General features: G+C 53.4%; 3 protein-coding genes across 7 annotated transcripts; 2 read left to right on the top strand and 1 right to left on the bottom strand.

Moving 5' to 3' along the window:
* Nucleotides 1–20,162: 20,162 nt before the first annotated feature.
* Nucleotides 20,163–59,896, top strand: XCR1 (X-C motif chemokine receptor 1). Of its 2 annotated transcripts, XM_047850888.1 has the most exons (4): nt 20,163–20,956; nt 21,214–21,333; nt 49,728–49,814; nt 56,717–59,896. In XM_047850888.1, the coding sequence occupies exon 4, from the start codon at nt 56,734–56,736 to the stop codon at nt 57,727–57,729; it is 996 nt and encodes a 331-aa protein (XP_047706844.1). In that variant the 5' UTR covers nt 20,163–20,956; nt 21,214–21,333; nt 49,728–49,814; nt 56,717–56,733; the 3' UTR covers nt 57,730–59,896. The 2 variants fall into 2 exon arrangements, with proteins under 2 accessions (XP_047706844.1, XP_047706845.1); XM_047850889.1 differs by lacking the exons at nt 20,163–20,956; nt 21,214–21,333; nt 49,728–49,814 and adding an exon at nt 49,854–49,974.
* A 5,529-nt stretch (nt 59,897–65,425) lies between these two features.
* Nucleotides 65,426–139,893, top strand: FYCO1 (FYVE and coiled-coil domain autophagy adaptor 1). 3 transcript variants are annotated; one of them, XM_047832766.1, is made up of 18 exons: nt 65,426–65,542; nt 76,499–76,636; nt 80,423–80,529; nt 82,275–82,400; nt 86,205–86,311; nt 88,254–88,397; nt 91,658–91,748; nt 92,914–95,205; nt 96,252–96,344; nt 96,975–97,093; nt 99,362–99,529; nt 102,412–102,561; nt 103,230–103,450; nt 107,422–107,563; nt 125,560–125,655; nt 128,404–128,614; nt 134,551–134,660; nt 136,599–139,893. In XM_047832766.1, exons 2-18 carry the CDS (start codon nt 76,582–76,584, stop codon nt 136,672–136,674), a joined length of 4,308 nt encoding a protein of 1,435 aa, XP_047688722.1. In that variant the 5' UTR covers nt 65,426–65,542; nt 76,499–76,581; the 3' UTR covers nt 136,675–139,893. The 3 variants fall into 3 exon arrangements, with proteins under 3 accessions (XP_047688722.1, XP_047688740.1, XP_047688730.1); XM_047832774.1 differs by lacking the exons at nt 65,426–65,542; nt 76,499–76,636; nt 80,423–80,529 and adding an exon at nt 81,313–82,006; XM_047832784.1 differs by lacking the exons at nt 125,560–125,655; nt 128,404–128,614; nt 134,551–134,660; nt 136,599–139,893 and adding an exon at nt 113,077–113,198.
* Nucleotides 112,857–118,283, bottom strand: CXCR6 (C-X-C motif chemokine receptor 6). 2 transcript variants are annotated; one of them, XM_047832799.1, is made up of 2 exons: nt 117,754–118,283; nt 112,857–114,755 (listed from the first exon to the last, which is right to left on the bottom strand). In XM_047832799.1, the coding sequence occupies exon 2, from the start codon at nt 114,732–114,734 to the stop codon at nt 113,709–113,711; it is 1,026 nt and encodes a 341-aa protein (XP_047688755.1). In that variant the 5' UTR covers nt 114,735–114,755; nt 117,754–118,283; the 3' UTR covers nt 112,857–113,708. The 2 variants fall into 2 exon arrangements, with proteins under 2 accessions (XP_047688755.1, XP_047688763.1); XM_047832807.1 differs by lacking the exon at nt 117,754–118,283 and adding an exon at nt 116,111–116,243.
* Nucleotides 139,894–140,124: the final 231 nt, after the last annotated feature.

The following is a 140,124-nucleotide window of genomic DNA, read 5'->3' as shown; positions in this document are numbered from 1 at the left end:
TGTCTTTTCAACAAACTGTGGTTGAGTAATTGTACATCTACGGGCAAAAATAAATAAATAAATACCCCAACCTAACCTCGCATTTATTTAAAAAGTAACTCAAAATGGATCTTAGATTTAATGTAAAACATAAAACTATGACACTTTTAGAAAATAACACGAAAGAAAATCTTTCAAACCTATGACTTGTGAAGAGTTCCCAGACATGACACCAAAGCGTAATCCATAAAATGAAATATTGAAAGGCTGGGCTTCGTCCAAGGGGGGGAAAAAAAAACTTTGACACTGTAAAAAACTCTCTTATGAGGATGAAAAATCAAGCTACAGACTGGGAGAAAATTTGCAAACCACATATCTGATAAAACTCGTATCTCCAATATATAAAGTTCTCTCGAAACTCACCATTGAAGAAATCCAGTTAGAAAATGGGCAAAGACAGGAGGAAACAGTTCACTGAAGAAGATATACAGATAGCAAACAAGCACATGAGAAGATATCCAACCTCACTAGCCATTAGGGAAATACAAATTAAGACCACGAGGAAATATCCCCATTCCTCCTGCAAGCCAGGATTCAGAGAGGCTGGATCACTCACATACTGCCGGTGAGAACGGAAATGTTGCGGCCATCCTGGAAAAGAGTGTGCTCATTTCTTTAAAAACTAAACATGCAACTACCATATGATAAAGCAATGGAAATACTTGGCATTTATCCCAGAGATATAAGAACTTAGGTCCACACAAAAACCTGTACGCGATTGTTAACAGCGGTCTTATTGGTAGTAGCCCCAAGGTGGAAAACAACCAAAATGGCGGGCTTAATGGGTGAACCGGTTAAACTGTGGTACATCCGCCCCCTGGGGTGCTACTTACCAATTACAATTGTGTGTATCCACAACAGCTTGGATATGGATCTCAAGGGCGCTATGCTGAAGGGGAACTAAGGTCAAAACACGGTATGTTCTATGATGGTATTTGTATAACATTTTTGAAATGAAAAACTTGTAGAGACAGAAAACGAATTCGTGGTTGCCAGGGGTTAGGTTAAGGGGAAAGGGGGGAACGGAGGGGGCTCCGTGTGATTATCAAGGAGTAGCCTTTTTGTAGTTTGTGGGGATGGAACAATTCTGTATCTTGACTGTGATGGTGATCGCATGTATCCACACATACAATGAAAATGACATAAAAACGTTACATAATCCAAAAAATGACCGTGGCGTTGCCCCAGAATCGGATCCTTGTTATTTATATTATACTACGTGTATGGACGACGTAAACATTGGAGAAACTGAGTGAAGGGTCTTTGGGACTTCTCGGTACTTACTATTCACAACCTGGGAATCTATCATTATCTTGAAATAAGGCTTTTTAACCTTTGAGAAAGAATAAGAGCTTTGGAATTGGGTAGACCTCACTGTGTCTTTAATCACCTTCCTTTTCCCCCTAAGTTGTGGCCCAAACTTGGCCGCCTTCTTCACATTCGATGCGCCGGAAAGAGTTGCCCACATTCTGCCTCCACGTCCCACCCCACTCACTCTTCTCCCCTCCCCTGCCCCGCCACTCTACACTTCACTGGCAACTTCCTCGTTGCGAAATGGGACTGAAACTTCTCAGTACTTGCTGCACCCCAAAGGTGCAGGAAGAGAAAAGAAGAAGCAAGCCAGAGAGAGCCGTCTATACTGCAGATCTGACTGTTTCTCTCCAAATGAAAATCTCTTTGGTGGCTCCACACCATCTTTGACAAAAGTCATCCTTCTGTCCTCCGAAGGTCTCTGATGCACGTGCTATGCATCAGACAGCGTTCTAGGCCCAGGGGCTAGCCTATTCAGTAGCTTTTACTTGGCGAGGAAAAAGCACAGTCCGCATCCCCACGGGGCTTCTACTCGATGCTGGCGTGGGAGACAGAGAAGAAACAGAAGAAAAATGAAGCAGGGTAGGTGGCCAGAGGTTAGGACTGAAGCGCGCTTGCAGAACAGCGAAGACTCTAATGGGGCTGGAGCAGGGCGGGGCGGTGGGGTGGAGGGTGTGGAGGAGGGATGGGCTCAGAAAGGTGGTGGGGCCAGATGGTAGGACCTCGTAAAGGCTATAGGGCCAGCCCTAGGAAGCTTCTCATGACCCGCCCCTTCTGCCACACTCTCCACCCTCCTCCCTGTAGTCACCTCGAACACCTGTTCCCCTCTCAGCCTGGCCAAGCCCTACTTATTCAAAGATCCGTCTGGACGCGCACTCTTCTGGAAGGCTGTCCCTGACCCCCCAGGCTACATGGGGCACTCCTTCCCCTGCTTTCTTGGTTTCTGCAGCTGGGCCTTAGAGAGCTCTTATCTCTACGACTGGGAATTTTCTCTCTAGGCTGGTCACTCTTGGGTGCCCAGGCTCTGGTGCAGCGATGGCTAAGACCAGACACAGAGATGTTTGAATGAGTGACCGCCTGGGCCCTCTGGCCTCTCCCCGAGCAGAGAGGCAGAAGCCCCCACGTGCTCCTCTTTGGCTCTGAGCAACGGCCCAGTCGGAACCCATCCTGTGTCCCTGGCTCCTGGTTCAGGCTTCGGGGAGCAGGGTGTGGCCCAAGGCAGGAGAGGCCTCTGGGTACTGGTGCGATGATATTTTTTGTCGAATAAATTTAAGAGGAGGAACTGAAGGTACTGAGTTAATAGATTAGGTGCTTTTTCCCAGTTTTCTGTTCTCACCAGCGTGCCACCTTGTTCTGACTCGGTGAATCATCCGAGATTGGATTCTTCATTTACTTCAGCGAGAACATTCGGATGAAGCGTGGGGTTGGATGGCTCTCCTCCTGCAGAGCTGGTGGAGGGGGTGGGGACCCGCGCTCTCTCTGTAGAGAGTGTCTTTCTCGAACTGCACTTTGGATCTGAAAATTGTTTTCTTTTTTTCATTTAAACTTTTTTTTTTTTTTTTAAATTTACATCCAGATTAGTTAGCATCTAGTGCAACAATGATTTCGGGAGTAGATTCCTTAGGGCCCTTTACCCATTTAGCCCATCCCCCCTCCCACAACCCCTCCAGTAACCCTGTTTGTTCGCCATATTTAAGAGTCTCTTCTGTTTCGTCCCCCTCCCTGTTTTTATATTATTTTTGCTTCCCTTTCCCTTATGTTCATCTGTTTGGTCTCTTAAAGTCTTCAAATGAGTTATGTCATAGGATATTTGTCTTTCTCATCCCTTTTGTCCCCACAACTTCATTTCTAGACATGATCCTGAAGAGCTGGTCAGAAATATTTGCACAAGAATATTCAGCACAGAGGGCGCCCCGGGGTGGGGGGTGGGGGGGCTCGCTCGGTTGAGCATCTGGCTCTTGATTTCGGCTCAGGTCATGGTCTCAGACCGTGGGATCAAGTCCCGTCACGGGCTCTGCATTGACAGTGAGGAGCCTGCTTGGGATTCAGTCTCTCTCCCTCGCTCTCTGCCTCTCGCCCGCTTGTGCGTATGCACGTACTCTCTCTCTCTGCTCCTCCCTGACTCACACACATGCACATGTGCTCTCTCTCTCTCTCTCTCAAAATAAATAAACTTTAAAAAAAAAAAAACCTCTTAAAAAAAAAGCAAGAATATCCAGTGTTGTACTAGCATTCGTGTTGAAAAATGGGAGGTGGCCCATGCCTCACGCGCGTGCCTGGTGAAGTAAATATGGCATAGCCCTGTGACAAACTACATGCGATCCTTCGAGATTATCTTGGATAATTTGGCTACAGGGAAATAAATGCGATGCTAAGTGAGAAAAATGGAAAACTGTTTGATACAAACTGTACCCCTCCCCCTTCACAATGTCGTAAGTGGCTACAGCTGAGTTGTGAAATCTTGTTTTTATTTTTGTTGTAAATCTTTTTAAAGTCTTTTTTAAAAATTTGTTTCATGTTTATGTATTTTTGAGAGGGGGGGGGAGAGAGTGCGAGCGGGGGAGGGGCAGAGACAGAGGGAAACAGAATCCGAAGCAGGCTCCAGGCTCTGAGCTGTCGGCACAGAGCCCGATGCGGGGCTTGAACTCATAGGACGGGAGATCATGACCTGAGCCACCCAGGCACCCCTACAGTCATTTTTAAAAAGAAAATATGTATTGCTTCTCGGCCTTTTGGCTAAGATCAAGTGTGAAAGGAAATATATAGTTGCTAAAAAAGATTTACAACGGGGCGCCTGGGTGGCTCAGTCGGTAAATCGTCTGACTTCGGCTCAGGTCACGATCTCATGGTTCGAGGGTTCAAGCCCCACATCAGGCTCTGCTGACAGCTCAGACACAGGAGCCTGCTTCGGATTCTGTGTCTCCCTCTCTGCCCCTCCCCTGCTCTCGCTCTCTCTCTCTCTCCCTCTCCCTCAAAAAATAAACATTAAAAATTATTTTAAAAAATAAACAAATAAAAATGACTACAGTATTCATTATGAAATATTTCAAATATGAAAAAATACAGAAAACAATTGAATGAGCAGAAATGCCTTAGGTCTCTACCTCCCACAAAAAACACTTAATTGCAGATCGATTATGGCACATAAATACTGAAAACAAAATAGAGAAACCTTGAGAACACAGAAAGATAGATGCTTTAGGGCTTCAAGATAGCGAGGGCTCTCTAATAAGACCTGTACTATTTAAATATTGCTGCCTAACAAACCAGCCCAACATTTAGGGCTGGGATTCTCTCAAAGTAACGGCTAATTTTTCATTGTTGGTGATTCTACAGGTCAGCAGTTTAGGCTAGGCTGAGCTGGGCAGTTCTTACGGTCTTTGCTGGGCTCGCTCAGGCAACCATGGCCAGCTGCCAGGTTAGCTGAGCCGGCTGTGGGCTGGGGCCACTGGGGTGACGGGGCCACATCCTTCATCATCCAGTAGGCTAGCGTGGGTTCATTGACACGGCAGCAGGTAGAGCTCCCGAAGTCCTCTGCGCTCAGAATAGCCACAGCATCACTTCTGCCGTCTTCCCTTGGCCGAAGCAAGTACAGAGACTCCAGAAGGATAGAGATAGAACAGCACCTCCTAACAGGACGAGGTGCTACAAAGACACGTTGCAGAGGCATGAACACCTACGGCGAAGATATTGCAGCCGTTTATGCATTTAAGGAGAAAATAAAATACACACACCATAAAGGGAAAGGTTGATACAGTCGAAAACATTAACATTTAAAACTCCTGGGGCGCCTGTGTGGCTCCGTCAGTTAAGCGTTTGACTCTTGATTTTGGCTCAGGTGGTGACCTCATGGTTCATAGGACTGAGCCCTTAGTAGGCAGCTCAGAGCCTGCTTGGGATCCTCTCTCTGCCCCTGCCCTGCTCTCTCTCTCTCTCTCTCTCTCTCTCTCTCAAAATAAACAAAATAAACTTAAAAATAAAATAAAATCGGGGCACCTGGGTGGCTCAGTCATTTCAGCGGCCAACTTCAGCTCAGGTCATGATCTCACGGTTCGTGAGTTCGAGCCCCGCATCCGGCTCTGTGCTGATGCCCCAGAGCCTGGAGCCTGCTTCGGATTCTGTGTCTCCCTCTCTCTGCCCCACCCCTTGCTTGCTCTCTGTCTGTCTCTCTCTCAAAAATAAACATACATTTAAAAACTTAAAAAAATAAAATAAATTTAAAGCCCTTGAATAAAAACTGATACCTTGACTATGTATTCCTTTTATCATCTTAAAGTTAAAACAAAGATTTCAGGATGCTGTACCAGACCACTTTTTTTTTTTTTTTTTTTTTTTTAAGGCATTGAAGAAACCATCTATGTAGAAAATCTGAACTTCAAATTGAGGACATGATTGGATACACATTCTCATTACGCCTGGACGCTTTCTCCTCAAACGGCGTATTATAAGACTGAGTTGAATAGTGAAGTCCACTTTCCACATTTGAAAAAGAGTTACTTCCACGGAAGTTATCATTCTAGGGCACACCTACTATGCCGAATAAGGCATTGCCTATTTGAAATTGTGTGTCTTTACCTTAATTCTTCTCATTTCAGAACGATTATTGAACCAATCACCGGAATCCTGGGAGGAGGTTCTCTTCTGAGAGAAGCAGGACAATTGAGGGAGTTGATCTTTTGTGTCCCCGGGAGAGACAGAAGAGAAAGGAACGGAGTCCAGGAACAGACAGAGGGAGCCACGATATTTTTTCCAGAACCAGCGTTCAGAAGTCTGCCCTCGCCCTTTGGTATGACTCGGGATTCGCCCCCAGCGCCAGCCCGCTGTGGCCACTCTGAGGCCAAGTACGAACATTTTGGGGTCAGACCACGCAATGACTCATCCTCGCGGCGTGTGCCCGTCAACGGCGCAAGGAGAGGGGGAGGGGGCTTCTCAAGGACGCCAACCCACCTCTGCGGGCAGCAAGGAGCTGCTGGGTGTGTCCAAACGACTAGAAGCCAAGCTTCCAGCTAAGAAAAGCGGACCTGGTTCCTATCCCCACAGGAGAAAAAGAGAAAGGAAAAAAAAAACAACCAAAAAACAGACTAAGAGGAGCGGGCACAGAATCTTCCAGATGCCTGTTTCCTCCATCCTCCCTTCGTAATTACCCACAGCAGCAGCCGGCATCCTGGAAAGAGCCAGGTTTGGGCTCCGAGACCTATGTAAAGGGCCCTTGGGGTCGTGAGTCACCTCTGACTCTGACAGCTCGACAAAGGTGACAGCTGAGAGCAATGTGGTCTCTTTTACCCAGCCGTGCACGGCCCCTTCCCGCCAAAGTGGGGTGTGACACATATCTCCCCCCCCCACCCTGCTCCCCGTCGCTACCTGCAAGCCCAGCTCTCCTTGGGTGGGGGAAGGGGGTGGGCAGGATGGTTCCTCGTTTGCATACATCCGGGCCCTGTTTGCATGGATCCCCGGCAGCACCGGGGCTCCAGGACAGCCGGCCCAGACCCGAGGGACCTCGAAGCCCCGTGGGGAAGGCCCGGTCCCTCACCCGGACACAGAGAGCCGCTCCCAGCCCTGTCTAGGCACGGGCCACACGGTCTGGTCACTGAGGGCCGGGAAGCAGGGACCCAAGGCTGACCCGGTGGGGGGCAGGGGAGTGGGCAGAGAAGGCAGGCGGGGAGACTGGCGTGCCGGACAACCGTCCTCAGATGGGCACTGTGCGTACCAGGCCAAGGACGGCCTCCGCACCCAGTGAAGAAGCTGGTGGCCGTGGGTGTTGGGGGCAAGGAACATCCTTCCATCCCAGTTTGCTCCACAACGGTGAGAAGAGGAAGAAAACAGTTTTATTATCGAATAAGCGTGGAAGCCGATTGCAGCGCGCCCACACGCGAGGCTCCGTGGAGATGACACAGCCGGAAAGACGGTGTGCCGTTTTTTGTGCCACCGAACAGCCACAATCCATTGTGAACACGTGCCCAAGACTAAGGGTAGCCCGTCGTCCCACAGGAGGGCCTGGCCGCGCCGTCTGCGTTCTCCACGCGGTTACCCGAGTTCACCCACCGGCTCCGGGAGCCGGTTGTGCCGGTGAATTTGCCTTTGCCTCTAGGACAAGCCGGCTGTCACAGCCTGGAGCGTGGTGACAGGCACAGGCACCGTGGGACCGCAGACGTTGATGTTTGCATTTCAAAGAGATAATGAGGACCGTTAAGCTGTTACTGAACACGCCTGGGCTTTAAAGCTGGCGAGAAGCGTACAAATAATTCACACTTGGATTCCTACCTATTCCTACGCGTGTTGTATACACGAATTCCGGCGTGTCGAAGGGACAGAGGACGAATTCACAAGCACTGGGTTTCTCCTGGGAATGCTCTACAAAAGAGAAGCCTCTCTTCCCCTTTCCGGCCACTAGACAAGTTCAGCTTTAAATTTACCTTACATGGGGGAGGGCAGGGCGCTAAGACATGGGTGGGGCCTGGGCCTCCTTCCCCAAGTTCTGGGACATTCCAAAGCCGGCTTCCTTACACATTTCCAGGAGGACATGACTGGGAAGCATGTGATGGCCTACAGCCGACACGAGGGAAATTTTTCCAGGACCTGGGAGGTGGGAACTTCTTTCCTGCCGGAGAGACACATGCCTCTGGCTTGGTTAGAGGTGACGTTTTGTTCGAGGGGCTTGCCAGATACAGTCGGTGTCATCTCTGCGAACGATGCCTGAGGTCCTCTGTGGGGTCCGGAGTCGCTGAGATGCTCTCGTGGGAACTTTGTGCACCGGACGTGCTTGGCCAGGTGTGAAACCGACTCTCATCACAGGGCCAGCCTCAGAAGGACCAGTCCATGGGCCCCTGGTGGGGGGAGTCTCTTTCTGCGGGCTGAGTCCCGGGGGCGGGGGGGTGCTTTCTGACATTTAAGCCATCCCACCTCTGCGTGGAGTGCAGTCATTTCCAGGAACAGAAAATGGCAGACGTTTCTAGAGCGGCTTCTGCAAACCACAGGTGTTGTCTCCCGTAGCCCAAGCCACTACCTCGAACCACGGGTGTCACGGAGACCACTGTGACCTGAGCAGGAGGAAACATTCTCTCTCGAGGACCAGGGTAGCCCCCCCCCCCCCCCGCTCCCCTGCCAGGTAATTGTGGAAATCACTCTATTGCATCCTGGAAGCCCCTTCCCCAAGAGAAATAATGCAGATTTGGCCACACAGACACGCAAAGATTCCGGGGGGGGGAGAATATGGTGCTAGGACTCCAGAAGAAAGGGGATGTGTTCAGAAGCAGCAGAAAACCACCATGATGTCCTCGTTTTCTTCCGTGTTAATTTCAGACCATGGCAAGGCCTGATTCAAACACCCCCTCCTCCCTGCAGTCTTCCTGCTTTCCCCCCATCTCCCCATCCCCCCCAGCCCAGAGCCCGCGTTTGCCTTCACCCACAGCACCCTCCTATCCACCGAATGAATAAAAGACTCTGATAACCCTGAAGTTTTCTGACTTCAAGAGATGGTCATTGTAGAACATCTGGAAAAGCACAAAGAAAATTAAAATCACAAATAATCCCCCCCCCCATTCTGGATGGATATTTTCCCATTCTTCGTCCTGTGAATTTTATGTATCCTACAACGAAAAACAAATAAGAACCAGACTGAAGGTGTTGCTTTGTAAGCTGGTTTTGTCCTCTTAACCTTACCACGTGTTCTTTTACAGTATCATCTTGTCGCTTACGGACCACAGTTTATTTGAGCAAAGCAAGTAAAAGCGTGTGCTCTGGGGGCACCTGGGTGGCCGAGCTGGTTAAGAATCCGACTTCATAGGGGCGCGTGGGTGGCGCAGTCGGTTAAGCGTCCGACTTCAGCCAGGTCACCATCTCGCGGTCCGGGAGTTCCAGCCCCGCGTCGGGCTCTGGGCTGATGGCTCAGAGCCTGGAGCCTGTTTCCGATTCTGTGTCTCCCTCTCTCTCTCTGCCCCTCCCCCGTTCATGCTCTGTCTCTCTCTGTCCCAAAAAGAAATAAACGTTGAAAAAAAATTTTTTTTAAAAATAAAAAAATGTGCATTTTACCAGCTTATTAACCTCTACTTTCGTAACAACATGAGAGCCTTCTCTATCAAAATCCACAAGGGAAGGCTAAGAGAGAGGTATATCTCTGGAAAACCACAGGTAGGAGACAAAGTGGTTTATTGCTGAGTTATTTATAATATTGAAAAACTGGGGAAAACATCCAGCAAGAAGGACATAAGTAAATTACGGTATAGTCAGCCAATACTACATAGTTCTCCAAAATGATGTTTGTGGATAAGTTCTGATGACATGGGACAATTTTTATGATGGGACACACAGTGAAAAAAAAAAGGTTACAAAATCGTACGTCGCGCATGATTTGGGTGATGGAAAATAACACATGATAACATGTTAGTGTTATCAGTGAGGGAAGAGAGTGTAGGCGATGGCTGATTCTGCGCATTTGCTGGGAGCTTATTTTTATCCTTGCTATGCTGGCAGGAAGGGTTTCTGCTCTAGAACCTGCCCTTCCCCATCTGCTGCCTCGCAACCAGGGATTTCAGTAATCCTTTTCAGAATCTGTGCACTCAGCTTCCAGTCCGCAGCCTCCTGCTCGCCCCACCCCCCACTTCCATCCACACCATTTCTGGGGAAAGCCGCTTGATGAGGACAAGGGTTTTCCAGCTTTGCTTTTGACAGCTCCTTGCAAAGCAGCACATATCGTGGTGTGTGTGCTCCTTCATTGGCTTGAGAGCTGCAAGAGTACTTCTGCCTGTTCATAAAACGAAATTGAAAAACTTTGGGGTTTGGTAGGTTTGTAGGAGAGGGAGAATTTCAGATCGGTTTCAATTCCCCCCCCTCATATAATTAACATCGGGAAGCCCAGACAATCTCGTTTCTGTCTCTTAGTGAAAAGAAGCCCTTTTTATTTGGGCTTTATTCTGTTTGGTCCTCTTTGTGTGTGATAGCTGCTCACACACACGTGTACTAGCCGGAATGGGGTCTCGATCTGACCTAGAGGAGTGAAAAACTGGTATATGGGCAGGACACACACCAGCTTTCTCTTGATTATGACAGGACATGGTAGGGCAGCCTAGAGGGTCAAGCCTTTGCTCTGGGTTGGAAAGATGACCCAGTCCAGGGCAGGAGTAGCATCAATGGTTGATGCTGGTTGAAGTGGTCGCCTGGAGACCTGAGTTCTAGTTCCGTGTCACCTACTTATCAAGCGTGCAATGGGAGGAAGGGGGGGGGGTCATAGCCTCAGTTTCTTCATCTGTAAAATAAGTCGGTTGGCTCCGATGATCCCTTGGATCTCTTTCAGGTTCTGAAACCTCATGATTCTTTCTCAAGCAAGGAAGTAAGGGAGCAGGTATGGGGTGGGAGAGGGTGTGAAGGGAAAGCATTTGAAGGCCTTATTTTGTTTAGGATGGTCTCTTAATAATGGAAATAACAATTGCCATTGGTGAGACCCGTTGGTTTCTGGGTCAGAAACAATCCCTACTCTGGGAGTTACTGTACCAAAGGAATAGTTTTTCCTGGAAAATGGACAGGGAGCTCAAACCAGAAGCGTAGACAAGGGGATCCCAGATTACAGGACACCATTGTGATATTTTTCTATAAATATAAACTATGATTAAATATGTTAATAAGGCGTGTTCTGATTAGCTATGGCTCATGTGTAACAAACCACCCCAAATGGTGCTTTAAGCAAAACCAAACTGGAGTTGACTGGGCTAAGCAAGGTGGGTCTTGCTTTGTCTGTCATGTGGTTGCAGAAAGACAGAGGCTGGACCAAGGTCATCCTGAAGGGTTCTTCACTCAGATGTCTAGAGCCTAGGAAGACTGAAATCGCCGGGTATTCAATCTATTCATCAAGCCACGGATGGATCTATCCAGCCACCCATGGATCTATCTATCCATTTCTGGGTCTAACTATCTACCCACCCACCTACCTTCCTGCCTGAATATCTACCTATCTGTTGGTCTCTCTGTGTGGTACGTCCCCAAAAAGGCTTCAGCATAGCTAGACCTCTTATGTGGCAGCTGGAGCCCTGGAGTCAGTGTCCCAAAGAAACACTGGTAGAAGCTGCATGACCTTTTCTGATCTGGCTTCAAAGTCACACAGCACCATTTCTGCCACATTCTGTTCACTGAAGCGGCCATAAGAGCTTGCCCAGGTTCAAGAGGAGAGGTCACAGACTCTACTCCTTACTGTGAGGAGTGTCAACGAATTACAAGCATGTTTCAAAACCACCACCAGGAGCAAGGATGAATTAATCAGTATCAACTAATATGATATCGACATTATATATTTACAAAATGAAACCTACAAATTCTGACCAGCATGTAGCGATTGTGCCAAAGGTGAGGCTGGAAAAACAATTTTTTAAAAATAAACAAAAGCTGGCCTGAAGGGCTAGGGCTTACAGCATGGTGGGGGCTGGGAGGAGGCGTGGTGGGAATGGATCCTGGAGTAGGGTGGGGAGGGCCGGAGGCTGCAAGCTTCTTCCCATTCTCCAGCTTACTCTGAAGCCTGAAGGTGAATACCCCTTCCACAGCTGGAGAGCTTACAATCAACCTTTTCACTCAGAGAAGAGGAAACGCTCCCCAGTTACCCAAATTACACCACCCAGCCTGGTATACATAAATAGTAATCGGCTGCCCCAAATCACCATTCACACAGGAAAATAAAAGACCAAGACGAGTAAACAGAATAAATAAACCTAGAGGAAGAAGAACTAAGTAAAAACAAACCCCAAATTCTAATTATCCTCATGCAGAGTCGAGATGATGCACCCACAACACAAAAAGTCTATGTATTTAAAAAAAAATTTTTTTTAATGCTTATTTATTTTTGAGAGAGAGAGGGAGAGAGAGAGAGACAGCAAGCAGGGGAGGGGCAGAGACAGGGAAACACAGAATCTGAAGCAGGCTCCAGGCTCTGAACTGTCAGCACAGAACTCGAAGCGGGGCTCGAACCCACAAACTGTGAGATCATGACCCGAGCCGAAGTCAGATGCTCAACCAACTGAGCCACCCAGATGCCCCCAAAACAGTTCATTTAAAAGGAGCCCTTGGAAACAAAAAAGCCTGTTTTAAATCCCTTTTGAAATGTACTTTTAAATTATTATAATAAATAATGTTTATGTTTCGTTAAATAACTTATTATAATTTGTTTTAAGCCTTTTAAATAAATTTAAATAATTTTGATTAGATACAATAATGTATTAATTATTATAACAGATATACGACATACAATTTAAAAAAACTCAAAGAGGGGCGCCTGGGTGGCGCAGTCGGTTAAGCGTCCGACTTCAGCCAGGTCACGATCTCGCGCTCCGTGAGTTCGAGCCCCGCGTCAGGCTCTGGGCTGATGGCTCAGAGCCTGGAGCCTGTTTCCGATTCTGTGTCTCCCTCTCTCTCTGCCCCTCCCCCGTTCATGCTCTGTCTCTCTCTGTCCCAAAAATAAATAAACGTTGAAAAAAAAAATTTTTTAAAAACTCAAAGAAAGAAAGACGACACCAAAAAGTCCAGAAGACCTTGCAGATTAGACAGCAAAATGACAAAAGGCAGATAATTTGAGAAAAAGAGACAGGAAGTGTCCAATGAGGTGAGCCAAAATTTATGCAATAGGGACTTCAGAGAAGGAGAAAAGTAAAAATGGAGAGGTGGAAATTATTGAGGAAATAATTGAAGAAAATCTCCCAGAGTGGAAAGAAGGCAAAGCTGTATTGTAGCTCAGAAGACCCCAGGGACTCAGCACAGCGAACAGACCGTGATCCACAGAAACAACCTCATGGAATTTCAGAGCACTGATACTAAAGAAGATCCGGAAAACCAATGAAAGAGAAAGACCAAGGTTGGCATTATTCTCATCAGCACCACTCAATGCTGGAAGACAGTGGAGGAATTGCCTTCAAAGTCCAAAGAAATAATTTTGTACCTAGAATTTGATATCTTGCCAAACTATCCACCCAGAGTGGAGGAGAAGTAAAGGCTTATTAGACATGCAAGAATTCAGAGAATGAACTCCCATAAGTTCTTTGTGGAAATAAAATTACTTGATGATGTGCTACCTGAGAAAGAGGAAGACAAGAGAACTTAAAAAAAAAAAAAAAGGAAATTAAACCAGCCTAGAAATACAATGAAAAGAAACTCACACTTCAGTTCAGATGTGCAGTTGGCTTAGCCAAAAGTCGACATATTTTGGAGCACAGAATAAATGATATAATTAAAGAAGTGGAAGGTATTTGTGTTATTATGAAGAAGGAATATGTTTCTGTTGTCAATCAACCAAAAATCAGAAAACAGTAAGTTGTGGAAATATACATAGTATATATTTTTTATTTATAATATATAAATACACTTATACATAGTATATTATATATACATATATATTATAATAAAATATGTACACGTATATCGTGGCCCAAATACAAAAGCAACCAAATAAAAAATGATTTTGTGTAGCTGGGAGTCTAGGAAAAGAAGACCCACTTGACCTTGACATCGGTCATCCAATTGGACCTTGACCAATCCATCGTGTAGATCTCAACCTAACACCCAATTCTTAGAGAATAATAGTTACAGCATCTTGGTACCTTATATACGGTTTGTTCCCTGGCTTTCCATGATCAGAATTCAATTAGTGACAAAGCACGGAAGATAAATTCACCAGAGAGAATGCCCGTGCTATAAATTTGACAAGGGGAAAGAAGTGGTATAGTCGAGAGAAGGTGGGCAGCAGAAAAGAGAGAAGTGGAAGGAAGGAAGGGGTATTAGTTTCCTGTCTTACACGGTGGGGAACCGAGAAGTACTACCTACAGTTGGCGTGTCAGTAAACAGAGACGGAGGGATATATAAAATCATAAGGTTAACCATCAGAAGATATGAAAATACACCCCCCTCCAATGATTTGGAGGTGGGAGAAGGGAGTGATAAGTGAGTAAGTCGCTCACCTGTCACAGCTGAAAGTCTGTAGATAGTGCCTAACACTGCTAACCAAAGACCTAGACGGAGTATGTTATCTAGCAGTATCAGTCAAGGTCAATACCTGAGAAAAACCGAAACAATCGAAAGAAGGTACCAATCAGGAGGAAAGCGAGCAAAGGAGTGGGAAAGGCTTACTATTTATGGCTTTCTAGGCTGTTGGCATTTTTATTTCCAGGCACCTATATGTTAATAATTAAAAAGCAAAATAAGAAAAATACCAAAGGACTTGAAAGTAATAGATAGGCGTTGGGTCAAAAAGAGATTGTGCGGGTGATTTATTTACTTCTGTTTTCCAATTAGGTTGTAACATAGTTGTTGTTATTTCCATAATGGAAAAACTCATAAAGAAATGGCTAACACATTATTTTTTTTTTTTATCAAAAAAAAAATGGAGGAAATGGAGTTGACTAAGGGAAGAAATCCACCTGAAATATTTGCGGGGTGATTCTAAATGACCACGAAGGCCAGGCCAGCTGTGTGATCTCGCGGAAGTCACTTAACCCCTCCGGACTTCGGTTTCCACCTCCGAAACATAGAGAAGTTGGCTTTAGGAGTCCTCAGGTCCTGCTCAGCTCCCATAGCTTATGAGTCTCTGAATTCCTAGCAACTCTGAGGATAGCCACTGAAATTATGTGACCCAGACAACCTCGACTACAGAAAGGACTGGGTTCTACTTTCCGTCGCCGTTGAGGGGCTGAGCGACATTTCCACTTGAAATCTGCAGCTGTGAGGTGCTGCTAAGCTCAAGTTCCTCTAGCAGTATTGCGATCCTTCGCTCCAATAGAAAGTAAAGTCCGTGCGAATCTTAACTCTGCTGTTCAAATAGAAAAAAGCCAAAGGCTTCACACACTGAGGACCACAGATGTGCCTCCCCACCCAGGCCCTGCTCAAGCTCTTGAGGAAACCTGTAATCATCTGGGCTTTGGCCTCCAAGCGAGGGGTAAAGCAGCCTTTGTTTTGCGAGAAGAGCAGGAAGTGTGTTGAAAGGCATAACCACGGCAAAGTTGCCACATCAAACTGAGAGGTCTCTGAAACATGAGGAAATCACTCACCACAAGAAACCCGGAGGGAACCAAATCCCGCTGTCGCCTCTACCTGTCTCGCCAGGATGTAGACACTTTATCCCAGATGAAGTTCTACCTTTAGTAGGTTATGAACCCCAGAACAGAAATCTTGTGACAGGGTCATGTAACAAGTGATCGCCCTTTGCTTTTTGGAATGATGGTGTCTTTGAACATCTGAGGAGCCAAGACTAAAGAGCATCCACAAGTTGCCAGTAGAGAGTCCCCAATCCTGCCATACGTGCCTTACATGGTGGGGTTGCCAGCACCACTGGGAAGTTTAGGCCCCACACCAGACGGCCAAATCAAGCTGCCTTCTACCAAAATCTCCGGGTGGTGCATTGGGGCATTACCATTTGACAGGCACAGGTGAACAAGGTGAGCTCGCACACCTGCCCATATCAAGGACGCACACCTGCCCACGTCAAGGACTGAGGATTTAATGACGCACACGGTCAAGCACCTGAACCTGCAGAAGCCCCTCCAAAGAAGGGGCTGTTGTGTTATACTGGTTATTACTCCGTATACAGATGAGGACACCCAGGCCCAGGTTGGCAGGACTGGAGAGAAGGCTTAGGGAAATCCGAGACCTGTCCAAGGTCAGACAGTAGTAAAGGGCGCAACCGGGGCTTCCAACCAGATCTCCTTGAATCAGAGACTCGTGCTTTTAACCATTACTTCCAGCTGCCCCCACTCCAGTTGGATGTTTTCAAGTGATTCATTTGAACGGCTGCATCCAGTTGGGAGCGTGTCAAGAACCATTTTCCGGAACGTCATCCTCAGGAGCTCCCTTTCCACCCCACCCCCCCCCCCCCCCCCCCCCCCCGCCCGGGAGGGACCCTTCAGAGCTCCGTACCAGAGGGTGTGGCCCTCCTCGGCAATCAAGCCTGAGTCACAGAGGAGCTAAGTGTGACAGCAGCCCCAGAAACACAGCCTAGAAACGCCTGTGTTTAGAAACAGTAGGCCGAGGCTTCCGGGAAAGACGATCTATTTTGCGATGCCTTAAGGTTTCAGAATGACTGTGGGCCCCTTCACCTACCTCCTCTGAGCTAATGCCATCATCTGTCCTCTGAAACCCTTGGGTCTGGAGACAGAGGAGGTTGGGGTGCAGGTAATTGCAGCTGACGAGAACCTTGCTTTTCAAGAATTTGAGCCCCAGGACAATGCTGGTCAGGGCTCCCCAAACCCCTCGTGGTACGATGTGGGGAAATGGGGGTTTTCTAGAAAGTCATGCATGCTCTTCCTGGAAGCAGGGAAGGGAGATGTGGGAGAGCACACTGGTGAGCTTCCCAGAAGCCTCATTTTCTTGGTGACCCTGCACCAGAATCATCTTCTCTATCCGCAAGGACGAGATTCAGCTACAAACAACAGGATAAACGATAATAATAGTGGCTTCAACCAGTGCTTCCCAAACCACCGTGTGCACAACATGACACCTGTGGACCTCGTTAAGAGGCAGATGCGAATTCGAAAGGTCCGGGGCGGGCCCTGAGGTTCAGTGTTCCTAGCAAGCTCCTGAAGGATGCCCACGCGGCTGGTCCACAAAGCACACTGAGTAGTGAGGGCTTCCACAGGGCAGAAGTTCATTCCTCCCTTAGGTACCAAAAACCTGGAGGTTGATTCCCCAGCTATGTGGGACCCACAGCGGCATCAGAGAGTCTGACTCTGACCTCTCTGTTCCTCCCTCTTCAGGGGAGGCTTCTATCCATAAGATCGCCTTGTGATCCAAGATGGCTGCCGGCGATGAAGGATCTGTGCTCCAAGAAACAGGAGAGAGAAAAAGAGTGGTTCTTCCAGCCAAGCCAGCTTCTCCAAAATATTTTTCTTGCAGGCCATTGCTGCTTGGCCACCCCCGAGCTGCAGAGAGGCTAAAATTGGGTTTCTTTTCCTAAGAAAGGAGACAACGGGTGGCTGGTGGGCAATTAGAATGTCGGCTCCATCTCTCCAGCCACTCATCACCATTGTGAAACCCTAATGCAGAGAAGCATGACCTTGATAGCCTCTTTTTTCCAGCGGTTATTCTGAGGAGGAAGAGGTCGGGCTCCACTGTGCATCGTCTGGGTGGCTGGTGAGCCATGGCGAGAATACATTTTAAAAAGTTCTGACGGCAGGGAAAGAAGGAGGAAGACTCGGGCAGAGTCGATGGGATTCTTATACAGTGCTGGAATCTGGAATCTGGTCTATGGTCTGGAATCTGACTACAGTCATGCGTCTGAGGCATGAGATCTATCTTGTTCCCCAAAAAGTGGGCCTCCTCCCGGGGCCCTGACAGCCTCCTCAGGTGCCCGGAACAGATTTCCTCGCCGCGATGTTTTAGCTACAATATTTCATCCTCTCTCGCTGCTCACCGCAGTGCATGCTCCAGCCCCAGCTTCACCCCTGGCTCACGCCCCTGGCACCTGGCCTCACCCGTTCCTGGGTCCCTTCTCTTGCTCTGAAGAGAACCTGCCCGGTGCCTTAATCTGCCAGAATCACCAGATGTGGCCGCTGACAATTCCTTGATGCTTTGGGTATTTTTCTTCACGCCCGATGTCCCCTCTAACTGAAATTACGTGGCCTATAGCCCCACCCACCCACCTAGGGAAAGCAGTTCTGGGGTGATGCTTACTTAGACAGGGGTGCCCACCGAGGGGACCGGGAGTGGACACCCCACCATAAACTGCTTAGTGGCTCATGACGCGACCTGACGCAAGGGGAACCGACCACACCAAGGTGAGAGCATTTGCTATGCCAATCAGAGTCTCTCACCAGGGGATCCGACGTGGAGTCACGGGACAGAAAGAGGCGCACCCGTGGCCTCTTATTAACGACGCCACCGACTCCTGTTGCCGACGTCCCCAGCTGCCAGCGCCACGGGGCCGGCGTTTTGGGATGTCCAACCTGATGGTGTCCCATCCCGCTGGCCATCTGGGAACTCCGGCTTGAAGGCGATACCACTTTTCTAAATGTAACCGTGGCTCAGCTGCCGAAACCAAATCCCAACGACACGGCTGAAATAAATGCAGGTCTAAGCTGGCGTGGCGGCTCCAGTCCGCAAAGGTGTCCGGGGCCCAGGCTCTTTCTATCTTGTCGCTCTGCCCACTGTGGCCCCGTCCCCACCTGCACTGCGCTGGGGGGCTCACAGCGTTTCCACCTTCTGCCAGGCGGGAAAAGGGCAAAGGACCCGGATGACGCACCCCTTCCTTTTAGAAGCACAGCCTGGAAGCCACACGGAGAACTTGCACTTGTATGAATCACTGGCCCGAACGCGGTCACGTGGCCACCTGCAGGTGCAAGGAAGGCTGGGACATGTTGACCCTAGTCTAGGCAGGGAGGTGTCGGGCGAAAAACCCAGGACTGTGTCCCACGAGAGATAATGAAGAGTAGGGGACATCTCCAGGTTCTGCCGGTCAGACCAGCTCCCTCTGGAACACGGGGCTGGAGGGACCACAGATAATTTTCTTCCCGGGAATGAGAGGAGAGGGAGGGTGACATGTGGAAAGATCGCAGCCGTGAGGCCACGAGAGAAGTCGAGAGCCCACGTGGGCCCCAAAGTGCCTGTCACGCCAGACATCACTGTCCTCTGAGGAAACCCCCTTCTGTCAAGGGCCCTGAGGCTCTCAGGAGTCTCTCCTCTGCACGTCCAGGGTACTCAGTCCCGGTGGAGGTGAGGTGCAAAGCAATGTTTGACTAGTGGCTCCGGTCTACAGATGAGCAAACTAAAGTCTACACCCTTCACCCGCTGTCCTGGGACCCCTGGCCCTGATCGATCAAAGGGAAGATACAGCAGAATCTCTTGCTTTTAGGCTCTCGATCAGCGAGATGGAAACAAACCACCAACACGTGATGCTATCTGGCTTCCTCCGCGTGGAAAGTGCAGCCAGAGATCGAGAGGGCCCTGCCCGCCAAGCCCACAGCTCGGGGTGAGTCACCCGTGACGTGAGGCCGGGGTGTTCGCATGGGCACGGGGCACCGGACACATGGGCCTCGCTGAGCGTCCACAGTATGAGGCCTCCCTTGGAGATCCCAGTTGACTGAGCCACGGTGCACACGCTGGGGCCTGGGGACACATAGGAAAGGAGAGTAGGCCGGCGCTGAGGGGACAGGATGAGCCTCAGGTCCTGGAGGAGGACATCGTTCCCAGGAGGCAGAAATGGTGCCTGAAGAGGATGACAGTGTGATACTTTGCCTGGCCGCATAACTTTCGAAAACACGAAAGCAAAATCCCTAATCGGGACTTCCCGGATCTACCGTGTGCGTGAATTAGCCGCGGGCAAGCCCAGAGGCGAGCACCCCTTGCCAACCCCAAGAACGGACGTCTACCAGACGTGCCGGCCACGAGCCAACCGCGCTGCAGTGCTGGGGTCTCTGTTTGGGCCCAGGTGGCCCTCAGGTTAGGATGGGGACATGCGGAGCCGCCTCGGGAGGACAGGGTGGGGGACTGGTCCGTAGCGACAAGCGCCGGAAGGCCAGCAGCACGGGGCTCCCGGGAGGAGTGAAAGCAGCTGCCAAGCAGCTACTGGCTGCTGATGGAGGAAAAATTCATTAGAAACTTCAGCTCAAACCAGCGTGAGCGAAAAAGGGAATCTGTGGGCTGCACAGCCAAACCGCACGCGCACAGAGGTACAGCTGGACCCAGGGAGGACTGGATTTAGAGATTCAACGGTCGTGAGGACTTCCTCTCTCCATGCACAAAACCCCACAGACGGGGCGGTCTGGACAGCGGGCATTCGTGCCCTGCAGGTGGGCAAGCCCAAGGCCAAGGCACCTGCACACTCACTCTCCAGGAGGGTCTGCCTCCGGGCTCACAGGCGGCCTCCTCCTCGCCCGCCCTCCCATGGGCTCTGCTCTGCCTGAGCGCTCGTGGGCGCAGAGAAGGGCAGGCCCCCGAAGGGCACTCATCCCGTCCTGGGGGGCCCCACCCTCAGGACGTCATCCAAACCTCCTTACCTCCTAATACCGTCCCCTTGGGGATCAGGACTTCAACATGTGAATTTGGTGGGGAGGACACGTTCAGGCCGTCGTGACCCAGGCCTCTGATTCGCCCCGACCGTCGGATTCATGCTCACAATGGAGCTGTCCCTGCAAGGCCGAGGTCACCGGAGCAAGGAGAAGTGCGCCAGAATCCCAGCCTCCCCTCCCAGCTCTGGGCTGAGAGAACCAGGAGGCCTCCTGCTTGGCTTTGCCAGGCCACGTGCACTTTCCTGGCCAGCCGCTTTGGCCGAAAGGACGAGGCCACTACGATTGGCCCGGGCAGATCACAAGCTCATGCGGTCACATGGCCGCCAGGAAGCTGGCGTGGGGAGGAAGCCTCCTGAGCGCCATCGTAGGCACCTCGCGCGACGCATGCCTGCTGCAAAGCGACCCGGAAGCGGAAGCGGATGCCGTGGGGCTGTGCGGAGCCCTCGCTGGCGGGAGACTCCTTGGTGGCGGGGCTGGAGATAGTTCAGGGCACTTACTTTGCAAGGGGTTGAAAGCTGTGCGATGGCATTTTGTCAACCAGAAATGCTGTTTGTTACTATTAGGACAGAGGCGGGATGCCCCGGTGCTGTGGTTTCGCTGCCATTTACTTTAAAATGCTTCAGCGCCAAAAGAGCGATCTGAATGTGAGTCTGTAGCCTCAGGGAGGGCAGGTGCCCCCAGGAGGGCAACTCCAGGGGGTGGTAATTAGAGTTTAATCAGAAGGCCATAGTCCAGAGGGGCTCCCACAGTGCTTCCGCTGTCTCTCTGATGGATACCAGAGGTGGCGTTAGCTGGCGTCATGAATGGAGGGATGGGTCCTCGTTGGTGAAGCACCGAGAAACCCCACGGACACGTGGGCGGGGTGTTAGAATCTACTGAGTCTTTCCTCCCTCCCACTTAGAAGTGTTGACCACCCACCGCCTGCCTATCCAGCTGCTGATTCCGGAGGATGGGGGCCAACCCGAGTCTCACCAGCTGGGTCTCCAATCCCGCTGCGAGAGGACTGTCACATTGGCTTCAGGTGAGACCTTCTAGGGTGCGCCATGTTGGTGGAGCGCCCTGAGGAACGGAGAGTTTAGACTTCATCAAGCCCGCAGGAGACGGTGGGACTGATAGGTGCCCACTCGATAGGCAGTGTATGGGGGAGGAATTCGGTCAGAGACATGTAGCGGGAGTCACCCAACATGTAGCTGGGTGAGAACGGGAGTTACTCTTGTGACGAATGGCAGCTGCTCATATTAACCAAAGGAACGCCGTGGTTGTACGTGACCAAACTGGGAGGCGGGGGTGCGCCTGGGTGGTTCAGTTGGCCTAAGGTCCGGCTCTTGATTTTGGCTCAGGTTATGATCTCACGGTTCGTGAGTTTGAGCCCTGCGTGGGGCTCCATGCCGACAGCGGGGAGCCTGCTTGGGATCTCCTCCCTCCCTCTCTCTGTCTCTGTCTCTGTCTCTCTCTTTCAAAAAAAATAAAATAAACAACAAAACAACGGGAGGTGGGAGGTGCCCTTGCGAGCTCAGGGGCCCTTCAGTTTTCATCAGAAATATCTGGCATCCATCAAGTCTCAGGGTCCCAGCTGGGCTGGAGGCTGGGACAGGAATCCAACCCCCAAAGACACGGGAAAGGGTGTTGGGTGAAAGGCAGGGCCCATTCACACTGAGACTGGGGGATGAATAAGCTTCATGAGGGAGAGAGAAGTCCCAAGGGATGAGGCAAAGACCCTGCAGCCAGAACTGGAGCCCAGCTGGAACCAGAGCTCATAAGAGGCTCCACGGATTCAAGCCTCAGAGTCTGGACTGCAGCCTCCTGAGAGACCTGGCAGAAGGGGACACGGGGGTGATGCCACCTGTGTCACCTGCAGAAAGGAGGCGGCCTCAGAGCCTGGAAACCAAGCCTGCCAGCCTTCCATCCATAGCTGACACCCCGGAACCACTACCAGGAAATTCGGAGAGATTAGAACTCATGACGCCTTCGTCTTTATCAAGAACATTGACTCATCACCCTCTGTTTTCACCGATCAGCACTCTCAAGGTCATCGCAAAGACTACGAAGCTGGCGTGAAAGTTGCCTCGAGAAGTTCACTACTCAAAGTGGCAGCTCAATTTTTCTGCAGAGGGAAGGAGTTTTTCCAGAACGTGAAAGAGGAAGAAGGCGGAGTGGGGCTGGGTGCTGTGGGCAAAAGGGCAGGGAAGAGGAGGGGACATGCCACGGTAGCCCAGAGGAAGATTTCCAGGGACTTGCTGGACACATACATGTGAGGTGGTGTCCCCGGTCCCTCCTCCACCTGGCAGAAATCCTCAGCAAGTTCCCCACTGCTCATAAATGCATGTGTATCTCCTACTTCCAGTGTTAGAACTGACCTAGGCCAGTTAAGTCGCGGGTAACCATGCGGTTCCTTTGGTTAATACCAACAGCGGTCATTATTTAAAGGAGTTGAAAGTCCCCTACTCCCCTGTAACCTTGCTCCGAGGTTACCATAAAAGCAAGTCTCAGAATGAGTTCTGCCCTGAAAATCGACTTCTTTTTAGCAAGCAGGCAATACTTTCAAGTGCAAGGGGATCATCTGGGGCCACAAAGGATGTAAACAGAGACCTCAAACAAAACATATCTTAGCGAGAACTGATATAAATGGATTTTCTTGTTTTGCTTTCCAAATTCCCCCATGTGACCTGACTCCCCAAGCGGAAGGGAAAAAGACAGTATGATAAAACATGAGCCTCGTGCACTGTGAAAGATCTGCAGGCGCAAATACGAGATGTTGTACGGCCCCAAAGAAGCATTTCCCCGTCAGAAGCGTCTACCGGGAAGATCTACGAGGAGACTGCCTCATGAAGGCACAAAGGGAATTGTGGGAGGGACAGGCTTTATCTGCTGCAGGTGCAGGGAGGAAGTCCAGTCCAGGAGGGTAGGACTGGGTGTCTAGAATCTGCACGGGGCAACAGTCCTAAACCGGGTGAGCATCCGATACTGGGGTCCAGTCAGTCATGTACCATTGGGGGCAGAACTCAGCATTCAGCACAGAGGTCCCAACAGTGGTGATCCTCCAAAATCCAGGCAGATGGGTGGCAGGTAGGAAGGCAACTGGGGGTTATAGCACCGTAGCCAGTGGGGTGACATTTTGGAAGACCAGAGGACTCCAGCCCTGAGCAGGAACTGAAAATGACAGAGGCTCAAGAGTGGGTTCTGGAGGGACTGAGTCACTTCCAGGTAGAGACTGGGTTCAGAGAGTGAGAGAAAAATCCCAGTTATCGGAGACCGTCTGAACCAAGTTCAGGGCCACATACGCTGGCCATAACTGAAGCTTAAGCCCAGAGTGTTGAGCTACATCTCCTTACCTGCCCCTTCTAAGGTCGGGACTAATCCCCCCAGCAGAAGGGTTTTACCTCGGATGCGTTCAGCTGCAAGTAACCAGGAACCGAACTGTAAGTGGCTTTAACAATAAGGAGATTGTTGACTCACAAAATGGAAAGATGAATACAGCAGGCTTGCGGCTGACCTCATCCAGCAACAGCAGCAGCAGTTCCACTTTCCAGGGACTTTCTAGACTCTGCTTCTAGACTCTGCCTTTCTCGGGATGGTGGCTTCATTGGCGGGCTGGTAGGCAAATGGCTGCCTTGGGTGTGAACGGCACAACACCACAAGGGTGAGCTCCCTTTGAGGCTCATAAGCCTTGTGGGCAGGATAGATTCCCTGAGCAAAACCCTCCTCCCCTTAGGAAGAAGGACGAGGAACGATACCAGCCACAACCAGAGTTTGCCAAGGGCAGGATGGGGCGCAGGGGGATAGGAGACTGGGATTCCCAGTGCTGTTGTCCCTCTGCTCAGCTGCTGGATGCGGGGCGAGCCACTTCAGCTCTTCGGTCCCCAATGTTTTTCATCTGAAGATAAAGTGATTAAACTAGAGAATCTTTAAGACTCTCCTCAGCTCTAAATAGTCTTTGACTCCATGAAATGGGCTGTTCGTGGATTACTCTCTACAAAGCCTCCGAGTATGGGAAACGATTGTCATCCTTTGTGGAAGGTTACACTTTCTAAAGATGGCCACGGCGACTCGTCCCGTCCCACAGGCCCATGGCCACTCTGCCATCGGGAAGTGGAGTCTGATTCTCATCCCCTTAAGTCTGTGCTGACCTGATAACTCGCTTGCTATCCCAGGGGACCATGGGAGCGTGTAACTACCGAACCGTGGGAGAAATTACCCTGGCGGCCTTCCCAAAAGGCTATGCAGATTCCAGGTCTCTCAGAACACTAGCTGCCGAAGAATCTAGCACCGTAGAAGAAACCCCACTAGGCTGAGCCCGCCATGCTGGAGGGGCTCTGTATAGGCATTCATGCGGACCACCCGGCTGAACTTCCAGCCCGCGGCCAGCCTCACCTGCCGGCTCTGTGCATGTGCCATCTCGGCCATCCAGCCCCAGCAGACCTTCAGATGACTGAGGCCTCAGGTGACATCATACCGTGAGCCGCATGAGAGATCCCACAGGTGAAGAGTCCAGCTGAGCCTTTCGGAATTCCTAACCCCCCCCCCCACAAACCATGAGCAAAATAAAATGGTTGCTGTTCTATACCCCTGTGTTTTGAAGCAATTTATCAGACAGCAGGAGTAACCAGAATATCCACGCGGAAAAGTGGGCGTCAATGAGCCGGGAAAGATGTAGGGTCAACTTTGAGCAGTGGTTCCCGATCGTTGCAAAACCCTGAAGGCATCTAATTTCTCGTTTGTGGCTGTTTAAGAAACTGGGTAGAGAGATTCTTTGAGGAACGATCTGGCAGGGTCTCGCCCGGAGGGAATGACAACGGACCTTCACATTCATGCGGCCCGCTGTAGTTGGTGAAAAGCGTACTAACTCAGCTGAATGTCACAGCTAAGGGCTAAGGCACAAATCAGCCTCCCTCCTGGACTTCCTGAGACTGTGACCCACCTGTTTTCCGTGGAGAGAACACCAATGGATGAGCCAAGCCTCCCTGTGGTGAGCGCCCATATGCGTTGGGTACATTGCCACTCAGTCCCGATTGTCTCCACGTTGCGCCCTCATACGGGACAACAAGGGGGGCTGGAGTCCTCTGAGCTACCCAGTTTCCCAGCCGGGTCCCCCTCCTGCTCCTCGTGGAGCTTCCTCTGATGGCCTCGGTCCCGCCCCCTTTTACAGCTGTTTTTAGCAGCCGCTGCCTTGACTCTTAGCAGATACATCCTCTGGTTATTGGTTTTCCTCGCAGCGGGTGTGCAAACAAAACCTCACGACGACGGCCCCGCGAGATGGGCAGGGCAGATACAACCACCGCTATTGTAGCAGCCGGCCTTCAAGGTGACCCCCGGGGGGGTCCGCACCTTCTGACGTTCACATCCTCGAACAGGGTTGCCTTGGGTAAAAAATAGGATAGTGCAGAGGTGACAGGGCTTGACTTCGGAGGCCAGAACATCCAAGATAGTGTGGCTTCTGTCCTTCTGTCTCCGATTTGCTCACTCTGGGCGGAGCCAGCTCTCCCACTCAAAACTCAAGTGGCAAGAAACCAAGGGCTCCTGCCAGCAGCCGCGTGAAAGAGCCGTCTGGAAAGCAGGTCCCCCAGGCCCAGTCAAGCCTTCAGATGACGAGAGCCCCAGTGGACATCTGGCCCACCTGCCATGAAAGGTCGGGAGCCCAGACTCCCCAGCCGAGTTGCTCCCAAATTCCTGAGCCTCAGAAACAACGTGAGATGATCAGTGCTTAAGACACTACGTTTTGAAGGAGGTTTTTTTTTTTTTTTTTAAGTGATAGATAATGAATAGAAACATCCGCTGAAACACAGAGCCTCAGAGATGGACAGTGACTAGCCCAGAGATGCACAGCTAGAGCTGTGGCGGAACAGGGAAGAGAGCCTTCACCGTGTGACCTACTGATCTGTGACCGGCCTCATGATTCAGCTATTCCCCACTTTGGCCCCAGAGAAGGGAGAGATGAGGTTGTAGGCATGACACAGCAAGCTGACTGAGCGGGCCTGGCCGGGCTCGGAGCCTAGACCCGCAAGGCAACTCGACTGGGAATCCAGGCGAGGGAGACTGGCTGGGACCCACTGTTCCCCCTCACGCAGGGCCCCCGTGATGAGAAACAAGCCAGCGACGGGGACATCTTCTCACCCGGGCGGACACACACACACACACACACACACACACACGCGCGCACACACACACACACTTCACACATGCGTTCTGGATGCCAGCCCCTACCACAAATGAGACTACCATGACCTGCGACGCTGTGATTCTGCTGGGCTGTGGTGAAGAAGGTTTGCGGTGCTGGGGCTGAGCGCGGAAGGTCCCGGACTACGACTCAGGGTCAGCCTTGCCTCCCAGTGTCCCTGCTGCTGATTCATGTGTCCACTTTAGAGAAGTCACCCCAGCAAGGGGTGCTTTCGCTTCCCACGTGAATCACTGGCCGTGTGATCGCTGGTCACCCGTCCACAGGCTGGGCTGTGGGCTCCATGAGCCTCCCGTAGTGACCAGCGTGGTGGTCATGGGTCAGCAGGTAGCCAACCTACGTGGCTGTTTTCTCATCCTTCCAGCTGGATCGGACTTATTCCAGCAAGAGCTACGGTGGCCCCTGGGTAGGAGTAGGATCGGGCAAGTCAAGAGGGTAGGCAAGATAAAAAGATGGGGAGGGCTAAGCAGTCCTGGCTCGTGTTCCTGGTCCCCAGTCAGGCTGTCAACAGTGTGGAGGGAGCTGCCGGGTAGAGCCACAGAGCACGGACTGCGGTTCCCAGCGGGAAGCAGAAAAATGCCTGAGCCGCAGAGGGCAGCCCCTTGGCATCCGGCAGAAGGGAGCTAGGGAGAGAACCTGAGGTGGTGACATATCACGATAAAGGACCTCAGCGACCCGGCAGAGGGCCCTGTGCCTGACTCCCCATGCGGCATTCGAGGACATCCACACCGGAGAGGAAAAAATCATAGAGTCAGGATGCCTGGGTTCGACTCTAAACCCCAGATCCCATCACTTGGAGAATCTTGGAAAAGTTGTTAGTCAATCTGGGCCTCAGTTTCCTCAAGAGTAAAGTCAAGCGAATGGTTTTCAAACTGGGCTCCTTAGAGCCCTAGGGTTTTGCAGACCCACCTAGGGTCTGCCATCGGGAGGGAGCCTCTAAGCCAAGACTGTCCAGTCAAAGTGTAAAGTGGGTCACATATGCCATTTAAAATGTTTTAGCAGCCACGTTTTTAAAAATCTAAAACTCAATGGGTGGTGTTAATTTTCACTCAATATATCTAAGAGATTATTTCATGTGGTCAGTTTATTACATTTGCTAATAGGATATTTTACGTTCTCTTTCTTGTACTAGATCGTCAGCGTCTAGCGTGCAATGCGCACTTAAGCACATCTCAGTTCACTCATATCCACATACCCAGCGCTCAATAGCCACGGTTGTGTACTTGGCTGGTGACGAGGGAGGCAGGGGGGCCTGTAAAGGGAGAAGGCTGCCTCCTGGTGGACAAAACAGGGGAGTGGTGTGGGGAAAACCCCCGAGAAGCCATGTGTGTTTGGGGCTTCATCCAGCCAAGGGCGTGAAGGTAGGGGATCGTGACAGCAGAGGTCGTGAATTCATCCGGCCTTTCCCGCACCACGAGATGTTCGTGACAGCTAGCCAAGGTCTCAGTTGCTCTGAAAATGCCTTTGCATTGTGAACTGTCACGCGCATTACCTCGGTTTGAGGCTGGCCTTGTATAGGATTATGATCCAAGGGAATGGGTGGCCATTTGGGGAGAGCACACGCAAATTAGAGAAGCAGGGCGATGCGGGACTCCTGAGGAATTTGGGCGTGAGAACGAATGGCAACCCCAACACTGGGGAGAGTGGATGTGGGCTCTTCCCTCAAGGAATTTTGCTGTGAAGGAGCGGGGCATAGCAGGGGGTGGAGCACAGACCCGAGGGTGTTTTGAGTGGGGGGAAAAAATACTGGGACAACAATACAGCTGCCGAACGATTGTCATGAGAAGATCAAAGGAATCAGAGTCATTCATTCGAGAGGCAGGAGAGCAGAGCTGGTTAGGAATAGACCCCGGAACCAGCTTTGCTGGCTCCCGGAGGGGGTGTGACTTTCAGCAGGTTACCCCGTCTCTCTGTGCCTCAGTTCCCCCGTCTATACAACGTAGATGATAACAGTCCCTGCCTCTGCGTGTGCAGCGTGATGAGTTGTGTTTGACGTGAGGATTAACATATGCCGAATGCTTAGAACAGACGTAAGGAGGGGTCATGTATTAGCTGCTATGATTATAGGAATTCCTTTAAGGGGCAGTATTTTCTGTGAGTGCTCACACAGGGGTCAGCCCCTTCCTCAGTGAGTTGAAGTTCAAGGGGAATTATGTGGCAAGTCTGAGTATCCTCTATTCAGAAGTGACAGTGTTATTTCAATAGAGGGCAGTGGCCCACAGTAAGTTCTCTAACATCTTCAACTTGTGACTGCCAAGAAAGCCAGCTTCCTGACCCAGTTGGGGACACTTGGCACCGGGGAGGTCCAGCCCCCTGTTTTACCAATATAGAAGCTTCCCTCAGGGCGCCTGGATGGCTCAGTTAGTCAAGCGTCCGACTCTTCCTCTCGGCTCAGGTCGCGATCTCGCGGTTGGTGAGTTCAAGTCCCGCATGCATCGGGCTCTGCGCTCACGGCGTGGAGCCTGCTTGAGATTCTGTCTCTCCTTCTCTCTGCTCCTCCCCTGCTTGCTCGGCTTCTTTCGCTCTCTCTCTCTCTCTCTCTCTCTCTCAATAAATAAATAAACATTAAAAAAAAATTTTTTTTTTTTTGTAAGAAGCTTCCCTCCTTCCCAGGGAAGTAGCTGAACTTACCAGGATTCACAATTCTACCTTTCAACTTTGATGTTGATGATTTCAATAATCTAATTTTTTTTTTTTTTTTTCAAAATAATGCCTACCGTTTGTTGGGCCACTGAATGGCCACCAATGACCAACATCACGTCTAGCCCATCAATTCTGCAAGGGGAGTATCTTTTCCGCGTTATAGCTGTGCCTCCCAGTCTTGCCTAAATTACAGGACTCTCCTGAACAGTCGTTTTGCTTACCAAATCTAAGCTCCTGGGCCACCTCGATCTTGGCCACACTTGGGAGGGAGGGGGGGACGCGACTTAAAAAAAAAAAAAAAAAAGAAAAATCCTGGTGGTCCAGATCCGCGCTCCAGGCCAATTAACCGGAAATCTCTGGCTGGGAGACCGTCAGCATCTTCAGACTCCCCTGCGGATTCAGTGTAGCCCAGATCAAAACCCATGGGCTCTGAAGATGCGATGTTGGTTCTGGACCCGAGCCGTCCTCAAAATCGTGCCTGGAGCCTTTTTGCAGTCTGCTTGGGCGCACAGAACCCCAGTGTGCATGCGTGTAGTTGACGTGAATGACACTGTGCCACAAACACGGTCCGGAATACTTCTTTCTACTCGACATCATGTTTTTGGGCTGCAGCCGCGGAGACCCATTTCTGGCTGCTGCTTTGTGTCACTATGTGTGCACGTGTCAACACTGTATATGTGCGTCCCCTAGTGACAGACTATTTTATTTTATTTCATTTTATTTCTTTGCCATCAAACACGACGCTGCAGTGAGGGTCTCCCCAACTCCCTGCTGAGGCCTGTGCAGAGTGTCTCTGGATGAGGACCCTCCCCCCACCCCCCGGAGTGAAGCTGGGGGGTCCGAGGATATCTGCAGGCTCAACTCCACCCAGATGGTCCTCCGAGCGCTACACCCGTTCACACCCCCACCAGCCCTGCCCTGAGGGTCCTCGCCTTCTCCCTTTTCATCAGCCTTTGATACTATGAGTTTCTGATTTTCACTCGGGTAAAAAAAAAAAAAAAAAAACGATGTCCGTAGCTTACATCTGCGTATACGTGATTGCTGTGCAAGTCCCATATTCCCAGAGCCGTTCGGGACCTGAATTCAAAGGGCTGCACAGAGGGAAGTCTCCATCCAAGAGCCAGTAGAAATTCCTGAGCGATGACCAGGGCTCGGCCAGGTCTGTACCACGAAGTAGACACGGCCCAGGAGGAAACGGGGACTCAGAGGTCATCATGACCGACCCGTGGGTCATCTAGGCAGTTCCTGTGAGAACCGGCATCAGGATCCAGGGGTTCTGACCCCTCGCCAAGGCTCTTCCTACTAGATTGGGTGGTACCTGGAGCCCATCAACAAGAGAAGTTTCCCTGCCAAGCCCGGGGTTCAGACTTTTGTGGGACAGCTGGGGGTTCTCTTTGTTTTTCTGTTTTGTTTCTTTTATTTAAAAATTGTTTTATTTGGTTTTATTTTGTTTTACTTTATTTTATTTTAATTTAATTTTATATGTTGAGAGACAGAGAGAGCATACATGTAAGCAGGGGAGAGGGGTAGAGGGAGAGAGAGGGAATCTTAAGCAGGCTCCACGCTCGGCGGGGAGCCAGACACGGGGCTCGACCCCCTGGCCCCGGGATCATGACCTGAGCCGAAATCGAGAGTCGGAAGCTCAATCTGACTCTTTGTTTCTTTAATCAGCTTCACGGAGATGGGTAATTCACATTCGATGAAAAGTACCCCCGTGAAACGGGCATTCCCACAAGTCTACACCAGTGTGACCACCACCAGTCAAGATAGAAAACATTCCTGACACCCCCAAAAGTGCCCTTGCAATCACCCACCTTCCTAGACAAATCACCCACCCCAGGCAGCCAGCAATTTGCTGTCAGTGTGGTTTAGATTCGTCTCTCCCAGAGTTTCTAATCTGCAGATTAGATTTATCCTTCCCCGAGTTTCCCAAGTTCCATTCAGTGCTGAATGAACTCGTGGGTGTTACTCAGCATGCCGTGTGTGAGAGCCTTCCGTGTTGTTGCACGTAATGGTAGCCCGTTCCTTTCCATCGCTGACTTCTCTCCCGTCGGATGACTATACCACAGTCTGGCGGTCCGTTCACTTGTTGATGGACCTTCGGTGGTTTCCAGTTTGGGGCTATAGCGAATAAAGCTGCTGCAAACCGTTTTTGTCCAAGGCCTTGTGGGGAGAGCAGGGCCGGGACCGGGCAGAGGCGTCCAAGGTGCAAAACTGAAGGACAGTCCCCCCCAGCTCCAGGAAGGAGCCGGCTCAGCACCCGCCTGGACCTGAGAGTGAGCACCTCCTTAAACACCACGCCCCTGGCGTCTTGCTTGCCTCACCCTGGTCCTGGGACGGGCGAGCAGAGGTTTTCGTTGTGCGGCAGGATATTCACGGTCAACTTAGAGCCCAGGAACAGAGCCAGAGTCTGAGTTTCTCAGCGTGTGAGCTGAAAGACCCCTCGCGCGGCCTGGTTACCTGCTGAGCTCATTGGACTTGGGGATCCCTGCCCCCTCCCCGCCACCTTCCCGCATCAGGATTTCTGGGCCAAGCGCCTGGAGATCGTGTTTGGTACAACATAAGGGACACACCAGTACTCTGCAGTCGTAAACCCACGGCCGTGGGCAGTCAACAGCCGTTGAAGCTTTTAAAGCCGAGCAGTAGGAGGACCAAAGCTTGTTTGTTCGTTTAGGTTGGAAGTCACTGACGATTCACAGGAAGCGGTGAAAATGGCATAGAGAGAGAGCGCCTGCCCATCACTCCTTTCCTGCCGAGGGTCCCGTCCTTGGCTGCGGCGCGATATCGCCGGGAACTGGACATTGATACAATGTGTGGTTCTGTTCCATCTTATCGAGTGTGCAGATCCCGGTAACCACCACTCCCGCCGAGACTCTTCCCTGACCGCGCCAACCCCCTATCTCCTGGCAACGACCCATCCGCTTTCCGTCTCCAGGATTTTGTCATTTCAAGAATGCTATGTGAAGAGAATGGCGCGGCCTGTGACCTTTTGAGATCGCAGGGCTTTTGTTTTTGTTTTTGTTTTTGTTTTTGTTTTTTTGTTCTACTCATCATAACCCCCCCCCCACCGAGATGTATCCGAGGGGTTGCACACCCCAAAAGCGTGCTCCTTTTTATTTAATCAGGGGGTAGCAGCAGCCCACGACATGCCATCGAGCCATTCACCCATTGAGAGACTTTTTGGTTGTCTCTAGTTCGGGGCTCTCGAGCATTAACCTTCTGCAAATATTCACGTGTAGGTTTTTGTGAGAAGGTGAATTCTCGTTTCTCTGGGATCAACGCCCAAGAGTCTTTGCCAGTGTGTGTTCAGGGTGGCCAGACGCTGCCGAGCTCTTTGCCAGGGGGGCTGTGTCTTTTTGCTTTTCCGGCAGCGACGCAGGGGGACATCTAGTTTCTCCACATCCTCGCCGGGATCTGGTGTTGTTACTGTGTTTGATTTTCTCTCGTATAGGTATGTGGCGGTATTTCATCACCATTCATACTTCCCTCATGGCTGGCGACGTGAAATGTCTTTTGGTGCACTTGTCCGCTGTTTGTCTATCCTCTTCGGTGAAATGTCCCTTCAAGTCCTTTGCCAACTTTTAACTGAATTGTTTCTTTGTTTGTTTGTTTTACTACTGAAGGTCAAGGATCCTCTGTAATCCCGAATGCGTATTTGCAGAATCCTTTGTCTCCTATGTGGTTCGCAAGTATTCTCCCCCAGTCCGTGGCTGGTCTCACAGGGTCACTTGCAGAGCAAACGTGTTTCATTTTGCTGGAGTCGGATCTATCTGTCTTAGGCTTGTGACACTTTGGTGTTATGTCTGAGAGCCCTTCACCAAGCGGTAGGTCCCCCAAATCATCTCTTATGTTTTTCTAATTTTACATATGTGAGTATGTCCATGATGCATTTTGAGTTAAGTTGTGTGAAAAGTCCAACATTCAGATCGAGGTTCTCCCTCCTTCCTTCTTTTCTTCCTATTCCTTGCCTTGCCTTCCTGTGTTAGCCATTTTCTTCCTTTACTTTCCACATTGCTTTTAGAATAAGCCTGTGCATGCCTACAAAAAAAAATCTTAAGAGATTTTGACAGAATTGCATTGTAACTACGTATCGTTTCGGAGAGAAATGACACTTTCACTGTGATGAATCTTCCACCCCGTGAACATGGGATGTCGTTCCATTTACTTAGATCTCCTTTCGATTTCGTCAACATTTTGTAATTTTCAGCATCCATGTTCTAGACACCTTTTGGTGATGCATGCACAAATATTTTCCGAGAGATTGTAAATGGTACTGTACTTTAATTTTGCTTTCCATGTGTTTATGGTTAGCATAAAGAAATACAATTGCTTTTTATATGTTGATCTTTTTTTTAATTTTATTTTTTATTTTTTAAAATTTACATCCAAGTTAGTTAGCATCTAGTGCAACAATGATTTCGGGAGTAGATTCCTTAGTGCCCCTTACCCATTTAGCCCATCCCCCCTCCCACAACCCCTCCTGTAACCCTCAGTTTGTTCTCCATATTTATGAGTCTCTTCTGTTTTGTCCTCCTCCCTGTTTTTATATTATTTTTGTTTCCCTTCTCTTATGTTCATCTGTTTTGTCTCTTAAACTCCTCATATGAGTGAAGTCGTATGATTTTTGTCTCTCTCTGACGAATTTCACTTAGCATAATACCCTCCAGTTCCATCCACGTAGTTGCAAATGGCAAGATTTCATTCTTTTTGATTGCCAAGTAATACTCCATTGTGTGTGTGTGTGTGTGTGTGTGTATACACCATATCTTCTTTATTCATTCATCCATCGATGGACATTTGGGCTCTTTCCATACTTTGGCTATTGTCGATGGTGCTGCTGTAAACATGGGGGTGCATGTGTCCCTTCGAAACTGCACACCTGTATCCCGTGGATAAATGCCTAGTCGTGCCATTGCTGGGTCGTAGGGTAGTTCTATTTTTAGTCTTTTGAGGAACCTCCATACTGTTTTCCAGAGTGGCTGCACCAGCTTGCATTCCCATATGTGTTGATCTTATATTCAACTTTGCTAAACTCTTTCACTGGCTTAGGAATTGTTACAGTCTTGTTTTGTTTTGGGATATTCTTGGTATTTTCTATGCAGATTATTATGCCACCTGCAAACAGGTACAGTTTTATTTCTTGCTTCCCATTTTGCGTGCCTTTTATTTCCTTTTCTTGCCTTACTATACTGAATAAGAGTGTTAAAAGCATGTGTCTTTGTCTTGTTCCCAGTCTTACCAGGAAACATTCAGTCTTTCACCTACTCGTGTAGCTTAGCTGCTGGTCATCGTTACACATGTTCTTTATCAAGTTAAGAAAGCTCCCCCATCCCCGGTTCTTGAGTGTTTGATCATGAATGGGTGTTGAATTTTGTCAAATGCTTTTACTGTATTAGTTGCTCTATGTATCTTTTGTACTATTTTTTTTGTCTCGTTTGGGTATAGGGTAATACTGACCTCACAACGTGAGTTGAGAAATGTTCTCCTCTATTTTCCTGAAGGGATTATGTAAAATTAGCACTTACTTTTCTTTGCACGTTTGGAAGAATTCCCCATCCAAATTATTTGGACCTGGAGATTTTTTTTTTCAGGAGTTTTTGTAAATTGTTTTTAACGTTTTATTTATTTTTGAGAGAGCGCAAGTTGGGGAGGGGCAGAGGATCCGAAGTGGGCTCTGTGCTGACAGCAGAGAGCCCAATGCGGGGCTCGAACCCACGAACCACGAGATCATGACCTGAGCCGAAGTCGGACGCTCAACCGGCGGAGCCACCCAGGCTCCCCTCTCAGGAGTTTTAAAATTATGACTTCAGGGGCACCTGGGTGGCTCCGTCGGTTGAGCGTCCGACTTCGGCTCAGGTCATTCACGCGGTTCCTGAGTTCGAGCCCCACCTCAGGCTCTGTGCTGACAGTTCAGAGCCCGGGCCTGCTTCTGATTCTGTGTCTTTCTCTCTCCGTCCCTCCCCTACTGGTGCGCTCTCTCTCTCTCTCTCTCTCTCTCTCAAAAATAAACATGAAAACATTTTTAGATTAAATTATGACTTCAATTTCCTTAAAAGTCACAAGGCCATTGAGGTTAATTTATTTCATTTGGGGGGAGCTGTGGTAGCCTGTGTAATCGGTTTGCTTCATCCAAGTTGTAGAGTTGTCTGTAGGATTTGACTACTCTCCTGTGATGTCTGCAAGGTCTGTAGCGACACGTCTGTTTCATTCCTGATATTAGCAATTTGTGCCTTTCTCTCTCTCTCGTTTTTTCTGTCAGTCTTTCTAGAGATGTATCACCTTTATCCCATCTTCTCAAAGAACAAACTCTTGTTTCGTTTTTGTGTTGTCTTTGTTTTCAATTGTATTTTTCTTCCTTCTACTTACTTTGAGTTTATTTTTGCTTTTCTTGTTCCGGGCTCTTAAGATTGGGGCTTAGATTATTTCTGTGAGCGAGTTTCTCTTTTCTGATGCAAGCAATTGGCAATGAATTTCCCTCTCAGTGCTCCCTTTCTGACTCATTTTTATTCCATTCTGTGTGCTTTTTTTATTATTATTATTCCCCTCGAGACTTCTCTGATCTTTGGGTTATTTTAAAGTCTGCTGTTTCTTTTGCAATAACTTCCTCGGTGAAGATTTTCAGGAGCAGGAAGTTGCTTTACTATTTTTACATATTGTATTTTATTATATTCTTCGCAGCTGTTGATTTCACAGTAAGGATGTGCTGGAAGCCAAGTCCGTCTTTGTTATGCAAGGAGCCCAGAGCGTTGTCCGCTAACTTGCCTTGACACGGAAATAGAGGTGAACCCTCCCCAGCCCCCGACCCCCGCACACATGGATACACACACATGCCCGTGATCCACTGACACCCACACCGAATCAGCGGGGCTCATTTTCGAAAACAAGGCTAAGGGGCAGACGCCACGGTAAACAAGAAACAGGAAAAGGAAGGTGTTTAGGAAAAAGGTATCAAGTCAGAACTAGGTCAAACCAGAAACCCCCAGCGGAAGTATCAGAAACATTTCAGGGTCTGGGTTGACGGTAGACAAGGTGCATTTCTGGTACGTTGGTAACACCTGCCTTCAAAATCCTCCCCCCTCCTCCACTCCCCACCATCACTGCCCCTATGGTGGCGGCTCAGTCATTCCGCTTTGAAAAGGAAACAAAGACGCTACATTTGATACAACTCTGGAACAGAAATTCCAGGCACTAACAATGTATCAGAGTGAAAGAAAGCTGTGTCCTGCAAAGCAATTCATCACCGGGGACAGATAATAATGGCCTTCTCCAACGCTATGTGCTGAGGCTCATAGATACACTGTGTTTATGATGATATGCAACACATATATAAACATATAAGTAAGTCTTTACCCATCCGTCTGATAACTATTTCTGTTTCCTGTTTTTTCTGCTGTTACTTCTTACATTTCAATCTATCTGGAACCCCCTATGGTTGTAGCTTGATAACACATTGACAGATCTGGCAGTGTCTAGGGTTCCTCAGCAACCGAGCCACGAAAGAAGATCTTTGGGCTCTACACTTCAAACGCACAGGGAGGGGAGGCAACTTCACCTCCCCTTATAAGCCGAAGGCACCCAGCCAGCTTAGACCAGGGTGTCTCAACCTTGGTGCTGTTGCCACTTGGATAATTTTCTTTCCTGGGAGTCTATTCTGTTGGCCAGCGTCCCTGGCCTCTGTCTGCTAGATATCAACGGCTTCCTCCCAGTTGTGATAACCCCAAATGCCCTCCCGGACATTGCAAAATTTCTCCAAATGAGAGTGACTTGTTCACACGTATGCCTCCTTATCCCCTGCTCCGGACTCTGTACCAAGCCATGATGCCTGGTGCCACAGCAGCCATTTTGCGATCATGAGGAATGGTTCTACAGAGGTGCTCAGGCTGGTACGTGAGACAGAAAGAACCCTAGTTCTTGACGACATTGCTGAGTTACTGCAGCCACCCTAGCATCATCTTCCCCTGGGAAACTAACAGCCTGCCGTTACTTAAGCCACTTAAGTGTCACTCGCAGCCAAGAGCATCCTCTCTGCTTAAAACCTTTCACTTCTCCATTCAGGATGAATTTCCTTAGCTTCGCCTCCCTTTCCTGCCTCATCTCCCATGGCTTCTGCCAGGACACACTTTCTCCTCTTGGGCTATAATTAGAGTCCTTTGAACCAGTCCCAGGGCTTCCTGTCTCCTGATTTCTACATTTGTGGTCCCCAGATGCCACATTCTCCCTCCTCTTCTCTCTCTGCTCACTCCTACTCACCTTTCCAGACTTAGCCTGTGTCATTACCTCCTGGACATCCTCCCTGAGTCTCCATGTGGTGGTTTTGAAATGAGGACCCCAAATTATTTAACACTCCTCCATTTGAAGGGGGCCACACATTTCCTCAAGGCAGGGATTTGGACCTTTGTGACTTTTCATTCTCTGAGCACCAAAACAGTGTGCTGGTTGACTCACCCAGGTGGAGTGTTATTCGATGACACACAAGGTGACTTTTTTAAAAAAGTTTTTGGGGCGCCTGGGTGGCTCAGTCGGTTGAGCGTCCGACTTCGGCTCAGGTCACCATCTCACGGTCCGTGAGTTCGAGCCCCGCGTCGGGCTCTGGGCTGACGGCTCAGAGCCTGGAGCCTGCTTCCGATTCTGTGTCTCCCTCTCTCTCTGCCCCTCCCCCGTTCGTGCTCTGTCTCTCTCTGTCTCAAAAATAAATTAAAAAAACGTTAAAAAAATTAAAAAAAAAGTTTTTGGGGCGCCTGGGTGGCTCAGTGGGTTGAGCATCCGACTTCGGCTCAGGTCACGATCTCGCGGTCCGTGAGTTCGAGCCCCGTGTCGGGCTCTGTGCTGACAGCTCAGAGCCCGGAGGCTGCTTCCGATTCTGCGTCTCCCTCTCTCTCTGCCCCTCCCCCGCTCATGCTCTGTCTCTCTCTGTCAAAAATAAATAAACATTAAACAAAATTAAAAATAAAAAATTTTTTATTTAGGTTCCAGGTAGTTAACATAACAGGGTAATACTAGTTTCAGGTGCACAGTATAGTGATTGGACACTTCCATACACGGCCCGGGGCTCATCACAAGTGCCCTCCTTAATCCCCATCCCCTGCATTCATCTCCCTTCTGGTAACCCTCAGTTTGTTTGAGCAAAGGCGAGAAAGAAAGACAGAGAGGAGAGAGACAAGGTGACTTTTGTGGTCAGGATGCACAGTGTGTGAGATGAGCTAGCCAGAACTGAAGGCGCTGAGCGAGCCAACTCAACCCGACCAGCAGAACCTGCTCGTCTTTCAAGCCACAAACCCCAACAGCACCTCCTCTTATGCACAACCTCCCCCCACCCCCCTCCGAATCACGGGATGGTCCGGAATATGCACTACGGCATAAGCGTCCCTACACCCGGCATCCAGCCCCCTTTTCCCTGGACAACCTCCCCTCATCCCCCAGATCTCCCTTGGACATCACCTCCTCTAGGAAGCCTTCCTCGCCTCTCCAAGGCTGCTGTGTCTAGAGTCTCTCCCTCACATCACACTGAGCACACCGCCTCCGAAGGTCCTTTTCCGCGTCGGTGAGCCCGCGGGCCTCTCGAGGGCAGGGAACGGTTTGTTCCTTTTTGAACACCCAGCACCTGGAGTAATGCCAGCCGGGGCTGGCTGCGCAAATGAAGGCTCACGGTGCAATTCTGCCCGTGGTGCGGCTGAGTGTTTTTTGCTCTTGTCCTCCATTCAAACGTGTACCCAGATCTGACCGTGTTCTGAAGGTACAGCGTCCTGCCTTGCGTTTCACTTCCCCCATCCAGGTACCCGGAGTTGGCAGCTACGGGGCACTCGCCTGGCATTGTTCTGAGGGCCTCACTCATTTCCTTGATTTTTTAAAAAAAATTTTTTTTTCAATGTTTATTTATTTTTGGGACAGAGAGAGACAGAGCATGAACGGGGGAGGGGCAGAGAGAGAGGGAGACACAGAATCGGAAACAGGCTCCAGGCTCTGAGCCGTCAGCCCAGAGCCCGACGCGGGGCTCGAACTCACGGACCGCGAGATCGTGACCTGGCTGAAGTCGGACGCTTAACCGACTGCGCCACCCAGGCGCCCCTCATTTCCTTGATTTAATCCCCGTGACAAGTCAGTGAGGCCGATGCTGTGATTACCTGTGGTGTGCATAGGGAAACCGAGGCACCGAAATTACGCGGCCCCTGTGTCCTGCGGTCTGAGTTTGAGCCCTCCAGGCGGACCCCAGAGCCCATGATATGCATCCCCACACCTGCCTTCTTCGGGCCCACCTAGCCACCTGCTACAAATGCAGAGGCCAGACTCCCCCCGAAGAGCTTGTTTCTGTAGGACCGAGGAGGGCCTCGGGGGTTGCATTCATCGTGAGCCCTACGTAGTGCAGGTTCCACACGGATCTCCCGCTCAGAAAGGATGGCCGAGCCCTGGGACCATCAGGGAGCGGCCAAGACGCTGCGGGGTCTGGAACCTGCCGTGCCCTTCTCACTGCATCACAAACGCTGCCTGGGCTCCCCCTTCTCCAAACTCTTGTGACCTCTGCCAGGCATGCTGTCACCCCCACCCACCCGCCCACCCACGTGTGTTTGAAGAGCCATGAGGGGGTGAGAAGAGGGTAGACGTCCTGTTCAGAATGAGCTGGCAAATGCCGCGAGCACCACCAGGGACGCCCCCACGCGGCCCCTTCCAGAGGCCCTGGAGAGGCCAAGGGCGCTCCAGCTTCTTGAATGTCTGTTGAGTCCTCGGTACTTCCAGAAAGCTGCAGAGGCTCCATCCAGAACTATTCATGCTGTCACAGCACACCCACCAGGCTCCAGTCCCCTCGCGGCAGCCTGTGGCCGCCCCCCCCAAGCGCCGCCCGGACAAATCCCCGGGGACTCCAGCAAGGCTTCGCTCTGCCTGGGACAGGTGTGACCGGGGAGCGAGGCCACAGCAGAACCAGGGGCGGCCCCAGCCCGCTACTTGTGTTTCCCCGACTCTCAGTGTGAAACTGTCTAACCAGGTTCATGTGTGGTCGGATGGGCACAGCAGGCTTCAGAGGAAAAGGGCCTCTACCCGGGAGCCGGTGACTTCACCGTCCCCCAAGCTTGGAGGGGGCTGCATGAGGATGCGGCAGGTGGCCCGGGACAACGCGGCCGTTGGAGCTTTGCCAGAGAGCAGGCGGGGCTGCATTTGGGGGATTTCCAGGCAGTGTTGCCAATGGAAGCTAACTAGAAAAGGTACCTCTCAGCGAGCCACATCAAAGGCAAGTTTCTGGAGAGTTTGCAGGACTCCTGGTGGTGACAGTCTTCGAGGGGAACCCAAGAGTGTGGGATGGGAGAAGTGACATGGAAAATCAGGCTGGAGACTTCCCCCTAACCGATACCGTGTCCTCTGACCGTTGCTGTGTGATAAAGCCCCCCATAGAGAGAGGCCCCAAGTAAGAGCCCTTTATTTATTTATTTTTTTTATTAAAAAAAAAATTTTTTTTTCAACATTTATTTATTTTTGGGACAGAGAGAGACAAAGCATGAACGGGGGAGGGGCAGAGAGAGAGGGAGACACAGAATCGGAAACAGGCTCCAGGCTCTGAGCCATCAGCCCAGAGCCCGACGCGGGGCTCGAACTCATGGACCGCGAGATGGTGACCTGGCTGAAGTCGGACGCTTAACCGACTGCGCCACCCAGGCGCCCCGTAAGAGCCCTTTAATTATAGCTCATAATTTTGTGGCTCAAGAGCCTGAGCAGGGTTTCTTTTCTTTTTCGAATTACATTTTTTTTTTGATGTTTATTTATTTATTTCGAAAGGGGCTGGGGAGAGAGAGAATCCCCAGCAGGCTCCACGCTGTCGGCACAGAGCCCGATGCGGGGCTCAAACTCACGAACCGTGAGATCACGACCTGGGCCAAAATCCAGAGTCGGACGCTTCGCCGACTGAGACGCGGGCGCCCCGTGAGCAGGGTTTCTTTTTCACGTGGCCTCAACAGAGACCCCTTCGGTGCTGTTGGGCTGGTAGATGGGCCACTCTGAGGCAGCTTCGCTCCCATGTCTGGTCCTCAGCAGAAAAGGCTTGATCGTTGAGCTCAGTTGGAACCACCAGACGTTACACATGTAGCCTCACCAGCCTGGCGGCCGCGTGCAGTTGAGCTTTGTAAGTAACGGTTCAGGGTTCGCAACGAGCGTGTTCCAAGGGACCCAGCTGGAGGCAGCAAGGCTTCTTACAACCTAAAACCCCCAGAATGTCACTTCCGGCACATTCTGTCGGTCAAGCAAGTCACCGAGACCGGCCCACGTTCAAGGAGGTGCATTAGACTTCACCTCCCGATGGAAAGAGCAGTAAAACATTTTCAGCCACATTTAATCTCCCGTCTTGCAAAAGCGTTAGGAAACACTTGCCGGGCTCACAGCGGGGATTTTTACTCCACACGTGTGTGTCGAGCTCCTCGTATGTTCCAGGCACTGTCCTAGGCCTGAGAGATGGAGACACGAACGATAGAGAGCATGGTCCCCGCCCTCATGGAGGCTAGAGCCTAGAATAAAGTCTAACATAGTTACACGGTGCCTGGCATGTGGTTAAGTGCTCAGGAATGTTGGCTCCTAGTATTATGACTAGCAAACAAGTCACCGTTGGATAAAAATGTTGCCATACGTGGGGAAATGCCTTGGGACCAGAGAAAACAATCAACAAAGAGCCTGGCATGTTCAAAAGGGTGACGTCTGAGCCAAGGAGGGGTGGTAATGAACCGGGGGGGGGGGGGGGGGGGGGGAGCAAGAGAGCCTTCGTGCAAATGGAAACAGTGTGTGTGGCGAGAGCAAACCTCCCCCAAGGAGGCTGGACTGGGATGGATTGCCCGAGGCTCGGAACGGGGACTCTCACGCTCGTCCCTCCAGGTCTGCCTTCTGCCGTCCACCTGCCTGGGCTTCGTCAACAGCCCCTCTTGCCTCCTTGTTGGCACCAGCGGAAGGCTCCAGCAGGAGTTTGGTGGTGTGGGATGGGAGGAGAAAGAGGCCGGTGTATTTATTCCTCCGGTTCCCTCCCTGCTGGGCAAGGGGTGGAAATGACTACTTCCGCAGCCGCAGGCCACATCCGGTGTCAAGCAGCCAGCCCTCTCCTAGGGCTCCGGGTCTCTCCAGGGCCTTCAGTGACACTTCCTCCTGTGCCTTCCCTCCTGCGATCTATCTGCGGCAGCTGCCCCCTATTGCTAGATCAGGAATACTTCACCCCTGCTGTTTGACTTCCTTACACCCTGCCCACACCTTTGGGGAAAGTCCTTTCCTTGAGTTGTCCTCACTCACCCCGTCGAGAGGGCCATCTGTCTCTTACCGGCATCCTGAACGCTCGCCCTATACCAGCTAGGATAGCAACCGGGGGGACTCTCTCTCGGGAGCAGTCCCAAGACAGGGATAACCTTCCATGCAGCGGTGCGCTGGCAAATTTGAACAACCTGCCCTCCAGAGGAAAGAGCCCTGATTTGTAGCGTTTGTCAAATTCTGAGGCATAAATACATGGCCCGTGAGCTCCTGTTCTCTTGGAATTTCAAAAGCAGACACCAAGTAAGGATTAGACGTCCAAGAGGTTTATTGGGGGGGGGGGGGGGAACTCCTGAAAGGCTAAAGGGGGAGGGAGCAGGGGTGGGAGAGCCCTGAGGCCATGCTGCACACACTTCCACCAGAGGACACAACAGCGATCCCACTGGCCCGGAAGTTGAGGCGACCACCTGGCCGCTTTGGGATCCTCTTGCCTCTGACTCAACAGGCAAAGAAGGGAGTCACTGTGCTGGCTGGGTGATTGGTCCTGGCCACCAAGAGGAAACCGATCGGCTACTACACATGAGAAGAAGGAACGACTGTGTCTGGAGTACAGGAGATCCCTTAGGCTGTCTCTTTCCACATATTACCACGTCCTATGATTCAAGTCAGCGGGAAACCACAACAACCCAATTCAAGCAGGAACGCTAATGGTCCAGGTTCCAGGTATGAAGGTGTGGGTCACCCCCCAGGCAAAGACCCGCGACCCCGTGAGGTGCTCACTGAGGGCAAAGGGAATACGAAACAGGGAGTGGAAGAAGGTAGTTGTAAATAACCAGCTATGACCAGGTGACAAGATACAGAAGTGAGAACTATCATTATTATGAGTATTTCTTCCCTATTTTGTTATGAATATGTTTGTATACACACGTATTGAGCACGTATTTGTGTTTTCTTCCTTTTCTTATTCTCTTTCAACCCAAGATGTATTAATGATAATTCACCGTACATCACATTTTCAAGTGTATCAAGGAAAAGAGTGAATATCACCCAAAGACTTTGCAACCTGCGTGGGGAAAGGGTTAGCATAGACGGTTGTATCATGTCAGTGGCAATATGACTCTATTATTATAAGTGCATGCACGTCTGCTATTATAAACACATATGTTAGTAAATGTACAATATATCTTACACATACCTCGATATTAAAAGTTGGATCAAAGGAAAAAAAAAACCTTGGGCGGGGAGGGGGGGTTGGCGTTGGCCATGGGTATTCAGGCCTCAGCCAAGGGGAAGTGAAAAATGGCCAAGGACCCTTTCTTCTTTTTGGTAGAAATAGGAAATGTAACCTGTAAATTCATGTTCCATAGAAGTGACAGTGAGAATCCTTACTTCTCTTCCCTGAATCCGGAAGTCAGGGAAGGAAGATTTTCTTTCTGAAATCAACTAGCAAATTTGCCGTGTACAGGATGCGGTCCATGGCCCTGAAATCAGGGGCTATCTATACATAGCAGGACTGGGTGTCTGGGTACCCATTTCTCCTTCCAAGCAAAATGAACAGCCAGGTGCAATGCTCAAAATGCTGCTCACCGAGAGGATTTCGCTTCATCCCTGTCACTCAGGAATGCCCCAGAGAAGGATGCCACCATTTGTAGGTGGTACCTGCATGTCAAAGAACAACCAAAGAAGACTCGGGAGAACTTAGGGTTCTATACCTTCAGCTTCCTTGAGATCTTCCTGTATATCCCTATTCCAGTTTTCGGAATCCCATTCCTTCCCAACCAATGCCCTCCTTTAAGAGAAGACACCTTGTGATACTGTGGACTTGATTTACATTGTAATTCAGCCACTGGCAGGTGGAGAATTGGTTTAGTGTTCAGAAATCTTAGCCCTGTGGCTATAAGAAATAGGGTTTCTTTAAGGGCAGATAATAGAAGTTTTCAGGTTATTTACACAGAACTTGAGCCGGCAACTGGAAACCCCGAGTTCCTCCTTTTCTTTGTCCCCTTTCTCATTATACACCTTAGTTTGGCTAAAATGTCCTAAGATATCAAATACATGAACACCCAGAACTTTACCTGTATAAGTATTTGATTAAGAGTTAGTGGGGCGCCTGGGTGGCTCAGTCGGTAGGGCGTCCGACTTCAGCTCAGGTCGTGATCTCTCTGCTTGCGAGTTCGAGCCCCGCGTCGGGCTCCGTGCTGACAGCTCGGAGCCTGGAGCCTCCTTCAGATTCTGTGTCTCCCTCTCTCTGCCCTTCCCCTGCTCACGTTCTGTCTCTTTCTCTCAAAAATAAATAAACGTTAGGGGCGCCTGGGTGGCGCAGTCGGTTAAGCGTCCGACTTCAGCCAGGTCACGATCTCGCGGTCCCGGAGTTTGAGCCCCGCGTCGGGCTCTGGGCTGATGGCTCGGAGCCTGGAGCCTGTTTCCGATTCTGTGTCTCCCTCTCTCTCTGCCCCTCCCCCGTTCATGCTCTGTCTCTCTCTGTCCCAAAAATAAATAAACGTTGAAAAATAAATAAATAAATAAATAAACGTTAAAAAGTAAAAAAAAATTTCGTAGGAAAAGAAAAATTGGTGTGGAAAACTCACAATGCTGGTCTGCACATGTAACAAGGGCTGTGCCTGCGGCAGCGTTTCTGACAGTGGCTGGAGGGTGAGTAGACGGGACCGTCCACCCCAGCCCGCGGAACCAGGTATTGCATCACGGCCCCAAGCCCGACCTTGGACGGCGGTGTGGCCCACCTTAAACCAAGCCATCCCCCCCCCGCCCCCTGCCACCGCCCTGCAACCTGAGACCTTGGAGCCACACAAGCTGGGATAGAGCCCACTCAGCTACTGTTTTCTTGCTCTTTGGCTGTGGGTGAGTGACCTAACATCTGGGCGCCTCTGCTGTGCCCTCCTCGGGGCACCGATATTGTGTCCTCCTCAGGATATCGTGTCTGGGGGCACGTGACGTCCAGCCGCCCCTTATTGGGGATGTTAAACGTGATCATTTGGTCAAGGCTGTCTGATTTCTCTGCTGTGTAATTGTTATCGTTTCCTTTATAACTAATAAGTAGTCTGTGTGGAGACACTTTAGAACTATGCAAATGAGGGTGCCTGGGTGGCTCAGTCGGTTGAGCATCTGACCCTTGATTTCGGCTCAGGTCGTGATCTCGCGGTTCATGAGTTCAAGCCCCATATCTGGTTCTGCACTCTCTCTCTCTCTCTCTCTCTCTCAAAATTAAATAAATAAACATTAAAAAAATAACATTATTTTTAAAAAAAGAACCATGCAAATATACTGCCCCTCATCAAAAATCCCCACCCCGAGAGTTAGCACCCATTGGACGTTCTTGTCTGAACCAGCCTTCTCTGTGATGGTTGCACAGCGATTTTCCAACCCCAGATCCGCCTCCACATTTACCTACTGGCTTTTCCCCTCAAGCAGAGCCCTACCCGCTCACCGATTTACTTATTATTGATACGGAATTGTGAATTCCTGTTTTCTTCTTTCAATGTGTACCTTTGATTTTGATCTATGATCTGCCTGGACTCCTGTGACTCCGTTACCCATTCAATAATAATAATATAATAAAAATAATATTTGAGGACCTATTGTACAGTGACTCCCTGTGACCCCCATGGAGTCATGCTTTCCTGTAACCGTTGAAGCTAAGATGATTTAATTTCCTCCTGTAGATCTAACTCTGCCCTAGACTCTGGCACAACTAGAGAGACCCCAAGCTCTCCAGCCTAAGTTTCAATAAAAGCATGTTAACCTCGAAGTCCCGATTATGATGGCCCTAGCACACGCTCCCCGCTGACAGAACCTTGGCACTTGTCCATCCCGTCCCCAAAGCCTACGTCAGTTAATGATGAGGTGCCTGCATGGGGCGCCTGGGTGGCGCAGTCGGTTGATCGTCCGACTTCAGCCAGGTCACGATCTCGCGGTCCGTGAGTTCGAGCCCCGCGTCAGGCTCTGGGCTGATGGCTCAGAGCCTGGAGCCTGTTTCCGATTCTGTGTCTCCCTCTCTCTCTGCCCCTCCCCCGTTCATGCTCTGTCTCTCTCTGCCCCAAAAATGATGAGGTGCCTGCAGCGGTGTCTTGTGTGGTCATCCACAGACTGTGGTGTTCTTCCCTCGTAACCCCTCCATGAGATCCTTTGTCTCTGGGACTCCTCACTTCCATGACTGAAGATGTCCCCTGGGAATGGGCCACCCAGTGAGGCCAATGTGTATCTCTCCAAGGACTCCCGAAGCTGCAAGACCCTTGATATACACCTGCTCGTGGCTGGTCTCATGTGGATGGGCTCAGACAGAGCCATACGGTCCAATGAGGCTGTGAGACCCAGGAGATCTAGAATCAGCAGTGCCTATTACAGCAATTAATTCCTGTCCCACTCGATGTTGATGCCTCTGGTGCTAGCTAGTCTCTGCCCTGAATCCCACTTCCCCACATATGGGTCCGGACCCGAACTGTGGTTACCAGGCCCCCATCTGCACGGTGCTGTACTTAAGACTGGACGTCCCCTTCTGCATGTCGAATCTGCATGAGGCTGGAACTCAGTTCCACCTTTGTCCAGCCCGACCAGTGTTTCAGGACTTTGTGTTTAAGGCATGACCACGGATTCTTTTTCACACCGAAATCAAACATGAGGAAATGCGAAAACCTGAGTTTCAAATTGTGTCTTCATATTTAAGGAATAAACACTTGTTGAACACTTCCGAGCCCTCTCAATCGGTACCTACCTTGGCAAAGAACAATCACACATACACACACACGCGCACACACACACACACACACACACACATTGATGTTCCCTGTATCATTGTGGTCATTTGAAAATTTGGAAGCAAATTGGGTGTCCATTTGGACACCTCTCCTGTTTCTTTGGACAGGGAAATACGTAAAGTATGACACCACAAGGCAGCAGCTAAAAGGAGTAAAATAGGCTTGGAAAGATGTTCATGGCATTTTGTTTAAAGGAAAAAGGATAAATGTGATCCCATTTTTGGAGAGAAACTCAACAAAACTAAAGCTGTTTCTTTAAACATTTGATAAAATCAATAAGCTTCTAATCAGACTAAGAAAAAGATAGAGGATTCAAATTACTAATACCAGAAATGAAAGATGAGACATCACTACAAACCCCATCAACATGAAAAGAAAACTAGGGGAATATTCGGAACAATACTAGGCCCACAAATTTGATAACCTACGGACCAATTCCTTCAAACACACAATCTGTCAAACCTCACACAAGAAGAAACAGACAACGTGAGCAGGTTTATATCTAATAAGAAACTGAATCGATAATTAATAACTTTCCAAAACAGAAATCCCCAGGCCCAGATGGGTCCATGGGTGAATTCTATCAAACCTTTAGAGAAGAAATTGTATCAATTCTCTACAATCTCATTCAGAAGGTAGAAGCAGAAGGGATATTCTTAACTCATTCTGTGAAGCCAGTATTAACCTAATATAATTGATCACGAGAATAAAAAATGTATACGTAAATTTGGTTTCATCAAAATTAAAAACTTTCGTGTGTCAAAGGACACTATCAACACATTTAAAAAGTATTCACAAAATGGGAAAAGTTATTTGCAAATCATATATCTGATAAGACTCTGGTATCCAGAATATTTAAATAATGCTTGCAACTTAATAATTAAAAGCCAAATAACCCAAATTTTAAAACCATTCTCATATTTCTGGGATAAACGCCACTTGGTCATGATGTATTATCCTTTTAAAATACAAAGGTTCAAGGGCACCTGGGGGGCTCAGTTGGTTAAGCGTCCGACTCTTGGTTTCGGCTCAGGTCATGATCTCACGGTTCATGAGATCGAGCCCGGAGTCAGGCTCTGTGCTGCCAGCATGGAGCCTGCTTAGGATTCTCTCTCTCCCTCTCTCTCTCTCTCTCTCTCTCTCTCTCTGCCCTTCCCCACTCACGCATGTCCACGCTTTCTCTCTCAAAATAAATAAATATTTTTTTAAGGCAAAGGTCCTGTTTTTTAATGTTTATTTATTTATTTTTGAGAGAGATAGAGAGAGAAAGAAAGAGAATGCACACACAAGCAGGGGAGGGGCAGAGAGAGACGCAGACAGAGAATCCGCAGCAGGCTGCGGGCTCCGAGCTGTCAGCACACAGCCAGACACAGGGCTTAAAGCCACGAACTGCGAGATCATGACCTGAGCCGAAGTCGAATGCTCGACTGACTGAGCCACCCAGGCGCCCCCAAAAAGGCAAAAGTTCTGAATGGGTACTTCTCGACGAGACACCCACCTGACCAATAAGCTCATGAAAAGATACTTAACCTTGTTATCCATTTCGGAAACATAAATCAAAACCATAGTGAGCTGCCACGTCATACCCTATAATTAAAAAATAGAAAACTCGCCAGTGTCGGTGAAGATATGGAGAAACTGTTACCCTCACGCATTACTGGTGGGACAGTAAAGTGGTGCAGCTCTGTGGAAAACAGGCCGGCAGGTCCTCAAAAAGTTAAACATAGGAGCCAGCCTACAACCCAGCAATTCCACTCTTGGGTAGAAACCCGAGAGAGCTGAAAATATATGTCCACGCAAAAAACCTGTGCGTGACTGTTCAGAGCAACATTGTTCATCGTAGCCAAAAAGTGGAAACAACCCAAATGTCCTCCAGCTGATGGATGGGCCAAGGAAATGTGGTTTATCCACACAAGGGGATAGTATTCAACCATAAAATTGAATGAAGTAGTGATACATGCCACGATGTGGATGAACCTTCAAAACATTATACTAAGTGGAAGAGGTCAGTCACCAAAGGTCACATATTGTATGATTCCACTTAGACAAAACGTCCAGAAGAGGCAAAACCATAAAGACAGAAAGTAGATCAGTGGTTTGCCGGGGGATGGAGGGACATGGGGAACCGGACAGACCGCTAACAAGTGTGAGGTTTCTTTTGAGGGCACTGAAAATGTCCCCGAATCGGAGAGCAATGATGGCTCATAAATATTGTGAAAATGGCAAATTTTATGTTACATGAATTTCACCTCGACTTAAAATCATCATCGTCGCCATCATACGTAACTGGTACATTAATAAAATGTAATTTCGGCTAACATACAAATGCAGCTTTTGAAAAACGTACCCTTTAGGATCCCTTCCCACTCCAAAATTGCCTGACTCTATTCTCAGTGGGATCCGGGGGCTCAGGTGACTCCTGCATTGTCGACCCCACCTGCCTTTGGAGACACGCTGGGTGACCAGTGATGGGGCCAGGTTGTGACGTGAGGTCTTGGGTGGGGATAGGGAGGTTGGGGGTGGGTCAAGCGGGAAGCCAGGAGGTGGGAGAGGAGGGATTAGTCAAGGCTCCCTGTCTCCCTCTGACACAGCGTACTACGGTTTTCTCCGACCTTCCTCTAGCTTCTGGCTGTTTCAGTTTCTTGGAGCACAACGTGCAAGAGGGAAGCATCATTTCTGCCTCAAGACACACAGGAGGTGTAGATATAGGTGAGTTCCTTTATGTGCGTAACTTGTGTTTGCCTCTAATGTTAATAGCTTGTACCATGGGTTCTTGAGCTCCCTGTGGGCATCGGAACCAACTGGAGAGCTGGTAAATATGGAGAGTGCCAAGCCCTCAGGGGGATTCCCCCAAATCTGCATCGCTAAGGTCAGGCATTGTTATTCTTAGTGGTTGGATAATTTAAATCTGGGTTTCTCAATCCAAGTTATATGGCCGACAGGAAAAGCTACATTTGCTCTCTTGGAGCTGAGGTGGGCAAGCAGAGACAGGGAGGGAGAGCAGTGACAGGCAAAAGGGAACCGGGCTCCTAGAAAGGAACTCGGAGAGTTACTTGGTGCCATTCTCCCTTGTGTCCCCAAGACCTCCCAAGCCCAGCCCAGAGGCTTTTGAGTAAATGAATGAATAACCAACAGAAGAGTGGAATCGCTTTTACAGACGTCCAATACCCCTTTAATTTCTGATTTGGTGAGAGTTGGCATCATGAGTGGGTATTGAGCTTTGTCAAATACTTTTCTGTGTTGATCAAACAGTGTCATGCGGCCTTTGTCTTTATTCTGTTAATGCAAAAAGGATTTAAATTGCTTGATTCTTCAGACATTAAGCCATTCTCATATTTCTGGGGTAAACACCGCTTGATCACGACGTATCCTCCTTTTAAATTATGTTGCCGATTTGATGTGCTAATACTTGGAATCAGGATTTTTGTGTCTGCATTCATGGGGGATATGGGTCTGTGGTTTTCTTTATTGTGCTGGTTTTGTCTGGTTTTGGTATCAGGGTGACGGTGGCCTCATGAAACGATCTGAGCAATATTCCATCCCGTATCTCAGATCGTTTGTCTAAGATTGGCGTTACCTCTTCCTTAAATGTTTGACAGAACGTATGAGAAAAAAATCATGTAGTTCTGGAGTTTTCTTTGTGGGAAGGTTTTTTTTTTTTTTTAATAGTTAATTAAATTTGTCTCACAAAGGTAGGACTTTTCGGATTTGCCATGTCACTTCATGCCAGCTTTGGTAGGTTGAATTTTTAAAGAAATGTGTCCATTTTATGTAAGTTGTTGAATCTGGCATAAAATTGATCGTAATGGTTCTTTGTCGTTTATTCTTTTTGGGTTTTTTTTTCTTTGTTAGTCATTTAAAGTTGGTAAGATCTATCTGTACAGCAATAATCTGCAGCCATAACCATTCTTTCAAATCTGCTATTCAGAATTTGTGTCCCCTTTCTTTCTGCTCTCAATGTGGCTAGAATTTTATTATAGTTCAAAAAAAAATTTTTCAAGCAACCACTTTTGGTTTTGCACATGTTCTCTCTTCTGATTCTCTATTTCTTCTTTTATCTTTATTTCTTTTCTTCTACTTTCTTTGGGTTTTAATTTGCCCTTTTTTTTCCGCCCAGCTTCTGAATCATTGATTTCGGAGCCTTAATTTTAGACCTCTTTCCTTTCTTTTTTTTTTTTTTTTTTTTTTTTTAATTTTTTTTTTTTCAACGTTTATTTATTTTTGGGACAGAGAGAGACAGAGCATGAACGGGGGAGGGGCAGAGAGAGAGGGAGACACAGAATTGGAAACAGGCTCCAGGCTCCGAGCCATCAGCCCAGAGCCCGACGCGGGGCTCGAACTCACGGACCGCGAGATCGTGACCTGGCTGAAGTCGGACGCTTAACCGACTGCGCCACCCAGGCGCCCCATACCCGAAGCATTGAAAGGTATAAATTTGTCTCTAAGTATGCTTCAGTTGTGTGCCATGAGTTTTAACATGTGCCATTTATTCTTAGTATTCAGTTCCAAATATTTCACAGTTTGCCGGGGAATTCTTCTTTGACTCAGACTCTTTAGAAGCATATTCCTTTAGGGGGCACCTGGGTGGCTCCGTCCTTTAAGCGTCTGACTTCAGCTCAGGTCATGATCTCACGGTTCATGAGTTTGAGCCGCACGTCCGTCAGCCTCTGTGCTGACAGCTCAAAGCCTGGAGCCTGCTTCGGATCCTGTGTCTCCCTCTCTCTCTCTCTTCCCTCCCCCTGCCCCGTCTCCTTATCTCAAAAATAAATAAAAACATTAGAACAGTTAAAAAAAAAAAAAAAGAAGTATGTTGTTTTCCTTCCAAATTATTCTGGCTCTTCCAGATATCTTATGGTTATTGGTTTCTACTTCCTTTTGGTTCTTTCATAGATTTTTTTTTTTTCTCCTTCTCTGCTGGGATTTACCTGTCCGTTCATTAGGGATATATTTCCCTGTAGTCTGGGGCACAGTGAAAAAAGTTGCATTCCCATGCATATCTGTAGATTCTAATATCTGGGGCATCTCAGGGTCAGTTTCTTATCTTTTTTTTATACATTTATTTTCTTTTGGGGAGAGCACAAGCAGGGGAGGGACACAGAGAGGGGGACAGAGGATCCGAAGCGGGCTCTACACTGACAGCAGCGAGCCTGATGTGGGGCTTGAACCCACGAACCGCGAGATCATGACCTGAGCTGAAGTCAGATGCTTAACCGACTGAGCCACCGAGGCGCCACGTTTTTGAGGAGGGGCCACGTTCTGCTTTTTCTCCCTGTGCTGCACAGGTGGTATTGTAGCCTCATCATCGTGGACGTTATGCTGTGCAGACCGGACTCTGTTTCCTTCTTCTGAAAAGGTTTGATTGTTTTATATGTTGTTGGTTTCCGCACATAATCAACGTGGCCGGCTCACATTCTAAACTCGGCCTCCCCTGACGTGGGCAGTGAGTCCACTTCAGTTCGGCGCCTCCGGTTTTCCCAGGGGACAGTCCTGGTTCAGAGGTCAGCTAGAGAGTGAGGACAGCCTCTCTGTGATGTCCCCTCGCCTCCTCTCCAGTGGCTGTGGTTGTCCTAAACTCAGCCCTCTGGTTTTTCAAGACCAAAAAATGGTGACTTTGCTACTGGAATTTCAGCTGCCCCATGACCGGGTCCTGCCCCGAGGCCAAAGCCCTAAAAGTGGGACTCCCACCATTCAGCCGTTCTCCTTTTTCAGATGCCCAGTCCCTTCCAATGTTTGCCATGTTTTGGTAGCTCAGCAGTGCCCACAGGAAGGTTTCTGGGTTCGGTTTTCATTTTTGTTCCAGGGTTTGTAGATAGTTCACTGGAGCTTAGTCAGCCTTTACTGAGAAGTGAAACCCACTTAGTGTTCTCTTCACCATAGTAAATAATTCAGTACTTGGTAACCTGGCAGAACAGGAACTGGAAAGTTCTCTTACCAGCCCACTCAAGCTGCACTACTCAGGACCACAGATCAGGAAAAGACTAGGTGAGGCGGGAGATACCGACGTTGAGCACTTTGGTCACTGGCTTCTTGTCATCCCAGACCAGCCCGAGGACTTCTTTTATTCTGGACAGTTGAGCAGAAAATGTGAACTCCACTACAAGGAGAGACGTGTGACTATTCTGCTTCGGTGATTCCACACAAATCATCAGCGCAGGAAGCCACCCCATCTCTCCGGTGCTTTCTTCGGTGGTCACAAGAGATGTGACAACACCGAGAGTGTGTAAAGCCACTTGGTTTTTTATTTTTTTTTAATATATTTTTTTCAACGTTTATTTATTTTTGGGACAGAGAGAGGCGAGCATGAATGGGGGAGGGGCAGAGAGAGAGGGAGACACAGAATCGGAAACAGGATCCAGGCTCCGAGCCATCAGCCCAGAGCCCGACGCGGGGCTCGAACTCACGGACCGTGAGATCGTGACCTGGCTGAAGTCGGACGCTTAACCGACTGCGCCACCCAGGCGCCCCTAAAGCCACTTGTTTTTACTAAATTAAAAGAGGGACAAGGTACCTACCTCCTTTGTCAGGAGAAGCCATTTCATTTGGAGAAATTTCCAACCATGCAGCTGGGGTGCTGATGTTAGGAAGATGGGTCGGCCTCCACTGGGTCTGGGTCAGGGGAAGACAAGAGCCAACCAGCAGACTTGGGGATCACCTATACGACGTAAGGGGTGCGTACAAGGCTCCTGTCCCAAACTACCTGCACGTCCAACTAGTCACACAACAGGAGGTCCCAGACTTTTGTACGATTTCTGATGTCATTCCGAACTACAAGCCTCTTGCAGACAGAGACTATTTATTAGTCGTGTTTCCACCCAAGAATCCAGCATCTGTCACAGGGCCTGCCCCACGTCACAGGTCATCAGGTACTGTTGTATTCAATCAGATGTAAGCTCCTACTTTCTAAATGTCAAAAAAATGAAAAGACCCGGACAGAATGAAAAGCTAAAAAGCACAGTGGGTTGGGGCGCCTGGGTGGCTCTGTGGGTTACGCTTCCAACTCTCGATTTCGGTCCAGGTCATGATCTCACCATTTGTGAGAGTGAGCCCCGCATCGGGCTCTGCACTGACAGGGTGAAGCCTGCTTGGGATTCTCTCTCTCTCTCCCTCTCTCTTTCTCTCTCTCTCTCTCTCTCTCTCTCTCTCTCTCAAAATAAATAACCTTTATTTTTCTACTTTAGTGTTTATTTATTTGTCAGAGAGCGCAAGCTGGGAAGGGGCAGAGAGAAGGGGGGACACAGGATCCGAAGCGGGCTCTGAGCTGTCAGCACGGAGACTGACGTGGGGCTCAAACTCACAACCCACGAGATCGTGACCTGAGCTGATGTCAGACAATCAACCCACTGAGTCACCCAGGCCCCCCTAAATAAATAAACTTTAAAGCAAAGGCGAGAAAGAAAAGGCCCAACGGGTTGACAAGACTAAGGAGTGCTCTTAAAATCCGTAAGAAAACAGTATTAAAAATAGGACACGTTGGAGACCCCCTTTGTTATTCCTCCCGCCCCTAACTAGGTAAGTGAGACACTCGGGCTACCTTTCCAATTCTCCTTCTCCAAATACAAGGCAGGAGAGCCTAGGTCTGGCTCCCGGCTCGGCCCTCCTCCCTGCTCCCTGGCTCTATTAACACTGGGAAGGCCATTTCACCAGTCGGAGCCTCAGTGTCCTCTGACGGCCTTGCAGACAGTCACGGCAGGGAGGGAGCAGACGAGTAGCCTGTGCCAGCGTGGTGCCTGGCACCTAGTAGGTGATGAGGGGGCCCCTACGTGGTGCAGGCAGCCGCTTCGCCCAGTCTCCCGTCTTCCTCCCCAAAGCTTCACTCACCTCTTTCAACGAGAGTTCTGGCTCTTCCGTCACGTTCCCTTTCCTCTCCTCGGCCTTCTAGTCTCCCCGTTTCCAAAACCTCACTAGCGCCGAGGATTGAATCAATGTGACTCCGTGCGGGTTTCTTAGCGACTTCCCTCCTACCGGATACTTAGGTTGCTTCGGCTTGCTTGCCTCTGTAGGAAGTTCTGTAAACCAGACTCCCGCGTGAGGCGGCTTTCTACTCTGAGAGTTAATCCTCCGCGTCAACCAGCCTGACGCCATCTTGGACAAATCCACCATGGTGACCACTCTGTGACCTGGAGCCTTCTTGAGCACAGTCCCCCCCAAGCCCCCCCCCCACACCACCACCACCACCATTCTTTCTTTTTTGTCCAGCCACGGGCATGATAAAGAACCCCGTAAGTATACACTTGGGGCATAGCGGCCTTGACCTGCTCTGGAGACAAGACTATGACACACAGCTATTCTCAAACATTTCCTCCTGAGAGTCTCCCAGGATGTACTCCCCAGCCTCTAGGGCTATAAGATCGGGTCTTACGGGAGGCGGGGTGCAGAGATCTACTCAACTCACAGCCATCCAAGACAGACTTCTGTCCATAAGATCCTTTACTAAACCATTTCTTGGCAAACTGGACCAGTCAGCTTTTTTTTTTTTTTTTTTTTGCCTCATGGCTCCTTTGGTCCTCAGAGGTCACTCTGCATATACTTTCTTCCACAGAACATCTGTGTTAGTGACGATTTGGTCTCCCAGAGTCTCGGTGTTCATCGGAGTCTTGAGATTATTTCCTACCTGAGTTCCCATGGGAGATGTTTGCTCCTTTCTTTTTGGACCTGTTCCAAGAGACAGCAAGCTTCCTGAAACAATCCTGCCGTCAGGATTTATGGAAGGAAGGAGAGGAGGGGGAAGAAAGAAAGAAAGAAGAAAGAAAGAAAGAAAGAAAGAAGAAAGAAAGAAAGAAAAGAAGAAAGAAAGAAAGAAAGAAAGAAAGAAAGAGGGAGAGAGGGAGGGAGGGAGGAAGGGATAGGGGGAGAGACAGAGTGAGGAACGCAGGCAGGCAGAGTCAATGCTCACTTAGACACTTGGTAAATAGACGAAGGAACAATGTGGGGATCCTTAGCCCTGTTTTATAGATGAGGACCTTAGGGTCAGGAAGGTTAGATAGCTGGCCCAGAAATACAGTAATGGGGCCCAAATTTGACCTCAGTTCTTTGAATCTGGTTCCGCTGCTCTTTCTCATACACCTACTGGGAGACCGGTCTAGCTTAGTGCTACTCCAATGCCAGGCTTCAAGAGAAAGTGGGTTTGTGACAGAGTAAATGAACATGAATGAATGCACCACTTCCCCCATCAAGAGAGCCTGGCTAAAAAAAAAATGCCCACCAAACTATACAGTTTGCTTAGTGGCTTCATGTTTCGGCAAAAGTTCTTAGTCTCATTACAAATAGTTCATGATGGGCGGCTGGACCATGGACCACACTTTTTCTTTTTTATGTTTTATTTATTTTTGAGAGAGAGAGAGAGAGAGAGAGAGAGACAGAGCATGAGGGGGGGAGGAGCAGAGAGAGAGGGAGATGCAGAATCCGAAGCAGGCTCCAGGCTCTGAGCTGTCAGCACAGAGCCCGACGCGGGGCTCGAACTCATGGACCGTGAGATCATGACCTGAGCTGAAGTCAGATGCTCAACTGACTGAGCCACCCAGGTGCCCCTGGACCACACTTTTTTATAACGTGGGTCCTATCGATCCTCGCCTAACCATGTGGCTTGAAACTCCTCATCTCTTTCATTTCAGATGCTCTCCATGTCTAGATGGAGCCCTCAGGCATCCCAGAGTCCACCACTCCTTTTGACTATGACGATCAGAGCTTTCTGTGTGAGAGCAAGAACTTCGCCTTTGCCACCCTCAGCACCACCATCCTGTACTTCCTGGTGTTTCTCCTCAGCCTGGTGGGCAACAGCCTGGTGTTGTGGGTCCTGGTGAAGTTCGAGAGCCTGGAGTCCCTCACCAACGTCTTTATCCTCAACCTGTGCCTCTCAGACGTGGCCTTCTCCTTCTTGTTGCCGGTGTGGATCCTGGGGTACCACTGGGGCTGGGTGCTGGGGGACTTCCTCTGCAAGCTCCTCAACATGATCTTCTCCATCAGCCTCTACAGCAGCATCTTCTTCTTGACCATCATGACCGTCCACCGCTACGTGTCGGTGGTGAGGCCCCTCTCGTCCATGCGCGTCCACACCCTCCAGTGCCGCGTGCTGGTGACCGCGGCCGTGTGGGCGACCAGCATCCTGTCTTCAATCATCGATGCCATCTTCCACAAGGTGTTTCCTTCGGGCTGCAACTATTCGGAAGTCAGATGGTTCATAGCCTCGGTCTACCAGCACAACATCATCTTCCTGCTCTCCGTCGGGATCATCCTGTTCTGCTACGTGGAGATTCTCAGGACCCTGTTCCGCTCGCGGTCCAAACGGCACCACCGGACGGTCCGGCTCATCTTCACCATCGTGGTGGTGTACTTCCTCAGCTGGGCTCCCTACAACCTGATCCTGTTTCTACAGACACTGCTGAAACTCGGGGTCATCCAGAGCTGCGAGTTCATCCAGCAGCTGGATTACGCCTTGCTCATCTGCCGCAACGTCGCCTTCTCCCACTGCTGCTTCAACCCGGTGCTCTACGTCTTTGTCGGGGTCAAGTTCCGCAGGCATCTCAAAAGTCTGCTCCGGCACTTCTGGCTCTGCCGGCAGCAGGCGTCCAGCATCCCCCCTCACACCCTGGGCCCCTTCAACTATGAGGGCGCCTCCTTCTTTTGAAAGGGAGTTCGGTGGTGCAGGAAGGAGCACCGTGGAGGGCACCGTGGGGAATGCCAAGGCCATGGGGCTGGGGGCCAAAGCAGTACCTTTCCACCAGCAGGTCCCACTTGTCGCCCCTTCTGCAGAAAGTGGCTCCCAGCTGGAAACGTTATACTGCCGTCCACAAAAACAAGCCTTGAATTCTGACTTCATCACTCTTGCCTTTATTAATTCATTCGCTTAGACATCGCTTCGTTCAGAAGGCTCTGAGACTTGAAGGAGTCCCAGAAAGGAGGATCTTCCAAGACTTCATGAGGGTCCGAGACTCAGTCCTTTCCAGCAGGTGCTACTGGCCTAATTCTTAAAACTGGACCTTCAGTCTTCCCCAGCCAAGTAAAACGCCCCCAAGCCTGGCCACCCAAGTGCAAATACGTCATGGAACCTGTAGCCGGAGGTGAAGAGGAGAAGGCTTCACATGCTCTCTAAGCTCCAGCCGAGGGCGGTTATTGGTAGCTACTTTATTCAACAAGCATATATTCCGTGCTTCCCATGTGCAAAGTCCCACTCTGGGGACTGTGGAAGACTCTGGAATTCAAGGAGTTACAGCCGAATGTACCTAACTGGGGTGCACGTCAGAATCACCTGGGCAGCTTTTCCAAAGGCCCCGCTCTGGAACTAAATCAGGTTTACAGACCGGGACCAGGTTTGTTGTATGGAAAGGTTAGAAGGTGGCCTTCATGTACGTCCTTGGGATGTGAAGCTATGGGACAGCGTAGGAGGCAGGCATGTGTGCTGCTAACCAAAAAGCAAGGTCAAGTGACAGCCATTGCCACAGAGACGAATAAGCGTGGTGCTCAGAGAGTGTAGACTAGGGAAGAAAGGTTAATATCGGTAAACTAGCCTCCTGGGGCAAGAGGCACGTGCCCCCCAGGCGTGGCCCCCCAAAATACATACGTTGGAAGAATAGTGACACCTGTCATTCTTTGCTCCCACTCATACACAGTGATGGAACACCAGGGCCCATGCCTAGCAGGTCGGAAGAGCAGGTTCCTGCCCGCAGGAAGTTTGGGAAAGTTCCTTGGTGCCAACTTGCAGGGGCCCGGAAAGACTTCCTGAGGTGTTGGGGCTCTATCTGCAAGAGATGAGGAGCCGCTGAGGGTCCTGAAGCACCCCGGTGTCCATTCAGAGCACACTGGGTGGGGAAAGAGATGCTGAGGAAGCGAGGTCATCTGGGGGTGGAACCACGGACACGCAGCCACCGTGGGCAAGAACAACTCTGAGGGAATGGGGGAAAGGCAGAGTCAGCAGGACTGGGCCGTGGGGGTGGAGGAAGGGGAAGCGCAAGACTCAAAGATGACTCAGGTTTGGAATGGGCGTGGCCAGGGAAGGCGGGTGCCACCCACCAGGCAGGTGGAGAACATTCCTGGTGACAGTGATGAATCTGAAGGGTCAGCTCAATATGCACCCTGAGAGCAGGAGGTGTTGCAGGAACCTTCACCCTGGGTGCCATGGGCAAGGTGGGTGTTTACTTATCTGGACCTTTGGAGCTGGGCTCTTGGCATTCGGAGGGAGGCAGTGGTATCTCGTCATCTTTATATCCTCCAAGTAAATGCTTCATGCAGAAGGTGGCACTTACTCCATTCGTTCCTTCCCCCAAAGAATCACGGGCCAAATATGCAGGGGCCGGCTCATGTGAAAGAAGCTGGGGCTATGATATGCAACACGTCTCCCATCCAGTTGCGGGTTTTCAGCAGCCAGATTGCACTCTGACTATGCTTACTTTAGGATGTGCTCACCTTGGCCCTGCAGACGGTCTCACCCGGCAGTCACCGAGGACTGAGCAGAGCCAACCCCTCCAAAACCAGCCGGCACAGCCGTCCGGTCAGGCAGGGGCCAGACCGTCTCACCAGCAGCCCGCCTCTGCACAGTTGTCAAACGCATTGAGTCTGGGACCCTCATGAAGGGATAAAGCTCTCATGGACTTGCCAGCCAATAGGTGGGGACATCACTCACCACGGACAGAAGAAACAGCAAAAGGAAAGAGGCAATGAGGTAGTCGTGGCTCAGAGTTAAGCCTTCAGGCTTCTGATCGGGGTAGTCGTCCAGCACCCCCTTCAAACTAGTATTATTAAAGTTTTGTTTGACTTTTTTTTTTTTTAATTTTTTTTTAACATTTATTTATTTTTGAGACAGAGAGAGACAGAGCATGAACGGGGGAGGGGCAGAGAGAGAGGGAGACACAGAATCGGAAACAGGCTCCAGGCTCCGAGCCATCAGCCCAGAGCCCGACGCGGGGCTCGAACTCACGGACCGCGAGATCGTGACCTGAGCTGAAGTCGGACGCTTAACCGACTGCGCCACCCAGGCGCCCCGGTTTGACTTTTATTCAGAGGGCAGGCTGAGCCCTGGGAGGAGAGGGGGAGACGATTCCAGCTCGCAACCCCCCAAACCAACGCAGTGCGGTCTTAACGCCACTCTTCCTGGAAGGAGGTTGGGAGGGGGGTCGTCACTACAGAGGCTCGCCTCGTTTGCTCCTCACCCATCCCATCCCTTCACCTCCAAAGATGTTCATCTAAGCATTTCTTCCGACACATTCAGCCGTACCCCTGAGAGCACTTCACTAAACGCAGTCGTGTCCATGTCCTTACATTTCTCGTGATGTTTCGTCATCTCCAAGGGTAGAGAGTAGAGCATCTTCTCTTAATTTAGTTCCTTGGGAAACTGAGGCAAGAGGCGCAGAGAAACAGAGACGTGATGGGAAGACGCCCTATCAGAAAAGGAGCCTATGGGCAACACTGCTGAAAAAAATCAGCCAGAGCACTGCACACTAGTGGCCACCTTGACCACACACTCTGTTGGCCACAACCTCCTTCTGTCCCCTCCCTCCGCCCACTGAACCACAGCTGCACTCTTGTGGGCCTGTCCCACGAGAGTCAATAAAAATTGCCCTGGACACAGGGCTGCGGACCTTCTGCTGCTCCGGGAACACAAAAAATCCACGGTAGTTCCCAGGGAAGATGTCTTCACAGCGTTCCCACCACCCCGCTCTCTTGGACAAAACCCGGAAGGGAGGAGCCTTGCTGGTCTCTGAATAGGAACTCCAAGCCCAGGGCAGCCCCAGACCTCAGATGACCCCAGCCAGAATGGAAGTTCCTCAAGGGCAGAAGCCACGTGTGGCCGATCTAGAACCTCCCTCAACGCCCGGCAATGTTTGTGGTTGGTTGAGTAAGTGAATAGGAGAGCATCTTTCTGGCTTTTTCCTACTTCTGTTTTTTCTTTCCACACTTGCTTACATTATGCCTTCTGGTCAACACCAGGCACTGCCCAATGGCGTCCCATGACTCTTCCCTATGGCCCATCAGCCCACACATCGCCTGGTTTGCTGAACTCCTGACAGCTTTCATTTGTAAAGCCTCCCTGTGACGGGACAAAGAGGCCCATGAGTCTGGAAAAACCAGGAGAACAGATCCCAAAGTAGATTGTCTGAGAAGGCCCTTGGGATGTGAGCCTTGGACCCAAACCCCAAATCTAAGGTCCTTTACTGAATCACTGTGACCACGGGCCTCCCAGACTCTCCGCGTCCTCATCTGTAAAGCTGTATAAATGCCAAAAGCACAAAGACAGACTCTATTCACACAATGAAGATACACATGAGATCATGTGTGTAAAAGTACTTGCTCTGCCAGTGATTCAGCCCCAAATAGGATTTACGACTGTAATCATCTCAGAAAGACAGGAAGCGTCATTGAATCATATGCACAAATAAAAGAGTAGTGTGTATGGACTCATCCCTGGCTGTGTTCCCCTCATCTCGACCTCGGTCTTTATATAAGATTCCTAAAAGTCCTCTGCTTGTGGGGGATCTGGGTTAGGATTCAGGGTGAAGGGAGGGATACAGGAAGAGGATGGGGCATAGAGCGTGGAACAAGCCTTGTGTGGGTCAGGATGGTGGGAAATTTGCTCCATTTAGGCCTTAGGCAAAATTATCCAGGAGGCCAATGTGTCTCGAGTGCTCTGTGGCTCTCGAGTTTTCTGTCCCTGTCTCTCCCCTGGGCTGTCTTCAAGTCCAAGGTTTTTCTCCCCCCCCCCCCCCCCCCTTGCTATTTCATGACCCACTGTGTTGGAACAAGGACTTTTCAGAGATCAGCCCTCCAATCAGAAGGAATGCTATGCTTCCTCCCGGGAGTTTGGGGCATCCTGAAAACTTGGTGGGAGATACTTTGCAGGTTTGGGGGAAGTTTGGGAAGGGGAAGAAGGATTATCCTGAACTATGCTCTCCACTTTGGGGCCGGCCTGGATTTTAGGTGTGGGTGGTTGTAACCGCCCCCGCACCCCACCCCGCCCCCGCCCTGCTACACACACACTCCCAGCTCCTCCACAAGAGAAAGTGTGGCCTGCAGGATGTTCCTGGCCACGTGTGTACAGGCCTGCTCTGTGTGAAGGCAGAGGGAAGCCCATGTTAGGGGGCGTAAGATTGCAAAGAAGGATTAGCACCACTCTCAAGTTGGTCAGCCTCTGGCCATTCTTATTTGGAGAAAGATTTCTGTAGGATTACTCTAGTCCCAAGGAATTGGTGGTCCTTTCTCTTTTTTTTTTTTTTTTCCAATGTTTATTTATTTTTGGGGGGACAGAGAGAGACAGAGCATGAACGGGGGAGGGGCAGAGAGAGAGGGAGACACAGAATCGAAAACAGGCTCCAGGCTCCGAGCCATCAGCCCAGAGCCCGACGCGGGGCTCGAACTCACGGACCGCGAGATCGTGACCTGGCTGAAGTCGGACGCTTAACTGACTACGCCACCCAGGCGCCCCAGTGGTCCTTTTTCCAGATGACTTAACCTTGACTCAGAGAAAAGTATATGACTCGATTGTCCACACAACTGGGAATGCACGCCTTAAACACGTCACCTTAAACGTGTCATTAAAACTATTATTCCAAGGCACCTTGCAATGAACTATGGGAGTTTGGGGAAGGAAGTACCCACTTGTATCCGTCCCCCCACTTTGGTTACAATTGGTTCAACAATCTGCCTCTGGTTTTTTTTCCAAAAATAAGGATAATGTGAGTTAAAACAACAACAACAACAACACTGAACGTTACTAATTTTTCAAAGCATCTTGTTTATTTAATTTTTTTCAATGTTTATTTATTTTTGAGACATAGACACAGTGTGAGCAGGGGAGGGGCAGAGAGGAGAGGGAGACACAGAATCCGAAGCAGGCTCCAGGCTCTGAGCTGTCAGCACAGAGCCCGACGTGGGGCTCGAACCCGCAAGTCATGAGATCATGACCTGAGCCGAAGTCGGACGCTTAACCAACTGAGCCACCCAGGGGCCCCTCAAAGCATCTTGTGTGTTTAAAAGTTAGAGGAAACCCACAAATATTGGCCTCAATAGGAAATCACATCCCCCGTTCTGACTGGATCCTTAGCAAGCCACTTCCTCTCCTTATCTATTCAACTCAACTGGAGAGGCTTAAACTCTAAGATCCCTCCCTGTGATTAAAAAATGAAGTCTATGAGTCTATAATTTCATGAGTTGCATTTCCATGACGTTCTTTAGGGGATACAAATCTGTAGCTTCGTGCACGTTATCGGTTGAACTGTGTCCTCCTCCTACTCCCCAAGAAACTCTTGTGTTCGTGTCCTAATTCCCGGTACCTCTGAATGTGACCTTGTCTGGAAAGAGGGTCACTGCATATGTAATTAATTAAAATGAGGTCACAGGGGTGAGGGCAGGCCTGTAATCCAATATGACCGGTGTCCCTCTAAAAACGGGAAATTTGGACAGAGACCCAGACCCAGGGAGAATGCCAGGTGAAGGCTGGACTTACGCTATCACAAGTCAAGAACACCAGAGATTGCCAGCAACCACCAGAAGTTAAGAGAAAGGCATGGGATGGGTGTTCCCTCACAGCCACAGAAGGAGCCAACACTGCAGACAGCCTGATCGTAGACTTCTAGCCTGGAGACCTGTTTAAGCCACCTAGCTGGTGGGACTTTGTTATGGCAGCATAAGCAGACCAACACGGGGCGCCATTTCAGTGGGTGTGAAGGGAATCCTAGTGCATCTCAGAGCCCCTCATGGGCTTTTAGTGTCTACCTTGACCACACAGAACACGACTCCTGACTGAAGACACCCACAGGAGACTGGAAACTGACTTTTACTGAGATCTGCTCTGTGCCAGGCCCATATATGTGCACATCTCACAGCCACCCTGTGACATTTCTGTTTCCCACTTAGACCAAGGAGGGCATCAGAGCTCAGAGAGGTCCACTCTAACATTCATAGCCCCGAACACGTGGGATCGCTGCCTGAGGCAAGAGGTCATAGCTCCAAGGAGCGCAGTGGGCCACAGCTCAGAGGACACAGGGTGATGCACCTGAGCACAAGGTGGCACAGCCCTGAGGACGTGAGCTCACAGTCCTGATCAAGTAGGGGCATGGCTGCAAGCCTGTAAGGTCATGACCCCAGGGACATGGGGGCAAGGCTTCTAGCACATGGGGTCATGACCCATTCACTGGGGCCATAGCTCTCAACATGCGGGGTCACAGCCCCAGTCACGTGGGGTCACAGTCCTGAGGACGTGAGCTCACAGTCCTGAGAAAGTGGCACTAAAATCCGACATTAAAATCTCTCCCACCCTCAGTATGTCACAAAACCATTCAGACTGTGGTTGGCACAACGATTTTCCCTTTGCCATCGTCCCCCTGTTCCCTCTTCCTTTCATAGTTTTTAACAGGAAGAATGGAAATCACTTCCCCACACCCCCCACGGATTGACTGTTCCATCCATCTCATCACTGATTTGTCTGTCCCTCATTAATCTATAAAAGATGGCTGATGACATGCCATACCCCAACCTTAAGTAGGAAATCTATTTCCTTTCCCGTATTATCCCACCCAGCCAATGGCTGGGGCCGTGGCGCTTGGCTGGACACCAGTAGCTAAGTCCTGCGAGGTAAAACGGTGTTTCTCGACGAAATGGTGGGAGCTAGGGCAGAGGAACGGATGCTGCAGCCAGAACTAAGGAATGGCAGAGCCCAGGCTTCCGTCACAGGCTACGTACCCCGGGTGCGGTTGCTCTCCTGCTTTGGATCCATAGTAGACATCATGAATGAATGCACTCTCTTGAGTCCGGCCTCAGAATGCCTTGCAACTTAGAAACAGAGAACAGAACTTACAAATCGGGCCGAGAGTGGGGCAGAAGTCAGGAGTGGCAGTTCATTCATTAACACGTAGTTTTTGAGCACTGAGTTCAAATAGGTCCCTGGGTTTAGAAGTGAGGGGGATCCGGGAAGCCCAGCGACACATGCTTTTTCATTTAGCCCGCCCAACCTACCAAAAGTATTATCTTTTCAACATGCAATCAGTATAAAAGTAGTAAGGAGCTACTTCACGGTATTGTTTTCATACGAAGTCTCTGGAAGTCAGGTGTATTTTGCACTTACAGCCCATGTACTGTTCAGCTCAAACTAGCCACACTGCAAGTTCTCAAAAGCCACACGGTGACGGCGCTGCTTTCAAGGTGCCACACCGATGACTCGGGGACGTACCGAGCCTGCGGGGACTGAGAGGCTTAGCCCAGGGCGGGTGGCACCGCGGCGCCAGGAGACGCAGACCTCAGCGCGCGCCGCGAGCCGGGAGTCCTAGTCCACGCCCCTCTGCCGTGGGGTCCGACGGGACTTGTAGGCGTTGGCCTGCGGAGCGTGCCGGGAGTTGTAGTCCGCGCCCGCCTGCGGCGGCTCTGCGTATCATGGCGGGCTGCGCCGCGCTACCGCACTCTTCCGCTGGGCCCCAGAAAGTTTCGCTTCTGCCAAACAGTGGACCCACGAGCGCGTAAGTGCCGCGGGGGGCCGGCCGGACCTCGGGGGCGCCTGGGCCGCTGTCGGCCTCGGAGCGGAGAACTTCCCTCCCGACGCGGCTCGTCACCTGTTGCCCTCACCGTCCCCGCCCATCCCGGGTCTCCCCCAGACCCGGTCCGAGCCCTTGCCCTTGGCCAGAGGGCCGGGGAGGCACCTCTCGGTCCGCTGCTGAAACTGACCCTGGAACCCTGGCTGCCTCTGGTGGTCAGTTGGAAAGACAGATCCCCAAACACCGGTTCCAGGACCCCCGAAAAGGAGCCCACCATATAGGAGTCTCAGAACAGCCCTTGGATCATTTAGGCACGGGAGGACAGGTCGTGGAGTTTCTGCCAGGATTGTCCGAGAGGCCACTGACTATAAGAAGCGAAGTTCCGGGCTCAGCCCGGCGGGGATAGCCCAGACCTTGTTTCTCCCTCCCTCCCGTAAGGGGACAGTTTGTTCATCCCGGGCCGTCTTCGGGCCACGGCCCGTTCTCTTTACCTTATGTTCAGGTGCAGGGGCTCAAAATAGTCCCCCACCCCGTGATCTTTCCTGAAACACCTGTGGATTTGGGATTGTCTGTGGTGTGGCTGCTTGGGACTTGCGCTAAAGAGTCCATGCTATTCGGAACCTCGGCTGGGGGATGTTCTAGGGGGAGGCCTGGATTTTATTTTTGTGTAAGGAAAGCGTGTGTGTGTGTGTGTGTGTGTGTGTGTGTGTGTGTGGTTGACACATTAACCACACGTCTCCCTGTTCTGTGCACATGTATCTTCTGATGCCCCTTGTCACTCTTCACAACTCCCACTGGCTGCCCCCTCCAGAAAAAAAAAAGAGCATTTACTGAAGCTGCTTGTGTTGGCCACAGCCTCTACTCCTCTGCTTGTCTTTACCACGGCAGTTTCCTTTCCCACAGAGAAATGGGTCAGGGGCTCTTTGAGGGCAGAGGATCAGGCTGTAATCAGCTCACTGCCCTCCTGCCCCTGCAAGCCTTGTGGTCTCTGTAGCAAGCTTTACTCCCCTGCCATCTGCCTAATGCGGCTTCCCCTGCGTGTTGGTGCTAATAAAGAGCGGTCTCGCTGAGGTTTTCTGCTTTTAGTGGCTCCCACCTTCCAAAGTGTGCCCATATCAAGTGGGCTCCCCTGGACTTTCCCTTCTGTGACAGCTGCTGTTCATAAATTACTGAATTCCCTGTGCCAGTTGTGGGCCATTGTTCTCATCACCCTGGAAGCCAAAGTTAATGGTCTCAGTGATGGGACTCGGCCTTCTTTGATTAAAGGGATCTGAGAAGCCTCTTTGCTTTAGGAAACAGGTTTTCTGCTTCTCTTACAAGTGTTCATCTCTGGGTTGTGCTTCCTTTCGTTTTTAAGTTGTTTTTGGTATTTTATTAGGAAAATAGTGAAGCATAATCATTGAAAGGATTGTATAGTGAACATTGGCTCGCCTGTTAGAATCTACAACTAATAGTTTACTTCAGTTAGTTTTGTAGTTGTTTTAATGTCAGTCCTCTGGCTGTTCCTTGGATGGTCTTTGCTTCGTGTGGCTGGTTTTGGGGCAAAAGCAGGAGATCAAGAGCCACCCTTTAAACCACACTAGTCCTTTGGGGGCAGGAAGACACTTCCCGGCCCCCCCAGATGTTTGCGATGAGAGAAACTACCCAAAAGAGACAAGATCAGAACATCTGGTGACTTTGACCTGTGCTGGTCACCGAGGCTGTGGGCTGCTGCCTCCAGAACGCATAGTAGGCACTCAAGAAATGGCAGTCCCTCCCTTCCCTGGAGGGGAGAGGTTTGGCTGATGGGTAACCTGTGTTTTCTGGTGATTCCAAGGACAACTTGGGTGACTCCAGACTGGAATGTCCTTAAACACGAGGCAGAGGAAACGTGTTGTCTAGCCGTGGTCTCATGGTGAAAATCACTGATAGGAGCTCAGTGTCTGGGGCCACATTCCCTGGAGCAGCCTCAGGACACACAGCAGGTGAGGGTCAAAAACTGGTGCCTTGTGACCAGCCAGAGGCCTCCCGTGAGCAGAGATGAGGGGGGTCCAGCTGGTCAGCATCTGCTCACCTGGGCCTCAAAGTCATTGTGTTGCTCCAGAGATAAGCCAGACTCTCTATTTGTGATCTCATTGTCAGTTTGGGGATCTTTGCTTGTTTTTGTTTTTAAAGCTCTTGATTGGTAGAAGGGCCTCTGAGCAACTAAATGGATCAGTAGTGTGGGTACTGAAATGTTTCCTTGGGTCTATATTATCCTCTTGCTGCTTGTAGACATATTGTTTGGCACCGTAATGTCCCTGTAATAAGAGCTTCAGCCTCAGAGCACGTGGGCTCATGGCTTTTATGAGATGAGGGTGGTTGAGCAGAACTCCGTGGGGCAGGGGGGGCATTTCCCCCTTTTCCACATGTTGCAGCCGGTCAGCCTGATGGTTTTCGTGACCACCAATGGTCTTCCACATTCACAAAGGCCTTTGTGGCATTTGAAAGACACTGAGCGCCTGTTTCTAGTTTGGCCAGATCCTGTTTCCAGGGATGAGGACATGTACATCAGTGTGGTTCTGAGGGGATCTGTGGTCTGGTTATAGTACCTCACCCTGCGGCTGTTCTGGGCCCCACGGGCAGGTCTGGCTAACCACCTCAGGAGCCTGGGGTACTGCATCCTTGACCTGGGGCAGAAAACCGAGCCTGTGGGATCCAGAAGAAAAACCTGAGCTGAAAAAGCAACCCAATCAAGCTGTTGGTCTGCAGGGGGATAGGCCAGGAAGAGAATCCCCGTAGGAGGACCGGGGTGGGCTGGACAGCTGAACCAGACGTGGTGGTTTCACAAGGAGCCAGAAGGAATTTCCTCAAGCTGAACCTGCAGCCCCTTGGGCTTCTTCCAGGGCCGTCTGCAGCCTTGGTCAAGAGCAGGGAGGGGGCACTTGGAAGCCTCAACCAAAGTTAGCCACTGGGAACGTCTGCTCTTCTCCTCCCCTACCTCCTCCTTGAGGAAGGTAAAGGGTAACCTCCCCACACTGCACACGGGGGAAAAAAGCCCAAACAAACAAACAAACAAAACAGGAAAAAGTAAAAAACCACAAACGCCACACACAAGGTAGGAAAAGGTCAAATAACTTCCCCAGGACAGACAGATTTGCTAAAATTGCCTGAAAAGAGTTTGGTGAGCTAAACATAGCACAGTATCACCAACTGGGGAATGATCTTTATCGCATAATCCGTTGCACGTTAGGGAATGGAAATCTCACATTGACTAGTCCGATTCCAGAATCTGAATAGGGTCCAAATTGGCAAGCCTCCATTACAATTGGTAAAAGAGAAGCCGGTTTTCTTGCCCAGCGCCAAGCCCCAGCCTCAGAGCCATCCTGGGTCTTGCTTGCCCTTCCTGTCTGCCAGCATAGCCCCACCCCCGAGCCCGTGTGCACCCCGGATGTTCCCCTTGTCATCCAAACACGGCTGTGCTCAGACCCATCCATACTAGAGAACACTCTACCCTGGGAGTGTTCTGGTTGACGGTTCCAGATCAAAGTCCCAGGGATGCAGAGAGGAGAGGGCCTTGTGTGGGCTGGGTGAGTCGGGGAGGTGGCTGTAACGGCCGTGGCAATCCTTGACCAGATAGAGTGAAGGAGGCTTCTGGATAAGGCTGCCTCAGGCCGGAGCTGTGGGGCACGCTTTATCCAGCCAGTCCCTAAATTGTATTATTCCCTTTCTTCTTGGGATAGTAATGCTGTAATATTTCCACAGTAATGACGGTATAATGTCTATAATTACAAATTACACAAGTAATTTATGTCCAGTAAAGGAGACTTGAGAAATCAGAGAAATGGAATGTTTTGAAAATTTGCCCACGTTTTCCCGCCATGGAAGGATAATTCTCATCATTTACATGTTGGTGCCTAAAGTTTAGTTAGATCTGCGGAGTAAGAGACCACGGGTCCGGTTTTGTCTAACTGGTTCATTCATTCCCCAAGTAAGGTATTGAGGGCTCTCTAGGGGTCAGGACTGCACTCTGTGCTGGGGAGATGGTGAGTAGCAGTGGAGCTTACAGACTCATGGAGAAAACAGGTTAAACGAGAAATGACCGTACAGGCGAATGGCCACAAACGTGGAAGAAAGGTAGTGGTGGCTTAGGATCCCGAGCAGCATTGAACCTGGGGTCTCACGTGTTCTGTTCATCGAAGAACTTCTCAGGCCTCCAGTGACCTCTTTTTGGTCTATAAGCTTAGGAGGAGCTTTGCCCCTCTGGACAGGGGTTCCTGGAAGGCCAGTGCCCACTGGCCTTGTTCACGGCTGCGGCCCCCGCTCCTGGGTCAGGCCCACCTCTTACCAGTGGTGCCCAACAAACCGCCCGGCAGGCGGTTTGTTAACACGTACGGGTTACAGTTGGCTTCTTCAAGGCTGTGTTTATTGGCTACAGCATATTCTGGCAGAGATTCCGTTCATGATTCGTCATTGGGTGTGCTCGCCCCCTTGATACTCTGGTCAGGATTGTCCCCGCCCTGAGCATAGGATCTTGGAGCTCTGTGACGTTCTCCATGTGCCCGGGGTTAGTGCTGTTCGGGGCAGGAATACATAGATGCCCCAGATGGTGTCTCATGTTCGTGCAGCTGTTCCAGAGGCTGCCCAGAGCTTCCCACGTGCCGTCACCACCTCCCGGGCATTTCCTCTGGGCTCTCCGGTGACAAGGCCTCTGCCCTGCCGCCCCAGGTATGGGGGTGTGGCTCCTGCCAGAGCGGCCTGCCTTCCACCTTCCTGAAAGAGATGGTTCGGTTTCCCCAGGCCCAGAGGCAACACCTCACACCCACGGGTCTCTCCGCCCTGCCTTCCTGGGCCAGTGGACGGGAACGGGGTGGGGGGGGGGGAGGGAGGGCAGTTTTGTGTGTGTCCCGGAGGCATGACCAAGAAACCCAGGATGGTTGTCGTTGGTGGGAGCGCGAGGGCCAAGAGAAAGTTCAAACAGTGATGGGCAACTCTCAAGTCCCCCTTCCCTTTAAGAAAGGAGAGTGCAAGCGAGAAGGAGTGTTTGGGGAAGGTGACCCAGGCCTGCAGTTGGTCAACATTTTAATTAGGTCTGAGGGGTTGGGCCGCCTCGTGAGGCTTTGTTCACGAGTGCTGTGACGGCACCCTCTCGAAGCTCTGCTGAGGGCAGCCTGCTCCCCGACCCTTTTGTGTGGAGCCAGCAGGACCGCCGGGCCTTCGAAGCCCCAGGTACCAGCCAAGTGCCCTCCTTTCCAGGGGTGGCAACTACATAGATGCTAGTGGCTGTGCTCAACCAGACCGAGGCGATGGACTTTTCCAGAAAGGCTTTGTGCTTTCAGCCCATCTGAACCGTCCTTGCCAACGTGCTTTCCTGGTCAGGGTGGAATTCACAACTGGCATGCTCCACCTCCTCTGGGAGTGGGGGCCCCTATCTGGGTCCCTTCTCAGCTAGCGGGTGAGGAGCAAGCACAGAACGTTCTGAAGACCAGGCAGGGTTGTCTTCCACGCCCCAAGCCTGCTCCCCCTCGGATCCTTCTTTCCTAATGTGACTAGTCAGTTTGCTGTAATTGCTCCTGCCAGAGCCAGTTTCTGGGCAACGTTAAGAGTATTAGTCATTTGCACCATAGTGTAAATAAGTTTACGTGAGCCGTTTGGTGTCTTTCTTTCTTAATCTGGGACTAGACTTCTGTCTCTATTGTTACGGCATCTGGGCAGACATAGGAGGAGTTTGGAGGCCGGGGAAGAGTTTTACCTCTAATATAATACCTAAGCCATGACTAGGAACTCAGGCAATAGTCCCGGGTGCATTTAGTCCCTTTTCCACTTTACCAGAATATTGGATGCTTGCAGACATGCTGGATAAGCGTAAACATAATTTTGAGCTGTTGGCACGAGATTTCAATGTTCCCCCAAATTTTATAAAATGAATTTCTCTGGCATTTGAAAGAGCTTGCCAGAGACAAGTGAGGGAGGATTTTACAAGCCATGCAGCAAGGGCTCTGGGTTCATGGAGGCATGGGATACGCTCTTTGGGGCCCTCGTGAGGTGTGGGAGTCCTGGAGTCGTTCCCCTGGTGCTGAAGCGGCCGAGGCCAAGGCCGAGGCAGTGCAGACCGAAGCTCTCCATGTCTCCTGAGTTAGGAGAGCAGCTGGCTGATGGCCTGTCAGGATCCTGCTGCTTCAGGCCATCTCTGTGATACCACAAGAAACAGTCAGTGGTTGTCCCAGGTTCCAGGCACACAGCTTCTGGAACCCTAGGAATTTCCTGAGTGATGGGAGTGTCTTTTGTTTTGTGCGCCTCTTTTCAGCCACGCCTGAGTTTATGCTAATAGGGTGACCCTCCTCAGCCCCTGGGATGGCTTCAGGGTGGGGGCTGGTTGCCTGAAGAGGCAACCATGTGATTAGAGGGTTGGAACTTTCAGCCCCACCCCAGACCTCAGGGGAGTGGGCTGAAGGAGTTAATCACCCAAGTCTGCGGAATGAGGCCTCCATTAAACCCCGAAGTGAGGGGGTCCTGCGAGGTGCTGCTGGGTGGGGAGCCCTGAGTGCATAGAAGCTTTGCAAACCTCAAACCAGCACCCCCCCCAACTCTGCACCTCTCGTCTCTTCCGCCTGGCTGTTCCCAGATTGTATCTTTGAAGATAAACCAGTCATCTCAATGTTTTTCCAAATCTTGAGAGCTGTTCTAGCAAATTATGGAACCTAAGGAGGGGATCGTGGGAATCCCCAATTCAGAGCCGGTTGGTCAGAAGTACGGGTAGCAGCCTGGGACTTGGGACCAGCGTCTGACAGCCAGGGCCGTCTTGTGGACAGAGCCTTTGACCTGTGGGGTCTGCACTGACTCTAGGTCATCAGTGTCAGAACTGAACCGAACTGGAGAACCCCCAGTCAGTGTCAGAACTGGTTATTGGTGTGGAAAAAAAGCCACATGACCGTGGTGTGGAGAGAGTGCCGCATTCTGTGTCTTCCGGTGGTTAATAATGACCTCAGACCAGGGAAGAGGGAGGGCAGACTGCTAAGAGCCGTCACCCCAAAGTTCAGGAAAAGAGCATTCCTATAGGAACCATGATCTTCCAAGGAAGCTCTGATTAACTGCCTGAAACCCTGTGAGGTGGGGGCACCTGGGGGGCTCAGTCGGTTGAACGTCTGACTTCAGCTCAGGTGGTGATCGCATGGTCCGTGGGTTCGAGCCCCGCGTCGGGCTCTGTGCTGACAGCTCAGAGCCTGGAGTCTGCTTCGGATTCTGTGTGTCCCTCTCTCTCTGCCCCTGCCCCACTGATACGGTGTCTCTCTCTGTCTCAAAAATAAATAAATGTTAAGAAAAACAAAAGAAACCCCTGTGAGGCGGGACCCCCATCCGCGGTGGGGAAGCCCACCGCGACCTGCAGGTCCAGCAGCCGGTTCTCTTGGGGCACATTACCTGGGTGGTGACTCAGGCTTTCCGGAAAAGCAGCTTGTGTAATCAGCAGCTGGGCACAGCTCACCCCGTGACCCGGGAACTTGGCATCAGCTGAGCGCGCTCCGAGGGTCAGGCGGAGGCGGCCTCGCCCGGCCGTGCGGACACAGGGCCGTCTCCCCAGAGTCCCCGCACGTCTCGAAGGAGCACGTTTCTGGCTGTCGAGGCTCGTGACGGCAGGCCTCAGAGACAGCTGGTCCCCAGTGTCCGGGTGTCCACCCGGCCGGAGCCTGTCCTGCGAGGTGCTGCTGGGTGGGGAGCCCTGAGGGCGTAGAAGCTTCGCAAACCTCAAACCAGCCCACCAACCCCGCCCCCCAACTCTGCGCCTCTCGTCTCTTCCGCCTGGTTGTTCCCAGATTGTTTCTTTGAAGATAAACCAGTCATCTTAATGTTTTTCCAAATCTTGACAGCTGTTCTAGCAAATTATGGAGCCTAACTCAGAATCTGCCCTCTTCCACGAGTCGGGTCTCGGCCTGGTCTGAAGCGTGACACAGGCCCAGGGCCTTTGAGGACTTGGGTGTCTGTCATTTTCCTCTGAGCGTCTTTCTCCCAGGAACGACAAGGCTGTCCGTTGACAACAGCCAAATGAGAGGAATTTCGGGAGAGAAGCAGCCTCCATGCTCGCTGTCCCCCTTCCCCCCCCATCCCGGTGCCCTTTCCTCCTTGGGTCTCTTCAAAAGACCTCAACCTTATTTTTCAGGCCTGGCACGCCTCGGTTGCCCCCGCCTCTCACCCTCTCCCTCCCCCAAGTGGAATTAATTTTCCCTTCCTGAGGCCCCACGGCATCTTCCTAAATTCGTCACAGTGCGGCCTTTTTTGTTGAGATACAATCTGCAGTCTGTGAGTTTTGACAAATGTATGTTTGTCAGATACTTACGGTCATGTAACCACCACCACGGGCAAGACACGGAACAGAACTGCCGCCCCCCCCCCCCCAATTTCTGCCGACTCTTGTAGTCATGCCCCCCCTTCACCGCCACCCCCTCCCGCCCAGGCCCTGGAAGCCACCGCTGTGACCTCTCCCCCACGTTTTGCCTTTGCGAGAATATCATGCAAATGGAATCATAAAGGACGTAGCCTTTTCCGTCTGGCTGTTTTCGCTCAGCAGGAAGCATCTGTTGTACGTGTCCATGGCCCAACCCTTTCATCGCTGAGTACCCGTCGCTTTTTATTCCTATCTCTGCATGGAGCTCTTCTGCCGTGTCCAGATAGCGGGATATTTTTCTGTCTGTCTGCTTGGTGCACAGGCGAGCGCCTCCAGGGCTAGACCGTGCCTCGCGTGCGTCCGTGTCCCCAGCCTGCGCATGGAAGGAACTTGACACAGCATGGTGTCGGGGCAGCTGTGCATTGACAGTGCGGACCCTGGACTCTCTCTACCTCTCCGGGAGGGGCAGCGTGCCCACCGAGGCATCGGACCCCCTGCAGAAGCCCGGCTGAGCCTGGGTTCTGGCTCTCCGCAGGGCCCTGGCTGGCCCCTGCTCAGGCTCTGTGCTCAGCAGGTGCCCCGGAGAGCCGCCTAGGGATGGGCAGGCTGCCTTCTCGAAACCCACTCCCACCCTTGGTTTAGTGTCTGTGGCAGGCAGGGGTATCTAATACCTCTTAAGGGGCTTTGGAGGGCTCTCTGTGGGCCCCCTGCCTCTCTTGGGCTCCGTGTCAGGAATCGCTGGGAGTGTGGTTTTGGTGTGTGCCTGTCTCATTCCTCCGAGGCCAGAGAAGCCCTCTTTGGGCCTTGTTTGCACTGAGTCCCAGCTGTGCCAGCTTGTTAGTTAAAAATAGGCCAAGGCATATCCGCCCTGTGACAGGCCCTTCTTGCTTCAGGCTCATGCTGGAATGCTTATGTAAATATTTGGAGGAACTTGAAACCTGGGACTGTTTCTATTCCAGAGTCATATTGCCTGGACTCTTGGAGTGGGAAGGGGAATAGGGCTGTGGGAAAGGGAGGGCCAGCACGTGTGAGAAACACTCAGGGTGGCGGCTCATTATTTGGGAGACGCTGGAGTTCAGGGTGGTTCCTAGAAGCCAGTGGAAGGGGTTGGCCATTTGTAGTAGGGACGATGCTGAGCTATAGATCCACAGGGTTTGAATCAGACTGACCAGGGCCCAGACCACGATTCGCTCCTTATTGGCCCACGGCCTTAGGCGAGTTTTATGTGGCTTCTCCAACTGGTGTTCTCTACCCCACTAAGGCGGTTGTGGGGTGAAAATGATCACGCGTGTAAAGCCCCTATCAGGACCCAGCGCATAGCACACAGTAGGCCCTCACTCAGTGGTGGCTGCTCGGGCGTCCTCTAGTCTCACCACCTGCTTTTGCCAACAAGCATGACACAACCTGGTGGTGGATGTCTACGAATTGGAGATGCTCAATTCTTTTTTTTTTAATTGTTTTTTAATGTTTATTTATTTTTGAGAGAGAGAGAGAGAGAGAGAGAGAGAGAGGCCGCGTGCATGTGTGAGCAAGCTGGGGAGGAGCAGAGAGAGAGGGAGACACGGAATCTGAAGCAGGCTCCAGGCTCTGAGCCGTCAGCACAGAACCCAACGCGGGACTCAAACTCACAAACCTCGAGATCATGACCTGAGCCGAAGTCTATGCTTAACTGACTGAGCCACTCAGGCGCCCCTAGAGACGTCCATTTCTGACGTTCCTGCTGTAGAAGGGACACTGGAACGTCCCCGTGCATACCCACACTTGTCTCCAGTGGCACTCGTGTGTTCTCACCTCTGCTGGTCTTCAGCCACTACCGTGTCCTTAAATCACTTTAGCAGCTGCCCGAGCAGGGCTGGTAACTCAGGACTCACCAGCTGCAAGAGGACTATAACCAAGCTTAAAATAGAGCCGTGTCCCTTGACTGGACCGAGGGTTGCCCGGGCCCCCGATGCAGGCCAGGCGGCATCTACACAGCCAGGCCGAGCTGGGTTCTGGGCAGCTGGAGCTGCTGAGCCTCCACGAGCGAGAGCGAGCTGCTTCCCCCACAAGGCAAGCCTGGCTTTCTTTGGTCCCGAAGCCCCAGGGGTCCTCAGCCTCTCGCCTCCACCGCCACCGGCCGGATGTTACTAACTGTTGGTCAGAGGAAGCCAGCCTGGGGAGGACAGGGGGCCGGGCGTGGGGGAGACAGGGGTCTGGTGGTGGCCGGCACCATCAGCTTAGCAGGCCGTCTGAATGTGGGTTGCGCTGGGTCTGGCCTCCCCAGAGTGACGGGAGCCCCTGGGAGGCATTTCTCAAGGTCGAAGGAGGGTGAGGCAGTCGCGCCTAAGAGGGGAGAAGAGGAGAGACGCTCAGTGAATCATGCTGTTTGGTTGAACCTATCGCCTTTTAAGCCCCAACCCAGGTCATTGTGTCTGAATAGAAGTGTGTCAGAAGCCAGCCAGGGAATGCCCACCGGGCAAGGCCCACACAGAAAGGTCAAGCCCTTTCCGCTGAGGGAAGACACCCAGATGGGGCGACTTTGGGCCCCGGGGCATGCCCCTCTCGTCCTGTCTTCATGTTGTGTCTGTCACTGAGCCCTCCACGGCCTCCCTCTCCCTCTCCAGGTGTCACCATGGAGTCTGACCTCTGCTGAGCCGACCCAGGCGGGAGGCGCACAGCCGAGAGAGGCGGCCCGCAGCCAGTGGCCATGGCCTCCCCCATGGCAGAGAGCCAGCTGCAGAGAATCATCCGCGATTTGCAAGGTACCGTTGGGGAGGGGACACGCCAGGCTTGGCGGTGGGGGAGCTGGGCTGTGCTCCTGCCGCCCTCTCATCCTCGTCACACGGGGAGTAACTGGAGCCCTCGGGACACGTCGCGTGGAGGTGTTTGGGGCTTGGGTGTCCGCCCTGTGTCAGGCGGGGGGCGGCTGGCCCGGGCCTCCTCTCAGGGCCCTGGGAAGCCAGTTTGTCAACAAAATCCAATACCGTTTTCTTTCTTCTTCTTTTTTTTAAAAAAAAAAATTTTTTTTTTTAATGTTTGTTTATTTCTGAGACAGAGACAGAGCATGAGCGGGGGAGGGGCGGAGAGAAAAGGAGACACAGAATCGGAAGCCGGCTCCAGGCTCCGAGCTGTCAGCACAGAGCCCGACGCGGGGCTCGAACCCACAGACCGTGAGATCGTGACCTGAGCCGAAGTCGGTCGCTCAACCGACCGAGCCACCCAGGCGCCCCAAGCCAATACCCTTTCCTGGGCCTGGGGTCTGCTTTCAGTTCGTGTGGGCGTGAGTGCTACAAGCCCCCTGTTTGGTCTGGCGGAATCTCGGGCCTCCGGGCCGCGATGGAATTGGCCCATTTGGGGAGGCCGCGTTCTCCCTGCCTCAGCAGGATGGCCAGACACCCGTCTCTCTTGTTTTGTCGTCCTACCCAGTCCTGGCAGGCGGACAGCCTGTCTCCTGTGACGCACTGCAGTTCTGGGCCCGCCGCCTCCCGGACGCCCCTGAGCTCAGCGCAGGGACGAGACTCACGGCTCCCGTGTCCCTGGAGAAGGGCCGGGGACGGTGCACGCGGAGTGAGGCAGGCTCGGGGGAGGAGCCGACCGCTTTCTCTCCCGGCTGCAGAGTCTAGGGACCGAGCTCACCCTTTTAGGTGACGTGCCGAGGGTCAGGAGTTGGGCAAACTTCCCGCCCGCCTGAGCTCACCGGGGCTGGTCCGTACGGGTCTTCGGAGCTCCCGCGCGGTTGCTACAGACGGTCTGAAGCTGAGCGCTTCTAACATGTCACAGAGGTTACGGCGACGCCGTCCTGAGTCAGGTTCCTACCTGCGAGCACAGTGATGAGCAGCCGCGGTCTGTCACACCCAGGGCCGCTGGGCTAGTGGCGGCCGCAGCACGCTTCTCACCCTGCCGGTCAAAGGTCAGTGAGAGAAAAGTCGGTCAGGCTTGCCTCCCATTGGTGTAGCACTTCGGGCCTCGAATAAGCCGAGAATCACATGGCGTTCCACACGTGCCAGGCCTTATGTTAGTAGCCCGTTATGTCCTCACATTTGGTCTGCGAGGTAGGAACCATTATCCCCATTCTACAGATGCAGAGAGGGGCACAGAGAGGTTAAGTGACTTGCCTAAGGTCACACATCCAGTTGGGCAGAGCCTGGGTTTGCGTACACACCAGGTGTCAGAGTCTACACTCTTAACCACACCAGCCTACTTCCAGCTAAAACGGTAGATGGTTTTTCTCCTTCAGCCTGAACACACACACATACACACACACACACGCAGAGAAAGCGAAATGGCAGGCCCTGCAAATCTGAGTTCTCCACTGGCCTTGAGAAGTTTCTCCACAAAGGAGGCCACCTTTTCTGCGTGTCAGTCTCTGGTTCTCCAGCATGACTTTGGGACCCAGGGGTCTTTATTGGGAGGGAAGAGAGGACCCCCGCTAGAGCCTCTGGTCCGGGGAGGGGGCCAGACATTGGCACTTGTTCACGTACCCTTTCCCACCCTTGTCCCGACTGTCCCGGTCATCTCTGGCATCCCAAGGCCATCTGACCCGCCCGCTGAGCACTTGGAAACACCACTTTCTCAAGACCCTTCCCTTGCATCTGTTGGTAACTGTCTTCATCGGCACACGACAGATCTTCAGCATCTAGCCTGGGAGTGGAACGTCCCCAGGCGAGGGGTCCTTGGGCAGTGCGCAGCCTTCGTGCCTGCACAGGGCAGCCCACTCGTCCTCCTGGGGACAGCACTGACGAGGGCTTTGGGGTCAGCTCCTGGCTCTGCCTTTTAACCCTGGAAGATGTGGGATGAGTCCCGTCACCTTTCCGAGGTCCCGTTGCTTTCTTCGTGCGCGAGGTCAGCTCGACGGTAACACCCACTTCTCAAGATTGTTGGCAGACACAGATGTATAATTCACATAAAACTAAGATTATCCCTAAGTAATGCATTTGGATTATCAGAGATTAGAGCGGCAAACTTTGTATTTCATACCCAAGCCTCCTTCTTTCAAAATTTCAGGAGTTCCCAGATCAGGTTGTGAGAGTTAACCCAGGCTGAGTGGTGGAGGGGGGAAAGGCTTGTGCCTTCCCTGGTCCCCGGCCCTCCCCCGGCTCTCAAAGCCAGCCGCGGCCAACACTTCTAGAGGGTGCCACTGGACGGCAGTCACTTGTGAGAATTAGTCCCAAGAGCCTGTCTTTGCCCTTTGCTGACCTCTGCCTGAGGGGTCGGTAGCGATTGCATTTTCGCGGCTCAGGCTCAGCTTCAGTGCCGGGCCGGCCTGCTTTCCAGCCGTGCTGCCTGGGAGCTCCTATTCCTTACGAAGAAGGAAGGTCGCAGGGGAAGGTCGTTTTGTCCAGCGGGCCCCAGCCATCTAGCTGGGGGCGCTTTGCCCAGTGTCTACACCAAACACAGCTTCTCACAGTCTCTCTGTCCCACAGCAGAGGCCGTAAATGAGAGTCAAGGTGGTTTTCCTTTCTTTGTGCACAGGGAGGTCAGTTCTCTCAGAAGTGGAGAGGCGAGCCCCGGAGTCAGAAAGCCCTTGAGAAGACCAGGGTTCTCATTCCAGTTCTGCTGTTCACCGCCCTTGGTCTTTGGCGAGTGCTCTGACTTCCCCAGGGGCTCCTTATCCGCCAACAGGGATGATGATATCAGCCTTCATCGGTCTTTTTTTTTTTTTTTATATTAAAAAAAAATGTTTGTGTATTTTGAGAGAGAGAGAGAGAAAGGGAAAGAACAGGAGTGGGGAGGGACAGAGAGTGAGAGAGAAAGGGAATCCCAAGCAGGCTCCATGCTGTCAGCACAGAGCCCGACGTGAGGCTCAATCTCACGGACCGTGAGATCATGACCGGAGCCGAAATCAAGAGTCAGACGCTTCACCGGTGGAACCACCCAGGCGCCCCATCAGCCTTCATCATTCTTAAGTTTTTTTGTTTTTGTTTTTGTTTTTGCACATTTTAACAGTTTGGAAATTGGGATCATTTTAAGACCAGTCGCGTGTTGGATTTGTCAAAACAAAACAACCCTGCCCCTCAGTGCCGTATTCAGTGAGAAGGCCGTGCAAAGACCTGGCCCCTGAGGGGCCCTCAGCTCCCAGAAGCAGGTGTCGTTGTCGTTCTTGGGATTACTCTCTTATTTGCACATTCTGGGGCTTCTTGAAGCCGGGACTTACCCTGTACTGAGCAGCAGGGTTATGGGGAAGAATGACAAGGAACGTGGCCGGAATGAAGGGCAAAGCTTTCTGGAAGTCACCGGCAGGGGTCTGCTGAGTGACCCGTGCACATAGCAAACGTGTGTTGCATGCATATTATGGGCCTACATGGTAGAGGCCTACAGGGATGGCCGAGAAATGTGCCCCATCAGGGAGCTGTTCTAGAATACCTACCTGGGGGCTCTCGGGCCACCTGGACGCCTTTAGGCTCGGCATTACATCCATCCAGCGTTTCATATCGCTTTTTGTTTCCAAGGGGCTCTGCCATCATCGACCACTTGCTTCTCGCGCGTCCTGGGGTTATTCTGTTTCTCCCTCTGAGGTCAGTTATGCGTTCCTGTCTGTTGTCTTAAAGATGCCGTGACAGAGCTAAGCAAAGAATTTAAGGAAGCAGGGGAGCCCATCACGGATGACAGCACCAGCTTACACAAGTTTTCTTATAAACTCGAGTATCTCCTTCAAGTAAGTGACTCCTGTACCATGTTGATTTCTGCTCTGTTCTGTTTCTCTCTTGCGTGACTCATCAGCCTTCAGGATGTGGGTCAGACAGCTCTGTGGAGCCATCAAGCCCTGCTGGTTAGACTGAAAGTTCGTGCAGTCCCCGGCGAGAGCTTGAGCCTCCCAAGTGCAAGCCTCTGAAAAGTCAGAATGTTGCCCCTTAGGATGATTGTAGGAATCAAGAACATTCTTTAGAGATTTAGGTCATCTTAAGGCAGGTCATGAGGTCACTGGATAGCAGGGATCTTCACTTTGGGGCAGTCACAGACCCCTTTGAGAGTCTAGTTAAAAGCTGTGGAATCTGTCCCCAGGCAGACGTGCATTGCATGCACGCCCAGTCACACGTTCTCCACACTGAAGATGATCCAGAAGCCCCCGTTTTAGATCCTTGTTGCTCAAAGTGTGGCCCACAGACCAGCAGCAGCAGCATCACCTGGGGGCAGGTTAGAAATGTATTCTCAGTTCCCTCCCTGACCTGCTGAATCGGGATCTCTGAGGTCAACCCGGGAAGTTTTGTTTGAACTTGCTCACAGTGTGATGCTTCTGTCCGCTTGGTTCAAGAAACGCAGATCTACAGGGGCGCATGGGTGGCTCAGTTGGTTAAGCGTCCAACTTTGGCCCAGGTTAAGATGTCAGAATTTGTGAGTTCAAGCCCTGCGTCGGGCTCTGTGCTGACAGCTTGGAGCCTGGAGGCTGCTTCAGATACTGTGTCTCCCCCTCTCTCTGCCCCTCCCCCCCCATGCGCTGTCTCTCTCTCAAAAATAAACAAAACATTAAAAGAGAAAAAAAACACACAACCACACAGATCTAGAGAACTCTGCAGATGTGGAAAGCCACAGGCAATCACAGGAGGCAGGAAGGAAGTGGACCAAAATGTTAACGGAAGTTCTCCGAGGGACAGGGCATTGGGCATTATAGTTTTTTTCTTTTTTTTAGTTTTATCCAGATTTTCTAACGATTTATCTGTCTTACTTCCATAACCAGAAAAACTACTACAAAATGCTATGTTATAGAAAGACGCACCTTTGTCATTCCGAACACCCTAAGTTTGCAACGTCACATCCCACCAGAGCCTGTGTAAGGGATGAGAGCCTGCTGGGGCCTGGGGAGAGAGGCCCCATCGTGCTAGAAGATTTTAGCTTTCGCCTGCCTTTTCAACTGGTTCTGGTTCACGTTGGGAAATGATTTACGGACCTTCTTTGTTTTCAGTTAGGTTTTAGTTTGGGATTTGAAATGACTCAGAGCCAGCATTAATTTGAACTTAACTGCACGCATATTAAAACAGTGTTGGAACTTGAGTAGCTGGGATGAGATGTCACCAACCCATTTCCCTGCGTTGAGACCAAGTTGACCCTCATGTGTTGTGGCCCTGAAGACTTTCCACTTGTATTTCTTCATCCTGTGTTACTAAGCCCCCTTCGGTGGTCTTCCTCCCCACAAGGTGCACAGAGGGGTTACCTTTTTTTTGGGGGGGGGGGGGTTGTTATTCCTAAATCTCACCAGTTGTGTGAACTTGAGCCGGCCACCTAACCTCTCCTAGCCTCTGTTTCCTCATCCGTAAATTGGGGATTAAAACACCCTCCTTTGCCAATGAAGGGCCTTGCCCAGCCCCGGGTAACTAAGAAGGTTTTGCTGTTCTTTATCGTTCAAATGGTGGGATGAACAGCAGCGGGCGTGGCCCTCCTCTCTCTGTCCCTTCCTCTACGCAGTTCGATCAGAAGGAGAAGGCCACCCTTCTGGGCAACAGGAAGGACTACTGGGATTACTTCTGTGCCTGCCTGGCCAAGGTGAAAGGAGCCAATGACGGGATCCGATTCGTCAAGTCGATTCCGGAGGTAAGCGCGTGGCTGAGGGTCCCACATCTCTCTCTCCCCCCGCCTGAAGCATCTCTCACCCGGACCCCCGCAGCAGACGGCCCCGTGAGGACGTGGGGGTGGGGGGCGGACGGCTGGTAAAGAAGTAAGGAAATTGGTGCCCGGTGCGGGCTCCGGGAAGCCACCCAAGCGAGCGCTTACCAAGCCCGGGGGTGGCTCGGTCCTGACCCTGTTCCCTAGACCGCAAGTGGTCTGCCTGCTTGGAGGCCGTTCGCGGGACCATGAGGGGAGGGAGGAGGGGTTGCACGCAGCACGGGACGCCTCCGCCTTTTAAAAAACATTAGTTCCTTAGATAAAATTCTTAGAGTTTACTAGGTGCTTTCCCTATCATTTGCCCAGGAAACTTGTTTTTGTAATGAAGAGAGTGATGTGAGACCTCGGGAGACGTTTCTTAAAATGCTGGTTATGCTAAGTAGCTTCCTGCGTTCTGTTCTGAACCCCTGGAGAGCAGAAAGCCAGGGCTTTGCTGTGTTAGAGAACTCTGGAACAGCACATTCTCCCTCTCCCTCTCCCCCCTCCCTCCCTCCCTCTCCCCCCTCCCTCCCTCCCTCTCCCCCCTCCCTCCCTCCCTCTCCCCCCTCCCTCCCTCCCTCTCCCCCCTCTCTCCCTCCCTCCCTCTCCCCCCTCTCTCCCTCCCCCTCTCTGTCTTCTCTCTCTGCCTCCATCCCTCTCTCTTCTCTCTCTCCCCCTCTTCTCTCTCTCCCCCTCTTCTCTCTTTCCCCCTCCCTCCCCTTCCTCCCTCCCTGCCCCTCTCTCTTTCTCTCCCCTCTCTCTCTTTCCCCCTCTCTCCCCCCCCTCCCTCTCTCCTCCCTTTCTCTATTCCTCACTCTCTCTTCCCCCCTCTCTCTCTCCGTCCCCCTCTCTCCCCTGTCTCTCCCTCTCTCTCTGTCTTCAGCCTAGTCCCCCTGGGAGTGAAGAACTTTGCAGATTCAGGAGCAACTAAACCCCTAGATGTGGGGCGGGAGGCCTAAAGGGTTTCTACCTTTCAGCTTCCTTTTCAGTGCCTCCTTAGTACAGTTCAAGGCCCGGTAAAGCCGGCAGCTGTGCCCCCTGGTGGCCCTCCCGGGGGCTCTGAGGTAGCCCTCAGAGGGTGCTCTGAGATCCCTTCCCGCCGCCTGCCAGCTGGAGCCCGAGGGGTTTCTTCTTACAGAGAATGACAGCGTTAGATACGTTAGATACGTTGACACTGAGGGTCGAGCGTTTTCCACCCTCTGACATCTGAGAAAAGGAGGAAAGACCTTGGGTGTCAGGCGTCTGTTCCTTGGATTGCCATAACGTCCATGCAGCACCACGGTCTTGGGCATTTTAATGCGTCACCCACCCAGAGAGGGTCTCATTGCCTTCTCTCCGAAAGTCTGGAAGAAGTTCTCGGTGTCGCTGTCCGGTCTTCCACTCCTCAGAGCACCGGAGGCCTTTGACTTTACGGCTTCAGACAGCTGAAGTCTGCAAATAAGTTTAGCTTCGTCCTCACGGCCCAGGGTTACAAAATGCTGAAATCTGCCTCTTGCATAGCACACAGACCTTTAGATGATCCAAGGCCAGGGAAGCTGACTTCTCAAGCAAAAAAGCGTTCCCTGCTTGCACGGACATTGTCGGTTTCCTGGAGGCTGTGTAGACCGGGCTCCCCGCAGGCACCCTTGGTGGGGATTCCCGGGAATGGCACCAGGCCACAGGGCTGCCGGGTGCTCGGGGTAACCGTACCGATGGAGTGTTGCCCAAGGCCGACAAGCCAGAAGGTAAAAGTTAATGGGTAAGGAGCATAGCTGGGCCCACCTCAGGCCCCCTCGGGGTGGGAATCAGCCCTTTAGGCTAAACTCGTCCAAGGCTGTAATCAGCCACTTCCAGGGGTTCCGAATAAGCTCAACCTGGCCTACGCGTCTTTCCCCGAGATGGACAGGCTCCCTTTTGGGGTGCAGCGCGCCGTTGGGCTGTCAGCAGAGTGGCCTGGCGGGAAACCGAATCTGTTCTGGAGTCCCTTGCGGACTTCCTGCCCTCTCCAGCTGTGGTAGAGCTTCTCGAAACAGTGCAGCGAAGTTTAGACTAGGTGCTAAGCATTTAAGGCGTTAGGTAAGGAAAATGAACCCATGACCTCAGAACACTAAAAAATAAAAAAAGCTGTGCACTGTTTTCACTTGCAGTACAAAGGATGTTGCAAGATACGTCTTAAAATAAATCACTCCACATATATGTAACATATATAATCAATTTGGGGGGCGCCTGGGTGGCTCAGTTGGTGAAGCATCCGACTTCGGCTCAGGTCATGATCTCACGGTTCGTGGGTTCGAGGCCCCCATCGGGCTCTGTGCTGACAGCTCGGAGCCTGGAGCCTGCTTCGGATTCTGTGTCTTCCCTCTCTCTCTGCTCCTCCCCCACTAACGCGCGCTCTCTCTCTCTCTCTCTCTCTCTCTCTCTCTCTTAAAATAAGAGGCTCACAGCCTCTCCTGTTCTTGACGCTTCACACCTTTTTATTTTTTTAAGGCTACTTCATATTGTGGTATCGTTTTCTTGAGTCAGCAATCCAAAAACCCCCAGCTCTGAGCTGCAGGGGTGCCGCATACTGGAATGTTTACCTCATCGATTCGAAAAGGCCGTACTTGAGGCTGGACCACAGATTTCCTGTCTCAAGCCCGTGCCACGATTGGCGTCCTGATGGCATGGGGTGTCAGGACCGTCTTTTGGTTGGAGCGGGGCTGCCCCTGTCCCCCGCCACCAGGCTAAACATTTCTCACCTCTGACGGGGTGAGGAGCGTATGGGGTCTCTACTTACCCCGCTCAGACCCCCGAGCCTGACAGGGCAGGGTACACATGGCAGCTTGAGGGGGGCCCTGAATTCCTTCCGCTCACGTGGAGCTGCTGGGGGCGAAACATCGGGAATGAGTCCCGTTACGCAAACCGGCCGCCTGTGCCCACAACTGGCAGAGCCCTGCTTTGGCCGCCTCACAGCAGAGTCTCTGGCCGGCACACCCACCTCCCTCCCAATAAGCTTCCGGAAACCTCTCGAGAAGCCACGTTCGGGCACCGTGGGGTGAGGTTTCCAAGGCGGGCCCGTAGCTAGACCCTTCCGTGCTGTCCATTTCAGACTCCCTGAAACGGAGCCACACGCGATGCTTTTCTTTGTTACCCCAGTGTGACCGGGCTGCCTCAAGAGAGCCCAGCTGTCTCTTACCCCCTGGGTACCTTCTGACCAAGTGCAGAGCTGGCCCATCTTAAATCCGACCGGGATGGCGTCGACATGTCCCGATTTTACTGATGGTTTCATGAGAACACCGAGTGGGCCATCACACATCCATCCGAACTTCTTATGAGTCCCCCCTACGCACCCCTGCCTTTCTCCTCCTCCCTCTTCCCCTCCCACGGGGGCTCCAGCCGGCCTCCTGGCCTCTTCCCCTGCACCTCAAAACTAAGCCGGACATGAGGCAAACCGAGATGGCCCCTTCCTCGAGCTCGCTTCATATTGGTGTGAGGGGCCCCTCTTCTACCTGCCACATTTTCTCCCAAGTGTCCCCAGTGAGCTCCCACGGTGTCCCATCTGCCGCCAAACCCAGAGCTCCGGGTGGAGCCGGGGCGGGAGAATGACACGTGCGTCCTGAAAGCGATGTCCCAGAGCCTCCCGGGAACGCGTCTTCCTTGCCGTGTTCCCCGGAGTCTGCGGGTCCTTCTCCCCTGAAGGACGTCACGGGGCCTGGCTGCTTCAGGCCTCGCCCTCCGGGCGACTGGAGGTCAGGCTCCCGGCTCCTCATGGCCATGTGCTCTCCTCGTTTCCAGCTCCGGACATCTCTGGGAAGAGGAAGGGCGTTCGTTCGCTACTCCCTGGTACACCAGCGGTTGGCAGATACCTTACAGCAGTGCTTCATGAACACCAAAGTGACCAGGTAAACGCACGGCCGCGCTGGGCTTCACGCCGCGAGCTGAGGTCCCCTCGTTCCGGACAGTGAGCCCACGGCAGACGCGCCTGCCGGGGTGGCCCCCCGGCCCTCCCACCCACGCGGTCCTCTCCCACCTGCCCGACAGCAGTACCGCCTGGTCCCAGGTGAGGACCTGAAGCCCCGAGAGGCCGAGGGCCTTTCTCCGGGCCGCACTGACGCGGAGTCCTGATGCAAGAGCCCGGATGCGGATCTCTGAGCTCGTAAGGCCGGTGCGTTTGCCCCCACGGCTGGCGTGTCCTTGGGGCTGACCCTGATGAATGCACGGGCCCCGCTGGCCACCCTGAACCACCGGGCCGCAGCCTTGGCCTCTCGGCAGAATCAGCTGTGGGATTTTTAACCCCACCGAGCCCGGGGCCTCGCCCGAGACCCCGAGTCGACACCTGCTGGCTGTGTCTAGGCTCTCTGGACGTTGAAGTAGGTGGCCAGGTCGAGAGCCCGGGGTTGTCCAGGGGGTCGGTCTTTGTGGCGCTGGTGCTGAAGCCTGGGCCGCGGGGGAGGGAGGGAGGGGACTGAGCGTGTCACCGGCGTGTGGAAAGAGGAGCTACAGGTCCGGCACCTATCAGCAGAACCTGCCGATTTCCCAGCAGCCTTTTCCAGCCCCCCCTCCCTAGGGAGGGTTCTTCCACTCAATCAAAGAAATCACTTGTGGATTAAAAAAAAAAAAGATTGAGGAAAATACTGTGTTTCATTTGTCGTCTTTAAGATTGATTTGCATAAAGATGTATGTCTCATGCATGTGACGGGCTTTGTGAATTCAGGTGCATTAAGAATCTTCTCACGTTTGGTTTGAAGATTATTTTGTTCCAGGTGTTTGGTGAGAACTGTCGCAAGCAGCTTGGCTTCCAATGTGTCCCATTTCACAGGCGTCTTTGCACTGATCAGCGTGGCCTTTTTATTTATTTACTTTAAACTTTTTAGTGTGTGTTTATTTTTGAGAGGGATAGATTGAGAGCACAAGCAGGGAAGAGGCAGAGAGAAGGAAAGACAGAATCCCAAGCAGGCTCCGCACCGTCAGCGCACAGCCCGACGCGGGGTTCGAACTCACAGACCGCAAGATCATGACCCGAGCCAAGATCAAGACTCGACCGCTTAGCCCGCTAAGCCACCCAGGCGGCCCTCAGTGTGGCCTTTTTAAATTAAAAAAAAAAAAAAAAAAAAAATTTTTTTTTTTAATGTTTACCTATTATTGAGAGAGAGAGAGACAGACAGACAGACAAAGTGTGAGCAGGGGAGGGGCAGAGGGAGAGGGAGACACAGAATCCGAAGCAGGCTCCAGGCTCCGAGCTGTCAGCACAGAGCCCAAGGTGGGGCTCGAACTCACAAGCTGTGAGATCATGACCCGAGCCGAAGTCAGATGCTTAACCGACTGAGCCACCCAGGAGCCCCACAGTGTGGCCTTTTTTAAATTCTTCTTGCTCCACGTGAAGCGAAACAACCAGCACCTCCAAGTGAGGATATTTTGTTTCTTGGCTTTAACATTGGCGTCTGGACAGAAATTAGCCGTGAGCTCACCGTTCTGTTGTTGATTTCTCTAGAAGGAATAGAAGATGAGGTTACATTTCAAAAAAGAAGAGTTCTTTCCCCAACAGCTGTCCCTTTCCGGGCAAATAATTGAGATTTAAGTTTTCTCATATCCTTTTTGGGAAAATAGATAGGATGTAAACAGTAAGTGAATATGCATCTAGTTCATTCCAGCAATTTCCTTGAAGAGCAAGCTCATTCGAAAGAAAATCAAATTGGTGTGTGTGCGTGTCTGTCTGTCTGTCTGTCTGAGTTTAACTCATTAGTCACCGGAGTTAGAATTTGTTAAGGCAGAGCCGTATCAGGTTCAGTCTTTCCTTATCCTTTATTGCTCTTGTGATCAGTCCCTATCTGTGCTTCCCTGCAGTGACTGGTATTATGCACGGAGCCCCTTTCTGAAACCGAAGCTGAGCTCCGACATCGTGGGCCAGCTCTACGAGCTGACTGAGGTTCAGTTTGACCTGGCATCCAGGGGCTACGATTTGGACGCCGCCTGGCCGACGTTTGCCAGGTACTTGGACGAATCGCTTGGTTGAAAAGACAGGGAAAAGAGATGCTTGAAGTTCTCAAGATTGCCCCCAGCGTCCTGCCAGCAGTTGGGTCGCTCGGTAAATTACATAAATAAAGGTTTGGCAGCTCTCTCGGGCCCTCCTGATCGTACAGACGTTGTCGTGTCTGTGATCGACGATGATAACATCGGAAGGCTCCAACCTGAAACTCTCCCCATCAGCCAGGTGGCAAATGAGTCAGTGGAGACACATATGCAAAACCTGAGGTTTCTTCAGTGTGTTAAGGAACTCGGGGGCGGCCTGCGGGGAGCCGGTAGGTTTTTTCCTGGTTGTGTCCTTGCAGAGTTGAAGGCCGCAGGAGAGGGAGGTACAGCCCACCCATGCACGGGTTGCTGGGAAAGCTGCAGGATTTTCACTTCTTACCAGTGTGGCCCTCCTGTGCCACTCCAGGAGGGAGATGGGAGGGGACAGCCTCAGATGACAGGGGGGCCTGCCCAAGGTCACCCGGCAGGGCTGAGGTGCCAGACCCGAGCTCACCTCCACTCCAGCGTTCTTTGTTTTGCTTTCTGTTGATACAGATTTTCTTTTAATGTAAATTTTTATATTTTACATTAGGAGTATTTTCTGTGGAGAGGAAAGTACTGGACATGACGATGCCCGTGGGCCAGGCTCCGAGATCAAATAGCTAACCGTTTGCCCGTATTTGCTGCACGTGTCCTTTTTAAAACTTTGTAATTTTGCAATCAGTTCATAATTACCAGCAGAGTTGCCCCCGAAACGCCACAGAGCGTTCATCTGGTCGATTTCCCTAATTACCAGTGTTTTACTACAACCGTTTCTGTCATTCTTTCTCTTTATCGGTACATGTTGGTGTATTTCCTAGGCCATTTGAGAGTAAGTTACAGAGTCGATTCCCCTCTCTCTATTCCTAGGTACCTCATGGTGTATTTCCTAAAGTCAAGGGCACCCTCTTATGTATAACCTCAGGGTAGTTATTAAGATTGGGAAATGAATATTGATACAATGCTACTGATTTATAGGCCAGATTTTAGGAATTATCCCAATAATGTCTTCTATAAACCAAAAGCCAGCCCAGAAACACATGCTGCAATTAATGCCAGGTCTCTCTGATCTCTTTGAACTTGGAACAGTTTCCCTGTCTTTGTCTTTGATAGTGTAGACATTTTGGAAAAGCGCAAGCCAATTATTTTGTAAAATGTTCCTTCGTTTGTGTTTGCCTAGGCTATTCCTCATTGTGAGGTTCGGGGTAAGTATTTCCAGAGGGAGTACCCCAGATGTTGTGTCCTCCTCAGCATATCGTCTGGAGACACACGATGTTGATTTGTTTCATTACCAGGGTGGTCAACCGTGACTATTAAGTCATCTGGTGTTTCCAAGATCTCCCTAAAGTTACTGTATCTCCCTTTGTAATCAGTGTGTTTCTTTTTATTTTCTTTTTAATGTTTATTTATTTTTGAGAGAGACAGAGCGTGAGCGGGGGAAGGGGCGGAGAGAGAGAGGGAGACACGGAATCCCAAGCAGGCTCCAGGCTCTGAGCTGTCAGGACAGAGCCTGACAGGGGGCTCAGAATCTCGAACTGTGAGATCGTGACCTGGGCCGAAGTCGGACGCTTAACCAGACTGAGCCACCCAGGCGCCCCAAGTAATCGGTGTGTTTCTTAGGGGAAGATATTTTACAATGAGGTTGTTACCCCATTTTTTGTGTCTAAATCTGCCACCTGTTAGTTTCAGCATCCGTTGGTAATTCTTGCCTGAGTCCGTCACGATTGCCAAAGTGATTTTTCTGACTCATTCCTCCTTCCACGTTAGTAGCTAGCAACCCTATTGTAAGAAAGATCTTTTCCTTCTTCCTCATTCATGTATCGATTGATTGATAGCAGTGTTGACTCGTGGGTTATTTTATTCAGTGGGTTATAGTCTGTCACTGTAATCTTTCATTTTGAAACTTAAATTATTCCGTATTTGCCCAGTGGGAGCCCCATGAAGCTGGGATTTGGGGGGTTTGGGGTTGTTTTTGTTTTTGGGGGGGTATTTTATTTTTTTTTTTTTTTGGTTGTTGTCATGTCTGATACCATCTTTGTAGGAAATAAAATCTTCCGGCTCCAAATAAAGGCCCAGCCACCGTCATGCTTTTCTCTTCAATTGCTGCCTAGAAGTAATCACAGCCCTGTAGTTGATGCAGGTCATTCCCAAGTGTTCTTGTGTTTCACTGTGGGTGTATCCATAGGTATCGTATATATGTATGGTTTTGTTTTGTATTTATTTTTAAATTTGGCACACACTGAACCGTGAGACAGCCATCCTTTTGCAACCTGCTTTTTTTTTCATTTCGCATGGTTTTAGACACATGGAGTTCTGTAGCTGTAGAGTGGGGTCGACAGGCCACAGCCCACACGGCTTCCCGCACTCATTTCTGTGTTGTCCACGGCTGCTCTCCTGCAACAGTGGCAGAGTCGAGTTGTTGTGACGGAGACCATAAGGCTTGCAAGTGTGAAATGCGTTCTAGCTGGTCCTTCACTAAAAAAGAGATCTCTTGAGCCATGGTATAGAGTATTCTCTTGTGCAACTAAACCAGTCTGTTTATTTATTTTTTTTTTAAGTTTATTCTGAGAGGGAGAGCGCGTGCACGAGCGGGGAAGGGGCAGAGAGAGAGGAGGGGGAGAATCCCAAGCAGGCTCTGCACTGTCAGCACAGAGCCCGACGCGGGGATTAAACCCACCAGCCGTGAGATCATGACCTGAGCCGAGATCGAGAGTTGGACGCTTAACCGACTGCACCACCTGGGCGCCCCGCAACTAAACCAGTTTATCTGCTTCCCTAGGGATACAGACTTAGGCTAGTTGTACTTTTATGACCACTGCAAGGCTGCCTCCAAGCACCATGTCACCTTTATTTCTCAGATTGATTGCCACTTTTCCCTCGCGAGCAGACTATGACAGGAACAAAGATGTAAGGAAAATTTAAAGCAAAAATTGGGAAGTAATATGTTCATTTCGTTCTTTCTGGGCCGCGGGTGGAGAGGCCTTACATTGAAACTCAGCAGTGGAGTGCATCCGCTGTAGCCCCACGTAAATCTGCCCTTTGGCAGAAGCTGATGGGTTTTGCCTTGTTACGCTCTATCTGGGAGGGCACTGCCCCCTCCCACCACTGGGTGCCTTGGGATAACCAAGGCCCCCGGGTGCACGTATGCGCGTGTGTATTTCCTGCTCTGACCCAGGTCTGTCTGCTCTGTGGCCCCACAGGAGGACGCTGGCCGCTGGCTCCTCTGCCTACCTGTGGAGACCCCCCAGCCGAAGCTCCAGCATGAGCAGCTTGGTGAGCAACTACCTGCAGGTAATGCCAGAAAGGCTGGGGACTTCCTCCCTACCGTGTCAGCCAGCGTATGTCCTTGCTGCTTACAATGGGGGAGGGGGGCTGTTCTCAGACACCTTTTGTTCCAGCCAGAGCAACGTAAACCCTCAGTTATACCCTCTGCTTCCTACAGTCCAGGTTTTTATAACCCAAGAGAATTTAGGCCTTTTAGAGGTTAGATTTTGTTAGAAGCTTTTAAGGTATCTTCTTTTTTTTTTTTTTTTAATATTTATTTATTTTTGAAAGAGCATGAGCTGGGGAGGGCAGAGAGAGAGGGAGACAGAATCCGAAGCAGGCTCCAGGCTCCAGGCTCCGAGCTGTCAGCACAGATCCCGACGTAGGGCTTGAACCCACGAACCGTGACATGATAACCTGAGCCGAAGTCGGACGCTTAACCGACTGAGCCACCCAAGGTGCCCCGAAGCAGTTTGGCACTTGGGTTAAAAGCAGCTGACTGTCCCCCATGAGTTGTGTGACCCTGGGCAGACCACTCACCCTCTTGAAACCTCAGCTGTCTCATCTAGAAAATGGGGGCATGAAAGTCATCGTAGCTCACGAGGTGATGTCACAGACTGAGTGACGGAGTGCACGCACAGTGCTTCCGGGCTTGACATAGACCAGTGAGTGCTCAGTCGGTGTTCGTGGGCAGGGTTAATTTTGTTAACTGTGTTAGAAAGTGAATGTATCATAGCTGCATGTAGTTCTATAGGAAAGAGCAGTACAGTTAAAAACAAGATGTGAAAATAGGAAAAGCATTAAGACTGGCGAATAAATGGAGCTTTAACTTCGTTTTGTGGTTGAATCACAAAAGGAGTTGTAGGTCTGGAGCAGTGGTGGACAATAGTTTGAATGTAACTTAACGAATCTAAGCACCAGTGTCCATTACGCTCCCAAAGCTACAGGAGGCTGGATGGGACACGCGGGTTCCGAGGCCCCGGGCGGAGCTCACGTGTGTGGGTTGTGCCTTTAGGATGCGCCCTGACCTCCTGCAGCTCGTGCTTCCAGCCCTTTGGCTAGCTCGATAGAACAGCCTTACGCCCCGTGATTGCTGTATTTTGGTTTTTGTTCTCATTAAACTCGAGCGCTTTTCCCGGGAGCCGCGTAGCTTCCGTGCCGAAGCCACTTGTGTCCTCTTTCTCCTCCCCAGACTCAGGAGACGGCCTCCAGCTTTGACCTGAGCAGCCCCTTACACAACGAGGCGCTGGAGGGCTTCGACGAGATGCGCCTGGAGCTGGACCAGCTGGAGGTGCGGGAGAAGCAGCTGCAGGAGCAGGTGCACCAGCTGGACACAGAGAACCAGGAGCTGAGGGCGACCGTCAGCCTGCAGGGGGAGCAGCTGCAGACGGAGAGGGAGAGGGGCCGCGCCGCGGCTGAGGACAACGCCCGCCTCACTCGCCTGGTGGCCGAGCTCCAGAAGCAGTGGGAGGTCACCCAGGCCGCACAGAGCGCCGTGAAGGAGCTTCAGGAGTGCCTGCGGGCCCTGGAGCGGGGGGCGGCGGAGGAGGAGGATTCCCACTCGGCCCTGCGGCGGCTGGAGTCCGTGCTGCAGCCCCTGGCCCGGGAGCTCGAGGCCGCGTGGGGCTCGCCGGACAGGAAGAGCCCGCGGTCGGCAGAGCAGGAGGCAGATTCGGTGCCTGCTCCGGTGCCGGACACGCCGGGGCGGCGGAAGCCCCTCCCCGGGGACCCGGCGCCGGAGACCCAGGAGCTGGGGGAGAAGCTTCGGGCCCTGGAGAGAGAGCACGCCAAGGTCCAGGAGCTCAGCAGGCAGCAGAGCGCCCAGCTGGGGCAGCTGGCCGAGGAGCTACGGCTGAAGGAGGAGGCCCGGGCCGGCCTGGAGCACCGGCTGGAGGAGCTGGCCGGGAAGGGGCAGGAGGCCACCCGGCTGCGGCGACAGCTACACGAGGCCCTCGCCCACCTGAGCTCCCTGGAGGAGGAGCTGGCAGAGGTGAGGCAGGAGGAGCGGCAGCGGCGACAGGAGAAGGAGCTGCTGGAGCAGGAGGCCGGGGCGCTGGCGCGGCAGCTGCGGGTCCTGGAGGCCCAGCTGGCGCAGCTGAGCCAGCACGTGGGTGACCTGGAGGAGCAGAGGCAGCAGCTCGCCCGGGACAGAGACCACCTGAGCCAGAAGGTGGGGGCGCTGGAGCGGCTGGCCGAGCAGCCGGGGCCCCCGGGCGCCACCCCGCGGCAGGCCTCCAGGGGGCCGGAGGAGGGGCAGCACAGCCCACAGGAGGGCCAGACAGGTGGCCCCGAGACGCCAGGGAGCGGACGGGAGGAGAGGCTCCAGCAGGCCGACGGGGAGCTGAAGAAGGAGCTGCAGAAAGCACTGGAACGCAACCAGCTCCTCGAGGGCAAGCTGCAGGCCCTGCAGGCCGACTACCAGGCGCTGCAGCAGCGGGAGGCGGCCATCCGGAGCTCCCTGGCCTCCCTGGAGTCTGAGCAGGCCAGCATCCGGCACATGGGAGACCAGATGGAGGCGAGCCTCCTGGCCGTGAGGAAGGCCAAGGAGACCATGAGGGCCCACGCGGCGGAGAAGGAGGCCGCCCTGCGGAGCAAGGAGGCCGAGTGCCAGCAGCTGCAGGAGGCGGTGGGGCAGTGCCGGCAGCGGGCAGAGGCCCAGGAAAGGGAGCTCAAGGCCCTTGAGAGCCAGTGCCAGCGGCAGACCCAGCTGATCGAGACCCTCCGCGCAGAGAAAGGCCAGCAGGGGCTCGGCCCCCCCGAAGGCACCGCCCCCCGGGAGCCGGGGGCCCAGCTGGCCCCGAGGCAGGCAGAGCCAGAGGCCCGGCAGGGGGAGGCGGGGGTGCCAGACCTTCAGGCCGAGCTCCAGGCAGCCCTGGGTGACCGGGAGAAGGCCCAGAGCCAGCTGAGCGTGGCCGAGGCCGCTCTGAGGGAGCACAGGGCCCTCGTGCAGCAGCTGCAGGAACAGAACGAGGCCCTCAAGAAGGCCCGCGGTCGGGAGCCGCCGCAGGGCTCGGGGCACGAAGGGGCGCTGCGGGAGGACAGGGCCGAGGAGGAGCAGTCCCAGGCAGGACACGGCTCCCGGGAAGCCCCGCTGGGACAGGCCGAGCCGCGGGAGCAGCTGCCCGGGGCCAGCGCAGACACAGCCGAGCCCCACGGCCACCGCTGCACTCAGCTCGTGGAGAAACAGCAGGCGGAGGAGGCCCTGGCCCGCGCCGTCCAGGAGCTCCGTGACGCCAGAGAGGCGGCCTCGAGGGAGCGGGAGGGCCTGGAGCACCGAGTGGCTGGGCTGCAGCGAGAGAAGGACGCCTTGCAGGAGAGGCTGAAGGTGGCCGAGGAGGCGGCCCGCTCCTTGCCCGGCCTGCAAGCCCAGCTGGCCCAGGCCGAGCAGCGGGCGCAGAGCCTCCAGGAGGCCGCACACGAGGAGCTCAGCGCTCTCAAGTTCCAGCTGAGCACCGAGATCATGGACCACCAGAGCAGACTGAAGGTAGTCCCGGCCTCGACCCCCCCTGCGGCGGGGCCCGACGGGCCCACGAGAGGATAGGACGCGTCTGCAGCCATGTGGCACGCGACGGCCTAAGAATGTACCGGGCAGCCGGCAGACATGGCTGGGTCGCAGCACCCTTCCCACCCCTCACGGATGCTTTAGGGCATGTGTCCCGAGCAACGCCCTAGCCCAGAAGTCTAAACCCAAGGTGGTTGCAGACGGGTTTGGCTCATACGGAGTGGCTTTTTAAAATTAGTAGCTGGAATTTAAAGAGCAAGGTGTTTACAAATTCAGGCTGGGGGCTTCCTTTGAAATCTCAGAAGATCTCAGAGACTGTGCCCTCCTTGCCACCTGGCAGCAGTCACCAGGAGCTGGGTGGTGGCTGCCCCCTTTCAAGGACACACGCACCCTTTGGTGTTTTCCTTACACTCGTTTAGGTACTTGCCCAGCCCCTCTGGGCCTGTGAGTTTGAGACCCTTGCCCTAGCCTCTAGAACCTACTGCAGGCACCAGCACTTCCCGCCTGCGAGCCCTGTCCCTGGGTTTTCTGGCCCTTCACGTGCCATCCTGATGACAGGCGCCGTGGTAAGAAACTGGCTCAGTTAGTTTGTCACAAAGCCCTTGGGATAGACAGCGGGCTCCCATGTGCCTTCGGGACTGCACAGAGAAAAAGGGTTAAGAGTGGCTACGACCCAGGACACGAGCAGGATGGCCGTGGGGTTTGGGCTTCCAAACTTGCTCGTTTACACCGAGGTCTGTGCTCACTCCCAGACACAGATGTGCCTCCCGCGCTGTGTCACCCATCCTGTGCTGCTCCGTGTGGCTCATGGGGCACTTTTCTCCTTGCAGAAATTAAACTCTAAGTTTGAGGACCAAACTCAGTTTCTTAGTAAGCTTGAAAGGATGTTGTCACCAGTGAAGCCCAAAGCTTACTGAGTTTGGTGCAGAAGAGAGGGGTAGCTTTTTACCCATTCGGGGGAATGGGGCTGAGGGGGGTCTCCGTATGTCAGCACCCCACTTTGACGACCCCTCTCTCATCATCTCCAGGCTGCCAGTGAAGACTGCGGGAGCCTCAGGGCCCAGCTTGAGGAGCAAGGCCGGCAGCTGCAGGCCGCCGAGGAGGCTGCGGAGAGGCTGAAGGTAGGCCCCGGGGAGTGTGCTGACCAGCGGCCCGGGAGCCTGGGGTGCCCACCTCTGCCCGGTCGTTCCCACCCCAGTGTGTGCGCCTGTCAGGGAGCAGGGCCCGGCATGCTTTCCACTGGACCCGTTAGGAGGGCCGCCCGCAAGGCTCCCAGTTCCCGAGCCGGAGCTCCCGTCCGTTCGGCCCTGTAGGCATCCTGGGTGTGCACCGCAGCCTTCTACCTCCTGGACCCCTGGCTGGGGCCGCCAGCTGTGGTTTCCAGCCAGCCCTATGGAAAGGAAACAGACTGTGCTCCTCAGCCGTCTCTGCAGGCGTCTCTTGAGCCGGTGGTTCTGAACCCAGGGGGAACCCTGCCCCCAGCCACCCCTCCGAGATTCGGATTCCTGCGGCCCCCCCCCAAGCACCCCAACGCCTTGCAATTAATACTCGGGGGCTAGAATTACAAACAGGAGTGTGTCACGCCCCGCCAGCGCAGATCAAAGGTTCTTGGCCTCTTGAACGTAAAACCCCCTCCAGTTAAAAGAGACCCAACCAGATGGGGCGGAGAGCCAGGTCCCTTCCCGGCCTGCCGCGAGAGCTCTTGTTAAGACACTCTTGCTAAGCGTCTTCTCCCCGATGTCCTGTGCCAGGCCACCCGGGCAGAGCTGGGAGAGAAGCTGAACTGCACCGGCAAGCGTCTCGCAGAGTGCCAGGCCGCCCTGCGGAAGAAGGACGAGGAGGGGGCCGTCCTGCGCGAGAGCTTGGACAGGTTAGTTACACGGTCCGCCCGCACAGCCAGCGGTGGGGACTTCGGGGAAGGAGGGCTTTGGTGCAGTCACATAGAAGCGCGGCCGCTCGCATCGGGTGAAAGAAGACCTTTTCCAAGAAAAGCCACAGGCTCGGAAGGGGCTTTGCCAGAAGCGTACCCCGGAGGGCCGGCGGCTGGCCTCGCACAGCCTACAGGCGGTGGCAGAGCCTTTCTCCTCGTGCCTTTTTCTGAGCTCCGGCAGGTGCTTTGGAAGAACTGACACGAAGTAAAAGTTGGGATATGATAACATAACGCTGACGGCAAACACTTAAATAACGCCCCAAACGGGGCAGGCACCGCTTAAACACTTTGCATCTCTTTGTCCCCCATATCCTCCCAACAGTCCTTTGAGGACGGAGTGATGTCTTATCCCATTTTATAGACGAGGAAAGTGAGGCTCAGAGGAGTTCAGTCACTTTCCCAGCGTCCGACAGCACGTAGGTGATGGCGACAGGAGCGCAGGCCAGACCATTTGGCTCGAGTCTGTTTCCCTGACAACTGCCCACCAAAGTACTCGGACAGATAGCTCTGCGTCTGGTCTCGTGTTAGGGTACTGGCGTGTGTGTGTGTGTGTGTGTGTGTGTGTGTGTGCGCGCGTGTGTGTGTGTGCGTGCTTCCCCACTATGAGCTGTGACTCGAGCTCTTCCTCGTTTCTTTTGTGAAATGAGAGTCTGTGGGTTGGGGGTTGGGGAAGCCTTCCAGGCACCTGCCGAGGGTGAGTGAGTGTGCCCGGCACCAGGCCGGCTTGTCTTCCTGCAGACTCTTGCCGCTGCGTCTGTGTCTGTCCATGGTGCTGCCACCCTCCATCATGACTGTTCTAACCTTGGAGGGTGGCCCTACTGGTGCAGCCCCGAGGCTGCTGCGAGCCTCCTCACTTTCAGGCGATGGGGCGGTGGGGAGGGAGCTGGGGTTGGGCATCATTTGGTGATGAGGCCAAGGCAGTCCTGCCGGGGATGCTGGGTCCCAGTTACCTGGCTGCCCCCAGCGAAGACTGGCACCCCGCATTGTCCCGAGGCTTTCCATTCTCTGCCCGTCCCTCATCGCCTCCCACCGCCCGGCTTCTGAGGTGGGCCCAGGCCCAGCGTGAGATCTAGAGCATGCTGGGTGTTCAGTAACCCGGATGTACATCTCTTCCCATCTGACTCCTCCAGAGTTCAGACCCCGTAGGGCTCCTGCTGCCCAGTCGTGTTCACGCGGCGATAAAAGTAGCAAGGACCTCCTAAGTTGATGGCATTTAAAAAAAAAATGCTGTAACAATGCTTGTTTGTAAGATCTCAGAGTAGTTTTAGCTGCTCGATGTCGCATAATCCGCCTGCCCAGGATTGGATTTTACTTTACTCATCGGGTGGGTGGGTGTCTGTGTGTGTGTGTGTGCGCACGTGTGTATGTGCACACATGTGCACACCCACGGGGTCATTTTGGTGGACAGTGTCTAGTAAACCACTTCCCGACAGCTTTATACTGGGCGTGGGAAGACTGGATTAGATAGAGATTAATTAGTCTCCGAAGAGCCCTCTGTCTCGTGGAGCTTCTGTGAACGCCTTGCCGGGCCTGGGGGTTTGTAGCACATCCCTGGGAAACCACTGCCCTCGGGGCCAGGTGAGCCGCAGGTGGGGCGGGCAGGGCCAGGAGGACCGTGATTTGGCACCGCGGAGACGAGGGGACAGAGCTCCTGAGGCCTCCGGGCCGTCGGGTCAGCACCTGGCATTGCCCGTCGAGTGCCCACTGTGTGCCCAGCACCCGCCCCGTGCACAGAGCCCCAAAGACACCTGGGAGACGGGTCCTCGTCCGCGTGGTCACCTCCAGGGAGCTACTCCTGTGTTCTTTCTGTCCCGACTCTGTTTTCCTCTTGCAAACCCCCCCAGCCCCAGCCCATGAACCATACCCATGGGGCTTCTCTCATAACCTCAGCGCGGCCTGAAAACCAATTGGGTGGAGTTAACTCAGCTGAGGTGTTCCCAGCAGCCTGAGGTCACCTGCCCTCCCCGAATGTCCATTGTATTGGCTGCGGGGGCTCGTGTGCGTGAAGAGTCTGGATACGCGAGGGGGGGTTTTGAAGGTCAGGGGGGTACGTAACCTGCGAGCGGGTGGTACCAAGGGGCGCCCCCACCGTGAGGGGGAAAGGCTTGGAGGATGGCGGGAGCCCTCGTTAGAGGGCTGGGTTAGCCCAGAGGCCTGGGGGAAGCCGGAAGTAGGGGCCACTCGGTAAACTCCCCACCCCTCCACCAGGACCCAGAAGGAACTCGAAAAGGCCACGACAAAAATCCAGGAGTATTACAACAGACTCTGCCAGGAGGTGACAAACCGGGAGAAGAATGACCAGAAGATGCTCGCGGACCTGGATGACCTGAATAGAACCAAGCAGTACCTGGAGGAGAGGCTGATCGAGCTGCTCAGGTGAGAGCGTGGGGCGAGCAGCTGTCTGCCCCTCCCTCCCCCGCCCCGAGCTGGGTTTCTCTGTAAAGAACGGTGGCTGTTCTTGAAAGGTCTGTTCGCGGGAAGGGGGCCCGTGTCCGTCTGTGCTGTGTTGTTAAGGCCTCCCACACGGACAGGGGCCGCGTGGGCCCTCGGCAGCCTCGTACGAGCAGATTTCACCGTTCCCACCAGGGCTCGGCTGAGTCTGTGTTGTCACCCTGCCGGGGAATCATTTTTCAAATCTCTGTGTGATTTGAGTGACGAGAGTGACGGCAAGTGCCGTCTCGTATCCTGAGGAATCTGTCCATCCCCTTGCCCCTCTTTCACGAGCCCTTTTCCCCCTCTCCTCCGTCCCACCTTTCCCCAGTGCCGGGCCTCCCAAACTCCTACACCTGCAGGTGGCATCGCAAGTGTGGGCCCCGGAGGACACACAGTGCTCTGCTCCTGCCGCTTGGTGCCGCACAGGCATCGGGCCCGGCTTGCCACATCGCCTCCCCTCTGAAGAGAAGGTGCAAGCCCGGACTTTCACGTGAAACCGGCCTGACTTTTCAAGTTGGCGAGAGTGGTTCAAAACCGTTTTTTTTCTTGTTTATGTTTTTCTGTTTTTTTTTAAGTTTATTTACTTATGTTGAGAGACAGAAAGGGAGAGACCGCACGAGCTGGGGAGGGGCAGAGAGAGGGAGAGAGGGTCTCAAGCAGGCTCCACGCTATGAGCGCAGAGCCCGACGTGGGGCCTGATCCCACGAACCACGAGATCATGACCTGAGCCGAAACCAAGAGTCAGAAGACGCTCAACCAACTGGGACACCCAGGCGCCCCTAAACTCTTAACTTTCTCATATGGAAATTTGCAGATGTACAACAACAGACCAGCACAGTGCACCCCAAGTACCTGCCCCCCGCTTCAGCGTCCTTCACCTCATGGCCAGTCTTGTTTCATCCAGAGACCCGCCGTGTCCCTCACCTCCCCAGATTATTTTGATGCAGATTCCAGATATATTATTTCATCTCCAAATGTTTCAGTACGTGCTTCTCTTAAGACAAGGACTCTCCATTTTGTGCCACCACGGTGTCATCGCCGTGCTTAAAAATTAACCGTGGTTCCCAATATCATTAAGCATCTAGTCAGTTTCGTGTTTTTCCTATTTTTTTTTCCTTATTTTTTTTCTAATGAGGATCTGGATCCATACGTTGCATGGCGAGATGTTAGATCTCGCTTACTTAGTCTGTGATTTGGCCACTGTGTCTCTAACTTTTTTTTTTCTTCGCAATTTACTTTTGAGGAAGCTAGGTCTTTCGTCCGTTAGAGTTTCCCACAGCCTGGATTTTGCCAGTTGTGTCTCCATGGCACCACGTGACATGTTCTCCCAATCTTTGTTATTTCTTGTGAATTGTTAGCCGAAACCAGAGCCGTGATTGTCCACCCTACGTGCACATTACAGTCACTAGGGGAGCTGTTAAAGTGATACCCACGTCCAGACCCTACCCAGTCCAACCAAACTGGAATTTCTGGGAGCGGGGCCCAGGGATCAGTGAGCCAGAGTGGAGAACCACTGCTCTACTAGAGGCTGGCTCAGACCCAGATTCAAAATGTTCTCAAGAACGCCTCATAGAATTGGTTTATAGTTTGGGTCTTTCCTTCAGGAGCCCACGTAAGATCTGATTAGCTCATTCTTTGCGATGTTCGCAGCCTAAAAGCACTGCCTAAATCTGCCAATGCATTTGGGGTTGCAAAATGGTGACACTAAATTCCACCTGATCTGGAAGTGTAAAACCTCTGCCCACGTATCATCGATTTGCAGATTTGGGACTCAGGGCACTCAAGACCTGTGAGCTCAGTCATGTTCTTGAGGCGTGTGATGGAGAAGCCCGAGTCCTGACTGCGTTCCCGCATTTCAGGGAGTGGGTCCCTGGCCTCCTGGGGACAGAAGGGATGGGATGTGGACCCGCGGGGAGGGTGATGCCGGTCCAGGGCATGAGTCTTCCTGCTTCCTGACTACATCAGGCACCTGAAGAACCTGTCAGTTGCATTCGCTGGCTTTTGTATTTAAGGGGAGAGTCTGTGGCCTTGGAGTCCATGTTTGGTGGTGGCATCAGTTTGTCACCGGACCTCGGTGGCTCTAGTGTTACTCTTTGGGACTGAGGTGCTGTCGGGGCTGCCTTGACCTTGGGATGGTGGCCGGGGTTCCATCTAGGAAAGAACGAAACCTTCCCAGGTCAGAAGCTGTAATAGCAGCAACACGGAAACCTCTGTGCGCGTCTGCCCTGTGTGTCAGGCATGTTCTGACACCTGCCAGACCTTTCTGGAAAGCCTCCCTGTGCTTCCGGTCTTGCTTCCCGGAGCACATAGCGTCTCCCTGAGGAGTAAGGGAAAGTAACATCCCATCAGGCTTTCCGGCGAGGACGCCTTTCATCTTCTCCAGCGATTACTTGTTACTTGAGGAGACCATAAACACATAAGGGTTTCTGAATACATGTATGATTCGTGTGGGCAGTACATTCGAGGTCCTTGGGCTCGGAGCACGCCGTGTGTCCTATAATTATGACAGCCTGTTACACCTTAAACTCCAGGTGACCGTGTACAGCGTCGTTTAGATCCCTGAGCAGTGTGTGACCCGTGCGGGTGCTGGCAGCTCTTTGCGGCCACCGGCACCCTGTATGTGGTGCATCACAGTCCCCTCTGCCCGCACACACGTGCCTTCAGCTGAGTCTGGGACCGATGCAGGGGACAGACCAGTGTTTCCAAGTGGAGTGAATCTTCCTTCCACATCTTGGGAAATTTGCAGTCGGTCTTCGGACGTGATTCCGGGATCACCCTGCTGTTGTCATGGATTCCTCTCTGATTCTGATGTGGCTCTGTCCCAGGGACAAGGATGCTCTCTGGCAAAAGTCAGACGCCCTGGAGTTCCAGCAGAAGCTCAGCGCTGAAGAGAGGTGGCTCGGGGACGCGGAGGCCAGCCACTGTCACGACTGCAAGCGGGAGTTCAGCTGGATGGTGCGGAGGCACCACTGCAGGTCAGCGGGGCGGGGCGCAGGCGCCGCTGTGTGTCTGGGAGGCGCACGTGGCCATCCGGTCTTCGGGGAGCCGGGCACGGGTCCTGGCGGGCCGCGCAGGGATCCCTGAAGGGGGCGGAGGTCGGGTGCAGGGGTGCGGGCAGAGTCAAGGGGACCCACCCGGCTGTGGAGCAGCCAGAGAGCAGCAGCCGTCGGCCTCCCTCAGGCTGCGGGGACCGGAGGGAAAGCGGCGTTCCTGGAGCCCAGGGAGAGTGGGGGCTGAGTCTTTGCTGGGAGAACACAGATGGCAAAGACCCTCCTAGGGCCCGAGGAAGGGTAAGCAGATTTATTCCTATAAATCTCAGTGGGGGCCAAGGCAGATAGAAATAAAGTCATCAGCACGGCCCCGGGTGGGTCTGTGGCCCCTCAGAGCCTCTGAACCCCCACGTCAGTGTGTCCCAGAAGGTGGGCTCAGCCACGTACCCTGTCCCCTGCCTCCCGGCACCTGGGGAAATAAAACATCGCCGCCCAGTGGGCTTGTCAGGACGGCTTCAGCCGGCATCTCACCAAACTGACCGCGAGGCCGCGTTCCTGAGTGGGGGCGGAGCCCCGCCCGAGGAGCCGCGCGGCCTCCGGAGCCCGGTTCCGGTGCCGGGCAGACCGCGAGGCCCGTGCTTGTTTCACCCCAGGATCTGTGGCCGCATCTTCTGTTACTACTGCTGCAACAACTACGTCCTGACCAAGCACGGCGGCAAGAAGGAGCGCTGCTGCAGGGCCTGCTTCCGCAAGTTCAGTGACGGCCCCGGCTCCCCCGACAGCGCCAGCTCGGGCACCAGCCAGGGAGAGCCCAGCCCTGCGCTGTCGCCGGCCCCAGGCCGCGCCGGGCCCCAGGCCGCCGCCGGAGGCCAAGGTCAGGCTCCCGCCCCTGCCCTCCCCGCCCCCGGGTGCTTAGGTGCCCCCCCCCCGCCCCCCCCATGGCTGGTCAGCTTGATTCAGTGTTTTCCGGACCCGGGCGTTAAAGGGGCGCCAAAAATGTATTGCGCCAATTTGAGACTTTCCGTTTTTATGTAGTTAGGATAGAAAGAGAATTGAAAGGTGAATAACTTTCTCCTGATACGATTCAACGTTATTTAACGCGAGGTCCGTGTACTTCGTTAACTCGGTGCGCTACCAGTGGGACGTCCCCCACACCGTGGAAAATACTGCCTCCGGAGCCTCAGCCCCAAGAACCCCGCCCTCCCAGCGGAGCAGCCACGGGCCCGGAGCTGCGTGGAAACGACCACATCCTTCACCTTCTCCCTGTGGCTCGCGCCACGGCAGGCCGAGGAGGACGCGTTCTCCCGCGCCCTCTCGCTGCGCTCGGGGAGAGGAAGTGGGATCCGGTTCCCGCTGGCCCTGCTCCCAGCACAGCCCCGCCGGGCGGGCCAGGCTGCCCTCTCGGCACTGCCCTGGGGATACAGACTAGCAGCGAGGCAGGCCTGACGCGGCAGGGGCAGGAGCGAGGCTGGGCCCGGCTCAGGCAGCACCGTCTCCCGCGGCTGGTCCCTCTGGGCTCCTCCTTGGCCTCTGCCTGGGCGCAGGTCAGCCAGCCTTCCGAGATCCCGTGAGTTCCCCTCTTGTTTAACTGGACCATCAAGGAGGTTGGCAGGCCCCGTTCTGTATATTGGGTACGAAGAACCGCGTCGAGTTGGCAGGATGCACTGTGAACACAGCCTTCCTCAAACAGTATCTTCCTCAAACGCGTTTTTCATTCTTTTTTATCAAGTTTTGGGAGTCCTGGATAGATTCTGGGTAGAACTTATTTAATAGATCTGTTTCACAGATACCTTTTCCCAACTAGAAACCCGTCTTTTCACCTTCTTTGAAAGAGCGGAAACGTTTTCCAAACACGGAAGGTTGGAATTCTCATGAAGTCCAATCCATCAATTTTTTTTTGCCTTACGGATCAATTTTTTTCTTATCTTTTGGGATCATATCTATCTTTGCTTACCCTAAGGACACAAAGATCTCCTGGTTTGTTTGTTTTTCCTAGAAATTTCACGGTTTTAGGTCTGTGATCCATTCTGAATTGATTTTGGTGTATGCTACAAGCCACATGTAGAGATTCATTTTTTTGCATATGGCTGTCCAGTGTTCCCACCGCCATTGGTTAACAAGTCCGTTCTCATAGAACTGCCTTTGCCCCATTTTCTAAAATCAGTTGCTCTTATGTATGTGGGTCTGTATCCGGACTTTCTGACCCATCCCACGTATCCATGTGCCTTCTCTCTCACCAATACCGCACTGTGGAGATCACCATGGTGTTCTAATGAGTCTTCAAATCAGGTAGAGCGGGTCGCCTCTAGTTTTGTTCTTTATCAGAGTGTTGGCTATTCTAGGTGTTTTGCATATCCATGTAAATTTTATTTTATTTCTTTTTAACTTAAACTCCAGTTAGCTGACTAGACGTATAGGTTAGCATTGGTTTCAGGAGTAGAATTTAGTGATTCATCAGTTACATATAGTGCTCATCCCAACAGGTGCCCTCCTTAATGCCCACCACATCCCGCCCCCCCACCTCCCCTCCAGCAACCCTCAGTCTTTCTCTGTATATAAGAGTCTCTTATGGTCTGCCTCCCTCTGTGTTTTTATTTTTCCTAAGTTCATCTGTTTTGTTTCTTAATTCCACGGATGAGTGAAATCGTATGATACTTGTCTTTCACTGACTGACTGACTTTGCTTAGCATAACGCACTCGAGTTCCTCCGTGTTGTTGCAGATGGCAAGATTTCATTCTTTTCGATCGCCGAGTAATACACCGTCGTATGTGTGTATACACACACGTACACACACACGCATCTTCCCTATCCATTCATCAGTCGATGGACACTTGGGCTCTTCCCGTAATGTGGCCATTGTTGGTGGCACCGCTATAAACACTGGGGTAGATGTGCTCCTTCAAGTCGGCACTCCTATAACCTTTGGATAAATGCCCAGTAGTGTAATTGCCGAGTCATAGGGTAGTTCTGTTTTCAGTTTCTTGAGGAACCTCCATCCTGTTCTGCAGAGCGGCTGCACCAGCTTGCGTTCCCACCAACAGTGCAAGAGGCTTCCCCTTTCTCCGCATCCTCACCAACAGCTGTCGTTTCCTGAGTTAATTTTAGCCATTCTGACAGGTGTGAGGTGGCATCTGTCTCATTGTGATTCTGATTTGTATTTTCCTGATGGTGAGTGACGTTGAGCATGTTTCCATGTGTCTGTTAAGCTATCTGGATGTCTTCTCTGGCAAAGTGTTTCTTCGTGCCTTCTGGCCGTTTCTTCACTGGATTATTTGCTTTTTGGGTGTTGAGTTTGACAAGTTCTTTATAGGTTTTGGAGACTCCCCCTTTAGGAGATATGTCGCTTGCAGATATCTTCTCCCATTCATTCCATCGGTTGCCTCGTTTTGTTGATTGTTTCCCTCACTGGAGAGAAGCTTTTTATCTTGGTGAGGTCTCAATAGTTCATTTTTTGCTTTTGTTTTCCTTGCCCCTGGAGACCCGTCTAGTAAGAAGTTGCTGAGGCCGAGGTCAAAGAGGTTGCTGTCTGTTTTGTCCTGTGGGATTTTGATGGTTTCCTGTACCCGTGTAAATTTTAGAATTTAGTTTGTCAGCTTCTACGAGAAATCCTGCTGAAATTTTGACTGAGGTGTGCTTTCTAGATCACGTCGAAGAGAATCGACATGTTAACAAAATTGAGTCTTCCAATAAGTGAACATGTATAGCTCTCCACTTGTTTAAGTCTCCTTTGATTTCTCTCCGTTGAATCTCCCTCGTTTGGGGCACCTGGTGCTCATTGTCCCTTCCTTTCTCATCCTCCTTCCTTCCCTCTATCAGCCTCAGAAGGCAGATTCAGAAGTGTGACTGGGTCTATGGAAGGAAACCAGGCTCTGGTCTCCTTCTTCAGCCTGTGTCTCAAGCCCCACGTCCTGCTCTTCCTAGAGCACGGCCTGTCCCACTAGCCCTGTGGTGGAGCCGGCTGGAAACTTGGAGCTCTCGTGAACTGTTCTTGCTAAACAGTCCAGGAATCTCCCCTGCCCTGACTCACAGGCAGGTGTTCCAGTGATGACAGAGGGTGGCACTGTGCCAGAGTCCCGAGGTCACTTGTTTTGATTTCTGACATTTCCTGTCTCCTTGTCTATCTGCATTTCTTTCTGTCTTTCCTTTTTTTCTATCTTCCCTTCTGTCTGCCTTTCTTTCGCCTCAGGCCTGCCGTCACATTTTCCATGCTGCATGCAGGAGCGTGCGTGTGGGTAGGTGGCCGGCACAGGAATGTCCATACGGCGTCCCTCCTACTGAGTGGCCTGCAAAGTCAGACACAAGTCCCCCAGTCAGAAGCACAGCGGTCACTGCCACCTCGGGCAGAGGGAGGGTCTTTCCCATCCCCCAGTGGATGGAGATGGAAACACAGGATCCAGATAGAATCTTGGTTTCAAAGGAGGCATAAATAAGTCGTGTCTGTGTCTTCGGGAGCAAGGACTCAGCAGCAGAGAAGTGTGTTTACTTTTCTGTTAGGTTCTTTCCTGATGAGGTTTTGACAGGTTTTTTGTTTGTTTGTTTCTGGATAAGAGGCCTCAGAGAATATGTAAGGGCTTGAATCTCTTTAAGACCCGACTGAGGAGCTTCAGAGAAATCTCTTAATTCATGTGTTCAGCTTCCCTGTAGGCCCCACCGCTTTCTGGAATGTCTCAGCAGCCATTTCTCTCCCATCCAGACAGAGTAGCTGTGGGTTGAGTGGGCACTTAGAGCGTGTCCCGGTGGCGCATCCCACACAGTTACAGCCCCTCACCTCCCGGCGTCCCCCCCCCCCGTCCTGTGCGTAACTGCGTGTGTCTCTTCTCTCCCCACCTGCCTCTGTGGCCCAGGTGTAGACGCGGACTGCAGGCCGCCGGACGATGCCGCGTTTGACATCATCACCGATGAGGAGCTGTGTCAGATTCAGGAGTCGGGCTCCTCGCCTGAGACACCCACCGAAACTGACTCCCTCGACCCTAACATGCCCGAACAGTGAGTAGACCTCACCTTTACTTCCTGTGTGCTCACTGGGTGTCGGGCCCTTGTGCCCCCTGATTAAAGGACCAGGAAAGTGAGACTTCGGAAGCAGGATTGGCTGTCTTCGCTTAAGGGAAGGCGCCTCAGAACAGTGCTCGGGACAGTTCTGGAGCCTGGAAGTTCCAGGTCAGGGTCCTGGGCTTGCGGACGGCCACCCACCCGCTGCCTCTTCACCCGGTTGCCCCGCCGTGCACGTGTGCCCCTCGTGTCTCTCTGTGTCCTGCTGGTCCGTTGGTACTTACTCTCCACCAGTCTTCTCGCTTTTCCAGGCCAGCTCTTTTCCAACCAGGTTTGCGAGGAGAGTTTTGCAAAGGCCAATTTTTAAATAATATGAGGTAACCTCACGAAGTGCCACCGTGTTTCAGTGTCGAGAGTTTATGCCAAGGGGACCCACAGGAAAAGGTCAGGCCCCCCACCCCCCACGGCAGCCCTGCTCGGCGTCTCTCAGCCCCTGGTATCGGGCTTAAATGCGGTTTCTGCAGCAAAGCACAGACTGCTCCAAAGCCAAGAAAGAATTTACATGGCCCCCCCTGGGTCCAGGCATTTCTCGGCCCACTTTCCCTCCAGTTAGGGAGTTTCGTGATGCACCTGGCCAATACCCACATTCACATCTCTGCCCCTGTCTTCCTGCCCAGGACTCAGAGGAGGGCTAGGATTAATCAGCCAGGATTTCTGCCATGCAGATGTATTGAATCCTCACGGAGCACTCAGTGCCAGAAATTTTAGGCTTACGTGTATCCCTCCGCACTCCCCTGTTCTCTGACTGGAGGGTGACCAAACGCTCGTGTTGTAGCCTCGTGGAGAGAGCCCACAGGATCACCCAGCCCATCAGCCCCTGTGCAGTGCTGCTTCCGCGGCTTTGGGCCTTGCCTTTCCCTTCCTGGAACCCCCGCCTCCTGAAGTGCCCCTGACCCCACAGCCTGCAGTGTTCTCCCAAGGGCACTGAGCCACGGAGCCGCCATCACCTGGCAACTGTACTCCCCGCCAGGTGGGTAGGTGGTGAGGTGAGCAGGACTGGGGCCTCCAGACGTGGGAGGACGGCCTTTGGCTGTCGCCTGCAGGAGAGAGTGACCCCCTGCAGCTCCCTCTTTCCCTCGCCCCTCACCTTCCCCTTTGCCAGTAAGAACAGAAACAGAAGGCGCTCTGACCGCTGACAAATACCTGTGTTTCGGTCCCGGGAAATCAGGAAGTGTCCCAGGGAAAGGAAACCACCAGTGCGCTGGCCCGCGGCCCCTAGGGTGGATCTGGGCCTGGCAGTCGGGAGCCTGCGGTCCCTGCGGCCTCCGCTACTCAGCTAAGGGCCTGCACCCTCACACGCCATCTCTGTGCATCAGAGAAGACCCAAGTGTCTCTGGTAGCTTTGTCGTACGTTCTTTTTCTTCCTAAGACCGATCAGAAACGCCAGGACCCTGAAAAAGTGCGGGCAGTAAGCCTGGATTTGCGTAAGCCTCCCTGATGGGAAACTTCGAGAAAGAAATCAGCAAGTCCAAAGTAAGAAGTGATCCGGAAGGGATTGAACACCAGGTGTGTCCAAATCCACAGAGGAAGGAAGGCTGCTTGGAAGCCATGTTGTCGAAAGCCACTCTGCCGGGCACCTTCCTGTGCCGGCCGCCTCTGTGAGTGGCCTCGCTCGGTCCCCGCCCAGCCCTTCGAGGCTTAGGGATTACGGTCATCATTTTACAGGTAAAGCTGCTGAAGCCTCGGGAGGCCAGATAAGCCACTCCAGGGCACGGGGTTGTAAGTGTCAGCACTAGGCTTTGAGCCCAGAACCCCTCCCTCCGTCCACAGGCTTGAGGTTCATTCCGAAGAGTTCATTTCTCTTCTCAGGGCCCCACTTCCCCATGTACACATCAGAAGCCTGTGCTCTGCCTCTCGCCCTGCAACGTATACACATTCTGCGGGCAATGAAGTTGTCTGCCTCGCCCTTCCTGGCAGTGAGGGGACAGGCAGAGGTCCCCACACCCCTGAGCAGCCTCCCACTGGCCCCCACCGATGAGAAACAGAAGCACAACCCCTTCCCTGGGGAGAAAAGATGGCGTTCTTCAGAGCCCTCCAGACGGGCCTATCCGCACCCGCTCCCCACACTCAGCCGAGCTCCCGCTCGGCCTTCTCCAGGGACCAGGTGTTCTTCTGTGCTCGGCACCGAGGGGGCAGGCGGAGATGGAGAGAAAGCTCTCATCAGCCCGTCGCAGGGCTGGGCCTTGGGTCTCTCGGCCTCCGCTCTGCTTCCACCCCGGCCTGGAATCCCCTTCTGGTCACGAGACGAACGGGCCATACGGCCGTGAAGAGCTTGATCTCCAGAATCCGACACCTGGTCGGAGCGTAAGCTGCCACCTCCAGGTTCCGTGGACTGGGGTACCGCAGCCTCCCGAACTCAGTGCCCTCTCCTAGGAGAGGTGGGGACCGTCCCCGTCTGGGACCGGCAGGAAGATTCGATGAGAAGGGTGTGTGTAAAGGGCCGAGCCTGGTGCCTGGCGCCTGGGAGGCCTCCCGTGGAGGCGCCTCATTTCTGTGATGTCCCGCGTGCGTTGTGATGCCAGGCGCTGAGCCGGGCCCGTCTCCTGCTTGCGCCTGGTACCCCAGTATTTCTCCAAGGAAAACCTCTCCCAGTGCCCAGTGACACTGAGCTAAAGTCGTCGAGACGGTCCCTGACCCTCGGGGCACCTTTGCCAGTAATCGCTTTGTAACTAACTGGTACTTCCCGGTCAGAGTGCTTTGCTGGGGGGCTGGGGTCGGTGGATCACTGGCCGGGAGATGGGACGCCTGCATCTCAGACACAAAACGAGAACAGGGTACGGTAGTGACCGTGAAGGCAAAAAGCCACCTTGTGCTCGGGTTAGCCCAGCGTTCTCCCCCCCTTTGTGAGGAGGACGGAGCTGGCGGGTACCTTGAGCGCATCCGCTGCGGGAAACCTCTGTTGGCCAACACTTGGGGGCAGAGAAAGAGGCTGTTCACCGGAGTCCTAGCCCTGGCTGTGCCGGGTGAGCTTTGGCGGGTCTTAATCTCTCTGAACTAGTTTCCTCACCTGAAGCATGGGGACGAGCGCGCCAGGCCTCGCGCGGCTTGGTGTTGGGAGTCCCCACGGACCGTGGAGGACCGGGCGCATGAAAGAGGCACCGCCTGGGGGGCCTCTTGGGGGAGGAGGTCAGAGCGACCACTCCCTCCACTCCTGGACCCCGCCAGCAGGGGAGGCTTCAGCCGTTCTCTCCCGCAGCACCAATCCCTCCGTCTGGAATGCTCACTGAGATCACCTGGGCTTCTGGCTCCCGGGCGGCCCCTGGAATCGGGGTCACCCCATGTTCACCACCCGTGCGGCCACGCGGGACCGCTAACGGCCCTGAAGTGTCGGGGACATGGCGAGGGAGTAGCTTGCCCGCGGACCCCAAGGCCACGCTCGAGGCAGCCTGGCTCACCCTTTTACAGCCCCCACTCCCACCTGCGCCCCAACGCGTGCTGCTGCGTGTGTGAGCACAGTCAGGGGAGGAGCAGAGCAGGACCGAGGCCGGGAACTTGCACCCCGTGGGGCTGTTGTGTGGACAGAACGAAGTCACGTCGTCAAACGCCTCCGCTCCCGACGCGGGCTGTGCCGGCCTCTGTTGCCAGCACTGCCCTGTACCCAGGGGAGGGCTGGGAAGAGTCCCGACTCTCAGGCGTAGCAGATGAGAGTCCAGAGGGGTATAGGGCCAGTGAGTGAGAACACACAAAAGGTAAAGGAAGATTCTGCTGCTGTGCCATTCCTGGGTTTTCCTAAGCCTTAGAAGGTCGCACGCAGCCTTTTTGCGAGGAGCCTGGAGAGAGGGCGTATAACCCAGGCCTGGGGCGGGGCGGGGTGCGGCCTGACCGGTGCCTGGTCTGGTTTGCCTCAGCCCGGCAGGCGCCTGGTTGGGGAGAGCCCAGCGGCCCCGTTGCCTCGGCCAGGCAGCCCCCAGCTTGGCCCCCACGGTGCGCCATCCGGGCCTCACGGGCACTCCTGGACGGAGGGCCGCCCTCAGCCGGTGGTGCGGATGGTGAACTGGGCCCTAGGAGGCCGAGCACCTCATCCCGGGACGCACAGGGCCGGAGCCCTGCTCTGCCCGTCACGCCACACGGCTGCGGGGCCCCTGGTTACGGCTTCTTCACGTCCTCCTTTCCAGGCAGGGCCTCCGTCTCTCGTTCTGGGGAAGTGAGGGGCCGGGGGCCCCTCCATCAGAAGTGCTAACCCTTGAGATGAACGCACAAAGGAGGGGGGGGGCATGTGAAACTCCCACTTTGAAGCCAGTTTGTACTTTTTATTTTTTTTCCTGTTGCTTTTTTTTTTTTGTATTTGAAGCCAATTTAAAGAAGATAAAAGTCAGGCTTGTCACCATAGGAAGGGCAGAGTTTGCCGTGCAAGGAAGCCTTCGCTCAGTCCCCAGGGCCTGTGTTCCATGAGGCTGCCGCCCTCCAGGGTGCATTTAGGCACGAGTGTGAGACGGTACGGGGGTCACGTGGGCCTGCGAGGCCCGGCCTGTGCGCAGCTGGACCAGGGTGCGTGTGACACGCCAGGCGCCCTTCCCGCGCCCTGCCAACCTGCACGGGACAGGCCTGTGGCCTCCGTGTGTCACTAGGTCTTGAGCTGTCACTGCCGTCTTTGGGGCCCTCCCACCCCCGAGTGCCCCCTGTGCTAACGGTTCTTTATGCACTGTCCCAAGTCCCCCCCCCACACCTCCCAGCCCCCAGAGGTGGGGGCTGTTATGGCCCGTGTCTCACCAAAACAAAAGAGGTTAAGAGATTGCCAGCTGGTCATGCTCACCAGTGAGCACCGGAGCTAGGGCTCCACACCAGCCCCGTAGCCCCACCGCTCAGCCGGGTCGGACCCACCGCCCTGCCTGTGTGCTCGCTCGCTCTCTCACCGTAGGTGATTGGTCCTCTCCAGTTTGGTGAGTGGTTTTGCGAAGCATGAGCCAGAAAGGCAACTTTAAGCCGATAGAGCCGACGGCTACAAGGATCTAATCTAAAAACCACACACAAGCGTCTGCCGTTTAGAACTGCTTCATCGTGTGACCATGTTACAGAGGTGACACAAGCGTACCTCACATTTTGGGCAGGAGGTTGAAAGCCACGGTGAAAGCATTATCACTGGTGTGTTCCATTTCCTTGATCGGGCCGCGCCCTCAAAGTTCACAATTTTAACTGCTTTCCCAATGCTCTGAGCCCACAAGTAATCACCTCCGGTATGTGCCAAGCATACGGCAAAGTAAAGTGTGCCTGGGGATAAACATAGCTTGGAGACTTTAAAAGGGTTTTATTTCGTAGCCACGAAAGACATATGCCATTTGATATGCGTGTGTTTGTATCCTACATACACTGATACATGATTTATCTGCGTGCGAGCATGTCGGGCGTTGGACAGCTTAGTTTTTAAATGAGCAAACCCACCCCAGAATCCGATTCAGAACTGCTGCTTAGATCCATGATGGTCGTAAACTCTGCTTTGCATGTTCTCCTAGCATCCTGTGGACCGCTGGGACCCTCAGCTGAGTAATTCGTTTGGGCCGTTCATGTCCCCTGGTGTTCCTCCTTCCGAGATGAAGAGAACATAATCATCTCTCTATATAAAGGCGAAACCCGAAGGTGAGGCAGAACCTGATCTCATTTCTGTCAGGTACCTGGCGATTGAGGTCTGAGCCAGATGGACGAGCCCTCGTTCTCATGGCTGCTCTCGTCTCCCCGCTTCCCAGTGGCCAGAAGAACCTTCTGTACCGGAGAGCCTGGAGTGTCACCTGCCCTCAGCACTTTTGTGGCCATGCTCCCCCTTCAGCATCCGGTCCCAGCCCCCACGGAGGAGGGCCTAAGGTCTCAAGGGTCGCACTTCATTCCCTCGGAGCCAGCATTCTTGGGGATAGAGGAAGGAAAGCCCTTCCGGGTTTTAGAGCCCTTCCCCCAACCCTGAGCTTTAGGCCTGAGGGTTTGAGAAGAGAGCAGATTGCGTTCATGCCCGAGAAGCAGGCTCCCACACCGGCTGCCACCTGCCTTCTCCGTGAGAATGCGTAAGTCCTAAACAAAGCCTTCCTCGCGGCGTCCAGAGCGCACAGCCATGCTCCTATAAGCTCCTGGGCGGCTCTCCAAGCCCGGCCGAGGCCTACAGCTGGAACATGCTGGTGGCCTCCACGTGATGAGAGGCAGAACAGGTCTTGGAGGCATCGTCGGAAGACTTCCATTGACCTGAGACCCCCAGGTAAGGGAGGCAGCCAAGGTCTTTCACGAGTTTCCAGAAGTTCCTCCGAAACTTCAAGCCAACAAAGGCATAGAGCACGGGGTTAAGGCAGGCCCGCAGGTAGGCGATGGCCTCCGTCACGATGATGGCATAGTGGAAGCTGGTCATGGTGTAGTGCTCCCAGTTCGTGCTGCGGATTAGCTTCACGAGGTTGAAGGGCGTCTGGGTCAGCAGGAACGCAGCCACCACCAGGAAGATGACCTTCAGAGACTTGTGCTTCTTGAAGCCTCGGGCGCGAAGCAGAGTCTTGATTATGACCGAGTAGCAGACAATCATGGCGACCAGGGGCAGGAAGAACCCCAGTGTCATCTGGGTGGCGAGAACCACAGTGGAAATCTCCTCGTCGTGATAACCACAGACGAGCTTGTCGAGATAGAGGACGTGGCCGTAGATTATCTGCGGCAGCGAAAGCAGCAGGGAGGCCCCCCAGATGAACAGACAGATGGCCTTGCCCCAGGCCATCCGCCTCGCCTGCTGGTTGTAGGCCTTGGTGGCCCGAGCCACCGCGACGAAGCGGTCAATGGTGACGCAGGCGAGGATGAGCATGGATGTGTAGAAGTTCAAGGTGTAGATGCCCAGCAGGGTCTTGCACAGGACGTCGCCGAAGACCCACTCGTGGATGCTCGCGTAGGCCCAGAAGGGCAGGGTGCAGACGAACACCAGGTCGGCCAAGGGCAGGTTCACCAGGAACACGTCCGTCAGGCTCTTCAGCTTCTGGTAGAAGACGTAGATGACCAGCACCAGCGCGTTCCCCGCCAGGCCACAGATGAACACCCCCAGGTACATGCAGGGCAGAAAGACCTTGCGGAACTCCAGGAAGCGTTCGTGCCCCCAGCTGCCGTCGCTGGAGGTGTTGAAGAAGCCGGGGTCCACGTAGTCGTACTCAGCCATGGCGTGCGTTCTGATGAACACCTGGGAGGCAGACACAGGAACTCCAGTCAGGGCCGAGGGGGACACCTCCTGTCCTCCCACAGTCCTGTTGCCCCACTTTTAGGGGGCGCGTAGTCATCTCCTGAACCCACCTGAGTTCTGGTCAGTGGCAGCACATTCCAGTACCCTGGAGACAGCCAGAGCTGAGGGGCGATTGCCTGGGCGGGATGAGGGACCCTGAATGGGCCCTAAGATTCTAAGGCTGTCACCCGCCTCACAGACAACACATACCTGACCCCCATGCACAGTCCATAAAATCCTGTGCCAGCTGGCCTTGAAGGCAAAGGTCACCATGTGGTGGAGTGTGGGCATTGCCCTCCTGGAAGTGCAGAACTTTCTTTTTTTTTTAACCTATTTTCATTTAATATTTATTTTTGAGAGAGAGCGCACGTGCACCAGCTGGGGAGGGGCAGAGAGAGAGAGGGAGACACAGAATCTGAAGCAGGCTGCGGGCTCCGAGCTGTCAGCACAGAGCCCGACGCGGGGCTTGAACTCACAAACCGAGAGATCGTGACCTGAGCCGAAGTCGGAAGCTTAACCGACTGAGCCACCCAGGTGCCCCAAGAACTGCTCTCTCATGGTCAGGCCTGCCTTCGTCCGCCCATCCTGGGCCTCATTTTCTGTTGAATGAGAGCCCTGAGCTGCTAACTGCAGAAGCTAAGCCAAGTATCCCCCCTCCCCGGGGGCTCCACCATTGAGGAGACTTCTGCAGACCAGCAGGGGCTCGCGGGCTGACCCTCTCCCACCAGGGTAGACGGTCCGTTCTGTCTTTTCTTGCCCTTAGCTGCCTAGATTTAGGAGGTGGGGAGACAGGCCTGGGAAGCCCCGGCTGCCCAGCACTGTGGCTGAGCTGGTCACGGCCGGGGAAGCGGGCAGCTGCCCTCCCAGCCCAGCCCCAGCCCAGCCGGCCCCTCACCGCCCGTCACACGACCCTCCTCCACCGGAGCCTGGTTTCCTGAAGACTTCTTGATCCCCAGGACCCTCTTAAACGGAGCATCTCCCCAGAAGGGAACATCACTTTAGCTTTCGAGACTAGCAGTTTATGCCCAAGGGGTCTCCTTGAACAAATGGAAGGCCCGCCAGCGGGGGGCCAGCCTTGCAGTGAGGCAGGCAGCGGCCACCACAGCCGCCTTTCTTGCCCGGGGCTCCCGGCCTTTCAGGGCCGTCACTTCCCTCTGCCCTGTGACCCTGCTGAGGAGCAGGGACAGGACGCAAGGGTGATGTCCTCGGGCATGAGAGCAGAGGCGGCTACGGCAGCACCGGCCCTGGGGAGCCAGGTCACTGACCTGCAGAGAGCCGGCACGCAGCGGCTCATTTCCGGTGACCCAGGGCCATACCTCGCTAGCACCTCAAGAAGGCGTTTCGAGAAGAACAGGCATTTGGTGTAGCAAAGGCAGAATGTCAGCCAGCCGGACAAGGGCGTGTACAAGGAGAGATCACGTCTTCCTTTCTGATTGACTTGAGGACTCCTTGTCCTGACTGGAGACGGTATCAGCCCCGCCGGTCCTCCTGGGAACAGAGTGCCCTTTCTCTGCAAGGAGGAAGCTAGCCTTGGGGTAAGACGCCTCCGTGAAAAGCCCCTGCCACTCAACCACAAGATGTGAGATCAGTAAGGGTGGCGGGCCAGCCGTAATAACGCTACCCTGCCAGCCGTTCGGACTCCTGGGTTAAGTAGGTCAGATGATGTGTGTGTGTTCCTGCTTCACGCGGGGACAGAAACATCTTTTTCAGCTCTTAGCATGTGCACAGGCGGCTCTGCTCTCCTTAAGAGTAACATCACATCTCCATTATTGCCTGCCTCCCTCTTGCCTTTTTGCAAGAAAATCCTCCTGGCGCTGGCGTTACACGTTTCCTCAATGGGCCCGTGCAAACTCGCTTGTGATAATTGGCAAACTTGGGTGCTGTGCCGACGGACTGGAACCGCCCAGCTCTGTGCAGATTGAGTAACTGAGAATGAGTTTCCCTTCCAGAAAGGTTAAGATCATTCATTTCTTTGCCTTGAGTAGCCAAAGCCCTGTGTTGATCTATGCAACTTTTTTTTTGAAGTAATACAGTATTCAGCTTTGGAAGCAGTGTAAATGTCTGATACTGAACAAATCAGCAAGTTACAACTCAGACAATAGAATATAGCTCAAACTATGTTTAGGTTTAGGAAGTGCTTTTAGTGAGTCGGGAGAAAGCAGTACGCTTAAATGTCTCACAACAGAGCAAGTCTGCACAATTAGCATTGGCTGTTAAGTATTCCAATGAATGGATGTCCAAAAGGATGTAAAATTGGTCATGATTCTGAACTTTATTTGATCATAAACCCCTTTGAGAATCTCCTAAAAGCCACAGACCTTTTCCTCAAATGTGCATATATCTTGAGTAGGCTCCACATCCAACGTGGGGCTTGAACTAACAACCCCGAGATGGAGAGTCGCACGCTCCACGACTGAACCAGCCAGACACCCCAGTTTTGACTATATGTTCTAAAACATTTAAAAAAAAAAAAAAAAGCCCAGAATCGATCAGCAGCTTGCGTCTGGCTGTGGAGTCGGGGCTGACTTCTTTCCCTTCCCCCTAAGTCTCTCCTTTTTTGAAGTCTCTGCAGTGGTATCTTGACTTACCTTGAGAAAAGAAACTAGACAGCCGCCCGAGAGAGCAGCCAGTGTTGTAAATTATAATGAAGAAGAAACAAAAATGGAGACGGAGAGATTATTCCGTGAACAGATGTGGACAGTGGCCAGCCTGTCCTGGTCTCCCGGGGAGGGTACCCCCAGTGCCGTCAGCTTACGAGCACGGACTGTGTGCCCCGAACCCCGCTAAGTCATTTCCACAATTCTCTAGTCGTGGGGCAAAGGCAGAATTCAGACCGAGAGCGGTCGGGCTCTAAAGTCCGGGCATTTACACGGTACTGCACCGCGGGCAGGGATCAGAGGACCCCAGCAAACCGGGGTTAGCACCTGCCTTTTAACTCTAAAGAAGACGGATGACTCACCAGTGGAGAGGCGCTGTCGATGTGTTGCAGAGATGAACGTTCACAGCACAAGGTCTGCCTCTACCTGTCTGTGATGTGGTCCGTGTTTCCGTTGAATATCTTCTGAGAGCCCTTGGTTGGTGATCATAAGAGACCCGGCCCTACCCCTGCCTCGTACATCAGAATCCACATGACCTGCCTGCACGCGCGTAATTTGGGAGATCAGAGATAGGGAGCAGCGGCTCCGATGCGCTACCCTCCCTGCCGCCTGGCTGTGGACGCAGTCATCTGTCAGGACCTGAGAGGGTTTCTGTTTATAAACCGAAGGGGAGCAGTAAGTAGGTCTGGCCCAGGCAGCCCAGTGACGATGGTGGCATTTGTACCGTAAGATTACTTCACTCGCTAGTCCTGTCCCTTTGGAACCGTTTGGGTCTGGACCACTGCAAAGTGCGTGCCGTGGCCTGGGTTCTGGATATGCTTGATAGCCACTGACCCCCACTCAAAAAAACGGCAGCCCTGCAAAGTCAGTGCTGACCCCATTTTATAGATGGAAACACTGAGGACCCCAGCCAAAATAACAGCCTGGCGTGTACACAGCTACAAACTGGCGCTTCCAGGATACAAACCCAGGTCTCTGGAGGTGTGGACTCCATTTCTGCTTTCCCAGCAGCAGACTTGCGCTGAGCCACCAGGCCTCCCTCCCCTGACCCTGCACCGCGTTCAGCCCGGTCCCCACCGTGGCCGGTGCACGTCTGCTGGTCACACGGGCTCCTGTGGCTCTTCCTAAGGGCAGGGTGTCAGGCACTGGGAGCAGGGGCCAGGCACGGCCTAGGACCTAGGGACTAGCACTCACCTCCATTAGGAGCCAGGCTCCGCGCTGGGTGCGTCTCACCTAGCCGTCCAGCCCTCATCCTTCACAGATGAGTAAGCAGAAGGGTCGAGAGAGGAGCTCGCTTGCCCATGACACTCCTGTCCCCCGGAGCCGCCAGGTCACGAGGGTCCGTGTGAGCGTGGAGCTATCTGGGGGGGTCCCAGCAGAAGCTTGGGAGACCGCCAGTGGGTGTTGAAGGCCTTTTGAACGAACTAGTTCAAACGCTCCCGCCGCACTGGTACACACGAACGAGATGTTCCCCTGAGGGCAGGAGCCGGGAGGCTATGCGGGGTGTCTGCCTCTGGGCGGACGGTGGGGGGAACACAGGCCAGTGGACGGTGAACGAGCTGAACCAAACACCGCAGGCGAGCGGGGCCAAAGCACCCCTCCTCTGAAAGAGGATTTTTACGACAGACATCCCTTCAGAGTGAGCCAGCCTTTCATCTTGGAACCTTCGGAGCTCGGAGAGAGGAGCTTTTTTCCCCGGGGACAGGCCAGCTGTGTCGTTTGGGACCAGTCCACAGAACAGAGAACAGCCTGAGCCTTGTCAAGCACCCTCAACGCGGCCATGCCCTGCTGTCTCGGACGTGCAAGCATCTGCACCCCGTGGGAAGAGACGGGGCTCACCCCGGTGCCCCCCACCGCCGTGCGCACGCTTGCTGGGGGGGGGCAGGTATTTGAGGGGGCACGTCGTCACCCTTCACTAGGGGAAAGCTCTCCAGCGAAAGACGTGCAACTGAGCTGGAGGAGGGAGCCGCTCACAGCGTCGGAGTCGGGGCGGGGTGGGGGGGCGGCACAGAACCTTATTTCAACCACTTTACAAAGCGCCCGCTTGCAACTTCTTGTCTGCCGATTTGGAGTGCTCTTTGTTTTGAAGGCCTTCCTTTTCTCTGAAACCAAGCTCTAAGCATTCTTACGGGCAGACACCCAGGCATAGGTCCTAGACTTCCCCCTGGAATACTGAAACGTTTTCTAAGCAGAACTGGGGGAAGGACAGACGGAAAGCAGCGGCCGCGCCTGCTGCGGATCTGTCCTGGAAGTCAGCGCCGACCTGCTCGCTTTTCCCGGGCACCTGACGTTCCCAACCCAGAGCCCGGGGGGAGTGTCCATCCCAGGACCCCGGAGTGAGGCGGTCACTGCTGCTGGCAGAAGTCTAGCTCCAAAGCACTGGTGGATGACGGGGGCCGTGGAGGATGAATTCGGACCGAAAGCCTCAGAGAAATAGCCCGAGCAGTGAGCTGGGAGCGGCGTGCCCGGTGATGCCTGGCTCTTGGTTCTGAGGTTAGGCATGCGGCTTTGGGTGTCGCGGTCGGACCACGGTTACTAAGTAATTAGAAACCAAAATACCAAGTGTTCTTCATCGCTTGGTACTTGGGTAAAAAAGGAAGCCACTGACTAAAAGGAAAACTACCGGGAATTTACTTTGAATAGTAAAATGTGGAAATGCCCCCGGGTCCCACACTGCGGTTCCCCGCGCAGCTCAGCCCTGTGCTGCAAGCCGGTGCTGTTCACGAGCATTGTCTGCGAGGACGGACGTGTCCTGCGTCCGCGCTGCCCCCACACAGTGGCCGTGGGGCACCTGAAGTGTGGCCACTGCAACCAAGGAGCCAAATTGTTGGCGTTTTAAAATTTTTGATGAGTTTGAGTTCAAATGGCCCCTTGAGGCTGGTGGCGGCTGAACTGGGCAGCACGTCGTAAGCAGAGAGCCGTCTCCTGACCACAGATAGAAGCTGGCCTGGGGACTGTGGACCCTGGGTAATCGGGCACAGTGAAAAGGGCTGCTTAGCGAAGCTAGGAAGGATGTCAGCAAGAGACTTAGGCCACGGGGGGCTTTTCAGGCACCCTTGCCTTCCTCAGCCAGTCCCAACAGCCAGAGGACCTGCTTCCCCAGGCAGCTTGCAGGATTCAAATTATACAGTAATTAAATGAAAAGGTAGGCATTTTGATTTGTGAGCGGAAACTATTGTAGAGAACCAAGCCGGGGGACCTCACCTGTGACCCCTCACCCAAGCAGGCATGGACCCCTGGACTGCATTGCCAGGGATTTCCTCACCGTCCGCTGGTCCCCTTTATTCTTAACTTGGTTCTAAAGTAGAACCTTGGTCATGTCCTCTGTTGGGGACATTTGGGACAGAAACCAGCTTACCCAGGGCACGCAATCTAGATATTTATTGAGCATAGACTGGCGGAGCAGGACCCCCAAGGGACGCCAAGGTGACCAGCCCCAGAGGGTGGAGCAAGTTGACAAACAGGTGTGCGTGCCTCGAGCCAAGTTCGGCTCTCCCGACCACAGGCTCTGGATGGAAACTCAGCGGGAGAGGGTGACACGTCGTCAGCGGTCACCATAGCTAGCAGTGGGCTCCTGTGGCCAGAGCAAGGAGAGGAGGAAGGGCCTGTGGGCAGTGAACTTGTCTCCTGAGAAAAACACCGCAGTGGCAACAGAAGGAAATTGTTCTGGGAGGAGTTAGGGTGCCCCCTAGTGGCCTTGCTTTTGTTCCCCGGCATTCTCAAGCTTGTTTGTAATCCTCCGATTTAATTTTAAATTTTGTTTTAATCCTGATCTAGAAAAGTCGCTTTTCTACCGCATCCCACAGTAAGAGACACGTTTTACAGGACCACCCAAGGGGTTGCATGCATGCACAGAAAGGCAAAGCAAGAGCCTCGTGAAACAGTACTAACCCTTACGACGTGCGGTATACTGTTGCATTGGTACTTTTTAAAAAAATTTTTTTAATGTTTATTTTTGAGGAAGACAGAGACAGAGAGCACGAGTGGGGGAGGGGCAGAGAGAGAGGGAGACACAGAATCCGAAGCAGGGTCCAGACTCCAAGCTGTCAGCACAGAGCCCGAGGCGGGGCTCGAACCCACGAACCGTGAGATCACGACCTGAGCTGAAGTCAGACGCTCAACCGACTGAGCCACCCAGGCGCCCCATATTGGTACTTTCCGTTCACGTTCTTCCAACGTTGGTCATAACTTACTAAATTGATTCATGACCCACTAAACGGGTCTCGAGCCACAGTTTGAAAAGCCCTTGAGAAGAAACCTCTATGCCCCTAATCGTTACTCTCGAGAGGGCATCACCCGCCCATGCCTGCCTTGCTCAGCTCCCTCACGCAGGGTCTCAGCCCGGGCCGGCAGGGGCTGGGGACCTACCCTGGGAAGCATGTACCCACGGGTCATCAGGGCTTGTCGTGGTCAGAGATGGGGAGCTGGAGGAAGAGGAATGACAGGTTAGGACATCTTTTATCCTCGATGCTGGAAAACCAAGAGAACCAACTACAACGTCGGAGTTTATTCCATCCCTGCTTACTTGTTTCTCTGGCGCGGTGTCTGCACTTTGGACGAGGATGAAAGCAAATGGCCTGAGCGGCCTCGGGCCCTTTCTGCTCCTCAGGAGCCCCGTGTCCGTGGGCGTCAAGTGGGGGTTGTATAGTCAGTCCCTTGAACACCCTCTTGCACTGACTGACCTTCTGTGATTCTGGATCTGGAAGCCAGTGGCTGCCAGAGCAACAGAAGGAGGCGGGCAGGGAGGAGGTCAGACTGGGACAGCGAGGGACCAGGCTTGCCCTCAGTAGCAGCAGGCGTGTTCTCGCCGTGCCTTCCCTGGCAAGAGTGGAGAAGGCCGTGGAGGGTCCTTTGAAACACCTTGCCTCCTCAAGCCAATGCCGCCTGGAGCCCATCTGGTTCTGCCCCCTTCGCCCGCGTGGAGAAGGGACAACAGACCTCGGAGGAGGGAAGGGCACCAGAGTCACAGCCATAAAGCCAAGGCTGGAACCACCTCGGAGTGACGACCCCACCCGGAGCCACACGGCCTCTCCTGCCTCTGGAGTGCCCACTTGCTCAGGGCTCGCCACACTCCACCCCTGCAGGGCAGGGTGTCTGAAGACGGGCTGTGCCGCTCACGGCGGCCGACCGACGGGGACTGTGTGCGGACAGCCCCGGCCGGGCAGCTGGGTGCTAGTGGGTGCCTGGTTATCTAGGCAGCTCCCTGTGCTGGCCCCGCCACCACCCACTCGCGGTGCCCACAGGCAGTGCCTGACAGCCGTCTCACCCTCCGGCAGCCCACAGAGCTAAATGCCAGAGGGGCTGCTGAGCCCGGTGGCAAGTGGGCGTGACGTCTTGAAGCTCCGTCTCGTGCCGGAGGCTTCCCGGGAGGCCAGAGGCCTCTCCCTGGGCAGCACCGGCTCTCCCCCCGGACAGAGGGGCCTTGTAAGTCAGCAGTGGGCGCCCTGCGAACCCAGCATCTGCCACACCATGCGTGACCCGGTCTCCAGCCCTCCGGGACCTGTCCTCGGTTCTTCCCTTTGTCAGCATTTCTCCGCCCTCTCTGAACTTCCATGCGAGCAGTTTGCACCCCTACGTCTGTCGCTTAGCAGGCGGCGAGCGCACCGTGTGGTTCCCATAGACGGCAGCGGCCGCCCCGTGTGCACCAGGCCTACTTCCAAAGGGCCCTCAACCTAGGGAGAGAGAGGACCCAGAGAAGAGAAGGAAGGCCCGGGGTGACCAGGGCCGTGGTAGACGGGGTGCAGGGAGGAGTGGGAAGGAGGGCTCGCGGGTGGGAGCAGGCTGCACCTGCCTGTGTATCTGCCCCCGGGGAAGCTGCCTGTTGCATCCCCCACACTGTGCACACCGCGCCGTCCGTGCAGGTGCACCACCGCATGTGCCGACGCCGTGGCCCCATAGGCGAGTGACAGCCCGGACAGGCTTCGCGGAGACCCGCTAGGTGTCGTCTGCTCTAAACCACCCCTTTCTGCCCCCACGCAGAGAGCCCCTGGCTGCTCAGGGGGACCTTCAGGTAGACCGTCTGCAGCCGCTCACCACGGGCACATCTTGCATCCCGACCTGTCCGTGTCGGTGCCTCTCCCTGTGGAAGGATGAATGTCCCGCCCCCGTGGTTGTGGTCGTGGGCTTGGCCGTGGGACTCGCCTGGCAGTGAAATGTCAGCAGCGGCGGGCGGAGAATCCCCTGGAGGCAGAGGTGATGCCTGCCGCCTCCAGGCAGAAGCTCTGGGCCTCAGCCGCTATGCTCTCTTGAATTCCTGGTGTCCCAGGGACGGTATCAGGTCAGGTCCTGAGCTCAGCTGAGCGCGAGGATCCCCAGGCATGGCTGAGGGCCGCCCGCCGTGCCGCCCAGACTGCGCCGTCGGCCGGGCACACCGGTTTTCCAGCACAAATCACGGCTGCGCTCCGGGTGGAGCCACGAACTTGGTGCCCAGGTGGGTGTGAAGGTGGTGGACGGAGGGCTGTCTGAGCACGTGGTCCGGACGCTTGCTGCCAGCCACTGACCTTGCACGTGCCACTGTGTATGCTGAGACACCCCCCCCTTCTTCCAGCAGGATGCTTCCAGCTGTGTGTGTGTGTGTGTGTGTGTGTGTGTGCGCGCGTGCATGAGTCTGCCTCAGACGGAGAGCGTTTGCGGGACGCGGCCCGTGCCCGAGTCAGTATCCTGTGCGGTGCCCACCCCACCACGGACCGGGGCTGACCTCTCCAGGCACTTCAGCAGTAGGCGGGGTGGGGTGGGGTGGGATGGGGCAGGACTCAGTTCACTCAAGTTCCTTCAGGGCCTCAGAGGTCGAGTGAGTGTCCCCCGGGGCCAGGCTGGTGAGAACCCAAGGGTACCTGTTGGCGGTGGGAGGGGGGCGGTTTGGGGCGCACTGACCTCACCCCAGAGACCTCTGGGGAGAGCTCTCCGGGCAGTTGAGAAGGGGGTTATTGTGACATTTGGGGAAGAAGCTGTGCCAGGTGGGAGATCTTCCTTATTGACACCTGCCCATGGGGCAAATGGCTCTTCTTTTCTGGACCTAAGTTCTCTCTAAGCAGAACCGCGCACTCAAGCTGGTTGGGTCTGACGCCCCACTCGGCCATTGGCTGAGCGGACACTGGGGCCTGGCAGGGTGAGCAGGGAGCTAGAGTCGGGGCGTGGGGCTCGGGCCCGCGTCTCGGGAGCTGCCTGTGCCTCTGTGGCCCCGTCAGTGAGGAGGAGGCCTGCAGTCTGCACTCCCAGAGCAGGGGGTTCAGGCAGGGCTTAAAATGTCCCACCATCAGGGCGCCTGGGTAGCTCAGTCGGTTAAACATCTGACTCTTGGTTTCGGCTCAGGTCATATCTCACAGTTCCTTAGTTCGAGCCCCGAGTCAGGCTCTGTGCTGGCAGGGCAGAGCCTGCATGGGTTTCTCGCTCTCTGCCCCTCCCCCGCGCTTGCTCACTCTCTCGCAAAATAAATACACATAAAAAACTTAAAAAAAAAAAATCAAATGTCCCACGATCAAATAAATGCAGGAACGCTAGCTTTAAATCCAGGAGATGACTTTGCTGCAGGGTTCCTAGAACCTCGAACTTACTGTGTAAATATGCGGGGATTCTCTGCCCCTCCGCCCCTGGCCCCGGCGTCCCACAGGGCACTGTGCGGAAAGCACAGTGTGTCTTCATTGGCAGCTGGCACCCACCGCCCCACCGCCGGCTCTCAGTGCAGCCGATAGTGGGCTGTGAGGGAAAGAGGCGATGTGGACGTGGCTTAGGTCCACTCTCTGCCCATGGCCGTGCCCCTCGGCTCCCTCCTGGCCCGCACCGTTCCCCGGGTGTCTATCCTTGTTACCCCCGAGATGGGCCAGAGCAGGCTTGGCTGTCATGGGTCCCCAGGCGGGACCCACGGTGCTGCCCACTGCTCCGCTGGCTGGCGCGGGGTCGGACCGTGGTCCTTTGTGTTGCGGGCGGCCCCTCCCTATGCCCACCAGAACCCCAGCAGGGAAACCACTGAGGCCTCGTGGTCTTCTCCCCATCCTGCCCGCGTGGCCCCAGCCCCTCACCCCTACCTGGAGAGCCTGCCGCAGCCCCTGTCGTGGCCTCTGTGACTGAAGGATCCCAGGCATTCTGAGCTTGGCCACGTGACTCCAAGGCTGTGGGACCCCCAGGTGCCGATGGCTAAAATGGCTGTGTTCTCGTGTGTGACGTTTCAGGGACGCCGTGTCAAACTCGCTAACCCCTGAGGACACCGAAGACATGCTGTTGGGGCAGGATGCTGAGGTCTGCTTGCTGAAGTCTGGAGAATTGATGTGAGTGACTGAGCCCCGAGCAGGGGCTTTCCAGGGGGCCTGGGGGACAGGAGCACCACAGGGGGAGCCCCGGCCTCCAGTGCCAGAGCCGGGGGCACCCCACAGGCTGACTCGGCACCCATGATGGCTTTCAGTCTGTGCTTTTATTTATTTATGTTTTTAACTTTTTGTAATGTTTGTTTTTGAGAGAGTGAGCAGGGGAGGGACAGAGGGAGAGGGAGACACAGAATCCGAAGCAGGCTCCAGGCTCCAGGCTCCGAGCTGTCCGCGCAGAGCCCGACGTGGGGCTTGAACTCAGGAACTGTGAGATCACGACCTGAGCCAAAGTCGGAAGCTTAACCAACTGAGCCACCCAGGCGCTCCAGTCTGTGCTTTTTTCTTAAGGTACAATTTATGGACAGTAAACTTCCCCCTTTATGTGGACAGTGCCGACTTTGACAAATAATACACTATAGTCAATCATCCCGCCAGGCTCCATGCCGGGCGCGGCCGGTGGCTTCTGTGATCTCGGGGACCTCCGATCCCACCCGGCTCCGTGACCCGGTTCTGCCGAAGAGGGAACGTAGGTCCAGAAAGGAACAGTGATTCAGCCCCGTGTGACCACAGTGAAGACGGAGAGCGGTTCTCTCCCCGTCGGAAGTTCCCCCCGTGTCCCCTTAGCGTCATCCCGTTCTCACACCCATGGCCCTGTGTTCTTTTTTGAAAATAACTTTTTTGTTTTCTCACTGCGAGAGCAATACGTTTTCATTGTAGAAAAACAGGAAAATAGAGACAAGGAAACCACTTCGGGGGATAGCCTTCCGGTTTTTTTAAATACATAGGTACCTCATTTTTCGACACAAACGGATATTCTACATCTCATTTTATAGTCTTGTAAAACCCCACACTGCGTGAGTATTTTCATGTATCCTATTCTTCTGTGTCGCGTCCAACGGCTGCATAAGTCGCTGCATTGAGTCCCGTACTCATGGACTCACTCACACGTATTTATTCAGCACCTACTAGGTGCCGGGTATGTTCTAGGTCCTTGGAGTACATCACTGAGCAAAACAGAGCCCCCCTGTTGAGCTTATATTCCAGCAGGGGTTGACAGACATTAAACAGGAATACACAAGTAAATTACATAGTGTGTCACAGGGTGGCGCTGGCCGTGGAACAGAAACAAAGTAGGGTGTTTATTTATTTTTGAGAGAGACAGTGCAAGTGGAGGAAGGGCAGAGAGAAAGGGAGACAGGATCCCAAGCAGGCCCCACGCGGTCAGCACAGTGCCTGTCATGGGCTCGAACTCACGGAACCACGAGACCATGACCTGAGGCTCAGCCAAGAGTCAGGCGCTTAACCGACTAAGCCACCCAGGTGCCCCACATTCTGGGTTTTTTAATCCTTGATTCCTCTTCTCATTAGCATAGCTTGGGGGGGGGGTGGTATTTCCATCCGTCTCCACACCTCTGAAGGCAGATAGAACTCTCAGCCCCGTGACTTACTTGCTGTGCAGTCTTGGGCGAGTTACCTAACCTCTCTGAGCTTCAGTTTCCACCGCCGCATCTCAAAGGCGACAGTAACATATTTTCGCCACGGAAGGCAGTTTGGTGGAGTGGACAGGTAATGGCTTCCTATCAGACCTGTGTGGGCCTAGACCAAGTTTCTTCATCTGTGTGATTCTTGGCTTCCTCATGTGCAAGGGGGGGCACCCTGCTTCCTCACGTGGCCGTGGTGATAGCACATGAAGCCTGGGAGCAGAGGGCCCCGCCCGTAGTGGCCGCCACCTTCTCGCTTCACAGTCGAGGGGATGCAACTCGCCCGAGGCCACACCGCCCCTGAGGTGGCAGCTCAGCACTGGAGGCCCTGTCCTCGCATCTCCTGCTCACATCCTGGCTCCCGACTTGCACGGCCCAGGAGGGGGCGCCACCGAGTTGGAAAACAGGCAGCCTCAGGGAGCAGTCCCCCTCCGCCAAGTTCATCCTCTGATGTATGCCTCACACCCGTCAGCGGGCAGGCCTGGTTGTCCTCGTTTGCAGATGAGGAAACTGAGGCTCAGGAGGAGGGAAGGGAAGCAAAGCAGGTACCGGAACCCGGGTCCCTCTGGCTCCACACTCTGGGCCCCGCACGGGACCCCGGGAACAGAGGAGCTCAGTGTCACTAAACCCTTAAACTTACGGAAGCGGCTGTTGTCCAGCTGGCGAGCGTTAGGACCGGGGACACGGTCCCCGAGAAGCCTGCGTCCCCGAGGCCATCACCCTGCCCCACCGCCCCTGCCGTATAAAGAATCTGGGACGGCTGCGTTTAAGAAAATCAGGGTGCCCCCTTGAGGTCTTACAGCAGGCCCCAGATTTCCAGAGGGCGGGAAGTTTCTAAGGACGTGCGTGCTTCCTGCTGGTGCTAATGACATGAAGGGCGGCAGGGAGTTGGAGAGGGGACCTGTGCCGGGCAGCAGGGCTGCTCCGGGAAAGCTGCAGAAAGCCGAGGCCTCCGCACCCGCTTCCCGTTCGCGGTGCGCGGATCGCCTCAGGCCGTTCTCCTCTCCGACAGGCTCGCAGGGACTGTCACCTGCGTGCTTTACACGCGTCCCCAGTGCCTCGACGCACACTGCGCATCCAGGTTTCTCGCACAGTTAAGCGTGTTGGTCAAGGCCTTGTCCTCCCCAGAGCCTCCAGGGCTTCCGGCCACCTCTGAGCCGCAGACGAGCTGGCCAGGGGACTCGGGCACTTTGCCCATTTGATCAGGGCCCTCCCCGCCCTTGGGTTTTAGGATAAAGTTACCGCTGACGGTGGAAGAGATCGCCAACTTCGGGGAGAGCAACAGGGAGCTGTTCGTGAGGTCCAGTACCTACAGCGTCATCCCCATCACCGTGGCTGAGGCGGGCCTCACCATCAGCTGGGTCTTCTCCTCCGACCCCAAGAGCATCTCCTTCAGCGTGGTCTTCCAGGAGGCCGAGGACACACCGCTGGACCAGTGTAAGGTAAGGCCGGCCCTCCGCCAGCGGGGTGCTTGGGCAGACCTTCCCCGGTGCGGGGCCGTGGCCGTCCAGCCTTCTGCTGGGCAGGCCTCCCCTGGAGTGTTTGGGCCTCGGCCGTGAGAGGGACGTGGAGAGAAAGCAGGTGGGCGGGCCCTCCGGGCTGCGTCCCACGGGGCAGGCAACGCTCCTGTCCTTGGCCGGCTTGGGAAAGAAAAGACCTTGGAGGCTCCAGAGCACTGTCCTCAGGCGTCTGAAGGCTGCTCCTGTGTCAGACATCTCCGGTCTGACCTTGGGACAGGTCAGTGGGTGAAATTGCGAAGAATACAGACATGTGACCCGGTTTAAGGATCCTTTTTTAGCCCGGCTGTGCAGAGCAAGAGGAGGGCACCGTGGAGGAGGTTAGGGGGCATTGGGCCCCAGAGACCTTGCCAGAGACACCTGGCCATTGTGTGCCTTGGGTGGTGGGTGGGGCTTGAAATCTCGGTGGCAGCTGCAAGCTCATAAAGTCCTAAGACATTCTCAGCGTGGCATTCTGATGATGGCCTGGACCACGGGTCTCAGTGTTGTCTGCACGTTAGAAACACCCACGCCTGAGGCCACCGCCACATCACTCGGTCAGAATCCAGGCAGCGGGTAGCAGAGTGTGGACACACGGGCATCCCCAGGTGCGTCCGGTGAGCCTGGCTCCAGGGGCTTGGGAGCCAGAATAGAAAGGATGGGTGGGATCCAGAGCCCGGGACAGGAGGTTGAACAGGACTCCGTGGGTGGCTGACTGACTCGGCAGAGGGGAGAGGAGCTGGTTTGGGCGGAAATTCCTGTCCCGTTTGACACACTGTGGGTGGGAGGACCGGTGAGGACGGCCAGGCTGGCCTAGAGCTCAGAGCGGCCCTTAGCGGCTATACCGTGCGGAAACTTCCAGGTGCCAGCAATGGTGAGAAGAAGGGTGGGGGAGAGCAGTGCGAAATCGCCTGAAAGGAGCCTCCTGTGACGTCTGTGTGACAAAATCCCTGAGTCCCCCCCACCCTCCGCCTGTGGGGCGCTGGCTGTGGGGGGCCCTCGGCGAGAGGCGGGGTGCGGGCCCGAGCTGAAGGAGAGCAGGCTCGCCCGTGCGCCCCGTGCCTGTGTGGCTCGCTGTCGTGTCCCCTGCCCTGTTGGTACCGGCTCGTGGCAGAGACGACTCTGTCATTCCCGCCCTCTCCAAATTCACTCCTACGACTTAATTCCAGCCTCCTTGAGTTGGCCTCGTTCTGTGGAGCCTCTCATTCACGCTCTGCCCCCCCTTTGCCTTCGGGGGGCCCCTGGCCGTGCCTCGTTCCGAGCTCGAGCTCGGAGCCCTTACTCCCTGGGGTTCCGAGGCTGCCCCCAGGCGGTCCTGGGGCTTGCAGTTCGGGAGCGGGCACGGACTCCGCCCTGCAGCTGGCGTGCAGGGCTCACGTTGGCAGATGAGGTCACTAAGAGGCAGAGTGGCTTGCCAGGGCCAGCGCCACGCTCAGCAGGAACTTGCCTCCGGTAGCCGGGCCGTTCGCCCCCACAGCCCCAAGACCTACCAGGGACCAGCACCACGTCGTCCTGCATCAGACACCGGTGGCTGTTTGTGGCAGGGACAGAGGAAGGGACTCAATCGGGTGTCCAGGCCTTTGCTGTTCCACCTGTCCACGCATGGCCGAGCTGTGGGCCTCTCCCCTTGTTCAGTCGCTCACCCGCCAAACCCTCACGGCCCTGGGAGATCTGTGTGGTTCTTGCGGGCTTGGGGACCCAGAGGAAGCTTCCTCATCTCTGGCGTCCAGGTGACCTCCAGGGGTCAGGACTACCCGTGTGTTTCTCAGAGTGGACGCCAGGGGGCAGAAGGAGCCCGTACACGGGGCAAGCCAGAAGGGCTTTCGGGCGCTGTCTGCCTTCAGGAGCCCAGCATCCCCAGCCTGCCGTGGGGCTGCTGTTATTTCTCCCCGAGGTCCCCTGAACAGACATCAGCCTGGGAACCTGTTTCCAGGTGCATGTCCTCAGCGGCCGTCTAAGGGACTCCCCCTAGGATCCCCTGACCAACCTGGGCCTTACAGGAAACCCCGGGGTCCAGAGCAAATTGCAGCACCCAGAAGTGTGATTATGGAGGTGCAGACATGAGGGACTCGGGGTCTGCTCACAGCCACTTCCTGAGTTTCTGCTGAACCCCGGGCTCTGTCACGCCTATCAGAGCTAGAGAGAGAGAAGGGACAACGTGAGATCTGCCCTTCAGGAGAGAGACCCTAGTGAACAGACAACCGTGATTCCAGGTAGAGTGTCATGGTGGGGACGGGCGGGCACCTGGGGCGCAGCGATCAGGGGAGGAGGCCTTGGGCCACACCAGGAGACGTGCCCTGGTGGAGGGAGCCACACAGCACAAGGCCAGGCCCATCTCTGACAGCCCGCAGCAGACACTGCCCCCTCCCCGGGCCCCCTCCTCTCCAGAGTGTTTCCACGGGGACAAGGTCGTTCCTCAGCACTGAGATCAAAGCCTGTGAATTTGGGAAGACGCTTGACCAGAGAAACAGTAAATCAAGGACTTGAGGCTGCCTGTGTGCCGACCGCTGTCTTAAAGCCTGGGGACAGAACAGGAAACAGGACCCAGGCCCTGCCCTCTCTCTGGGTGGGGACCCATGTTTGGCCAGAGAAACTCAACAGCCTGTCTGGGGCCACAGAGACTCAGGGGAGGGACCAGCACCGGCAGCAAGGATGCTTGACATTGTATTTTTTAGACAGCTTTACTGAGATACAGTTCATATACCAAATAATCGACCCATTAAAATACAGTGTATTACAGCTTATGTAACCATTGCCACTCTAATCATCCCCAAAAGAAACATCATGGCCAGTCACTCCCAAACCTCCGCCCCCCAGCAACCACCACCGTGGCCTCTTGTGGCCTCTTGTGACTCACTTCTTCCATGTAGCATAGAACCCTCACTTTGCACGGGAGCCCCAGGCCACAGGAACCCGTCCAAATATAAATGAAACCAACTCGTGCTGTCTCGCAGACACATGGTGTAAATCAGGGCACAGCCACCCAGGCACTGGCGCTGGTGGGAGGCACCCCCAGAGCTCGCACAGCGGAGACCTGCCTCGGGTTTATTCCAGAGACCACTCCCCGCCCCCCCATCATCTTCCTATCACTACAGCTGCATGAGCCTTGGCCAGAGAAAATCTCATAGATTTTGCCCCCGGTGGGAAAACAGGAATCAAGACGCGTGAAAAGTCTACAGAACAGAAACTTCTAATGCCCAACGAGCTCTCGGTGGTTGCTTTGCAATCAAGGCCGCAAATGCTGAGGTTGAGGTGTGGGGCGCCCAGTGGCCCCTGTGTCAATAGCAAGCCTTCCTGTCCAGCGGCTCCTTCCTGCCTGTGCTTGCTGGAATGTCCAGGCTCAGAATTGGTAGGTTACGGGCCACAGAAGCAGACCCAACCTCTCAACCTCTCAGAATTCTCAGTGCCCGATGGAAATAAGAATGCGAGAGACCGTTAATGGAACCTGAGAAGACCATGTGCAGGAGTGGCTGCCCCAGAGCCTACACACAGTAGGTCCTCATTCATCTTGATCCCACCCAGGCCTGTCTTGGGCTCTACCTACTGCCTCTCCACCAGCAGTTCCCAGCCAGAGCAAAGGTACTGTGGCATCTGGAACGTGCCGTGCACAATTCTCTCCCATGCTTTTGGGATCTCCCACTTGATTTTTTAATTTCTCTTCGGCCCACAGGTTACTTAAAAGTGTGATAATTAGTTTATAAATATTTTGGTATTTTCTTTTTTTTTTTTTTAATTGTTTAATGTTTATTTCTGAGAGAAAGAGAGACAGAGAGAGAGCATGAGCAGGGAAGGGGCAGAGACAGGTGGAGACACAGAATCTGAAACAGGCTCCAGGCTCCAAGCTGTCAGCACAAAGCCCGATGCGGGGCTTGAACGCACGAGCCGTGAGATCATGACCTGAGCTGAAGTCGGGGGTTTAACCGACTGAGCCACCCAGGCGCCCCAACATTTTGGTATTTTCTAGAGATCTATTCACTTTTTTTTTTTAATTTCTTTTTTAACATTTAGTTTTGGGAGACAGAGAGATAGAGCATGAGCAGGGGCGGGGCAGAGAGAGGGAGACACAGAATCCGAAGCAGGGTCCAGACTCCGAGCTGTCAGCACGGAGCCCGACGCGGGGCTCGAACTCATGAACTGCGAAATCATGACCTGAGCTGAAGTCGGCCGCTTAACCGACGGAGCCACACAGGTGCCCCAGAGATCTATTCACTTCTAATTTAAGTCCATTGCAGGCAGAAAACCAACTTTGTATAACTTGAATCCTTTTAAGTATGAGTGTTGCTTTTTTTTTTTTTTTTTTTTTTTAATGGCCTAGAAGATGGCCTACTGTGTATTATCCCAAGCGCACTCGAAAAAGACGGTTTGTTCTGCCATGGTCAGGTGGAGTGTCCCATAAGCGGCGGTTGGATTGAGTTAGCTGATGCTGTTCTTTGAGTCTTCATTTCCCTACTGAGCTCCTGTCTTTTATTCCATCCATGATTGAAATATACAACCATAACTGTGAATTCACCTATTTCGCCTTGCAATTCTACCACTTTTTGCTTCGTGGGTTTTTTTTTTTTTTTTAACATTTATTTATTTTTTTTTTTTTAATTTTTTTTTTCAATGTTTATTTATTTATTTTTTGGGGGGACAGAGAGAGACAGAGCACGAATTGGGGAGGGGCAGAGAGAGAGGGAGACACAGAATCGGAAACAGGCTCCAGGCTCTGAGCCATCAGCCCAGAGCCTGACGCGGGGCTCGAACTCAAGGACCGCGAGATCGTGACCTGGCTGAAGTCGGACGCTTAACCGACTGCGCCACCCAGGCGCCCCAACATTTATTTATTTTTGAGACAGAGAGAGACAGAGCATGAACAGGGGAGGGGCAGAGAGAGAGGGAGACACAGAACTGGAAGCAGGCTCCAGGCTCTGAGCCATCAGCCCAGAGCCCAACGCAGGGCTCGAACTCACGGACCGTGAGATCGTGACCTGAGCTGAAGTCGGACGCTTAACCGACTAAGCCACCTAGGCGCCCCTGCTTCGTGGGTTTTGAAGCTCAGTCATTAGGGGCATCGGTGTCAGGACTGGCCCGTCCTCTTGATGCACTAACATCTTTATCATTAGGAAATTATCCCTGGCCACATCCCTTGATATAAAATGTGTTTCGTCTGATGTTAAGGCAGTCAATTCACCCTTCTTTTGACTCATGCTACCACAATACATCTTTTTACAGCCCTTGATTTTCAACCTATTTGTATCTTTACCTTTAAATCGTCTTTTCTTATAGGCATGATGGGGTTGGGTCAACCTGCTAATCTTTGCCTTTTAATTGGGATGTTTAGACTATTTACATTTAGTGGGCTTATTGATCAGGTAAGGTTTGAGTCTGTCATCGTCCTCTCTGTTTTCCATTTGTCCCATCTGGCTGTTGCTCCCTTCTCTCCAAGTGGAGACCTGGGGCAATTGTGGGGCTCACCTGACCCCAGGTCAGCCCTCGGTCCAATCGGAGCCAGCCAGACTTATGGACTTCACCTCGAATAAGTCCCAGCTTCCTGAATCCATAAAATGAGTGGTCCTCCACATGTGGAACACTCTGGCACTGGCCATGGTCAGAGAGGCTGGGGCCACTCCTTTGGGGCGCTGACTAGTTCACGATGCCGCGTGAAACTCATGCTCACAGCCTCTTCCCTAACACAGGTTATCAACAAATGCAGGGCATGTGGAAGACCCCTCCCCGCTCCTGGGGCTGACCACAGCCCCAGCCTTGCTCCGCTGCGACCTCAGACAGGGCGCCTAGCCTCCCTGGGCCTAGTTCCCTTCCCAAAATAAAGGCTCTGCCCAGAAGACCTTTAGGCCCTCTCGGCTTCCCTGACACTTTTTCTGATCTGCTCTTCCTCCCAGGTCCTCATCCCCACAACCCGATGCAGCTCCCACAAGGAGAACATCCAAGGCCAGCTCAAGGTCCGCACACCAGGCATCTACATGCTCATCTTCGACAACACCTTTTCCAGGTAGGGATGCTCGCTCGTTAACATCCAGAACAACTCACCTGCCTCCTGGTCCCAAGAACAGAGGTGGACATTTAAAAGAGACTATTTAATTATTGGTAACTTATTATTAATAGTTTGTTTTGTTTTGTTTTTTACCTTAGACCCCTATACGGTGGTGGTTTAGGGTCTGTTATAGATTGTATAAAACACGGGCTAGTACTTACAGAGTCTTAGCTCATGTCAGGTGGTTCTCGGCCCTCCACCCTTATTGACTCACTTACTCCCGACAACACCCCCATGTCGGAGCGACCACCGTTCTCCTCACGGTGCTGCTAGGGGACTGAGAACCAGATGCGTAACAGAGTGACACTCAAGGTCACACAGCTGGCGGTGGGCCTGCCTCCAGGTCCAGAGGGCCTGCCTCCAGGCTCTGGACTCAACCGTATGCCCCCCTGCTTCTCGCGAGTGTCCAAGCTCCCGCTGCCCAGCCCAGAGAAGGGGCTCAGTAGAAACAGTGGATGGTTGGATGGATGGATGGATGGACGGACGGACGGATGGACAAGCAAGAGGGAAATGAATGGCAGGACTAGAGCTTTGAGGAGGAGCCCCTGGGCCTTCTCAGCATGGCAGCGGGAGCAGCGTGTGCCTTCTCTGGGAAGCACTACATCAAAGCACCAGATATGGGTCAGCAGTGAAGGGCTGGAGCGCAGGACGTTGGGAATGTAGGGACACGAGCTGGAGGGGCAGCCGAGGAAGGAAGTGGAGGAGAAGAGCACATTGGTTGGGCGTGTGCCATGCGCCAGGGCCCCACATCCCGGAGACAGGAGACGGGGGTGGTTAAGGTTGCTGGCACCCATCCCTTTTGTGTCTTCTGGCTTCGGCATAAGCCCTTGTCGGGGCCACCTTTTTTAGGAGACCTGCCTGACCGGCACCAGCCACATCCTCTGTGAGTGGGGCCCTGAGCTAGTGGCCACATCCCCCCACGGGGCACCCTTCCCAGCCCACTTGGCTTTTAGCAGAATGACTAGGTAGCATATTCTAGAAGAGAGCCGTACCACCCCTCACCACCTTCAGGCCCTGAACTCCAGGGCTTGTGGCCAAGGGCGTCCACACACGAGAGGCTAAGAGCATGAACTTCCCCCCCTTGCCCCCCTCCTTCCCCTCTCCTGCCCCTCCCCTGCCCCATGAACACACACGCACCTTGAATTAGCAGGACTCAGGGGCACAGGCCCAGCATTTCCAGAGAACGGCCTCCGGAGCTCCAAGTGACCGTGAGCCCCAGCCCCCCGCAGGGCAGCGGGATGGGGCAGCGGTCAGGCGAGTGGGTGCGGGTCCGCCAGGCGCGGGCCCCGCCCTTCCCTCTGTGGGCCTTAGCTGAGCCCCGTCTCCTGTGCGCTGGCCGTGAGCACAGATGCCACCTCATGAGGATTCCCTGCGGGTTGTGGGCGCGGCGGAGGAGAGGCGCACTGAGGGCGGAACGCAGTCCTGTGCCCCAGGCAGGCTCCTAGTTACCGCTAGAGGTGGCCGTGCTGCTGTGACAAACCCTGGCCTTATGGCCTTGCAGAGAGCTCTGAACCGTGGACGGCAGAACACGCTCAGGTGGCCGGGGGGGCTGAAACCCATGCTCCCCCAGAGACCTCTTCTCAGTGTCTGCTCTCTCCACCCACCCCCTCCCCGTGCAGCCCCCCGCCACCCCCAACGGCTGCAGAGCAGCAACCCTGCGGCTTTTCTGCACCCACGCCCCAGGGCAGTCGGTGCTGACGTCCCAGGACCCCCCCGGACCCTTTGCCCGGGGAGAACTCTGCCGGACAAACGGGGTGAGGGGCCCAGGCCTCCCCGCGGGGCCCCTCCCCACCCAGCCAGGTCACCGCAGCCCCCCGCGGAGGCCCCAGCGGCAGCCGCTGCCCTCGGGCTTCTGTGTCTGAGTGACACCCTCCTTTTCCACTTCTGTTTCCTCAGGTTTGTCTCCAAGAAAGTGTTTTATCACTTGACGGTTGACAGGCCTGTGATCTACGATGGAAGTGATTTCCCGTAGCCTCAAGCACCTGGATTCTAGTAGTTTCACTTTATCCACAGGAAACACTACTCTTGCTCACCTGTCACATAAAGCACTAAAAAAAAAAAAAAAAAAAAAAAAAAAAAAAAAAAGGCAGCGGCTCCAAAGCTGACGGGCCACCCCTCAGAGCTGCTCTGTCTGGAGCACCTTGTACTCAGAACTTCGCACCGTCACTCTCAGCCTCCATGGCTTTTAAGGGCTCAAGCACCGTTTCCCGAGATTAGGGACCCGACTATCCTCACACCCAAAGGGACACTCACTCTGCCAAAGGTTTAAACCCTCAGGAGACCATCGGCCTCTCCCGGAGCCACAGCTGGCTCCAGGCCGTCCCCGTGGAGAGTTGCACAGGCCAGAGGCCATGATCCCAACTTGTGCCCGGGGAGAGAAAGGCCCCACTCTGCCCAGCAGGGGCCAGGCGTCCTGGGCGACCATGAGCCGGGATGTCCCGGCCAGACCCTGTTGAGTCCTCAGGCCGTGAGGCCCTTGGTCCTCCCAGGAAAAGGAGGCCACGGGGCCATCCTGAGAGTCAGGGCGCCTGGGGGGCCCCTCCGGCGACTCCCTCCAGCCTCTTCCCGTCATGCCTCTGTCCCTTCCTGCCCCAGTAAATTTGGGGCTGCTTCAAACTCAACAGTTTTGGAGGGGCCTCGGGCTCCACTTTCTTCCTTGCTCTTCTGTCTGCAAAGTCCTGTCCTCGCACAAAGCCCTTCACTCAGGCAGGCCCCTCAGCCACCCCCCTGAGGACGCGCACTGCGGCGCTGTCTCTGCACGGGCGGCTGAAGCCCCAAAGCCGACTAACCCTGACAGCCTGACCGACAGGCAGCATCGCGCCTTGGCCCTTAGGACGCACTGTTCAGCTGATGGGCTCTTTGTATAAATAAGAGCTTCTGCCCCACCTTCAGACGTGTTTAGTAACGATCATCATCAGGGTAAGAACCACTTTCAAATCCCGGGGCCTTCTTAACAAAAGTCTTTGGTAACCCAAGCGTAACAGGCATCACTCACGAATCTGCTTTGACTTCACTCCCCGGCCCCCACTTGCCACCCGCCTGCTCCCCAGCACCCCGTTTGCCCACTTCCCGTGGCTCAGCCTACACTTGACCCCCAGGAGCCATCTCCCCTCGGGGCCGAGGAATCCTGTGTCCTTTTCCTGGAAGGACATAGCCTTCCCGCTGTCTGCGGCCCTCCTCCCGCCGTACAGAGCTCACCTTCGATGGCCTCTTTGTGCCTGGTTCACAGAGGCCAGAGCCCGAAGTCGGGGCTCAGACACTTCCACAGGTGAGCGGGGCATCTGAGCGGCCCCCTTCGGACAGGTCAGGGACCCCAGGCCACGTCCAGCACAGACCCGTCAGCTACCAGCCAGCAGAGAGGACTCGTGGGGCGGGGGGGGGGGGAAGTAACCTCCATGATAGACTCGGAGCTGTCGCTTAACTGGGGACGTGGCTGCTTGCAGTCAGGTTGGGCAGGGCAAGGGGGTTGGTGAACAGAACCTTCCGGAGACATCAACCCAGAGAAAAGCCGAGCCTCTCGTGCTCTTTCCTTGGAGCGGCCGCCCACGGCAGAAAGCCACCGGGGTCTCTAGCATCTCCCAGTGGCCCAGGCCTTGACCGTGCTCAGCGCCAAGGCAAGATGCGGCCGGGCTCCCAGAGACTCTCCCGAACCCCACGCTTGCCCTCCCCGGTGTGCCACACGGCCTGAGGATGGTTCCAGAGTGGCTGCTCGTAATAACAAAACCCACAAAAGAGAAGCCAGAGCGGTCCGGAGTCTTGTTCTGAGCGCTTTCCCAGGATGCCATGCCGACTGGCCAGCTGATGGTGCCCCCACCATCCTGTGCAGCTAGTAGCTCCTGTGTTTCCTGAGAAAGGCCTGGAACATTCCACCCAAGCCCCCTCGTGAACCTCTGTCAGTCAGCCCGGCAGGGGCCCAACAACACGCTTAGCGCGCCCGGCTCCTGCGAAGCCAGCCCAGAGCCGCTGCTCCAGGAGCACAGGGGCCCCTGGTGGCGTGCAGTGCCCCCGCTCCGGAACGCTGACCCTGACCGCAGTTGTTCGGAGGGTCGCCCGATCCCCCGGCGGTCACGTCCTGGCTCCATATTCCTATTTATTGTTTGTGCCGGACAGACTCTTCTCCCTCGTTACTTTGCAGCGTGAGCTCGAGTTTGCTGTGCGTTACGCAACTAGAGAGAACACATTGGCCTGTTTCAGTGTGGCTTGTACGAATAGCTTTATTCTCATTTTAAACAGGTTCTCGACTTTTCTGAGGTTTGGGGGTGGGGGGAGTTTTCCAAAACCGCAGATGACAATGCAGAACAACCACTGAAGGTGGTAGCCCCAGCCAGGAGACTGAATGACACTAGAAATCATCAGGAGGAGACCTCCTTGGGACCCCAGATCACTATGCAAAACAAAACAAAACAAGAACCCAGAAGCCCCCGGATGGCCGGCTCTCTGAATAACAGTCACTCACCCTGTAGTACTCCTGCCGGCTGCCTGGTCCACCTCTGGCTCAGAAGCCACTTCCCCACCAACCTTCCCCAAGGACACAGCCTCTAAGGCACGCCCACCGATAGCAAGGAAGGGTGTCGGGATAAAGCGTGGCCTCTGCAGAGCCCTTGTGGCTGGATCCCGCTGGACTCCCGGTCACCTGGATCACGAGCAGGCAAAGAAATTCCCAAGAAGGAATCTGGAACTGAAACACCCCACCAGGCTTGAAAAGTAGAAAGGGAAGAAGCCACACGCTGCACCTGAAGAAGAAAGGGAATGGTTTTCCTAAAAGCTTCCAGTTATCCCCTCGCCTAGGGTCTATCTTTAAATTTCGGGAGACATCGCTGATACACAGGCTTCCTTAGAACCTTAGGATGAGTGTTATCCAGAGATGCCCCTGCCTCTGGGGGCTGCACAGCGATGCCCAGGCCTTGGCTGGGCAGCTTCCGAATCAGAATTGCACTTTAATTGACTAACCCTCCATTCTCGAGGCCTTACGGGATAGTGGGTCTGGGGACCCGTTGCGTTCTTACCTGCCAAAGAACTACCCAGAAGCACATCAAATTGCCAACACCCCACCTGCACGGCGGCGGGGGGGGGGGGGTGGGAGTGAGAAACTTTTGTACCCCAAACATACTTCTTTATAGCATCTGCGGCACTGTTTGGAACGGTTTTCTTTTTAACCTCAGGATTTAAATAAAGCAAACACTATGACACAGGGAGTAGCGTCGTCTTTCTTTGCACCGGGACCTGAGGCGAGTGATGAAGTTACCCAGACCGGAACGGGGGTGTGGAGTCACCCTGCTGGGACATAGAGCATCGGCTTGTACCCGGCTTTTTAGAAGGGCTCGAGCCACCAGATGCTCCGACGGGTTTGTCGTGTGGCCTGGCATCTGGGTACTCCCACCCCCGCCTACCGTGAGGTCGGCGTTCAGGCCTGCTGGAGTCA

The sequence above is a fragment of the Prionailurus viverrinus genome, chromosome A2 (genome assembly GCF_022837055.1).
Source record: "Prionailurus viverrinus isolate Anna chromosome A2, UM_Priviv_1.0, whole genome shotgun sequence".
Lineage (NCBI taxonomy): Eukaryota > Metazoa > Chordata > Mammalia > Carnivora > Felidae > Prionailurus > Prionailurus viverrinus.
The sequence above is the reverse complement of the archived record's forward strand: the minus strand, read 5'-3'. Positions and strand labels throughout refer to the sequence as shown.

What these genes read in the sequence shown, in the direction of transcription:
- FYCO1 (XM_047832766.1), top strand. Translation starts at nt 76,582, where the DNA reads ATGGCCTCCCCCATGGCAGAGAGCCAGCTGCAGAGAATCATCCGCGAT. An exon ending in TCGTCAAGTCGATTCCGGAG is followed by an intron (nt 82,401 to 86,204) that starts GTAAGCGCGTGG and finishes CCTCGTTTCCAG; the next exon opens with CTCCGGACATCTCTGGGAAG. An exon ending in TGGTGAGCAACTACCTGCAG is followed by an intron (nt 91,749 to 92,913) that starts GTAATGCCAGAA and finishes TCTCCTCCCCAG; the next exon opens with ACTCAGGAGACGGCCTCCAG.
- XCR1 (XM_047850888.1), top strand. Translation starts at nt 56,734, where the DNA reads ATGGAGCCCTCAGGCATCCCAGAGTCCACCACTCCTTTTGACTATGAC.
- CXCR6 (XM_047832799.1), bottom strand. Translation starts at nt 114,734, where the DNA reads ATGGCTGAGTACGACTACGTGGACCCCGGCTTCTTCAACACCTCCAGC.